Source organism: Saccoglossus kowalevskii, chromosome 14, assembly GCF_978046115.1.
Source record: "Saccoglossus kowalevskii chromosome 14, keSacKowa6.1, whole genome shotgun sequence".
In the NCBI taxonomy this organism is placed as follows: Eukaryota; Metazoa; Hemichordata; class Enteropneusta; family Harrimaniidae; genus Saccoglossus; species Saccoglossus kowalevskii.
The window spans coordinates 11,919,557-12,063,735 of NC_140654.1; the positions used below are offsets into that span (position 1 = coordinate 11,919,557).

Consider the following 144,179-nt stretch of genomic DNA (forward strand, 5'->3'; position numbering starts at 1 on the left):
ATGTGTAGTTTTGTTATTGTGTTTTTCATTATACGTACAACTTTATTGACCACAACCACAGTCCCTCTATCACTCTAATCCCGTAAGTGATAGAGGGATTGTGCCACAACCTTCCATTTCTGGAGGTATGGGAAAAAAAAAAAACATACAGAAAAAATCACACAGCAACAAAGTATTCTCTAAGATTGTACATTTGATAAAGGTGTGATCCAACCGAGTGAGCAATATCAGATGGAGGATCCATGATAAAGTAGGATTTATGGGTGTTGTTGAATATACTAAATGTGGGATAAAAGGAGACAATTGTGATGAAGAATTTATCCCTTGTCGGGTTGAGTCTGGTACACTCAGTGACGAAATGGTATTCTGATTCCACCCTATGGTTTGTACAAATTTGACATGTACGAAAACATACGGGGGGGGGGGGGGGTTAGACGGATTTGCAGTATACCCTTTTTTAGCCCAGTCTATGCAGCCCACCATTTGCTGTACACCACTTCGCTAATGCCCAGCTGTGACACTTAGTAGCTACCGGGTAAGTGTTGTCATGGCAAAAACAATAATAGGTTAGAAGGCGCTATATATAGCAGTTGTTGAATCGGGTAGAATGGCAACCTTTATCACTCAACAGTTATACTCAAAAAAATAAAATATAAATAACCACTTAAAAAATTGTACATTTATTCCCAATATGCAAAGCAAAAATACAGCCATTACCATATCACCAAACAACTTATAATGGAAGAACATGATTTTTTTTTGTTAAACCTCAAAATATTCTAATATTGTACATGGTAGAGTTGTATTTTCATATAATTTCTTTGTTGATTAAATATACCGTAGGTTTGATCATGGTGCAAGGAAAGGACACAATCCACAGAATGTGCATTTGTTTGATGCAAAAATGTCAATAAGTACATTACAGGAAGTGTGGTATCTAAAACACTTGTGCAAAAAATACGCAATGATGCAGAATTAAGCACTTGCAATAGCTTTGAGCTAAAAACTATTTTCACAATTATCCAACTATGAAAATTTATAAATTTATATCTATTTTTTTAGAAGTCACTCAAAAATTCAACAACAGGTCAAAATTTGAAACAAAAATACAGAAATTGGCAAAATTGGCAGACTAATCAGCATAAATGATAATAATTTTTCACACTTGTGACATTCTCACACTTTTCGACCAAAATTCTAAAAATTCTAAACAACAAAGAAATTAAATTCCACATATTACAGAGTATAATATTGTTTATACAATTTTTACTTCCACTGAAGTTTTGAAAACTACTGTAAAATACTTTATTTTCGCTTAAAATTAATTTCCGCTAATGGGTTGATTCAGTGAAACTAAAATCCATACGAAACACCCAAAAAGTCTTTTCAGCGAAAATTAATTCCAGCGAAAATAAAGTGTTTTACAGTAACATGTAAACTTTGTAAATAAACTATGTACTATCAGCCTCTATACAAAACATGAAAGTTGTTCGTGAGCATTCAATCTATCACAGTCCCTCTATATAGACTGTGAATCTATTAGATTATCAAAATTATCACCCTCTTTTGTTTCAAAAGTGTTACGTGATTAAATATTTCCTGTTCACTGTGAGATCCCACATTATGCATGAAATTATACATACGAACATGGCAAAACAATGGTCATAGCATCCTTGCAGCTCAAAACATGTGATATGAGACACATAAACATATTTTCAACAAACTGGGATATACACACAAATAAATGTGCTACAAACATTTGATTATGTCATCAACGCCTTCTGAAAAAAATGCATTTCAACATACAGCTCCAAAAAACAAGCAGCCTCTCGGCTGAGATAGCTCCGCTGTTAGCGATGCACATTTCAATTAAAGAACAGAAGATATCATTAGAAAATGAACAATATGCATAGTATCAATGCAATGGGACTGTTTTCAACAAGAATTCAAATATATCATTTTTCACCATAAATGATTGTGGTTTTTAACAAGAAGTCGAAAATATCACTTTTTACCAAAAATGACAAAAATATTCACCAAAATTAGAGAATTAAAGGTATCATTACAGAATGAACAAATCTGAGAGAGGTCCACAAGTAGTACCTATATATGTAATATCAAAGCAATTGGACTTGCGGTTTTTAACAAGAAGTCGAAAATATCACTTTTTACAAAAAATGACAAAAATATTCACCAAAATTAGAGAATTGAAGATATTATCATGAAATGAACAAACCTAAGAGAGGTCTACCCAAGGTACATATACACCAAGTATCAAAGCAATCAGGCTTGTAGTTTTCAAGAAGAAGTCGGAAAAGTAAAACATTGACACGGATGACGACGAACAATCACTCATATGATAAGCTCCGCTCGACAAAGTCGACAGCGGAGCTAAAAAAAGAAAACCGAAATTCAAGTTCAGAATCGTTTGATTTTTGCAGCAATGACTTCCCATCTTCAACGCAATACGCAAGATTTCGCATAATGAACGCGCAATGACCTACTATTGACTCAGATACGAGTCATCAAGCAGTTTTCTCACCATATGTACTCAACTGAAATTTTGCAATCTGAGAAATCTCTTCTGCCGTAAGAATAATAAAAAAAGTAGTTCGGTGTCAATATTATTTTCATCAGGGTTCTGTTTAGCAAAAGAGAATAAAATAGAGACATATGGCAAAAGTCATCAAAATCAAGTAATAAGTTTAAATGGTAGCAAACAAAAAGTATGTAGCTAGAATTTCAAATTACCAGTATATTGCAATTGCCCAGAAAATAGCAGCCCCTTTTGGCAAACTAGACCGTACACATTCTTGTCTAACTGGTGTCTCAAGTCGCATCACTATAAGTTTAACTCATTAAATTAAATTCCAATAAATCAAAAGCAGTTATATTTCCTTCTTTCTTTCATAGGTAAGGTTAGGTCATAGTTTTGCAAACAAAATCATGAGAAATTTTCATGTCACCTGACATGTCATGTGACAAGCTCAAGTCACCTGACATTAAAATCACATGACATGCTCAAGTCACCTGATAAATCCAAGGGGTAAAGCAAACACGAAAATAACCTTAACACTCCAACTCTCAATGTTATTGTATATGCCCCTCTAGATAACTATACGTGTCCAGAAGAGGGTACATACAATTAAATGGGGGGGGGGGGGCACAAGTTTAGAATTACCAGTAGAAATTCTTACTGGTAAAATGATTTCAATAGAGACTGTTAAACTACCTCAGGAAGGAAATATATCATACATTTTGTATTGGTAAGGGACGACGTCAAAAGATCGATGTCGGATAAAAAACTTATTTCCTTTAGTTTGGGAATGGGGCGTTTTGATCTCAAAAAGTTTCCATCCTACAAAAACGATTTTATTTTTTAATGAAGTCAAAAAAATCTTGGAGTATTTGTAGTTCGTTTTTTTTTTAACCAATCATGGACAGAAATAACCGAAAAAGAAAAAAAAAACAGAACAAGCAGCCTCTTGGCTGAGGTAGCTCCGCTGTTAGCAATGCACATTTCAATTAAGAACTGAAGATATCAATAGAAAATGAACAATATGTATAGTATCAATGCAATGGGACTTGCTGTTTTCAACAAGGATTAAAAAATATCATTTTTCACCATAAATGATTGTGGTTTTTAACAAGAAGAAAATATCACATTTTTACCAAAAATTACAAAAATATTCATCAAAATTAGAGAATTAAAGATATCATTACAAAATAAACAAATCTGAGAGAGGTCCACATGTAGTACCTATATATATAATATCAAAGCAATTGGACTTGCGTTTTTTAACAAGAAGTCGAAAATATCACTTTTTACCAAAAATGACAAAAATATTCACCAAAATTAGAGAATTAAAGATATCATCATGAAATGAATAAATCTGAGAGAGGTCTACCCAAGGTACATATACACCAAGTATCAAAGCATTCAGGCTTGTAGTTTTCAAGAAGAAGTCGAAAAAGTAAAACATTGACACGGACGACGGAGGACAATCACTCATATGATAAGCTCCGCTCGAAAAAGTCGACAGCGGAGCTAAAAATGGTTTGGTTCGAGTGTAAATCTGTGCGTCAAATGTAAAGTCTTTTTACACCCACCCGACAACCAACTGCTATGCAATACTACTGTCCGATTATCAATTTGTATTTAATGTGAATGTAGTCTGACGCCATGACCAATATTTATCAATTAAGTTTCAGTGGGGGTAGGGGGGTTTGGACAAAAAATAAAGGAATTAAGTTTTTTATCCGACATCGATCTTTTGACATCGTCCCTAATTGAGCATGTACGTTGATAGAATTGCTACCAGTACATCTATGTGATTGAAATTTTTTATGTTTACCCATACTGCATTACTCAATTCAATTCATGTCCCATATTTAATACATTTCAAGATCACTAAAACCTGTGCAGTAAAAAACAAACAAACCATTACATGCGCAGATCAAAGCAAATAAGATATATCTGCGAAAAATACACAAAATACGCCCCAGAGTAACTAATAGTACGTGGTACAACATATGATGAAACTGAAACTTATCCCACAACCACATATCATTTAATCCATAGACTTTAAAATACACACTGTAAAAGTGTTAATTATTCACTGGGTTTTAATTTTGCTCATTTTGATGACTGGAAAATGTGCTAAATTAAAACCCAGTGAATATGTACAATTTAGCATAGAACACATTATCTAAATGATAAAACCATGAATTTAAAACCCACTGAATATGCCTGAAATGCTAAATGAGTGAAATTTAAACCCAGTGAAAAATATTCATTTTACAGTATTCTAAGGTCTATGGTTAATCTCGTCTTAAAGTTATGGTCATACCAATCTTTACATAGCAGAGGTCGATGTGAACGTGGAATCATCTGAGTCGTATCAATCTTTGAGCAGCTGAGATTGATGTGAATGTGGAACCAGCTGAGTCGTATCAATCTTTGATGTAAACCCGAGTACATACCTTAATTTTATTATTATGCATTAATTACTATTACTGTGTATATATTTCAGATATGATGCATTTCTTCCTATAAATACGTTGTCTGTAACGCATCCTCTAATAGTCACACTGACTACTGTAGCAGCAAATGTATCATTATAGTACTGTAAAATCTGTATTAGAAGCTGCGGCTTCTATTGAAATGGTGCAATGCAACAGAAGGGATGCAGCTTCTATTTGAGCATCTGCACATATGAGAAATGGTGAATTTTTCGTTTTCAATTGTTGAAAAAAAATGGGTGCGACTTCTAATACAGATTTTACGGTATATTATATAATAAGGGGATCTGGACTGATCAAATTTCTTTTTTTAACAAATAAGAGAGAATTAAGCACTGTTGTTGTCATGGTGAAGTCCTCTTTGGTCACAGCAGACATCATTAATTTACCGGTAAAGCTGTCCTGAAATAAGGCAAATATTGCAACATAAGAGGCAAGAAGCAGAATAAAATTAAAAAAAATACAAATACAATAGCCCAATACAGTTAATTGTTGATAAAATGGACCCTGTCATGGAGTATAAACATGTTATCATACATACAGTGTTTGCCCTTAATTAGCCACCTTATGTTAATTTGCATAAATTACCCGGTACACTTGCTACCTGCATGCAATGAAACTGTACACGTCTATAAATCTATAAAATACAGTCACTGCACAAACACCACCAATGGCATAGAACTATTAAAAGTATGTTTATGTGAAGATAATTTTATGAATCAGTGCAGTAGAGTTGGTTATAAACAATAAGGTGAATACTGAGTGCATGAGATTTTATGTGAATAAGTTTGTCATTTTTTTTTGCAGAGCATTCGTATGGCAGAGCTGATTTGCTTGGAGTCTGGACATGATGGAAACCCCATCACAGTCAGGCTCCCAGCAACTTACTGCAAGGGTGTGTGTGTGTGTGTGTGTGTGTGTGTTGGTGTAGACGTAGAAGTAGAGACAGTAGTCCAGACATACAGAAACAAAGTGGAGCCCTTTGTACAAGTGGAGCCCCAAACATGGGGCTTCACAATGTTTCATAATTTATATTAATATTTAATCAAATTTAAGTCAGGTTTGCAAAGCTTAGGTTTAGTATCGGGGAAGGTATGATTCAGTTTATATTAATATTAATATAATTATACCATACCTTACCCCGATACTAAACCTAAGCTTCGCAAACATTTTTATGTTCAGTCACGGGATATTCAACTCTAGTTTAATTAAACTTAATTAAAGTGCAATTCTCCATTGTATTGTATTGCATTGTAAGTGAGTTTAATTAAACTCCAATTAAAACGCAACCCTATATAGGAACGCGTTTTAATCGAGTTCATATCGCAACTATATTAAAAATTAATTCAACTATATTACAAGTTAATTCAATGGTGGCTCCACAATTCATGGGACACCTGTATGTGTGTGTGTGTGGTTGTGTTATGTAGAATGTATATTGGTGCTGAGAACAAAATTGAATACAGAATTATAATACTATGATTTCTGATGAGAACTGCATGACCATTTAATGGTGAATTTGGAGAGGGGGGGCGGGGTAGGTGATAACAATTATAATGTACAGTAGCAGCATGGTATAGTATACATATCCTTGATACTTAAAATAGAGTAAAAGAGTAAACAAACAACTCATTTTGTGAAAATGTTTTTTTTTTTTTTCATTTCCTCTCTATAAAAATAAACTATCACAAATTGAATTCAATATATGTTGATATACTAGTACATCAGGCTTCATTCTTCACAGGTTTCGCTTTCCAAAGTTTCAATGCGACTAGTGGTTTAAGAAACTTGCGTACTATTAAATATGAAATCCAGATCTAATCCACACTATACTTACACCTATAAGCACTATTCCTTGCCCGTTTCCTCATCTTCTACATCACTGTCCTGCAATGGATGTCTCTCTGACACAATTGACTTGACAACTAGATAGGGACACAAAAGTCTGTCAGAATGGGTACCTAATCATTAAAATTCTGCCCAAAACACCGAAAATATACTCCAAATCGATCTAGAGGGCAGCCTAACTGTGAAAAGGATAATCATAAAAATGAAATAAATTTGGCATATTCATATGGTTTTAATTCAGTAGATGAGTTCAAAACATAAATTAATTCTATGATTTCATAACAAATAAATTATTGGAATCTAAAAATATTGAGTTATTGGATGAATATTCATATTTGAAAAAAAAAATAAGAGCATGCTGACTTTCAATACTTTCTAAAACAACAAAGATGTGTAAAATCCCAAACCACTGAAAATATTAAACTTATGCATGGTGAATGGTTTCAATTAGGAGTGGTTAAGGGGTGATATGGGACTCGTACACAATGCATGTGAAATATAGTGTTTGTTTACATGGAATTCAAAAATATGCTCAGCAACACCCTCCATCCTTTAATAATTATTGCCAGAACTAGAAAATACATGAGTGTGCAACTTATGTCAGGATGATTATTCCTTGGTCCCATTGATGGTCGAAAGTTATAAAAGAAACCACTTTGTAACAATTATAAGTATGAAATCATGAAGTTAGAAAGTCATTCCGCCATTTGTTCAGTATCAGCACGGCATACCAAAAATATGAAAGTCAACACTCCAGGCCAATTATTTTTTTAAAAACATCAGTCCAAGTTAAAACTATCAAATCTATAATCTCCGACACCCCAAAAAAAGTTTTTGAATCAAGACCAAAATGATCAGGACTGTTGAAGAATGCAGTAGAGGTCAAAGTGTGTAAAGTTCATGATTCTCAGAGAGGTCACTGGTTATTATTTATGCAGTGATTGCATAATAATTGTAAATAAGTTCAATATCGTTCTGGAGGTTAAAGCTAGAGTAAAATGTACTAAAGGTCAATGTTACAAGTGACATGTTTAATGGTTGAAGATCGCATTAGATTCAAAGACGCAGACAATTAAGATCAAGTTAAGTTAATAGAGGTGAAGTTAATATGTGATGGGGAAAAAGAAAGGTCAAATTTTTTGTTAAAATATAGTATAGGTTAAGGTTGAAGGTGAAGATGATCAAAGGTCATTGGTTTTTATTAGTTGTGCAGTAAGTTACATAAAGCAGCAGAGGTCAAAGTTAGAAGGTCAAGGGTGATCACACTAGGTCATTAGTTAATATTTGTGCAGTGACTTAATGCATCAAAATATTACGATACAAAATACCCGGTAGGCAGTGTCAAAGATGTTCAAGGGTCAAGGGTCAAGGGTCAATAATGGGAAGTCATCATTGTTGTAGCACAGTTGATGTAGATCAATAATTGCGGCCTGCAAATTGCAAATACAATTGAAGGAACATGACAGGAAGATGTATGTATAGGCTTCAATTTTATTTAATTTTTTTTTTTTTAAATTCCCATTTTTTTTAAATTTATTTTTAATACATATACAGTATTTTGGTTTGTTTACGAATATTATTTTTTTCACTTGTCGTTATTAATTTATACAATACATTCAAAAGTAAGCCTATACATACCTACATTGAATTTTAATTAGATTTTATATCAAGATGTATCCCTATTTTAATATATGAAGCCATATGAATGTTGGAATACTCCCATGATGCATCTCACTAATGTATATAACACAAGAGGGAGCTCAAGCTCAAATTAAAACTTACAGCATTTACAAAAATGACTTCCCCTTTTATTGATGTGTCAAAGGTTACAGAAGGTCAAAGTTAATAGTTAGACAGTGATTCTGTGTGACATGTTAAAACTACACTCTGAGAGTATTCATAGAGCTTTATTCGGATCTTAGAACTAAATGACTTGATGGTCTGATGTTCTGCACTGTTGAGAAGAGAACTACGTTTCACTCGGATTCAGATGAGTTTTAAATAAGTGTATCTGCAGTAATTCAGAACAGAAGTGAATCTTAGTGTATCCAAGTGTGTGTGTATTCAAAAACTTCAGCAAAAAAAATTCAAACACAACATCAAATAGAATTGTTTAAGCTGAAATGATCGTCATTATTTGCAGTGCTAAAAATCGGGTTAAATATTTCTCACAAATAGTTCCCAAGACCCTAATATAGCTTATAAATGCTCTCAGAGTGGAACATTAAAGCGGAGGGCGGTCATCACCTGTGCATACGTTGGAATCGAGTCTTCAGCGATTATAGCAATACATTCAAAACGCAAACGCTCATGGGTAGATGCTTGTAAACAACAACATGCAATGAACGTCTGCCAAACGCACAGGTGATGACCCCCTCATGTTAGAAAGAGACCATAGAGAAAATCAGAGTTCAAGGTATACATGGAATAGACACATATACTATTATTATACATCTGTCACCGTAACGCCACAAGTTACAGCGTGCCGTTATTTTGCGGTATTTTACGGGGTATTTTCATTCTACCATGTAAAGAAATGTGAAATGATTACGCACGTAAGCGTCCTCTAATAATAAAAACAAACATGGCTGCCACCAGAGTTTGACCGGACTACACACAAAGAAGTTCGCAGATTCTGTTCTAAACATTTTGAATTTCGGCATTCCCATGATGTATCCTTGGAAGGAAAAGATGTATAATAATAAGGTTATTACGAGTATACCTCAAGTATGCACTCAGACAGTACACCGCGCACCGACCTCCGCTGCGCGTCGGTGGATACTCCAACTGTACTGTCTTCGTGCATACTTTGAGGTATTCTCGTAATAACCTTATATTATTCAAGATCTCCGTAATAATTACCAATTTTAACTGCAAAAAATACCCATTTAATTTTCCCATTAACCCTTCGAAAGGCAAAGTCAATATGTGCCACCTTTAACCAGCATTTAATTTTTCCTCGTATTTTTTCACAATTTTTGATGAAGACTTAAAAGCAATAGAAATTAAGTGTCTATTTGGTCAAAAATTAATGAAGAAATTACAGAAAAAAAAACACAAAAATGTGCAAGATGTGTATTGTATACATTTTAATACAATTTTATACATTTAAGCACTGAAAACAATGAAATTTAGGGTTTCATTGAAAACTTATGCATAGTTTTGTATTTGCTCAATTAGTAGTCAGAGACATGTCAAAATAATAAATACTAATATGGCAGTCACATTTTTTCAGGAAAAATGATGACATCAAAGTGAAGAAAATACTTCTAATTTAATAAGCAATAAAATTACACACACAGGCAAAATAAGTTAGTATAAGAAAATAGACCAGTAAATATTACATCTTTATAAGGTATAAACAGGAAGTATTCATGCAAAGCATTATGGGTAAGTGTGTACATGCCATTTAATATTCTACCGGTAAATATTTTTGAAAATACCGGTATTTCATATATATTTTTTATATTTCCTCTGTAAATGTATGTTTTTCACCTAGGTAACGATGTACCATGTAAATTGTTAACAAAATTCAAGGGGGCATTGTCATCACATCAGAATTAGGCATGTCACAAGTAGCTTTGTCGTCGGAAGTGTGCACGTCGTAAAGTGACACTGACTTCAGAAATGTGCATGTCATAAAGGGTTATTGTCATCATAAAACACCACTTTTTTCAGAAATGTGCAGGTCATGAAACAGCGCAGTCAAAATTATGCATATCATAAGTGGCTTTGTCGTTGGAAGTGTGCCTGTTGTAAAGTGCCACTGACTTCAGAAATGTTCATGTCATAAAAGGTTAATGTCATCAAAAATATGCATGTCGCAATACAACAATGTCTTCAGAAATGTGCATGTTGTAAAGTGACACTGTATTCAGAAATGCACATGTCATTAAGGGGCATGGTCATCAGAAATGCGCATGTCATTGAGGGGCATGGTCATCAGAAATATGCATGTCATTAAAGGGCATGGTCACCAGAAATATGCATGTCATTAAGGGGTATGGTCATCAGAAATGCACATGTCATTAAGGGCCATGGTCATCAGAAATGTGCATGTCATTAAGGGGCATGGTCATCAGAAATGTGCATGTCATTAAGGGGCATGGTCACCAGAAATGTGCATATCATTAAGGGGCATGGTCACCAGAAATGTGCATGTCATTAAGGGCCATGGTCATCAGAAATGCACATGTCATTAAGGGGTATGGTCATCAGAAATGCACATGTCATTAAAGGGTATGGTCATCAGAAATGCACATGTCAATAAGGGGCATGGTCATCAGAAATGCACATGTCATTAAGGGCCATGGTCACCAGAAATACGCATGTCAATAAGGGCCATGGTCACCAGAAATACGCATGTCATTGAGGGGCATGGTCATCAGAAATGCACATGTCATTAAGGGGTATGGTCATCAGAAATGCACATGTCATTAAGGGCCATGGTCATCAGAAATGTGCATGTCATTAAGGGGCATGGTCATCAGAAATGTGCATGTCATTAAGGGGTATGGTCACCAGAAATGTGCATATCATTAAGGGGCATGGTCACCAGAAATGTGCATGTCATTAAGGGCCATGGTCATCAGAAATGCACATGTCATTAAGGGGTATGGTCATCAGAAATGCACATGTAATTAAGGGGCATGGTCATCAGAAATGCGCATGTCAATAAGGGGTATGGTCATCAGAAATGCACATGTCATTAAGGGCCATGGTCACCAGAAATACGCATGTCAATAAGGGCCATGGTCACCAGAAATACGCATGTCATTGAGGGGCATGGTCATCAGAAATGCACATGTCATTAAGGGGTATGGTCATCAGAAATGCACATGTCATTAAGGGCCATGGTCATCAGAAATATGCATGTCAATAAGGGGCATGGTCACCAGAAATGCGCATGTCATTAAGGGGTATGGTCATCAGAAATGCACATGTCATTAAGGGGCATGGTCACCAGAAATGTGCATGTCATTAAGGGGCATGGTCATCAGAAATGCACATGTCATTAAGGGGTATGGTCATCAGAAATGCACATGTCATTAAGGGGTATGGTCATCAGAAATGCACATGTCAATAAGGGGCATGGTCATCAGAAATGCACATGTCATTAAGGGCCATGGTCACAAGAAATACGCATGTCAATAAGGGGCATGGTCATCAGAAATGCAGATGTCATTAAGGGGCATGGTCATCAGAAATGCACATGTCAATAAGGGGCATGGTCATCAGAAATGCGCATGTCATTAAGGGGCATTATCATCAGAAATGTGCATTGTCAATAAGGGGCATGGTCATCAGAAATGCACATGTCAATAAGGGGCATGGTCATCAGAAATGCGCATGTCATTAAGGGGCATTATCATCAGAAATGTGCATTGTCAATAAGGGGCATGGTCATCAGAAATGCACATGTCATTAAGAGGCATTATCATCAGAAATGTGCATTGTCAATAAGGGGCATGGTCATCAGAAATGCGCATGTCGTTAAGGGGCATTATCATCAGAAATGTGCATTGTCAAAAAGGGGCATGGTCATCAGAAATGCACATGTCAATAAGGGGCATGGTCATCAGAAATGCGCATGTCATTAAGGGGCATTATCATCAGAAATGTGCATTGTCAATAAGGGGCATGGTCATCAGAAATGCACATGTCATTAAGAGGCATGGCCATCAGAAATGTGCATGTCATTAAGGGGTATGGTCATCAGAAATGCACATGTCATTAAGGGGTATGGTCATCAGAAATGCACATGTCAATAAGGGGCATGGTCATCAGAAATGCACATGTCATTAAGGGGCATGGTCACCAGAAATGCGCATGTCAATAAGGGGTATGGTCATCAGAAATGCACATGTCATTAAGGGGCATGGTCATCAGAAATGTGCATGTCATTAAGGGGCATGGTCATCAGAAATACGCAGGTCATTAAGGGGCATGGTCATCAGAAATGCACATGTCAATAAGGGGCATGGTCATCAGAAATGCACATGTCAATAAGGGGCATGGTCATCAGAAATGCGCATGTCATTAAGGGGCATTATCATCAGAAATGTGCATTGTCAATAAGGGGCATGGTCATCAGAAATGCACATGTCATTAAGAGGCATGGCCATCAGAAATGTGCATGTCATTAAGGGGTATGGTCATCAGAAATGCACATGTCATTAAGGGGTATGGTCATCAGAAATGCACATGTCAATAAGGGGCATGGTCATCAGAAATGCAAATGTCATTAAGGGCCATGGTCACCAGAAATACGCATGTCAATAAGGGGCATGGTCATCAGAAATGCACATGTCATTAAGGGGCATGGTCATCAGAAATATGTATGTCATTAAGGGGCATGGTCACCAGAAATGCGCATGTCATTAAGGGGTATGGTCATCAGAAATGCACATGTCATTAAGGGGCATGGTCACCAGAAATGTGCATGTCATTAAGGGGCATGGTCACCAGAAATGTGCATGTCATTAAGGGGCATGGTCATCAGAAATGCACATGTCATTAAGGGGTATGGTCATCAGAAATGCACATGTCATTAAGGGGTATGGTCATCAGAAATGCACATGTCATTAAGGGGTATGGTCATCAGAAATGCACATGTCAATAAGGGGCATGGTCATCAGAAATGCACATGTCATTAAGGGCCATGGTCATCAGAAATACGCATGTCATTAAGGGGCATGGTCATCAGAAATGCACATGTCATTAAGGGGCATGGTCATCAGAAATACACATGTCATTAAGGGGCATGGTCATCAGAAATATGCATGTCAATAAGGGGCATAGTCATCAGAAATGCACATGTCATTAAGGGGCATGGTCATCAGAAATGCACATGTCATTAAGGGCCATGGTCACCAGAAATATGCATGTCAATAAGGGGCATGGTCATCAGAAATGCACATGTCATTAAGGGCCATGGTCACCAGAAATATGCATGTCAATAAGGGGCATAGTCATCAGAAATGCACATGTCATTAAGGGGCATGGTCATCAGAAATGCACATGTCATTAAGGGCCATGGTCACCAGAAATATGCATGTCAATAAGGGGCATGGTCATCAGAAATGCACATGTCATTAAGGGCCATGGTCACCAGAAATATGCATGTCAATAAGGGGCATAGTCATCAGAAATGCACATGTCATTAAGGGGCATGGTCATCAGAAATACGCATGTCATTAAGGGGCATGGTCATCAGAAATGCACATGTCATTAAGGGGCATGGTCATCAGAAATACACATGTCATTAAGGGGCATGGTCATCAGAAATGTGCATGTCATTAAGGGGCATGGTCATCAGAAATACGCATGTCATTAAGGGGCATGGTCACCAGAAATGTGCATGTCATTAAGGGGCATGGTCATCAGAAATGCACATGTCATTAAGGGGTATGGTCATCAGAAATGCACATGTCATTAAGGGGCATGGTCATCAGAAATGTGCATGTCATTAAGGGGCATGGTCATCAGAAATGCACATGTCATTAAGGGGCATGGTCATCAGAAATGCACATGTCATTAAGGGGCATGGTCATCAGAAATACGCATATCATTAAGGGGCATGGTCACCAGAAATGTGCATGTCATTAAGGGGCATGGTCATCAGAAATGCACATGTCATTAAGGGGTATGGTCATCAGAAATGCACATGTCATTAAGGGGTATGGTCACCAGAAATGTGCATGTCATTAAAGGGTATGGTCATCAGAAATGCACATGTCAATAAGGGGCATGGTCATCAGAAATGCACATGTCATTAAGGGGCATGGTCATCAGAAATGCGCATGTCAATAAGGGGTATGGTCATCAGAAATGCACATGTCATTAAGGGCCATGGTCACCAGAAATACGCATGTCAATAAGGGGCATGGTCATCAGAAATGCGCATGTCATTGAGGGGCATGGTCATCAGAAATATGCATGTCATTAAAGGGCATGGTCACCAGAAATATGCATGTCATTAAGGGGTATGGTCATCAGAAATGCACATGTCATTAAGGGCCATGGTCATCAGAAATGTGCATGTCATTAAGGGGCATGGTCATCAGAAATGTGCATGTCATTAAGGGGCATGGTCACCAGAAATGTGCATATCATTAAGGGGCATGGTCACCAGAAATGTGCATGTCATTAAGGGCCATGGTCATCAGAAATGCACATGTCATTAAGGGGTATGGTCATCAGAAATGCACATGTCATTAAAGGGTATGGTCATCAGAAATGCACATGTCAATAAGGGGCATGGTCATCAGAAATGCACATGTCATTAAGGGCCATGGTCACCAGAAATACGCATGTCAATAAGGGCCATGGTCACCAGAAATACGCATGTCATTGAGGGGCATGGTCATCAGAAATGCACATGTCATTAAGGGGTATGGTCATCAGAAATGCACATGTCATTAAGGGCCATGGTCATCAGAAATGTGCATGTCATTAAGGGGCATGGTCATCAGAAATGTGCATGTCATTAAGGGGTATGGTCACCAGAAATGTGCATATCATTAAGGGGCATGGTCACCAGAAATGTGCATGTCATAAAGGGCCATGGTCATCAGAAATGCACATGTCATTAAGGGGTATGGTCATCAGAAATGCACATGTAATTAAGGGGCATGGTCATCAGAAATGCGCATGTCAATAAGGGGTATGGTCATCAGAAATGCACATGTCATTAAGGGCCATGGTCACCAGAAATACGCATGTCAATAAGGGCCATGGTCACCAGAAATACGCATGTCATTGAGGGGCATGGTCATCAGAAATGCACATGTCATTAAGGGGTATGGTCATCAGAAATGCACATGTCATTAAGGGCCATGGTCATCAGAAATATGCATGTCAATAAGGGGCATGGTCACCAGAAATGCGCATGTCATTAAGGGGTATGGTCATCAGAAATGCACATGTCATTAAGGGGCATGGTCACCAGAAATGTGCATGTCATTAAGGGGCATGGTCATCAGAAATGCACATGTCATTAAGGGGTATGGTCATCAGAAATGCACATGTCATTAAGGGGTATGGTCATCAGAAAAGCACATGTCAATAAGGGGCATGGTCATCAGAAATGCACATGTCATTAAGGGCCATGGTCACAAGAAATACGCATGTCAATAAGGGGCATGGTCATCAGAAATGCAGATGTCATTAAGGGGCATGGTCATCAGAAATGCACATGTCAATAAGGGGCATGGTCATCAGAAATGCGCATGTCATTAAGGGGCATTATCATCAGAAATGTGCATTGTCAATAAGGGGCATGGTCATCAGAAATGCACATGTCAATAAGGGGCATGGTCATCAGAAATGCGCATGTCATTAAGGGGCATTATCATCAGAAATGTGCATTGTCAATAAGGGGCATGGTCATCAGAAATGCACATGTCATTAAGAGGCATTATCATCAGAAATGTGCATTGTCAATAAGGGGCATGGTCATCAGAAATGCGCATGTCGTTAAGGGGCATTATCATCAGAAATGTGCATTGTCAAAAAGGGGCATGGTCATCAGAAATGCACATGTCAATAAGGGGCATGGTCATCAGAAATGCGCATGTCATTAAGGGGCATTATCATCAGAAATGTGCATTGTCAATAAGGGGCATGGTCATCAGAAATGCACATGTCATTAAGAGGCATGGCCATCAGAAATGTGCATGTCATTAAGGGGTATGGTCATCAGAAATGCACATGTCATTAAGGGGTATGGTCATCAGAAATGCACATGTCAATAAGGGGCATGGTCATCAGAAATGCACATGTCATTAAGGGGCATGGTCACCAGAAATGCGCATGTCAATAAGGGGTATGGTCATCAGAAATGCACATGTCATTAAGGGGCATGGTCATCAGAAATGTGCATGTCATTAAGGGGCATGGTCATCAGAAATACGCAGGTCATTAAGGGGCATGGTCATCAGAAATGCACATGTCAATAAGGGGCATGGTCATCAGAAATGCACATGTCAATAAGGGGCATGGTCATCAGAAATGCGCATGTCATTAAGGGGCATTATCATCAGAAATGTGCATTGTCAATAAGAGGCATGGTCATCAGAAATGCACATGTCATTAAGAGGCATGGCCATCAGAAATGTGCATGTCATTAAGGGGTATGGTCATCAGAAATGCACATGTCATTAAGGGGTATGGTCATCAGAAATGCACATGTCAATAAGGGGCATGGTCATCAGAAATGCAAATGTCATTAAGGGCCATGGTCACCAGAAATACGCATGTCAATAAGGGGCATGGTCATCAGAAATGCACATGTCATTAAGGGGCATGGTCATCAGAAATATGTATGTCATTAAGGGGCATGGTCACCAGAAATGCGCATGTCATTAAGGGGTATGGTCATCAGAAATGCACATGTCATTAAGGGGCATGGTCACCAGAAATGTGCATGTCATTAAGGGGCATGGTCACCAGAAATGTGCATGTCATTAAGGGGCATGGTCATCAGAAATGCACATGTCATTAAGGGGTATGGTCATCAGAAATGCACATGTCATTAAGGGGTATGGTCATCAGAAATGCACATGTCATTAAGGGGTATGGTCATCAGAAATGCACATGTCAATAAGGGGCATGGTCATCAGAAATGCACATGTCATTAAGGGCCATGGTCATCAGAAATACGCATGTCATTAAGGGGCATGGTCATCAGAAATGCACATGTCATTAAGGGGCATGGTCATCAGAAATACACATGTCATTAAGGGGCATGGTCATCAGAAATATGCATGTCAATAAGGGGCATAGTCATCAGAAATGCACATGTCATTAAGGGGCATGGTCATCAGAAATGCACATGTCATTAAGGGCCATGGTCACCAGAAATATGCATGTCAATAAGGGGCATGGTCATCAGAAATGCACATGTCATTAAGGGCCATGGTCACCAGAAATATGCATGTCAATAAGGGGCATAGTCATCAGAAATGCACATGTCATTAAGGGGCATGGTCATCAGAAATGCACATGTCATTAAGGGCCATGGTCACCAGAAATATGCATGTCAATAAGGGGCATGGTCATCAGAAATGCACATGTCATTAAGGGCCATGGTCACCAGAAATATGCATGTCAATAAGGGGCATAGTCATCAGAAATGCACATGTCATTAAGGGGCATGGTCATCAGAAATACGCATGTCATTAAGGGGCATGGTCATCAGAAATGCACATGTCATTAAGGGGCATGGTCATCAGAAATACACATGTCATTAAGGGGCATGGTCATCAGAAATGTGCATGTCATTAAGGGGCATGGTCATCAGAAATACGCATGTCATTAAGGGGCATGGTCACCAGAAATGTGCATGTCATTAAGGGGCATGGTCATCAGAAATGCACATGTCATTAAGGGGTATGGTCATCAGAAATGCACATGTCATTAAGGGGCATGGTCATCAGAAATGTGCATGTCATTAAGGGGCATGGTCATCAGAAATGCACATGTCATTAAGGGGCATGGTCATCAGAAATGCACATGTCATTAAGGGGCATGGTCATCAGAAATACGCATATCATTAAGGGGCATGGTCACCAGAAATGTGCATGTCATTAAGGGGCATGGTCATCAGAAATGCACATGTCATTAAGGGGTATGGTCATCAGAAATGCACATGTCATTAAGGGGTATGGTCACCAGAAATGTGCATGTCATTAAAGGGTATGGTCATCAGAAATGCACATGTCAATAAGGGGCATGGTCATCAGAAATGCACATGTCATTAACGGGCATGGTCATCAGAAATGCGCATGTCAATAAGGGGTATGGTCATCAGAAATGCACATGTCATTAAGGGCCATGGTCACCAGAAATACGCATGTCAATAAGGGGCATGGTCATCAGAAATGCACATGTCATTAAGGGGCATGGTCATCAGAAATACGCATGTCATTAAGGGGCATGGTCATCAGAAATGCACATGTCATTAAGGGGCATGGTCATCAGAAATACACATGTCATTAAGGGGCATGGTCATCAGAAATGTGCATGTCATTAAGGGGCATGGTCATCAGAAATGCACATGTCATTAAGGGGCATGGTCACCAGAAATGTGCATGTCATTAAGGGGCATGGTCATCAGAAATGCACATGTCATTAAGGGGTATGGTCATGAGAAATGCACATGTCATTAAGGGGTATGGTCATCAGAAATGCACATGTCATTAAGGGGCATGGTCATCAGAAATGCGCATGTCAATAAGGGGTATGGTCATCAGAAATGCACATGTCATTAAGGGCCATGGTCACCAGAAATACGCATGTCAATAAGGGGCATGGTCATCAGAAATGCACATGTCATTAAGGGGCATGGTCATCAGAAATACGCATGTCATTAAGGGGCATGGTCATCAGAAATGCACATGTCATTAAGGGGCATGGTCATCAGAAATACACATGTCATTAAGGGGCATGGTCATCAGAAATGTGCATGTCATTAAGGGGCATGGTCATCAGAAATGCACATGTCATTAAGGGGCATGGTCACCAGAAATGTGCATGTCATTAAGGGGCATGGTCATCAGAAATGCACATGTCATTAAGGGGTATGGTCATGAGAAATGCACATGTCATTAAGGGGTATGGTCATCAGAAATGCACATGTCATTAAGGGGCATGGTCATCAGAAATGTGCATGTCATTAAGGGGCATGGTCATCAGAAATGCACATGTCATTAAGGGGCATGGTCATCAGAAATGCACATGTCATTAAGGGGCATGGTCATCAGAAATACGCATATCATTAAGGGGCATGGTCACCAGAAATACGCATGTCATTGAGGGGCATGGTCATCAGAAATGCACATGTCATTAAGGGGTATGGTCATCAGAAATGCACATGTCAATAAGGGGGATGGTCATCAGAAATGCACATGTCATTAAGGGCCATGGTCACCAGAAATACGCATGTCAATAAAGGGCATGGTCATCAGAAATGCACATGTCATTAAGGGGCATGGTCATCAGAAATACGCATGTCATTAAGGGGCATGGTCATCAGAAATGCACATGTCATTAAGGGGTATGGTCATCAGAAATGCACATGTCAATAAGGGGCATGGTCATCAGAAATGCACATGTCATTAAGGGGCATGGTCATCAGAAATGTGCATGTCATTAAGGGGCATGGTCATCAGAAATACGCATGTCATTAAGGGCCATGGTCACCAGAAATACGCATGTCAATAAGGGGCATGGTCATCAAAAATGCACATGTCATTAAGGGGCATGGTCATCAGAAATGTGCATGTCATTAAGGGGCATGGTCACCAGAAATGCACATGTCATTAAGGGGTATGGTCACCAGAAATGTGCATATCATTAAGGGGCATGGTCACCAGAAATGTGCATGTCATTAAGGGCCATGGTCATCAGAAATGCACATGTCATTAAGGGGTATGGTCATCAGAAATGCACATGTCATTAAGGGCCATGGTCACCAGAAATACGCATGTCATTGAGGGGCATGGTCATCAGAAATGCACATGTCATTAAGGGGTATGGTCATCAGAAATGCACATGTCATTAAGGGCCATGGTCATCAGAAATATGCATGTCATTAAGGGGCATGGTCACCAGAAATGCGCATGTCATTAAGGGGTATGGTCATCAGAAATGCACATGTCATTAAGGGGCATGGTCACCAGAAATGTGCATGTCATTAAGGGGCATGGTCATCAGAAATGCACGTCATTAAGGGGTATGGTCATCAGAAATGCACATGTCATTAAGGGGTATGGTCATCAGAAATGCACATGTCAATAAGGGGGATGGTCATCAGAAATGCACGTCATTAAGGGCCATGGTCACCAGAAATACGCATGTCAATAAGGGGCATGGTCATCAGAAATGCACATGTCATTAAGGGGCATGGTCATCAGAAATACGCATGTCATTAAGGGGCATGGTCATCAGAAATGCACATGTCATTAAGGGGTATGGTCATCAGAAATGCACATGTCAATAAGGGGCATGGTCATCAGAAATGCACATGTCATTAAGGGGCATGGTCATCAGAAATGTGCATGTCATTAAGGGGCATGGTCATCAGAAATACGCATGTCATTAAGGGCCATGGTCACCAGAAATACGCATGTCAATAAGGGGCATGGTCATCAAAAATGCACATGTCATTAAGGGGCATGGTCATCAGAAATGTGCATGTCATTAAGGGGCATGGTCACCAGAAATGCGCATGTCATTAAGGGGTATGGTCATCAGAAATGCACATGTCATTAAGGGGCATGGTCACCAGAAATGTGCATGTCATTAAGGGGCATGGCCATCAGAAATGCACATGTCATTAAGGGGTATGGTCATCAGAAATGCACATGTCATTAAGGGGTATGGTCATCAGAAATGCACATGTCAATAAGGGGCATGGTCATCAGAAATGCACATGTCATTAAGGGCCATGGTCACCAGAAACACGCATGTCAATAAGGGGCATGGTCATCAGAAATGCACATGTCATTAAGGGGCATGGTCATCAGAAATACGCATGTCATTAAGGGGCATGGTCATCAGAAATGCACATGTCATTAAGGGGTATGGTCATCAGAAATGCACATGTCAATAAGGGGCATGGTCATCAGAAATGCACATGTCAATAAGGGGCATGGTCATCAGAAATGCACATGTCATTAAGGGGCATGGTCATCAGAAATGTGCATGTCATTAAGGGGCATGGTCATCAGAAATACGCATGTCATTAAGGGCCATGGTCACCAGAAATACGCATGTCAATAAGGGGCATGGTCATCAGAAATGCACATGTCATTAAGGGGCATGGTCATCAGAAATGTGCATGTCATTAAGGGGCATGGTCATCAGAAATGCACATGTCAATAAGGGGCATGGTCATCAGAAATGCACATGTCAATAAGGGGCATGGTCATCAGAAATGCGCATGTCATTAAGGGGCATTATCATCAGAAATGTGCATGTCATTAAGGGGCATGGTCATCAGAAATGCACATGTCAATAAAGGGCATGGTCATCAGAAATGCACATGTCAATAAGGGGCATGGTCATCAGAAATGCACATGTCAATAAGGGGCATGGTCATCAGAAATGCACATGTCAATAAGGGGCATGGTCATCAGAAATGCGCATGTCAATAAGGGGCATGGTCATCAGAAATGCACATGTCATTAAGAGACATGGCCAACAGAAATGTGCATGTCATTAAGGGGTGTGGTCATCAGAAATGCACATGTCATTAAGGGGTATGGTCATCAGAAATGTACATGTCAATAAGGGGCATGGTCATCAGAAATGCACATGTCATTAAGGGGCATGGTCATCAGAAATGCACATGTCATTAAGGGGTATGGTCATCAGAAATATGCATGTCATTAAGGGGCATGGTCATCAGAAATATGCATGTCATTAAGGGGCATGGTCACCAGAAATGCGCATGTCATTAAGGGGTATGGTCATCAGAAATGCACATGTCATTAAGGGGCATGGTCACCAGAAATGCACATGTCATTAAGGGGTATGGTCATCAGAAATGCACATGTCATTAAGGGGTATGGTCATCAGAAATGCACATGTCAATAAGGGGCATGGTCATCAGAAATGCACATGTCATTAAGGGCCATGGTCACCAGAAATACGCATGTCATTAAGGGGCATGGTCATCAGAAATACGCATGTCATTAAGGGGCATGGTCATCAGAAATGCACATGTCATTAAGGGGCATGGTCATCAGAAATACACATGTCATTAAGCGGCATGGTCATCAGAAATGTGCATGTCATTAAGGGGCATGGTCATCCGAAATACGCATGTCATTAAGGGGCATGGTCATCAGAAATGTGCATGTCATTAAGGGGCATGGTCATCAGAAATACGCATGTCATTAAGGGTCATGGTCACCAGAAATACGCATGTCAATAAGGGGCATGGTCATCAGAAATGCACATGTCATTAAGGGGCATGGTCATCAGAAATGTGCATGTCATTAAGGGGCATGGTCATCAGAAATGCACATGTCAATAAGGGGCATGGTAATCAGAAATGCACATGTCAATAAGGGGCATGGTCATCAGAAATGCGCATGTCATTAAGGGGCATTATCATCAGAAATGTGCATTGTCAAGAAGGGGCATGGTCATCAGAAATGCACATGTCATTAAGAGGCATGGCCATCAGAAATGTGCATGTCATTAAGGGGTATGGTCATCAGAAATGCACATGTCATTAAGGGGTATGGTCATCAGAAATGCACATGTCAATAAGGGGCATGGTCATCAGAAATGCACATGTCATTAAGGGGCATGGTCACCAGAAATGCGCATGTCAATAAGGGGTATGGTCATCAGAAATGCACATGTCATTAAGGGGCATGGTCATCAGAAATGTGCATGTCATTAAGGGGCACGGTCATCAGAAATACGCATGTCATTAAGGGGCATGGTCATCAGAAATGCACATGTCAATAAGGGGCATGGTCATCAGAAATGCACATGTCAATAAGGGGCATGGTCATCAGAAATGCGCATGTCATTAAGGGGCATTATCATCAGAAATGTACATTGTCAATAAGGGGCATGGTCATCAGAAATGCACATGTCATTAAGAGGCATGGCCATCAGAAATGTGAATGTCATTAAGGGGTATGGTCATCAGAAATGCACATGTCATTAAGGGGTATGGTCATCAGAAATGCACATGTCAATAAGGGGCATGGTCATCAGAAATGCACATGTCATTAAGGGCCATGGTCACCAGAAATACGCATGTCAATAAGGGGCATGGTCATCAGAAATGCACATGTCATTAAGGGGCATGGTCATCAGAAATGCACATGTCAATAAGGGGCATGGTCACCAGAAATGCGCATGTCATTGAGGGGCATGGTCACCAGAAATGCACATGTCAATAAGGGGCATGGTCACCAGAAATGCGCATGTCAATAAGGGGCATGGTCACCAGAAATGCACATGTCATTAAGGGGCATGGTCATCAGAAATATGCATGTCATTAAGGGGCATGGTCATCAGAAATGCGCATGTCAATAAGGGGTATGGTCATCAGAAATGCACATGTCATTAAGGGTCATGGTCACCAGAAATACGCATGTCAATAAGGGGCATGGTCATCAGAAATGCACATGTCATTAAGGGCCATGGTCACCAGAAATATGCATGTCAATAAGGGGCATGGTCATCAGAAATGCACATGTCATTAAGGGGCATGGTCATCAGAAATGTGCATGTCATTAAGGGGCATGGTCATCAGAAATACACATGTCATTAAGGGGCATGGTCATCAGAAATGTGCATATCATTAAGGGGCATGGTCACCAGTAATGTGCATGTCATTAAGGGGCATGGTCATCACAAATGCGCATGTCAATAAGGGGTATGGTCATCAGAAATGCACATGTCATTAAGGGCCATGGTCACCAGAAATACGAATGTCAATAAGGGGCATGGTCATCAGAAATGCACATGTCATTAAGGGGCATGGTCATCAGAAATGTGCATGTCATTAAGGGGCATGGTCATCAGAAATACACATGTCATTAAGGGGCATGGTCATCAGAAATGTGCATATCATTAAGGGGCATGGTCACCAGAAATGTGCATGTCAATAAGGGGCATGGTCATCAGAAATATGCATGCCATTAAGGGGCATGGTCATCAGAAATGCACATGTCAATAAGGGGCATGGTCATCAGAAATGCGCATGTCATTAAGGGGCATTATCATCAGAAATGTGCATTGTCAATAAGGGGCATGGTCATCAGAAATGCACATGTCATTAAGAGGCATGGCCATCAGAAATGTGCATGTCATTAAGGGGTATGGTCATCAGAAATGCACATGTCATTAAGGGGTATGGTCATCAGAAATGCACATGTCATTAAGGGGCATTATCATCAGAAATGTGCATTGTCAATAAGGGGCATGGTCATCAGAAATGCACATGTCATTAAGAGGCATGGCCATCAGAAATGTGCATGTCATTAAGGGGTATGGTCATCAGAAATGCACATGTCATTAAGGGGCATGGTCATCAGAAATGCACATGTCAATAAGGGGCATGGTCATCAGAAATGCACATGTCAATAAGGGGCATGGTCATCAGAAATGCACATGTCATTAAGGGGCATTATCATCAGAAATGTGCATTGTCATTAAGGGGTATGGTCACCAGAAATGTGCATGTCATTAAGGGGTATGGTCATCAGAAATGCGCATGTCAATAAGGGGCATGGTCATCAGAAATGCACATGTCATTAAGGGGCATGGTCACCAGAAATGCGCATTGTCTGAAGTGACACTGTCAAAATTATGCATGTCATGTGGCTTTGTCATCAGAAGTGTGCATGTTGTAAAGCGACAATGTTGTTAAAATTTTTTGCTGTTTTGTTATTGCAAAATGTTTTTCTCAACTCTGGTTGGTCTTTACCTACACAGTGTACACTACCTGCTGTATGCAGTTTTAAACACCGCTAATAACTATAATATTTTATCGTCACAAAAATCCATTAACTATGACCAAGCATGACATATACCCGGTAATTTTGATAATTGTTTGAATTTCTCGCTTGACTGTAAATGCCATCAAGTTGTGAACATTTCTTGGCGTGTGAGTCTTCCCGAAACACAGGTTCAGTTCTGATGACAGTGATGCTTTAAGAAGACTAATAGTTCAAATTTCTTGTATGTTTCTGATTACGAACTTTGTCCCTAAGTTGAACAAGTCTTCCATGCATCCATGGAAACTAACCAAAACAGCTAAAATATGATTTTGATAGCACATGTTTAACAATGATGATACTATTTTTGATTTCAAAAATGTTTATATTAAAGATGCTCTTCTACTTTGTGGGGCAATATGATCATGACATCCAAAAATATAAATGTGTATATATATATATATATATTGCACATATAGATATATTGCACAGTGATGATACAAGCAAAACTGAATTTTTTTAAAAATCAGTACTTGGACTCCTTGATCCAAAGCGGGCTTCTATTTCTTCCAGTGTGCGGCCTTTGGTTTCAGGTACAAATATTACAACAAACAGTGTTGCTACAAAACACACACCACCAAAGAACCAGAATGTCCCCTGCTCCGTCAAAGAATCCTGAAGACAAAAACAAAATAATTCAGTGATAATTTACAAAATAGTGTTCTAAAGAAGAAATATTGTACTGCATTTAAATTTAGAGCATTTGATGTTGTTGGGATATACACTAAGTTTTTATGCAAGGCCTGCTTATGCCATTTTTTCCTATTCATCTCAATGGGCAATGTGTTAAATTGTTTGTGGAAGAAAACATCCACTCTATTGTTAACTTTGCATATTCATCAGTGAATGCAGCTTTGAGGGTACCTTGGTTAAGGTCTGCAGGTGCTTGTGTTTGTGTTGACCTGACCTGATTGACACCAGAATAGTGCATTAAATTGCCAATTGATAGAGAGATGGCTGCAGTCCTGTCATGAAGTCCTAAACATGAATATAGCTTCTGTGGCAAAAATGAACAAAATGTCAGCTCTCACACTTGCAATTTGCCCATAAAAAAGACAGAAGAAACAACAATGTCCGAGATTGTTGTCTGGCACAAAAAACACTATTTAAAAAAAAAAAAAAAAAACTTTCCATATTCACCAGTGTTTTTATTTACCGCATTTACCATCATCGAAATTAAAACCCAGCATATAGTGGAACTATTCACCTGAAAGCAGGGTCAACTTCATGCTCCATGTTCTTAGTAGGTTTTTTTCACAATGTGCAACTTATCTGATGATTGTCTCTCGCCAATTGTATTTTTAAAATGTTCGCAACATGGTAATGATAAGTTTTAAATCCTCCAGTTTTTAATTTGTGGCAAAAATGCATGGTTCGTGGACGTACATTATTGCGTAATGTTGGGCGATCAAGATCTGACATGCAATTAAAGTTTTACTCTGTGCATGACAAATTGATTGGTTTATGAACAAGACAATCTCATGTCAATCACGGCCAACAGGGTAAATTCAGCTACCAGTAATATGACTGACTCCGGACATTACCAGGTGAGTTGCTGACTGATTTTCTATGTATGTGATGTGATTAGAACTGGTTATATCAAAACATTTTTCATGAGTATGCTGCTCGGCTAAATGTCTGTACTATACAAGTACATGTATTAATAATGTTATGCCACATACTAGACACACACCTGTGGGACCGTGTATATTTAGTATGACATTTGTCAAGCGGCCATTTACATAAATTTATGAAATAAATTGAAAGGGAACCTTTAAACACGCATAGCAAACCAATCAGCAACTTAGCTGACAATGTTGCGGTTTTGTTGATCGAAACAATATCGCGGTGACAGTATATCTACTTTTTATCTGCCGTACACCGAGATAGACAACAGTCTCAATCGGCAGGCGACTGAAGCCAGTGGTGAAGATCTGCAGATGCTTCTATTTAAGAAAGACTCGTTGAAGTCAGGATAGCGCATTAGATTGTCGTAATGACATTATGATAGACAGTAGAATTTAATTTAAATCTGTAAATTGCCAAAAATAATATTTTTCAAAAACATGTATCCATATTTTTGGTTTCATTTAAACTTACCATCATATCTGAAAACGTCAACGTTACAATAAACGCACATGTCCAGTTGACTAACGTTGCGATACCGCTGGCTGCACCACGTGCTCTGGACGGAAATATTTCGGACATGATAAGCCAGGGAATAGCTCCCCAGCCTAGCGAAAATGATATGATGTATACAATCATACTTGAGAGAGATAAACCGCTCAGATCGTTACCGGAAGGTGTTTTTAACTGGTAATACAATCCAAATGTTCCTGCGCTTACTGTCATACCAATACCTAAAAAATGAAAGCAAAATTAATTTCAGTCTACCGAAAACTACTGTTGCCAATCAGAATGATAAGATTTTGTTCTACCAGGAATCTTTGTATCATCGACACGTAATATATTAACACATACACACGTTGTTTTAAAAAGACAACCTGCATGCTGTTACCCCTGTCGCACACCACCCTCTACAACAAAACACGACTGTCGTAATCAGGGCAAAATCATGCGATTGCCACATGTGCAGACTGGTAGTGATTCGCACCACCAGACGAGGCCCATGCTCTGATTGGTTCACTCTAATGATGGAATATGACAAGCATTTTGGCATTCAAATCTGATGCAGGTACCTTTTTATTCCACCGATGTACAACACCTGTAATATAATCTGACCAAATGACTATCCAAATTACATTCAGCCACCTCCTCAACAGGATTCGTCAACCAATTAGAGTGTGCCTTACGAAAAAGTGGCATGTAACGTAAGTTCTGATTCGTCGCTGATGATCAGATTTAGTTTGAAGCGATGTAAATCTACCAGTACTGCAGGAATGGTTTACTGATCTAAATTGAAAACAGTCATATATGTGGAACAACCAGTAGATTGATTAAACATTTGATTTTGATACTAATAGAATGTGATTGACACCGAGCAGCATGAGAGGTCACTGACCATATATGGATATATAACTGTGAATTAACCTGGTTAATTTCTTTGTCTTTTACAATATGGTTATATAATTTACACAATTCTATGCTGTCACCAAACTACTTTCTATACCAAAAAATTAATCAAACACCCATGAAAATGGCAGTTATGTATCATTTTTAAACTCCCCAAAAAACATAAGTTTCAATAAATCAGGATGACAATTTTTTTTGTTTCAAAATTGTTAAATAAATATTGATTTGTACAAAAGTCATCAGGTTTTGATGCCCCCCCCCAAGTACAACATTTCTGAAAAAGAAAAGAAAGAAAAACTGCGTGGACAGCATCTAAAAAATATGATTGTTTGTTATGCAATTAAAAAAGAAACAGCTGTTCCACACATATGAAACATATTTCTATGTTTGTTGTTACACTGTAACCTTCCTATAGTGAACACCTTTACAATGAATTTTTTTATATAATGAACACGTGTCCCAGTGCTTCATTATAGTGAACACTTCACTATAACAAACCCAATGTATTATGTGCTTCATTATAGTGAACACTTCACTATAACAAACCCAATGTATTATGTGCTTCATTATAGTGAACACTTCACTATAACAAACCCAATGTATTATGTGCTTCATTATAGTGAACACTTCACTATAACAAAACCAAAGCATTAAGTGCTTCATTATAGTGAACACTTCACTATAACAAACCCAATGTATTATGTGCTTCATTATAGTGAACACTTCACTATAACAAAACCAAAGTATTATGTGCTTCATTATAAGTGAACACTTCATTATAACAAACCCAATGTATTATGTGCTTCATTATAGTGAACACTTCACTATAACAAAACCAAAGTATTAAGTGCTTCATTATAGTGAACACTTCACTATAACAAACCTAATGTATTATGTGCTTCATTATAAGTGAACACTTCATTATAACAAACCCAATGTATTATGTGCTTCATTATAGTGAACACTTCACTATAACAAAACCAAAGTATTAAGTGCTTCATTATAGTGAACACTTCACTATAACAAACCTAATGTATTATGTGCTTCATTATAGTGAACACTTCACTATAACAAACTAATTGTCTCCCTAAAGCGTTTACCCGGTATATAATGTACATACAGTGTATAATTTTATTCCGATATTTCTAAAAATTACCCCCCCGCCCACCATTCCATACATACATTGCAACACAAGTGCAATGGAATATTCTAAACACATTTAAGTGCAAAGTTTTATCGCCAAGATTGGTGACACCAGGGTTAACACCTCTCAAGAAGACACAGACACTAATTTAACTGTTTTTAACCTGTCTCGGGAGCTTTTATGAAAAAGAGATCATCAGTTATATAATTGTACATTACTGACACACTGGTTTATCATTTTTGTAAACAATATTGTTCGTCTCACAGTACTGAATACTTGTCTAAATACAATGTTGCTACCTGACTAGTAAATTTACACACTATATTGGTGTTCAAATGCAATTTGCAGCGGTGATAAGACTTTGTTGCTATATATAATCCAAGGGTAAATAACTCAAAAATCACCATTTTCATGAAGATTAGACTTGTATCTTGCACGAAAAGTAGTTAGGTGAACATGTATTTTTTTATCTTGGTTTTGTGAAAAACATGATATAAAACCATATTTCGAAGAAAATCTAATCATTTATTTTAATGGCAGCAAACTAACTACTTTAAACACATTTTTATATCAATATTAAAGCGCGGTGGTCGTCGCGCAGCGCGTGTTGGAATTTCATGTAAATAAACAATGTATTTTACACGTGTTGTATACGTCGCTATGAGTCCCATATCGAACAGGACGCGGCGCAACGACTACTGCCCTTTAACTGTAGTGTACACATAGCAATACATAATTGTGATTACCTGCCAGAATGAGCAGCATTTTTCTTCCAGCCTTGTCCATTAATATCGCACAAACACATGTAAAGACAACCTGAACTGCTCCGACAATAACAGCTGCATATGCACCATTTCTGAAACCGGCACCCTCAAAAATACTCTGTGTGTAGAACATTACAGCGTTGATCCCACTGAATTGTTGGAAAACCATCAGCAATAGACTTATGACAAGTGGTCTGTAAATACTAGGCTTCAAAAACTCTGACCATGCCATAGTCTCCTGAAATAGAACAATAAAATATACATCAAAACACATTCCCAATTATCCTACAAGATTTTAAAGTATGTCAAAGCATAATCTATGGGGATTCTATAGTATGCCAACACACATTCCATATTATCCGATGGGGATTCTTAAGTGAGGCAAAGTGTATTCTATGTTATCCTATGGAGATTCTAAAGTAAGTTGAAGCATAATAAATGTTATTCCAAAGAGATTCTAAAGTATGTCAAAACATATTCCATAGTATCCTATGGAGATTCTAAAGTAAGTGAAAGCCTATTCAATTTTATTCTATGGGGATTCTTAAGTATGTCAAAACACATTCCATAGTATCCTATGGAGATTCTAAAGTAAGTGAAAGCCTATTCAATTTTATTCTATGGGGATTCTTAAGTATGTCAAAACACATTCCATAGTATCCTATGGAGATTCTAAAGTAAGTGAAAGCCTATTCAATTTTATTCTATGGGGATTCTTAAGTATGTATGTCAAAACACATTCCATAGTATCCTATGGAGATTCTAAAACAAGTTGAAGCATATTCCATATTAGCCTATGGGGATTCTAAAGTAAGTTGAAGAATATTCCATATTATCCTATTGAGATTCTAAAGTAAGCGAAAGCCTATTTTATTCTATGGAGCTTGTAAAGTGAGGCAAAGCATATTCTATGGTACCCTATGAATTGATTTAGTGAATCTTACTTGTTGATCTAAATTTGATTCAATATTACAACACTCATCATCGGAAAGCCTATTTTATTCTATGGAGCTTGTAAAGTGAGGCAAAGCATATTCTATGGTACCCTATGAATTGATTTAGTGAATCTTACTTGTTGATCTAAATTTGATTCTATATTACAACACTCATCATCAGGATCTATATGCGGTCCTCGTAACCATGCCACCGTTCTTATGGCATCATTTCGTCTATTCACACTCAATAAGTACCGGGGTGTCTCTGGCATCATGACTACCAAGACAATCATCAACGTTGGAAACATAGCACCAATCAAAGCTAACCAAACATAGCTTAAATGGCCTAATCCTGAATAGAGAAGAAAGAGTATTAGAGTTTGACACACTTAAAATCCCAACAAAACAACCAGTTTCTGGCCTATATACTGTACTTCCAACACACAGTACATCTGTCTATTCAAGCAAGATAGACTTCTAATTAATAAATGTACCCTGTTATTTTGCAATGTTCAAAAAAAGATTTAAATTTGCATACTTTAAATCTATTACCCTTTTATGCTAAACATAGTAAGGCCAGACTTTTTTTATTCCTTGTTTCTCAAGTTTTTATAAGAAAATTTTTTTGAGGAGGGCGAAAATAAAATAAAATTAATTCTTTTTTTCCATTAGATTTGTGTGATTCTCAAAGAATTGTAAGTGAGATCATTGATCAAAGAGAAGAAATGAAATAAAATTTTATTCCATGTATAACCTTGTTTCTCATCTGCGCGAGACTTCGGTACTTTGATCATAATACTCCCACGAAAATGCAACTTGGGTTTGTTATGCGGCGGGTGAAAAAAGAAAATGAAGAGAAAAATAAGTTTTTTTTAGCAATTGTTTTTTTTAGCAATTGTTTGCACTTACATGTCGGCAGACGCAAGAAATTACACTGAAATAAAATTTTATTTTTATTTCATTTTCGGCTCTAGTTCATTCGGCGGGTTCGCGAAACAAGGGATAATAAAAGTCTGGCCTAAGGAAACTATTATTATTATTATCAAGCAAATAATAGTTATGCATCGCTTGACATCCTTTGATATACATGTCATGCTGTATCTCCAATGATCTCGACTGGATATCAAAACACATTGTACCATCAACGATTTCAACAAAACAAGAAATTATTTTACTCACTGTAACTACAGTATAACTACGTTCTGTGACAAAAAAGTGCTTTAAAACAATGTAGGTAAATCATAACATTTCCTCATGCACCGGGGGATAGAATATAAAAGCATTGCTTTCAGCATGAATGCTTTTGGTTCCATGTTGTTGGAAATTCATCACTACCATATATTGATAGACGTCATGAGTGACTTAATGCATGAATTCAAATCTTTGATTGGAAATCTACTCTCCAGATCTACGATCCCAAATAAATATTCACATCTTCAAAATGTTGTGATTTCTTGACTCGAAAATATATTTACTGTCAAATTGAAGTGTTTTATACAATATGACTTTTTAAATGGCAACTTTTTACACATTTTTATGTATTTTTTCCATCCTTTTTTTTTATTAGTTTTAAACCAAATAAATACCAGTACATATAGTGATCAAAATTGTTGAAAGTATATGGGAAAAAAAGTTTGGCAAATTTACTTTATGAAATGTGATGAAAGTCAGTGTTTTAAATGTTTCATACAATGACATTACTGCAGATCTTATCTTACCCATGACATATGCAAAGAGAATTCCAACCGTGACAGCTACTTGAAAACCAGCTCCCAAAAAACCTCGTAATGATGCAGTTGATACCTCAGCAATGTAAACCTAAAAAATATAGTGTATCGATACATTTTTACTTCTCACATTTGCATGAGATGTGGTCCCCCATTTGGTGTATAATTCCAGTTTAAAATGTGATTACATCATTAAACTGGTTTTTAACTTTGGTATCCATGTATGCCAATGGTGATATGCGCATTTCTAACCAATAGCGTTGCAGAACACCGTGGATACTTGGGCAGGTATGATGTTGTGAACAGAAATGAACGTTTCTAACCAATAGCGTGGCAGAACACCGTGGATACTTGGGCAGGTATGATGTTGTGAACAGAAATGAACGTTTCTAACCAATAGCGTGGCAGAACACCGTAGATGCTTGGGCAGGTATGATGTTGCAAACAGAAATGAACGTTTCAAACCAATAGCGTTGCAGAACACTGTGGATACTTGGACAGGTATGATGTTGTGAACAGAAATGAACGTTTCAAACCAATAGCGTTGCAGAACACCATGGATACTTGGGCAGGTATGATGTTGTGAACAGAAATGAACGTTTCAAACCAATAGCGTTGCAGAACACCGTGGATACTTGGACAGGTATGATGTTGTAAACAGAAATGAACGTTTCAAACCAATAGCGTTGCAGAACACCGTGGATACTTGGACAGGTATGATGTTGTGAACAGAAATGAACGTTTCAAACCAATAGCGTTGCAGAACACCGTGGATGCTTGGGCAGGTATGATGTTGCAAACAGAAATGAACGTTTCTAACCAATAGCGTTGCAGAACACCGTGGATACTTGGACAGGTATGATGTTGTGAACAGAAATGAACGTTTCTAACCAATAGCGTTGCAGAACACCGTGGATACTTGGGCAGGTATGATGTTGCAAACAGAAATGAACGTTTCTAACCAATAGCGTTGCAGAACACCGTGGATGCTTGGGCAGGTATGATGTTGCAAACAGAAATGAACGTTTCTAACCAATAGCGTTGCAGAACACCGTGGATACTTGGGCAGGTATGATGTTGTAAATAGAAATGAACGTTTCTAACCAATAGCGTTGCAGAACACCGTAGATGCTTGGGCAGGTATGATGTTGCAAACAGAAATGAACGTTTCTAACCAATAGCGTTGCAGAACACCGTGGATACTTGGGCAGGTATGATGTTGTGAACAGAAATGAACGTTTCAAACCAATAGCGTTGCAGAACACCGTAGATGCTTGGGCAGGTATGATGTTGTGAACAGAAATGAACGTTTCTAACCAATAGCGTTGCAGAACACCGTAGATGCTTGGGCAGGTATGATGTTGCAAACAGAAATGAACCTTTCTAACCAATAGCGTTGCAGAACACCGTGGATACTTGGGCAGGTATGATGTTGTGAACAGAAATGAACATTTCTAACCAATAGCGTTGCAGAACACCGTGGATACTTGGGCAGGTATGATGTTGCAAACAGAAATGAACGTTTCTAACCAATAGCGTTGCAGAACACCGTGGATACTTGGGCAGGTATGATGTTGCAAACAGAAATGAACCTTTCTAACCAATAGCGTTGCAGAACACCGTAGATGCTTGGGCAGGTATGATGTTGTGAACAGAAATGAACGTTTCTAACCAATAGCGTTGCAGAACACCGTGGATACTTGGGCAGGTATGATGTTGCAAACAGAAATGAACGTTTCTAACCAATAGCGTTGCAGAACACCGTGGATACTTGGGCAGGTATGATGTTGCAAACAGAAATGAACGTTTCTAACCAATAGCGTTGCAGAACACCGTGGATACTTGGGCAGGTATGATGTTGCAAACAGAAATGAACGTTTCTAACCAATAGCGTTGCAGAACACCGTGGATACTTGGGCAGGTATGATGTTGTGAACAGAAATGAACGTTTCTAACCAATAGCGTGGCAGAACACCGTGGATACTTGGGCAGGTATGATGTTGTGAACAGAAATGAACGTTTCTAACCAATAGCGTTGCAGAACACCGTAGATGCTTGGGCACGTATGATGTTGCAAACAGAAATGAACGTTTCAAACCAATAGCGTTGCAGAACACCATGAATACTTGGGCAGGTATGATGTTGTGAACAGAAATGAACCTTTCTAACCAATAGCATGGCAGAACACCGTGGATACTTGGGCAGGTATGATGTTGCAAACAGAAATGAACGTTTCAAACCAATAGCGTTGCAGAACACCATTGATGCTTGGGCAGGTATGATGTTGTAAACAGAAATGAACCTTTCTAACCAATAGCGTTGCATAACACCATTGATGCTTGGGCAGGTATGATGTTGTAAACAGAAATGAACGTTTCAAACCAATAGCGTTGCAGAACACCATTGATGCTTGGGCAGGTATGATGTTGTAAACAGAAATGAACGTTTCTAACCAATAGCGTTGCAGAACACCATTGATGCTTGGGCAGGTATGATGTTGTAAACAGAAATGAACGTTTCTAACCAATAGCGTTGCAGAACACCATTGATGCTTGGGCAGGTATGATGTTGTAAACAGAAATGAACCTTTCTAACCAATAGCGTTGCAGAACACTGTGGATACTTGGACAGGTATGATGTTGTGAACAGAAATGAACGTTTCAAACCAATAGCGTTGCAGAACACCATTGATGCTTGGGCACGTATGATGTTGTAAACAGAAATGAACCTTTCTAACCAATAGCGTTGCAGAACACTGTGGATACTTGGACAGGTATGATGTTGTGAACAGAAATGAACGTTTCAAACCAATAGCGTTGCAGAACACCATGGATACTTGGGCAGGTATGATGTTGTGAACAGAAATGAACGTTTCAAACCAATAGCATGGCAGAACACCGTGGATACTTGGGCAGGTATGATGTTGTAAACAGAAATGAGCGTTTCAAACCAATAGCGTTGCATAACACTGTGGATACTTGGACAGGTATGATGTTGTAAACAGAAATGAACGTTTCAAACCAATAGCGTTGCAGAACACTGTGGATACTTGGACAGGTATGATGTTGTGAACAGAAATGAACGTTTCAAACCAATAGCATGGCAGAACACCGTGGATACTTGGACAGGTATGATGTTGTAAACAGAAATGAGCGTTTCAAACCAATAGCGTTGCATAACACTGTGGATACTTGGACAGGTATGATGTTGTAAACAGAAATGAACGTTTCAAACCAATAGCGTTGCAGAACACTGTGGATACTTGGGCAGGTATGATGTTGTGAACAGAAATGAACGTTTCAAACCAATAGCATGGCAGAACACCGTGGATACTTGGACAGGTATGATGTTGTGAACAGAAATGAACGTTTCTAACCAATAGCGTGGCAGAACACCGTAGATGCTTGGGCAGGTATGATGTTGCAAACAGAAATGAACGTTTCTAACCAATAGCGTTGCAGAACACCGTGGATACTTGGGCAGGTATGATGTTGCAAACAGAAATGAACGTTTCTAACCAATAGCGTTGCAGAACACCGTGGATACTTGGGCAGGTATGATGTTGCAAACAGAAATGAACGTTTCAAACCAATAGCGTTGCAGAACACCGTGGATGCTTGGGCAGGTATGATGTTGCAAACAGAAATGAACGTTTCTAACCAATAGCGTTGCAGAACACTGTGGATACTTGGGCAGGTATGATGTTGCAAACAGAAATGAACGTTTCTAACCAATAGCGTTGCAGAACACCGTGGATACTTGGGCAGGTATGATGTTGCAAACAGAAATGAACGTTTCTAACCAATAGCGTTGCAGAACACCGTGGATACTTGGGCAGGTATGATGTTGCAAACAGAAATGAACGTTTCTAACCAATAGCGTTGCAGAACACCGTGGATACTTGGGCAGGTATGATGTTGTGAACAGAAATGAACGTTTCAAACCAATAGCGTTGCAGAACACCGTGGATGCTTGGGCAGGTATGATGTTGTGAACAGAAATGAACGTTTCTAACCAATAGCGTGGCAGAACACCGTGGATACTTGGGCAGGTATGATGTTGTGAACAGAAATGAACGTTTCAAACCAATAGCGTTGCAGAACACCATGGATACTTGGGCAGGTATGATGTTGTGAACAGAAATGAACGTTTCAAACCAATAGCGTTGCAGAACACCATGGATACTTGGGCAGGTATGATGTTGTGAACAGAAATGAACGTTTCAAACCAATAGCGTTGCAGAACACCATGGATACTTGGGCAGGTATGATGTTGTGAACAGAAATGAACGTTTCTAACCAATAGCGTTGCAGAACACCGTGGATACTTGGACAGGTATGATGTTGTGAACAGAAATGAACGTTTCAAACCAATAGCGTTGCAGAACACCATGGATACTTGGGCAGGTATGATGTTGTGAACAGAAATGAACGTTTCAAACCAATAGCGTTGCAGAACACCGTGGATGCTTGGGCAGGTATGATGTTGTGAACAGAAATGAACGTTTCTAACCAATAGCGTGGCAGAACACCGTGGATACTTGGGCAGGTATGATGTTGTGAACAGAAATGAACGTTTCTAACCAATAGCGTTGCAGAACACCGTAGATGCTTGGGCACGTATGATGTTGCAAACAGAAATGAACGTTTCAAACCAATAGCGTTGCAGAACACCATGAATACTTGGGCAGGTATGATGTTGTGAACAGAAATGAACCTTTCTAACCAATAGCATGGCAGAACACCGTGGATACTTGGGCAGGTATGATGTTGCAAACAGAAATGAACGTTTCAAACCAATAGCGTTGCAGAACACCATTGATGCTTGGGCAGGTATGATGTTGTAAACAGAAATGAACCTTTCTAACCAATAGCGTTGCAGAACACTGTGGATACTTGGACAGGTATGATGTTGTGAACAGAAATGAACGTTTCAAACCAATAGCGTTGCAGAACACCATTGATGCTTGGGCACGTATGATGTTGTAAACAGAAATGAACCTTTCTAACCAATAGCGTTGCAGAACACTGTGGATACTTGGACAGGTATGATGTTGTGAACAGAAATGAACGTTTCAAACCAATAGCGTTGCAGAACACCATGGATACTTGGGCAGGTATGATGTTGTGAACAGAAATGAACGTTTCAAACCAATAGCATGGCAGAACACCGTGGATACTTGGGCAGGTATGATGTTGTAAACAGAAATGAGCGTTTCAAACCAATAGCGTTGCATAACACTGTGGATACTTGGACAGGTATGATGTTGTAAACAGAAATGAACGTTTCAAACCAATAGCGTTGCAGAACACTGTGGATACTTGGACAGGTATGATGTTGTGAACAGAAATGAACGTTTCAAACCAATAGCATGGCAGAACACCGTGGATACTTGGACAGGTATGATGTTGTAAACAGAAATGAGCGTTTCAAACCAATAGCGTTGCATAACACTGTGGATACTTGGACAGGTATGATGTTGTAAACAGAAATGAACGTTTCAAACCAATAGCGTTGCAGAACACTGTGGATACTTGGGCAGGTATGATGTTGTGAACAGAAATGAACGTTTCAAACCAATAGCATGGCAGAACACCGTGGATACTTGGACAGGTATGATGTTGTAAACAGAAATGAGCGTTTCAAACCAATAGCGTTGCAGAACACTGTGGATACTTGGACAGGTATGATGTTGTAAACAGAAATGAACGTTTCAAACCAATAGCGTTGCAGAACACTGTGGATACTTGGACAGGTATGATGTTGTAAACAGAAATGAACGTTTCAAACCAATAGCGTTGCAGAACACTGTGGATACTTGGACAGATATGATGTTGTAAACAGAAATGAGCGAGATAATCGTTGTATTCAAAAATGCAAAAAAGCAAGGACAATAATAAAACTGCCTTAAGCTTTTTATATCACAAATACACAAAACAGTCCAGATTATTTTTTGAGTTAAAACAGAAAATTTACCAAATTTGTCTGCACCTTTTATTTATCATCAATATTTCTGGAAATGAAACCTAATTTTGGAGCCAAGAAGCAAAATTTTAGTCAATTTTTAGTTTAGTCCCAATTTTCTGAAGGAAAGAGCAGACTATTAACAGGACTACTTTGTGACGAAAAGAGGAGACTGGTGGTGGAAAGGTTGGAATTCTACATGGCCTCATTCTAAAAGTGACAATTTAGTAATTAAAAAAAAAATATTTGAGTCATTACATAGCCTCACTTGCAATGTTTGTATTACAACTTGTGAAAATTTTGTAATTCACACAACTTTAAATACAAGATTAATAAATCTTGTATTATTTAAACTGTTATTAATTAATCTTTGATATACCGTACTTCTCAGATCATAAGCCCAGGGGCCTGAACATGTAAAATCGGGAAAAATTAGGAGGTGGGCTTATACTCGAGGACCACCGTTTCGGGGTTTAAAATTGTAAACATCTTCCCACCCATGAAAAATTATCCAAATTACATCTTTCATTCACAGCACCGGTCTCAGAAAACTATTAAGTCTTTACAGAATAGAAATGGTGCGAACCATGTTCCGCCTGCCTGCCATGCACTCTGAAATTAATGAGAGTTTTCTTATAGAAGTACCAATCACAATTTGTATGCATTGAAATACACTTTTTACATGCATATTTTAATAAATGTCGTCTATGCCCCGTAAAAACACTCTGGGCCTACACTTGGGGATGTCCTCAACTTGTTAAATTTCTAAAAACAGAGGGGTGGGCCTATACTCTGAGAGGGGCTTATGATCAGACAAGTATGGTAACATAATCGGGTCAATATACTTACGGGAACAACAAGTGATGTCATGCCACACGCAATGCCTGTCAAAACTCGACCAACCAGTAACCACTGAAATATGCCATGTGACAGCGAGATACACAAGTAACCCAGCACAAATGGAAGAGAGCATGTCATAATGGTCAGTTTTCTACCACCTCTGTCGATAAGCCATCCAGCTATCGGACCACCTATCATGGCTCCCAGGGCTATAACTGACTATTCAAATGAATAAGAAAACAATGACAATTGTAAGAATACTCCACAACGTATATTGCTCTATCCAATGACATATCTGCATCCTATCATAATTATAATGTGTCATATATTGCTCTATCCAATGACATATCTGTATCCTATCATAATTATAAAGTATCATATATTGCTCTATCCAATGACATATCTGCATCCGATCATAATTATAATGTGTCATATATTGCTCTATCCAATGACATATCTGCATCCGATCATAATTATGTGTCATATATTGCTCTATCCAATGACATATCTGCATCCTATCATAATTATATTGTGTCATATATTGTTCTATCCAATGACATATCTGCATCCTATCATAATTATAATGTATCACATATTGCTCTACCCAATGACATATCTGCATCCTATCATAATTATATTGTGTCGCATATTGCTGTATCCAATGACATATCTGCATCCTATCATAATTATATAGTGTCGCATATTGCTGTATCCAATGACATATCTGCATCCTATCATAATTATATTGTGTCGCATATTGCTGTATCCAATGACATATCTGCATCCAACCATAATTATATTGTGTCATATATTGCTCTATCCAATGACATATCTGCATCCTATCATAATTATATTGTCATATATTACTCTATCCAATGACATATCTGCATCCTATCATAATTACAATGTATCACATATTGCTCTATCCAATGACATATCTGCATCCTATCATAATTATATTGTCATATATTACTCTATCCAATGACATATCTGCATCCTATCATAATTATAATGTGTCATATATTACTCTATCCAATGACATATCTGCATCCTATCATAATTATGTGTCGCATATTACTCTACCCAATGACATATCTGCATCCTATCATAATTATATTGTGTCGCATATTACTCTACCCAATGACATATCTGCATCCTATCATAATTATAATGTGTCGCATATTACTCTACCCAATGACATATCTGCATCCTACCATAATTATATTGTGTCATATATTGCTCTACCCAATGACATATCTGCATCCTATCATAATTACAATGTGTCACATATTGCTCTACCCAATGACATATCTGCATCCTATCATAATTATATTGTGTCGCATATTGCTGTATCCAATGACATATCTGCATCCTATCATAATTATAATGTGTCATATATTGCTCTATCCAATGACATATCTGCATCCGATCATAATTATGTGTCATATATTGCTCTACCCAATGACATATCTGCATCCTATCATAATTATATTGTGTCATATATTGCTCTATCCAATGACATATCTGCATCCTATCATAATTATAATGTATCACATATTGCTCTATCCAATGACATATCTGCATCCTATCATAATTATATTGTCATATATTACTCTATCCAATGACATATCTGCATCCTATCATAATTACAATGTGTCACATATTGCTCTACCCAATGACATATCTGCATCCTATCATAATTATATTGTGTCGCATATTGCTGTATCCAATGACATATCTGCATCCTATCATAATTATATTGTGTCGCATATTGCTCTATCCAATGACATATCTGCATCCTATCATAATTATAATGTGTCATATATTGCTCTACCCAATGACATATCTGCATCCTATCATAATTATATTGTGTCATATATTGCTCTATCCAATGACATATCTGCATCCTATCATAATTATAATGCATCACATATTGCTCTATCCAATGACATATCTGCATCCTATCATAATTATATTGTGTCATATATTACTCTATCCAATGACATATCTGCATCCTATCATAATTACAATGTGTCACATATTGCTCTACCCAATGACATATCTGCATCCTATCATAATTATATTGTGTCGCATATTGCTGTATCCAATGACATATCTGCATCCTATCATAATTATAATGTGTCATATATTGCTCTATCCAATGACATATCTGCATCCGATCATAATTATGTGTCATATATTGCTCTATCCAATGACATATCTGCATCCTATCATAATTATATTGTGTCATATATTGTTCTATCCAATGACATATCTGCATCCTATCATAATTATAATGTATCACATATTGCTCTACCCAATGACATATCTGCATCCTATCATAATTATATTGTGTCGCATATTGCTGTATCCAATGACATATCTGCATCCTATCATAATTATATTGTGTCGCATATTGCTGTATCCAATGACATATCTGCATCCTATCATAATTATATTGTGTCGCATATTGCTGTATCCAATGACATATCTGCATCCTACCATAATTATATTGTGTCATATATTGCTCTATCCAATGACATATCTGCATCCTATCATAATTATATTGTCATATATTACTCTATCCAATGACATATCTGCATCCTATCATAATTACAATGTATCACATATTGCTCTATCCAATGACATATCTGCATCCTATCATAATTATATTGTCATATATTACTCTATCCAATGACATATCTGCATCCTATCATAATTATAATGTGTCATATATTACTCTATCCAATGACATATCTGCATCCTATCATAATTATAATGTGTCGCATATTACTCTACCCAATGACATATCTGCATCCTATCATAATTATATTGTGTCGCATATTGCTGTATCCAATGACATATCTGCATCCTATCATAATTATATTGTGTCGCATATTGCTCTATCCAATGACATATCTGCATCCTATCATAATTATAATGTGTCATATATTGCTCTACCCAATGACATATCTGCATCCTATCATAATTATATTGTGTCATATATTACTCTATCCAATGACATATCTGCATCCTATCATAATTATAATGTGTCGCATATTACTCTACCCAATGACATATCTGCATCCTATCATAATTATATTGTGTCGCATATTACTCTACCCAATGACATATCTGCATCCTATCATAATTATAATGTGTCGCATATTACTCTACCCAATGACATATCTGCATCCTACCATAATTATATTGTGTCATATATTGCTCTACCCAATGACATATCTGCATCCTATCATAATTACAATGTGTCACATATTACTCTACCCAATGACATATCTGCATCCTATCATAATTATAATGTGTCGCATATTGCTCTACCCAATGACATATCTGCATCCTATCATAATTACAATGTGTCACATATTGCTCTACCCAATGACATATCTGCATCCTATCATAATTATATTGTGTCATATATTGCTCTATCCAATGACATATCTGCATCCTATCATAATTATAATGTGTCATATATTACTCTATCCAATGACATATCTGCATCCTATCATAATTATGTGTCATTTATTGCTCTACCCAATGACATATCTGCATCCTATCATAATTATATTGTGTCATATATTGTTCTATCCAATGACATATCTGCATCCTATCATAATTATAATGTATCACATATTGCTCTACCCAATGACATATCTGCATCCTATCATAATTATATTGTGTCGCATATTGCTGTATCCAATGACATATCTGCATCCTATCATAATTATATTGTGTCGCATATTGCTGTATCCAATGACATATCTGCATCCTATCATAATTATATTGTGTCGCATATTGCTGTATCCAATGACATATCTGCATCCTATCATAATTATAATGTGTCGCACATTGCTGTATCCAATGACATATCTGCATCCTATCATAATTATAATGTGTCATATATTGCTCTACCCAATGACATATCTGCATCCTATCATAATTACAATGTGTCATTTATTACTCTATCCAATGACATATCTGTATCCTATCATAATTATAATGTGTCGCATATTACTCTATCCAATGACATATCTGCATCCTATCATAATTATAATGTGTCATATATTGCTCTACCCAATGACATATCTGCATCCTATCATAATTACAATGTGTCATTTATTGCTCTACCCAATGACATATCTGCATCCTATCATTATTACAATGTGTCATATACTGCTCTATCAACGACATATCTGCATCCTATCATAATTATGTGTCATTTATTGCTCTATCCAATGACATATCTGCATCCTATCATAATTATATTGTGTCATATATTACTCTATCCAATGACATATCTGCATCCTATCATAATTATAATGTGTCACATATTACTCTACCCAATGACATATCTGCATCCTATCATTATAATGTGTCGCATATTGCTCTACCCAATGACATATCTGCATCCTATCATAATTACAATGTGTCACATATTGCTCTACCCAATGACATATATGCATCCTATCATAATTATATTGTGTCATATATTGCTCTATCCAATGACATATCTGCATCCTATCATAATTATAATGCATCACATATTGCTCTATCCAATGACATATCTGCATCCTATCATAATTATATTGTGTCATATATTACTCTATCCAATGACATATCTGCATCCTATCATAATTACAACGTGTCACATATTGCTCTACCCAATGACATATCTGCATCCTATCATAATTATATTGTGTCGCATATTGCTGTATCCAATGACATATCTGCATCCTATCATAATTATAAATAAATAAACGCTGCTCGGACTGATAAGTATGATATATTGAAGATAATATTAGGTAATCGTAGTCCTAAATAACTATTAAAAATAGCTAGACGTTTCGAGCAATGGCTCTTTATCGATAGCATAGAAGCAAGTGTGATAACGTACAGGTAGAACATAGGAACGTAAGAACGCGCATGAACTATAAGTTAGAATCACAAAAAATTCCACAATAGAACAAATAACGCGCCTTAGGTAGTGAGCTCAACAAATGAGTTGAACTGTTTGTTAATACCATGGGGTTCTTTAGTTCCAAGGCGGAATATAGTTTCCTCCTCGACACGCCTGAGCTGATTTTCGTCGCCATTGACAACACATACACCAGAAATAGACATATCTGTAATATTATGTCCACTAGAATTAAAATTAAAATGAAGTGAAACCGGATAATAACGATTTTTCTGTCTAGTTTGCCGTAGATGCTCAGCAAACCGATCACCCAGTCGACGAACTGTAGAACCAATATAAAGTTTCCCGCATCTAATACATGAAATGCAATATACAACATTCATAGTGATACAACTGAACGGATATTTGACCTCAACATCTCCCTTGGGACCAAATATACGATTAGTGTCTGTAATAAAAGGACAAGTATTACACCTAGGACGATTACACGGGACAGAACCATATTTCTCAGGGTCTCCCCTTTCACCCGTATGCACCAATAACCTCCTTAAATTAGTGTCACGGCGCCAGGCAGTAGTAGGCATTAGTGGAAACGTAGAACTTGTCTCCTCACTGGTCTGTAAAATGTGAAAATGTTTGTACATAATGTTTTTAATCCTGACATTTAAAGGATAGTACGTAAGTGCCAAAATTACACGATCCTGATTGTCACGGGAAACCGTAGAACCAATACAATCAGTTCTTGACATTGACACAACCTTGGCCAATGCTTTCCCAGTGACATTACGAGGATAACCCCGTTTTCTGAAATAATCACATAAAATCCTCGCCTGGTTACGGAAATCAGTATCATCGCTGCAAATACGACGTACCCGGAGTAACTGCGAGTAAGGTATGGAGTCCTTCATTCTAGTAGGATGTGATGATTCATACTGTAAATAACAATGTGAATCAGTAGGTTTTGTGTAGATAGATGTAGAAATGCGATCACCATCTACCTTAGTAGAAATATCGAGAAATGGTAGTGTTATTTCTGATATCTCATGTGTGTATTGTATGGCGGGATTAAAGTTCTTCACAAAGTCAATGAACTGTAATAACTCATCCCGACTGCCAGACATGGCACCAAATCCATCATCAATGTACCTGACATAAAATTCAGGTTTAGTGCCTTGAAAGGACGAAAAAATTAACTCCTCTTGATATGACATGAATAAACATGCATAGCTCGGACCAAAACAACTGCCCATAGCCACACCTCGTTTCTGTATATAATGTTTACCATTAAAAGAAAAGCAATTCCCGTTCAAAACTAATTCCGCTAAGCGCACCAACACAAACGTAGGAGGATCCTTAACTGTCCTTTTATTCAGAAAATGCTGTAAAGCCAACAGTCCATCAGTGTGCGGGATAGATGTATAAAGGGATTTTACATCCATAGAAAACAAAAATCTGGGTATATCCGGTGTGAAACGAAATAACTCTAGTTTCCTAAGTGCATCATTTGTATCCTGAACATACGTAGGCTGTGACGCAACAATAGGTCTCAACATTGAATCCAAGTATCGAGCTATGTGCTCAGTCGGACAATTACATGCTGAGACAATGGGTCTACCAGGGTTGTTTACCTTGTGAATCTTAGGTAATAGATAAAAGACTGATGTCCGTGGTCTGCGCACTATAAGATTTTTGGCCTCTATCGGCAAATCACCTTTAGCAATATAGCCATTAACCACATCACCTATTTCCCGTTGTATTTCATTCGTAAGATCCACATCAAGTGCCCGGTAGGAGTCTGTATCCGATAACTGCCTCTCTGCCTCAACCAGATACAAATCTCTACGCCAAACCACCACTGCTCCACCCTTGTCAGCTGGCTTAATAACAATCTCATCACGTCGTGACTTAAGAGAATTAAGAGCGTCACGTTCCTGACGAGTTATATTGCTATTTTGCCATTTCTGATTATTAAACTTAATAGTATGTATTTCTCGTCTACACACACTTATATAATGATCCAGAGTATCATTACGACCAGGTGGTGGTGTCCAATAGGACACAGATGGTGGTGCTCCAAATAAACGAGCGTTGTGAATAGTATCCATGTCCTGGCTAGCTTCATCGCGATCGCGATCAGCGTCCTGCGCATGGTACTCCTTCAGTCTAAGTCGGCGATCGCGATGAAGCTAGCCAGGACATGGATACTATTCACAACGCTCGTTTATTTGGAGCACCACCATCTGTGTCCTATTGGACACCACCACCTGGTCGTAATGATACTCTGGATCATTATATAAGTGTGTGTAGACGAGAAATACATACTATTAAGTTTAATAATCAGAAATGGCAAAATAGCAATATAACTCGTCAGGAACGTGACGCTCTTAATTCTCTTAAGTCACGACGTGATGAGATTGTTATTAAGCCAGCTGACAAGGGTGGAGCAGTGGTGGTTTGGCGTAGAGATTTGTATCTGGTTGAGGCAGAGAGGCAGTTATCGGATACAGACTCCTACCGGGCACTTGATGTGGATCTTACGAATGAAATACAACGGGAAATAGGTGATGTGGTTAATGGCTATATTGCTAAAGGTGATTTGCCGATAGAGGCCAAAAATCTTATAGTGCGCAGACCACGGACATCAGTCTTTTATCTATTACCTAAGATTCACAAGGTAAACAACCCTGGTAGACCCATTGTCTCAGCATGTAATTGTCCGACTGAGCACATAGCTCGATACTTGGATTCAATGTTGAGACCTATTGTTGCGTCACAGCCTACGTATGTTCAGGATACAAATGATGCACTTAGGAAACTAGAGTTATTTCGTTTCACACCGGATATACCCAGATTTTTGTTTTCTATGGATGTAAAATCCCTTTATACATCTATCCCGCACACTGATGGACTGTTGGCTTTACAGCATTTTCTGAATAAAAGGACAGTTAAGGATCCTCCTACGTTTGTGTTGGTGCGCTTAGCGGAATTAGTTTTGAACGGGAATTGCTTTTCTTTTAATGGTAAACATTATATACAGAAACGAGGTGTGGCTATGGGCAGTTGTTTTGGTCCGAGCTATGCATGTTTATTCATGTCATATCAAGAGGAGTTAATTTTTTCGTCCTTTCAAGGCACTAAACCTGAATTTTATGTCAGGTACATTGATGATGGATTTGGTGCCATGTCTGGCAGTCGGGATGAGTTATTACAGTTCATTGACTTTGTGAAGAACTTTAATCCCGCCATACAATACACACATGAGATATCAGAAATAACACTACCATTTCTCGATATTTCTACTAAGGTAGATGGTGATCGCATTTCTACATCTATCTACACAAAACCTACTGATTCACATTGTTATTTACAGTATGAATCATCACATCCTACTAGAATGAAGGACTCCATACCTTACTCGCAGTTACTCCGGGTACGTCGTATTTGCAGCGATGATACTGATTTCCGTAACCAGGCGAGGATTTTATGTGATTATTTCAGAAAACGGGGTTATCCTCGTAATGTCACTGGGAAAGCATTGGCCAAGGTTGTGTCAATGTCAAGAACTGATTGTATTGGTTCTACGGTTTCCCGTGACAATCAGGATCGTGTAATTTTGGCACTTACGTACCATCCTTTAAATGTCAGGATTAAAAACATTATGTACAAACATTTTCACATTTTACAGACCAGTGAGGAGACAAGTTCTACGTTTCCACTAATGCCTACTACTGCCTGGCGCCGTGACACTAATTTAAGGAGGTTATTGGTGCATACGGGTGAAAGGGGAGACCCTGAGAAATATGGTTCTGTCCCGTGTAATCGTCCTAGGTGTAATACTTGTCCTTTTATTACAGACACTAATCGTATATTTGGTCCCAAGGGAGATGTTGAGGTCAAATATCCGTTCAGTTGTATCACTATGAATGTTGTATATTGCATTTCATGTATTAGATGCGGGAAACTTTATATTGGTTCTACAGTTCGTCGACTGGGTGATCGGTTTGCTGAGCATCTACGGCAAACTAGACAGAAAAATCGTTATTATCCGGTTTCACTTCATTTTAATTCTAGTGGACATAATATTACAGATATGTCTATTTCTGGTGTATGTGTTGTCAATGGCGACGAAAATCAGCTCAGGCGTGTCGAGGAGGAAACTATATTCCGCCTTGGAACTAAAGAACCCCATGGTATTAACAAACAGTTCAACTCATTTGTTGAGCTCACTACCTAAGGCGCGTTATTTGTTCTATTGTGGAATTTTTTGTGATTCTAACTTATAGTTCATGCGCGTTCTTACGTTCCTATGTTCTACCTGTACGTTATCACACTTGCTTCTATGCTATCGATAAAGAGCCATTGCTCGAAACGTCTAGCTATTTTTAATAGTTATTTAGGACTACGATTACCTAATATTATCTATCATAATTATAATGTGTCGCATATTACTCTACCCAATGACATATCTGCATCCTATCATAATTATATTGTATCATATATTGCTCTACCCAATGACATATCTGCATCCTACCATAATTATATTGTGTCATATATTGCTCTACCCAATGACATATCTGCATCCTATCATAATTATAATGTGTCATATATTGCTCTATCCAATGACATATCTGCATCCTATCATAATTATAATGTGTCATATATTGCTCTATCCCATGACATATCTGCATCCTATCATAATTATAGTGTGTCGCATATTGCTGTATCCAATGACATATCTGCATCCTATCATAATTATAATGTATCACATATTACTCTACCCAATGACATATCTGCATCCTATCATAATTATATTGTGTCATATATTACTCTATCCAATGACATATCTGCATCCTATCATAATGATAATGTGTCGCATATTACTCTACCCAATGACATATCTGCATCCTATCATAATTATAATGTGTCGCATATTGCTCTACCCAATGACATATCTGCATCCTATCATAATTACAATGTGTCACATATTGCTCTACCCAATGACATATCTGCATCCTATCATAATTATATTGTGTCATATATTGCTCTATCCAATGACATATCTGCATCCTATCATAATTATAATGTGTCATATATTACTCTATCCAATGACATATCTGCATCCTATCATAATTATGTGTCATTTATTGCTCTACCCAATGACATATCTGCATCCTATCATAATTATATTGTGTCATATATTGTTCTATCCAATGACATATCTGCATCCTATCATAATTATAATGTATCACATATTGCTCTACCCAATGACATATCTGCATCCTATCATAATTATATTGTGTCGCATATTGCTGTATCCAATGACATATCTGCATCCTATCATAATTATATTGTGTCGCATATTGCTGTATCCAATGACATATCTGCATCCTATCATAATTATATTGTGTCGCATATTGCTGTATCCAATGACATATCTGCATCCTATCATAATTATAATGTGTCGCACATTGCTGTATCCAATGACATATCTGCATCCTATCATAATTATAATGTGTCATATATTGCTCTACCCAATGACATATCTGCATCCTATCATAATTACAATGTGTCATTTATTACTCTATCCAATGACATATCTGTATCCTATCATAATTATAATGTGTCGCATATTACTCTATCCAATGACATATCTGCATCCTATCATAATTATAATGTGTCATATATTGCTCTACCCAATGACATATCTGCATCCTATCATAATTACAATGTGTCATTTATTGCTCTACCCAATGACATATCTGCATCCTATCATTATTACAATGTGTCATATACTGCTCTATCAACGACATATCTGCATCCTATCATAATTATGTGTCATTTATTGCTCTATCCAATGACATATCTGCATCCTATCATAATTATATTGTGTCATATATTACTCTATCCAATGACATATCTGCATCCTATCATAATTATAATGTGTCACATATTACTCTACCCAATGACATATCTGCATCCTATCATTATAATGTGTCGCATATTGCTCTACCCAATGACATATCTGCATCCTATCATAATTACAATGTGTCACATATTGCTCTACCCAATGACATATATGCATCCTATCATAATTATATTGTGTCATATATTGCTCTATCCAATGACATATCTGCATCCTATCATAATTATAATGCATCACATATTGCTCTATCCAATGACATATCTGCATCCTATCATAATTATATTGTGTCATATATTACTCTATCCAATGACATATCTGCATCCTATCATAATTACGTGTCACATATTGCTCTACCCAATGACATATCTGCATCCTATCATAATTATATTGTGTCGCATATTGCTGTATCCAATGACATATCTGCATCCTATCATAATTATAATGTGTCGCATATTACTCTACCCAATGACATATCTGCATTATATCATAATTATATTGTATCATATATTGCTCTACCCAATGACATATCTGCATCCTACCATAATTATATTGTGTCATATATTGCTCTACCCAATGACATATCTGCATCCTATCATAATTATAATGTGTCGCATATTACTCTACCCAATGACATATCTGCATCCTACCATAATTATATTGTGTCATATATTGCTCTACCCAATGACATATCTGCATCCTATCATAATTATATTGTGTCATATATTGCTCTATCCAATGACATATCTGCATCCTATCATAATTATAATGTGTCATATATTACTCTATCCAATGACATATCTGCATCCTATCATAATTATGTGTCATTTATTGCTCTACCCAATGACATATCTGCATCCTATCATAATTATAATGTGTCATATATTGCTCTATCCAATGACATATCTGCATCCTATCATAATTATAATGTGTCATATATTGCTCTATCCCATGACATATCTGCATCCTATCATAATTATAGTGTGTCGCATATTGCTGTATCCAATGACATATCTGCATCCTATCATAATTATAATGTATCACATATTACTCTACCCAATGACATATCTGCATCCTATCATAATTATATTGTGTCATATATTACTCTATCCAATGACATATCTGCATCCTATCATAATGATAATGTGTCGCATATTACTCTACCCAATGACATATCTGCATCCTATCATAATTATAATGTGTCGCATATTGCTCTACCCAATGACATATCTGCATCCTATCATAATTACAATGTGTCACATATTGCTCTACCCAATGACATATCTGCATCCTATCATAATTATATTGTGTCATATATTGCTCTATCCAATGACATATCTGCATCCTATCATAATTATAATGTGTCATATATTACTCTATCCAATGACATATCTGCATCCTATCATAATTATGTGTCATTTATTGCTCTACCCAATGACATATCTGCATCCTATCATAATTATATTGTGTCATATATTGTTCTATCCAATGACATATCTGCATCCTATCATAATTATAATGTATCACATATTGCTCTACCCAATGACATATCTGCATCCTATCATAATTATATTGTGTCGCATATTGCTGTATCCAATGACATATCTGCATTCTATCATAATTATATTGTGTCGCATATTGCTGTATCCAATGACATATCTGCATCCTATCATAATTATATTGTTGCATATTGCTGTATCCAATGACATATCTGCATCCTATCATAATTATAATGTGTCGCACATTGCTGTATCCAATGACATATCTGCATCCTATCATAATTATAATGTGTCATATATTGCTCTACCCAATGACATATCTGCATCCTATCATAATTACAATGTGTCATTTATTACTCTATCCAATGACATATCTGTATCCTATCATAATTATAATGTGTCGCATATTACTCTATCCAATGACATATCTGCATCCTATCATAATTATAATGTGTCATATATTGCTCTACCCAATGACATATCTGCATCCTATCATAATTACAATGTGTCATTTATTGCTCTACCCAATGACATATCTGCATCCTATCATAATTACAATGTGTCATATACTGCTCTATCAATGACATATCTGCATCCTATCATAATTTTGTGTCATTTATTGCTCTATCCAATGACATATCTGCATCCTATCATAATTATATTGTGTCGCATATTGCTGTATCCAATGACATATCTGCATCCTATCATAATTACAATGTGTCATATATTGCTCTACCCAATGACATATCTGCATCCTATCATAATTATATTGTGTCATATATTACTCTATCCAATGACATATCTGCATCCTATCATAATTGTGTCATTTATTGCTCTATCGAATGACATATCTGCATCCTATCATAATTACAATGTGTCGCATATTACTCTATCCAATGACATATCTGCATCCTATCATATTATAATGTGTCCTATAATGCTCTACCCAATGACATATCTGCATCCTATCATATTATAATGTGTCCTATAATGCTCTATCCAATGACATATCTGCATCCTATCATAATTACAATGTGTCATATATTGCTCTATCCAATGACAGATCTGCATCCTATCATAATAATGTGTCATATCTTGCTCTATCCAATGACATATCTGCATCCTATCATAATTATGTGTCATTTATTGCTTTATCCAATGACATATCTGCATCCTATCATAATTATGTGTCATTTATTGCTCTAACTTCAATCATTCCCAAATTGTTACAATTCAGAATCAAAATTAAGGAAGTTTATTTTCTAAAAGATGAAAAAAAAAGTTATCTTTGGTATTGAAAGCACCAATATTCTTTTACTGATCTATTTTTTCAAGCGTGGTGTGACTAAGGGTATTTGATTTATATAAATTTGTAAAGATACTGGAAATGCTATTGTGTTGGAAACAAATCTATTGTACATACCCCAAACCAAGATGCTTGGCTTTTATCTAATATATTACGAGATGTCATATCAGGAATCGCTGGTGATGAATAACCCAATGTATAACCCAAACTTAATGGCCCCAGCATAGACACACCAGTGGCTATAAAAAGGTTACGATTCACAACTCTCTGCCTGTAATACGACAACAAATATTCCAATCATGATTAACATAAGGTATGAATATTTAGATTTAGAAAATCAATTCTTAACAAGGTGGTGCTAAGCTTTAAGTAAAACTACAGTATTAAGTTCTATTTCTAGCCACAATCTGAGAAATGACTCAAAGCTGTAGGTACAAGTATGGTTTATTTGTTTGGTATTTAACCCTTTGGACAACATATTTATACAGCTCAAAAATGGTGGTTTAACATATATCACATTTTTATGTACTGTAGAATACTTTATTTTCGCTTGGAATTTATTTTCGCTGAAAGGATGATTCCGTGAAAATAAAAACCAGCGAATATACTTTTTTTCCTATATTTCACATTAAACTCATCAAAAATCAGTGAAAATAAATTACATATAAAACGCCCAAAAAGCCTTTTCAGCGAAAATTAATTCCAGCGAAAATAAAATATTCCACAGTACTTTTTTTTATAATTTCTACATTAATTTTGAATGCAATGAATATGTTTCAGGAACTACTTGTTTTTACAAAAAAATTAAAAAGAATATAAATATATTTATGCAGATTTATTTATATGAAAAAGGGTGACTTTGGCGGGTAAAGAGTTAAAGCGCGGTGGTCGTCGTGCAGCGCATGTTCGAATTTCATGTTAATAAACAATGTATTTTACACGCCTTGTATACGTCGCTATGAGTCCCATATCGAACAGGACGCGACACGACGACTGCCGCCCTTTAACAGTCTCTTGCTGTGTATTTATGCCATTTTTTAATTTTCTCAAATTTAAGACTAAAACAGTAAGTAAGATTTGGAATGGTTGAAATATAAATGTTAAACCCAAAACTCATTATGTGGCATTGCATTCCATTGTGTTGCAAATGTGCAGTGAATCGTGATGTGACTTATGTGTCTGAGTGGACTTAATACATACAAGGGGAACAAAATAAATCCTGAAAATAAACAAAACATGAATGTCCCAGTCCCCGTATTTAAAAAAAAAAATATTCAAAAAATGAAGTACTGTACTTTAAGTATTTACCAGTACCTACATTTATAAGTATCTAGGGATGGACCATTAACATTACAGGGGGGTGATGGCAGAAACACTGTGCTAAATAAATATTTTGTTCCTTCACTTAGTTTTGCGTTATATTTTTCATGATGAATTTGCTGTATATTTTTTTCCTGTGTGCGAAATAATTTTTCTCCAAGACTTAGGCAAGCAGAATTTTTTTTTTCTGTTATTGATTCTTGCAAAAGTTATTTTGAAAATTTATTTAAATTTTGTCAGCTTTAATGTTTTACATTTCTGAGAAATCAGATGTTCAATATGTTGTTAACATGCACAAACTTTGCTTTATTGTAGGCCTACCATTTTATGGGCAAATACATCCACTGGTAAAATGGTAACTTTATTTTAAAACCAATTTTTACCAGACTGATGTTGGGAAATATTCTTTTGCAAATAATCAAACCCCATCCAGGTGACAATATGGAGTAGTTGTATTTGTAGTATTATACTTAGTATCCCCTCATTTTGACTGCCAGGTCTTATCATTTGATGTATGAGTGGCAGCTTTATTTGAGACTTTTGCACACTGCTGTACTATGAGAAATGTAACTCCTCGCTTACAGCTAACAGTTGAATTATGGTGAAGAAACAATTTAGATTTCATAAAGTACTTTCAGAAAAGCAATTTACAAAATTTATATGAATGCTGAGAAGTTGTGCTGAGAGTTAGTGTTTTAAAATAATAACTTTATTACTCTGAAACAAAGTACCATCTGAGGGAACTGTATGGTAAAGACAACATATAAAATACATTGCACCGAAAGAAATAAACAATACATAATGAGAAACCATTAAAAAATATTCAATACAAAAATAAAACCCCCTTGTTTTTATTTAATTTGGAGTATTGTCTTTTTTAAATATTTATAAATATTTTATTTCATTGTCCCCAAACAAATTAATACTTCCCTGAAACGCACTGTACAACAAACATATATATTAATATTGTATATGCATAAGTTGTTTTTTTTTGTATGTTTTTTAACTCGATATACCCGGAAATAAATTTAATGACACGATACATGTACATAACATATCACATGATTCATAACTATGTGTCACATGATCGCAGAAATTCAACTACTAGTAATTGAATATTTGAAATACTTGTGGTGCCTTGAACAACGCACTTACAGTGGAGACCAATGTTGATATATGAGGGGGCGTATCTTAATCTACAGGGCAATTACACTTACCTTCCCAGTAGGGCAGATCGCTGGCCGTCGTCTTGTATCGACGCCATCTTTACAGCTGTGCAATAAATGGGCACCCTAAGTTATCAATGAAATAACCTCCCGATTCGTACTTGTTGTTACAAATTTTGCGCAATCGTTCAAACACAACAATTGGAATAACATAAGTGTTAATTTAGTTTGATTCAAAAATTAGCAAAACCCATCACATTGGTAATTCTACGCTGAAAATAGATAAGAATCGTATTATTTGTGTCAAACCTAAGTGGTCCTGAAGTCAATATGATGCTCATAACGAATCCCGCGCAGGCGCCTGACAACAGAGGTCGGGTATTTATTCCAATAACAGAGTTCTTTCCCAGGTACGTTAGATTTCTTGCACTGATCTTTCGATATAGTTCAGTTTTTTTCACACGGTGTTTAGTCTTACTTGAAAATATGATCCTGTTCCTTCATTTTTGTTCAATGATTGTTTATTCCAAAGTTACGTTATTGTTATTTTTAGGTCATTATGCGTTTGTAGCGAGGTCTTTATCATTCGATCGTTATTGTTTTCACGTAAGTATGGCGGCTAGGGAGAGAATGGATTCGGATCACAGCTCGGAAGGTGAAGATATGCTGAGAGACGACTTTGTTGGTGTTAAAACTGAGGACCTGGAAGCTATGACAGACTATGTTTTCAGCGAATCAAATGCAAGTGCCTGTACTGTAAAGGCCACACATGTGGCAGTTAAGATGTTAAGGGAATATTGCCAAAAGAAAAAAGGAAGGCCTGATTTTGAAAACTTTCCAATTAAAGAACTGAATCAAATACTTGTTGACTTTTTGACAACTACCCGACGGAAAGATGGTACTTACTACAGTAGATCAACTGTTCAATGTTTCCGGGCAAGTGTTGGACGATATCTTTTAAAGGCCTTTGGAATTAATATGGCTGGCCCTGAGTTTGATCATGTGAATACCAAATTTAAGGAACATTGTCGCTACCTGAAACATATTGGTTTGGACAAAATTAAAAATGTTCCAACAATGAAGTTAGAAGATCTGCGGAAACTGTATAACAGCTCCGCTTTGGCTGAAAGCACACCGTGGGGACTGCAAAATAAAGTTTTTGTAGACATTATGCTTTTTTCGCATGTTAATACTGGAAGAGAAAGTCTACGTGCTATGACAACGAAGACGTTAGATTTTGGTGTTGACACCAATGGGCGGGAATATGTCACAATTCCAAGTCGATTAAATAAGAAAGACGAATACAATGATAAAGTTGTTTTATATGCTGCCCCTGGTAAGTCATTTTAAATCAACCCACATGTGGTTGAAGCAAAGTCAGCTGGCGTGTGTGATCTTGGGTGTAGAAAGAAAACTGTGAACCATGCTTTTCAATCTTTTTGTTTATAAAAATTCTAAGCCAGTTTTTAAAGGTGATGTAATAAAAAGGTATTCTTTCAATCATAATGAATGACAAACTTCTCATCACCAATAAAGAAGTTTTTTGCATAGATTTTCCTTTTCTACACCCTAGGTCACACAGACCAGCTGACTGTATGTTAGAGTGACATACTGTGGAATACTTTATTTTCGCTGGAATTAATTATCGCTGAAAAGGCTTTTTGGGCATTTTGTATGGAATTTATTTTCACTGATTTTTGATGAGTTTAATGTGAAATATAGGAAAAGAAGTATATTCGCTGGATTTTATTTTCACGGAATCATTCCTTCAGCGAAAATAAATTCCAAGCGAAAATAACGGATTCTACAGTAGTCACCAAAACTGCATATGTGGTTAAAGCGAGGGAGTCGTCACCTACGCATGCGTCAGATGGGCATAGCGTGTCATTGTTTACAAACAAGCGGCTACACATGAGCCTTTGTGTTTTTAGCGTGTGTTATTATTGTCGCTTGGAACTCAATTCCCGCGCGTGCGCAGGTGACATCACACAGCGTGATTGGTTAAAAACAAAATATTTCACAAAAAATTGAATCATTCGTTGCTACTTATTTTGCGTTAATATTCAAGTATTTTTTCATTCAAGCAGTAACTGCACTTTCTGTTAGATTATCAACATGACTGGGTGACATGTTGGACAAATCCAAGATGGTGGATATGAATTCAAAAGTACAATTTAGTCTAGAATGACATTGATTTAGTTAATCTCAATAAAATTCCACAGGAAAACCTTTATTGGGATCTGTAATAAATAAATAAAATATTAATGGCATGATTGAATATGCATGAATCACATGATATATTAGAGTAATCAAATCCTGAAAGTTTTGAAAAGTGTCAATTCAATACATGTTTCTTGCAATTTGCACAAATTCAGACAAATATTTCACAAAATAGTCCAAATACTTCAAAAAAGCTTTAGTAATGAGTGCAATGACAAGAAATAAATATATTGGCATTATGATATGGTATATCCTAATCATGTTACCGGTAATGCCAAGAAATGGATTTCTAATACTGCATTTGATAAACATGTGGCTTAGTCTTTTCCACGAAACGAAACAAAAGCCTAAGCCTAACTCGCATTTTTTTTCATTGGCCTAATAATATCTGAGAAAATTTCACACTGTGAAACACAAAATGAATAGCGCCATCAGTGTTCAACAATTCCAAAATGGTTGTCACTTCATGTCAGCACAAATGAATCGAGCTGCAAAGTAGGCGGGAAAGAGGTGAAAACTAAATATTCTCAACAAATTTATTTCTGTGACGTGGTGATGTTTGAAGTCGTTCAAAATTTTGGTTTAATTTCATTTCGTTTTCTTTTCACGTTTCGTTTTGTTTCATGGAAAAGACTAAGCCTAAACATGTAATGTTGTTTATTAATGAATAAATGTTGTGTTAGATAGGACATCAATTTTAAAAACAAAATATAATTTTTTGTAAATTTCAAGTAGTACAGTTGGACTACTAATTTCGAAGGATGGTAGTCTGTGTAATTGTTAAATTTTGTTTTATTGAATTGAATTTCAATTAATTTAATTTAATTAAATTTTATTAAACTCAATTGATGTCTTCAATATGATGGTCAATCAAACATGTAGTGTGTCTTTGTTTCACCAGCTTCTTGAAGTTTTCTGTATTATTTATTTGTAGGATTTGTAAAGTGTCCAATCAGATCATTTAAGAAGTACATGGCTAAACTCAATCCTGATAGTGAATTATTTTGGCAAAGACCTAAACGAGTGACATTCGAAATAACAGAGGAATGTCCGGTCTGGTATCAGGATGCGCCAGTCGGGCATAACTCGTTAAGGACGTACATTGCAACGCTCTCCTCCGAAGCTGACCTATCACAGGGATATACTAATCAAAGTGTACGCCTTGCCGCTGCTTCGTTGAAGGAAGGCAAAGTAACAGATTCACTGGCATCAGAAGTTCTCAGTATAATTGCTCCGAAACAAGTCCAATCAGTTGCTACACAGAATAACAATGGCATGGTCACTTTAGTACTCTGCAATCCAGGAAACCAGCCTGGTCAGGTATTCACCTCAAACAATGCAGTAAGGCAATCAAGCAGTACTCAGCCATCTTTTATGATTCAACGTCCACCTCAGACAACCTATCATCAGGCGGGTAATACTCGACAACTAACTGCTTTACCAAACGCACCTCAGTTTTCGACACAAAGTATCTCTCATTCCTTGCAGCAATCTGAAAAATATATGCCCCAGCAACATGTGATGAGCTCCTCGCTGCAACAGAACACAGCATCAAACCAGGCTTCTATGTCATCAAATGGTCAACAGATGATCCCAACGTCTATTCACCCTATGGTGCCTCAAGTGAAAAACACATCACGGCCGACTCATGGCGCAATTCCGTCATTCTCTGCAAGCTTTTTGCCTCAAGCTACCAGTATCCCACCTCCATCAGTATCACAACAACTGAATGCATCTAACGCCTCGCAATCTGATAATGCTTCGGTGTCTACGACCACCAGGGCCTCTCAGCAGAAATCAAACACTGTGTGTACGTGGGTTGTAAATCCACACAGCAATGCGGTATTACCGATGAATTCCAAGGATAAACAACCAGGAACACAACCTGTGCTATTGAATCACCAAACACAAACTGAAAAAGTCATTATGACTAACAAAGGCATCCAAGCAGATCTCGCAGCTGAGAATCACACGGCACGGGGAAATGCGCATGTGTCAGATACAAATCTATATAAATGTGATGCATGTGGTATAAGCTTCAATAACGCCATGGTACATGCCATGCATCAAAGCCTGCATGCTAAGGAGGAACCGTTTCAATGTAGCATGTGTCGGAAAAGTTTTAGTAACACTGTAGAGTTCAATGGACATATATTTAGTTCACACCAGTAGGTGGCTATTGTGCCCTCTAGATATCCTCCCCACATCACTAGGTGGCTATTGTGCCCACTAGATATCCTCCCCACATCACTAGGTGGCTATTGTGCCCACTAGATAACCCCCACCCATATCAGTAGGTGGCTTTTGTGTTCACTGGGTAACTCCCACAGTTGACAGTTCCAGCAATGTAGTGTTGTTTTTCAAGTACAAAGAAAAAATGGTAATGCAGGTGGACCGAAGAAGACAGGGAAGCTGCACATATATGTACATATATTTTTTGTTCAATTTTTATCATTAAAAGCAACAACTAGACTGTATTTTATTCAAAATAGGTGGTTGTTTTCTACATCACAACAGTTTATGAAAATCACTTAAAGGGCGGTAGTCGTCGCGCCACGCATGCACGAGATATATGGGTCTCGTATAAACAAATATGGCTACTTTGACTGTTGCGCAGATCAAGGAGTACAAACCAAGACGTTACCAAGCTTTAATTAGGTTTTTTTAGTTGATTGGAAGACATTAAAGTAGTTGCGGGTGGTAATTAGTGCATGTCGCACCAAGGTCAAACCTCATACTTGTGATTCCCATTAGAAGAGTGCATTGGATTATGGGAAAACCAATGTTTATCAACACAAATGTCACACATACGCAGCGCGGCGACTACCGCCCTTTAAGCTTGTTACCTGTTGAATTGTAACTACTCTTCATTACATTAATTATTCTTCTATTGATGGAGTTTTACGCACTTTATTCACTACTTTATTGTATGAGGTATTCTCATTTCATGCTGTATTTGGTTTTATAAAAATTGTGAAAAATCTTCATCTCAGCATAATGTCATGCGTTATTTTCCAAATTTTTAAAATACTTTTTAAAATACATTAAATAATGAGCAAAAATGAAAGCACATGGGTTGAAATGTTAATGTTTGCAGGAATATTATAAATATAATTTGTACTAAAGCCGCATACACAACATCAGAGAGGGATTTGCATGATTGGCTGCTGCCCAATCTGTATGTATTTTAAGTCGTCATCAAAGAAACAATGCCTCTTTTTAGAGATAGATGAAATCATTTCAGCCATTTCTTTCAAAATAATAAAGCTAAATACTAAGAAACATAACAGAAATATACAGGCCCTAAATTGTGTCCATTGCAAAACAATGCAAATGACAATCGGTTTGGCACTACTAGTCTTATGCATAGTTTTATTGCATTCAAAATTGTTCCATTTTAAACAAAGTTGTTTCTCAAAATACATAGTAATTAGGTAACTTTTTGAGCAATAGTTCTATTGTGAAATATCAACGTGCCTTCCCCTTAAATTGTGTAACTTGCTAGGATCACGTTCAAGATAGTTTGCTGGACTATGATTGAAAACGTATCTTAAAAAATATAATTACAGCAATTCTTTCATTATCTTTTCTGCTGGTGATGATTATTTCATTTCTCATGAATTATAATTTATGCAAATTTTGTCAGCCAATTGTGCCACACAGCTCTCCCCCTGTATCGCATCTGTTATTTGGGATTAACATAGCAATCTGTGTAATGAAATCGTCTCGTGTCTAAACCGGCTAATTACAAGTTACATATATGTATGTCACGTAAAATATAACGACTTAATGTTTGAGATTCTGTGTTTGCATCTGTCTATCTGATGTCATTTCTCGGGCATTCCTGGAAGGATTATGTTCAAAGTTGGTTCAAACACAACAAATACTTTATTTTCGCTTGGAATTTATTTTTGCTGAATGAATGATTCAGTGAAATTGAATTCTAGCGAATATACCTTTTTTCCTATATTTTACATTCAACTTGTCAAAAATCAATGAAAATAAATTCCATACAAGACACCAATAAGTCTTTTCAGTGAAAATTAATTCCAGCTAAAATAAAGTATTTTACAGCAGATTGCACTGAGTGGTCAGTGTAATTGATATATTCCTAAGAATTCAGCGCTTGACAACAACAAATTATACTTAAAAATGGGACTCCACTTTTTCATGGTGGATCTCGTTTTATTTAAAGGGTCCCAACATTTTGAAACGCAGTGCCAACACTGTATATTTATGCACATTGATTTGTTTTGGGGATTTGATCACTTTTAATTACAAATGAAACAAACGTGTCCTACAATCGTTACTCTAACATGCCTTGTGTAGATTTCACGCAAACTTGGTATTGGCATTCACTTCTGATAGCAGCCAGACCACACATCGGCAAGGCATCTGTGGGTTTGTCTGTAACCCAATAAGTGCTAAGTCATATTTTGGATTAATTTAAACCGTATTTGCCCAATTAAAGATAAACTATCAAAATTTTCTAAAAGGGTAATATATTTTCTCCACGCTTAATATCTTATTGTCTTATCTTATCTTATTTTTGAAGGTTTATTTCCAGGGCTGAGGGTGTCTTGAAGTTGTTCAAACCTGTCTATCATTGCATCCCTTGCCTCATCTTTCTGTCACATGGATGCCAGTTGACATATCATATGACATGACATATCACCATGTGTTTACTCATTTGGTACCATAGAAGTAATATACACCATACGACATGACATATCACTATGTGTTTACTCATTTGGAACCATAGAGATAATATACACCATATGACATGACATATCACCATGTGTTTACTCATTTGGTACCATAGAGATAATATATGCCATATGACATGACATATCACTATGTGTTTACTCATTTGATACCATAGAGGTAATATACACCATGTGACATGACATATCACTATGTGTTTACTCATTTGGTACCATAGAGGTAATATACGCCATGTGACATGACATATCACTATGTGTTTACTCATTTGATACCATAGAGATAATATACGCCATAAGACATGACATATCACTATGTGTTTACTCATTTGGTACCATAGAGGTAATATACGCCATGTGACATGACATATCACTATGTGTTTACTCATTTGATACCATAGAGGTAATATACACCATATGACATGACATATCACCATGTGTTTACTCATTTGGTACCATAGAGGTAATATACGCCATGTGACATGACATATCACCATGTGTTTACTCATTTGGTACCATTGAGGTAATATACACCATATGACATGACATATCACTATGTGTTTACTCATTTGGTACCATAGAGGTAATATACGCCATGTGACATGACATATCACTATGTGTTTACTCATTTGATACCATAGAGGTAATATACACCATATGACATGACATATCACTATGTGTTTACTCATTTGGTACCATAGAGGTAATATACGCCATGTGACATGACATATCACCATGTGTTTACTCATTTGGTACCATTGAGGTAATATACACCATATGACATGACATATCACCATGTGTTTACTCATTTGATACCATAGAGGTAATATACACCATATGACATGACATATCACCATGTGTTTACTCATTTGGTACCATAGAAGTAATATACGCCATGTGACATGACATATCACTATGTGTTTACTCATTTGGTACCATAGAAGTAAAATACGCCATACGACATGACATATCACTATGTGTTTACTCATTTGGTACCATAGAGGTAATATACACCATGTGACATGACATATCACTATGTGTTTACTCATTTGGTACCATAGAGGTAATATGCACCATGTGACATGACATATCACTATGTGTTTACTCATTTGGTACCATAGAGGTAATATACACCATATGACATGACATATCACTATGTGTTTACTCATTTGGTACCATAGAAGTAAAATACGCCATACGACATGACATATCACTATGTGTTTACTCATTTGGTACCATAGAGGTAATATACACCATGTGACATGACATATCACTATGTGTTTACTCATTTGGTACCATAGAGGTAATATACACCATGTGACATGACATATCACTATGTGTTTACTCATTTGGTACCATAGAGGTAATATACACCATATGACATGACATATCACTATGTGTTTACTCATTTGGTACCATAGAGGTAATATACACCATATGACATGACATATCACTATGTGTTTACTCATTTGGTACCATAGAGAATAATATACGCCGTGTGACATGACATATTACCATGTGCTTACTCATTTGATACCATAGAGGTAATATACGCCATATGACATGACATATCACTATGTGTTTACTCATTTGGTACCATAGAGGTAATATACGCCATGTGACATGACATATTACCATGTGTTTACTCATTTGGTACCATAGAGGTAATATACGCCATATGACATGACATATTACCATGTGTTTACTCATTTGATACCATAAAGGTAAGACTGTGGAAATTCATTTCGTCAGCACTACATCACACTATGCTCTGTTGTAGAAAAGCAAATCAATTACAAGTTAATTAAACTTCATGAAGTTAATAACTTAAATTCAATTGAATCCACTTAAGGTAGAGATGCAGATTCGTGGGCACTTTGGAGTGAAATTTTTTTTTTTGCTTTTTGTTATCCAAAAAGTCTTGGTTATAGACTGTTGAAATTGTGTAGAATTGTGAATACTGGAACATACACAAAAAAACTATTTTAAAATATAGATAACAGGTGCAAAATTATCTCTTTTGAATGCTTAGCAAGATTTAGCAAGGCTGTACATAAATAATATAAAAAAAAAACATGGTGAAAAAAAGAAATGACGGGATCTCCATATTATGCACTGTATTTAACTTTTTACAAAACGATAATACATTTAAATTTGACACTGTAACAGCCATTTTAATTACTAGTATGAGCATCAGCAAACTTCTTACTGAGTGAATTGTTATGCAAATTAGCAATTATCTCAGCTTCTGTTTAGTGCACATTCCAGAACTTTAAAAAAAATAGCTTCTAGACGCTTTGACCTTTTGTTTTGAAATTTTCACAAATGATTGACAATGTGTTTATCTTCAAAACGCCGTCGGGGCATTGTTTTTAGTTGAATAGTTTTACAGCAATCTACAGACAACTAGCCTGGGTGTTAATTTATGCATAAACTTGAAGTAGTGAAATTTGAGCTGATGCCCTACTAAATTGACAACTGGTAGACAGTTTTCAAGACGACGCTTTCTTCATAGTAAACAAATTTACCCATAAACCAATTTTGACAGGAAACAGAAGCATGGTTTAGCAGCTATTTTTTTTAAATCACTTTTGTCCCAAAAAGCACATTTTTGTGCATATTTCAAACTACAGTGTCCATAAAAATAAAATACTAACAAAACTTTAAAATTCATACAATAAGCTTTCCGAAAATATATAGTTTTGTGGACAAGGGAGGTCATTTTGGTTTCCTAATTAACTAATTAAAATACCTGTCAGGTAAACTGCATCTCTACCTTAAACTCAAATTTAACGTCTTGGCATTATGTTCAGAGTAAAGAGACGGTTGGTTTACAGTGTATCAACCAGCACCTTGAATCGAATGTCACAACGTATTCTTCAAATTATCTGGTTATGCAATTCCAGGACTCACCCCACTATTTTATGTTCAAGTGAATATATAATGTTAATATAGCTACATCATAATACTACAAATATGAAGTCATGGTCACGTGATTGTTTTGGCATACATGTTTGAACCACGAGCGTGAAGCGCATGGCCCCTGTTTTTTGAGATTCAATCAACAATACATTCCAAAACAACAAACATGTTTTAAAATCAAGTTTATCATCCATACATAATGTTTTGCCCTGTTGATGTCGCTTACCTTTTGGACAAAGGTATGAAAATGCTGTGGTTACTATGGAAACCACACATTTTACACAAACATCTAAAAATATAATTGCCAGTCTGTTAAGTACAGTATCAAAATATGGACTAGTTCAAATGCGTGAAGAAAAGAGGCAACACCCATGTTCCAAAGTTCAACAGACAGATAACTCGAAGAAGACTATCTAATTGAAGTTGAAGGTTTACGTAATATGGATCATGATTGGCTTTACATGTCAGGAAACAAAATAGTGCTAGTGCAGTGATAGAACAGGGAAGAGACAATTATCTACTATAGCTTGGAGAAAGTTTGATGATGACGTAAACAAAGTAAGGCACACAAGATGAAGACTTACTGCAAACATTTAAAACACTATAATTGCCAGAAGATGTTGATATCCACTTATACACGACACAATAGATGCAGCACCACCTGGTCTCTCATTATGGTGAAAATATTGTTGTTTATACACAGAGAGGTCACTGATATAGATATGAAGTCGTCAGAAAAGTTTGTTCCTCCAATACTGGATTTTTTTTTTCGTGTGGCTGTAAATGTACAGCGTAGAACATTGTATTTGGCATAGTGTATAATTTACTGTAGTGAAATCAGGTTACTAGTATATCTTTTCTACATCCTGGCATCCTAACTGTATTATGACTATGGCAAATAGGAGATCATAGATGCTCTTCATTCTCTTGGCTTCAGCATCAGCTATGATTGGTTCCCTTTAACACTGCAGCCATTGGCGTTTATGAACTTGAACAGGCTCATTGCAATAAGTAGGAAGGTGATCCAGGAAGATGATTTTGGGAAGGGATGGATCACCAGCTTCATCAGAAGAATTGCAGAATTGTGTGGCTCGCATAGTGCATGCTGTTTCTTATCACCTACATGGAAACTATAGGGAAGTGGAAGCACCGGAAACCTGTTGAAATTGGGTGTAAATGCACTGAATACAGTTGACCAGATCTTAGTGGGAATTAGTTTCACGACTCTGTGTGATAGTGTGGTATGAAGTGTTATCCCGTAGGATTTGTGTGGTAAAATTTATTTTGGGGTAAATTATTCGAAAATAATGGGGTTCAATTTTTTGACCCATTCTATTGCGGAAGTTTTAATTGTGACTTAACCCACGCCTATTTTCATTAACGGTAAACCTATTTTTATGTACTTAGAGTCAATTTAGGGGTTTTGGATGATGCTGATTCTATTTATCACACTGCCAACATGGTTAAACACATCTGTCATGGCATTTCAGTTATGTGATCAACTTTTCTTTGGTTTTCAGGCACAAAAACACAACTGGTCCAATCTTCTTTCAAATATCCTGCTACAGATATTGAAAGAGACTCAAAAGAGTATTGGGAAAATATTTATCTGTTTATGCCAGCTCAACCAAGAAACTGGTAAATGATTGATGAACTGTGTTGTATCGAGAGACTGTCTTCGGGACAAATTGATATCAAAAAACTTACTGATCACTTAAATTCACTCAGTGAATCTGAACACAAATCTGCATGTTACCATAGCGAGTGTCGAAAATCCTATTGTGAACAAGACCATGATAGAAAGGTTGAGGGGCAAGCGAACCTTGTCTGATTTGTCTGTGTATTCTGTATGAGGATCTGGACGCCCATCTAGTGTATCTGATTCTGCCAGGCCTAAGAGGAAGGCAACTACACCAAAAGCAGAAGTTTGTATATTCTCGTCCTGCAGCTTTTGCCCTAAAGATACTTCTGAACCACTCCACCAAGTTTTGTCAGACAAGATTGGTGAAAACTTACTAGAGATAAAGCACAAAACTAAGAACGACTCTGTCAGAATTTGTGTGTCAGAATTAGAAGATGTTGGAGATGTTAGTGCACTTGAAAAGTACTATCATAGAAAACAGATTGAAGTAATGACCAGCTCATTCATTGTCTTTGTGACGAACAGTTACTCCTCTGTGTTCAAAATACTCTAACTAATGACAACATTACTCTGAATATGGCTGAGGTGAATGCTGCATGCATGTTAATTTTGAAAAGGTATCAGGTAGAAATTTCTGAGACAGCAAACTACCGAAAAACATTTAAAAAATCTCATAATTGAACGCCTTCCAAATGTTCAATTTGTCAACAGCATTGTTCTCCCAAATACAGTTAGCAAAGCAATGGAAATTCGATCTGTTCTGCTAGAGAATGATGAAACAATGGGCCTCTTGAAGAACATGGTCAACATTCTATGAGAGGAGATAATGCAACATCGGAACTGGTCATTCAATGGCAGCTTTGAAGATTTTAAAAATCCCCCACTACTCCAGTTTTTCCTCACCCATCTACTCTTTGGCAACCATGGAATGCGCAATGAAGAAGTTGACAAAACAGTTGATGTTGCTCGCCAGTTTTTTAACCAGAATACTCGAAGTGATCGTCAAGTAAAACATCAGTCCCAGATGAACCATGGTTTTCAGCAGACTCCACTCTCAATTGGTCTGCCCCTTGCTATCCATTCCAGAGTATGTGACAAGAATCTTGTTATTAATCTTTCAGAAGTCTACATTGGCAGTGACTATCACAAAATCCTTGACCTTGAGAAGTGCATGGAGCAAGGTGTTCTTCAAAGAATGGAGGAGACTGGGGGGTTTTGCCTGATTCCGTCAAGAAAAGTGTAAACATCTGGTTTGCTGTTGATAACATTGATCTCTTAGAAGACACGCCAACAGGACAGAACACATTCCATTGTACAGTAGTTGTGATTACCCAGCGAGCAGAAGATGGGGAACATGTCAACCCACCACTTGTCATCCCAGAGAAACTCTCATTTACACCACTTAAGTTTGAAGTAAAGTACTTGCAAGAGCAAATCATTCAAACATAGCCAATACGATTTGAGGAATATGAGCTGGGAAAGTGTCTTATCTCAGATGATTACACTCACATTTGGACACTTGCTAACCACCTCACTGCTGATGACAAAGACAGTGGGAACACAAATGAATGTTTAGGAGAACACCAAGAGTCTGCCACATTACAAAACACCAATGATTGTGATGATTATATTCTTTCAGTGAAAGAACGAAGCCACAAGGTTGTAAAACTAGCAAAGGAAGAAATTATAACATGGGCTAGTACCAAATCTCTGCTGTTATTCCATTCCTTTCAGAGTCAAGACCGCACAAACTCAGAGGTGCTTGCTCCACTGTTTAAGACATCACCTACAGATTATGCAACTCTGTACACTGCTCTGATGCTGACTCAGAGCATCTCTGCTTTTGTTGTTGGTCCAGAAAGAACAACCCTCATAACACTAGACTTGGATCTTTACCAACGTGCACTCAAAATCCAGCAGTCAGTGGGTAACACCAACTGGATCCTCTGAGCAGGTGTTCTTCATATTGTCTTTGCTGCCTTTCATGCTCTTGGTAAAACAATTGATGGAAGTGGCATTGACACATGTACTATAGACAGCGGAACATACACTGCAGCTCTTCATGGGATCTGTGGTGGCAAGGCCTACAAGCGAGGTGTGGAATACCATATTACAACCTATCTGGCAATCATGATGATGAAGTTTGATGCTATTTCCTCTGTAATTCCACTTAAACCTCTCCATATGCCATGTGCTGATTTTAAGAATGCACTCCATCAATGTATACGTAGACCTGACATGGTTTATATTTACCATGACATCCTGTCCTGGTATTCAGACAATATCAAACAGCAAGAAATAGATATAGATTGTAGACAACTATTCAATTTCTCACACAGTACCTGGAAAGCCTTCCCCTTCTTATCAGCACCGGTCGCTCAAGTGACTGGGAGGGTTACTTGGCTGCATTAGAGAATCGCTTAAAGTATTTTTTCGCACATGATCTCCTGAATTATGCTCGCCTAATGCCAATCCATCTTGCTCAAATGAATGCTCTGGAACAGGAAGATCCTGCAACATGGGAAGCACTGAAATCTATAGATTTTGTTGTGGGAAAATCAGAGGTCGCCTTTACTAAACTGTTCACTGTTCGAACAAGAGATAAAGGTGTTGAAGCGCCATGGGGGGATAGTTGGCTTGAGTCAACATGAAGCTGTTCTAGATAGACTTATCACCATCACACCCCATCTAGCACATGTAGTGAAGAAGTACCTCAACAGCTTTCCTCAAACCTCTAAGTCTACAGAGCGAAGTGAACACTACCAACTTTCTGGGGGTGTTTCTGTAAGGTGCAGAGACAATGCTCTGAAGATCAGACACTCAATTGAGAAGTACTGTACAGGCAATCCATTCACAGTTAAGACTCCTTTGAAGAATCTGACTTCATCAGCTCTTGTACCAGAAAGTACAAAGATCGACCTTTGCAGAGTAAGGCCAGAAGCATTTTAAAGAGTTTATTCATGACAGATTGCTGCCATCATCATCATCAACGACCTCAATGTGGAATCCAATGAAGAAGCTCAAGCTGAAAACTTTCTCAAACTTGATGAAGAAAACTAAAGTTCATGTAGGTGACAAGGTTATCAAGCTGCGCGAGGAACGTCAACTACTTGGTAGATTTTTAATCATCCAAAGAAGCAGACCTGAACTGCAGCCTAAATTAGAGGAAACAATTGGCGAGTATGAGATGTCAGTCATTCCATGCTCCCTTTGTGCTGTGGATGGTTCTCTCTATGTCCCTACGGATAAGGCGAGTCTGATGCATGCCATTGAAGAGACTAAAATTCAACATGTTCAATCTGACCCTTTCGTTGATATGGTGCCAAAAGATCACCTACGTAGAGTACTTATTGTTGATGCTATGGCTGTATTACAGAGCATGAAGAAAACACCAGTCATGAAGAACCTTTCTGATCTCGAAGAGGTTTTTATAAAACTTATTGAGTGGATGATGGTTAGCTACAATGAGAGTCGAGTGGTATTTGACCACTATCTAGACCAATCTTTAAAGAATATGACACGGCAGAAGAGATCAACAACATCCACAGAATTTGAGATCCATTCAGAAATGAAGCTCACCATGTTTCTCAAAGAGCTTCTGTCTGCTTCAAGGAGCAAGAGTAGAATAACGTCCATATTTGTTCAGGATTTGCTAGGACACTTCTCCAGCAACAATACATTCAAGCTAGTTGTTGTGTATGAAAAAAAGATAAAAGGTAAGGACTTTGAAGAGGACTATTCACATGAAGAGGCTGATACCCTGATTCCCAATCAAGTTCTGGTTTCAATAAGTGAGAGAGTGTTCACCGAAAAGTGTGTGTTTGGTCACCTGACACAGATGTCTTCATACTTTTGCTGATTTGGTCTCTCGTGGTTACCTAGGAGCTCAAACTCGTTTGAAATTTTTAACTGGTAAGTGTAGTATTCTACTTCTGTATTATTGTGACCTTTGACCTAGTCTTGTCTTGTAATTAATTATGCGGGCATGCTCAGTAGCACCTAGCAACGAGGGTTCAGTCATCAGTTGGTTAAATAAACAAACCAGTCCTTTCCCTCAGATAAACTGTCTCATAATTATTCTTTAAGAACATTACATTTTGGCGACGAGTGATAAATTAGTTTAATGGTACACCCAGGATCATCCAGATGCAAATTTCCAGAATTTTTGAAGTAATCTGAAGAAGAAATTTGACCTTGAAGACAGAAAGTTGCAGAAATCTGAGCAGCAATACTTTAGTGCACAGCACCAAGGAGGTACAGTACATAATATAAATCAATTCTGGAGTGGAAAGTGACACATTGTGGACATGGCTACTGCATTACCAGTATTCCCAGCTTTTTCTGTGTATGGGGACTCTACTTCTATTGGTCCTCGATGGGAGAAATGGTTGAAGAAATTTGAGACATTTCTAGTTGCATACGATATAAAAAACAATGCAAGAAAACGAGCACTGCTGTTGTTTTCTGCGGGAGATGAGGTCGCTGATGTTTTTGAAACACTACCTGACGTTGAGGGCAGTGACAATGTATACAAAGCGGCTGTAGATGCCCTGAATAAATATTTCCTGCCAAAGGTGAATAAAACCTATGAGGTCAATGTTTTTAGGCATGCTACTCAGAAAACTGATGAATCTTTGGATCAGTATTTTACCCGTTTGAAACAACTAGCAAGAAATTGTGGTTTTCATGATGTTAATGAAGAAATAAAATCCCAGATAGTATTATCATGTGTGTCAACTAGGTTACGTCGTAAAGCTCTGAGAGATGATTTAACATTAGAGGCACTGTTAGATTCTGGTCGTTCTTTTGAAGTTTCTGAACGTCAAGCCAGAGGTATTGAAAATCAGTTTGAGACAGAAACAGAAGTAAATACAGTCCAGCCTGTAAAAAAGAGCCAGTGGAAAAGAAATAAATATAAGAAATCCCAGCAGTATACTGGTAAACCAAAACGAGTGGAGCCTGACAGAAAACACAAGTCGTGTTTCAGGTGTGGAGGAAAATATCCACATTCAGGTGAATGTCCAGCAAGAAATCAAAAATGCAGAAAATGTGATAAAACAGGACATTTCGCTAAAGTATGTCGGAGTAAAATATTGCAACATGTCAATTCTGCTACAACTAAAGATTTTTCTTCCTCAGATGATGATTATGCATATCACATCACAGTGTCCTCCATATCAACCAATCAACAGCCTGATACTAAAATTGACATAGATGGTCAGTTAAATGTATCATTGATTCTGGTGCAGGGACAAATGTGTTAGACGAGAAAACATGCAAGCTGTTGAATAATGCAGAAATTACACAATGTTCAAAGAATGTGTATGCATATGGATCTAAGAAACCACTTCCAATACTTGGTGAAGTTAAGGTGAATGTAAAGTCTCCTATAACCCAACAGTCTACTGTCACTAAGTTCCATGTTGCAAAAGGATCAGCAGGAAATTTACTGGGTTATTATACAGCAACACAGCTTGGTTTACTACACATAGTAAATTCACTTTCTACATGTACCAGTGATAGTTTGATTGAGGAGTATGCAGACAGATTTGAAGGTATTGGCAAGATGCGAGATACAAAAGCAATTTTGCATATTAACACATCAGTCAAACCAGTTGCACAGCAGCATCGGCGAGTGCCATTCCATGTACGTGAGCAAGTTGAAGCAGAGATAAATAAGCTAGAGCAGTTAGACATAATAGAGAAGGCAGATGGAGCCACTCCGTGGGTATCTCCCATAGTAATAGTACCTAAAAAGACAGGAATCAGAGTATGTGTTGACATGAGAGCTGCCAATCAAGCTATAGAAAGGGAGAGACATCCCATGCCAACAATAGAAGACCTGATTGTGGATCTAAATGGTGCAACGGTGTTCAGCAAGACTGATCTAAACCAAGGTTACCATCAGCTTGAGCTGGACACAAAATCAAGGCATATAACTACGTTTGCTACTCATATGGGTTTATACAGATACAAGAGACTGAGTTTCGGAATAAACTCTGCTGCTGAAATATTTCAGAAAGCAGTATCAGACATGATACAAGGTATACGTGGTGCTAGAAATCTTTCAGATGACATTATCATATATGGTAAGACACAACAGGAACATGATGAAATGCTAAGAGCAGTGTTCCAAAGGCTGCGGAAGTATAACATCACAGCTAATCAACAGAAATGTGAGTTCAGCAAGTTTTTGATTCAGTTCTATGGTCATACATTTTCCAGTGCCGGTATAATGGCGGATGATAAGAAAGTGACAGCAATAATCAATGTCAGAGCACCAGAAGATGCAACAGCTGTACGTAGTTTCCTAGGCATGGCTCAATACATTGCTCGATTTGTGCCTGATTTTGCAACTATTGCAACACCATTACGTATTCTAACTCACAAAGATACAAAGTGGGAATGGGGACCTGAGCAACAAGGATCATTTGAGAAGTTAAAAAGCCTGATGGCAAGTCACAGGGTGATGAAATACTTTGATCCAAGGCTGAAAACAGAGCTGTTAGTAGATGCAAGCCCAACAGGCCTTGGTGCAGTTTTAACACAAGTAAATGAGACCAGAGATACTTGTAATATCATTGCATATGCAAGTCGTGCACTGACAGATACAGAGTCACGGTACAGCCAGACAGAGCGAGAAGCCCTTGCAGTTATATGGGCTTGTGAACATTTTCACATTTATGTATTTGGTTCAGAATTCAAGGTGATAACCGACCATAAGCCATTAGAAGGCATGTTCAATAAGTCTAATTCTAAATTAACAGCCAGACTTGAAAGACTAAGTTTGCGTCTTCAACCATATCAAGTAGTTCTTGAGTATCAACCAGGTGAATCCAACCCTGCTGATTACATGAGTCGACATCCTGACCAGGTAAACCACTGTAAAGACCATGTTTCACGTATTGATACATACATAAATTTTATAATTGAGAATGCGATACCCCCTGCTATGACAATGGCTGAAATTAAGCAAGCAACATCGGAAGATGAAATCTTACAGAAAATAATGGAAGTTATTAACACACAAAAGTGGTATGATTTGCATCATGATGTTGTACAATACAAAGCAGTCAAAGACGAACTGTCAACAGCCAATGGAGTTGTGTTACGTGGAAACAGAATTGTGGTTCCAAAGAAATTGCAACAGAAAGCCATATGTTTAGCTCATGTCGGTCATCAAGGTGTTGTAAAAACGAAAAAGTTGCTGAGAGAAACTCTTTGGTTTCCAGGTATTGACAGAATGGTGGAAGAAACAGTAACCAGGTGCATACCATGTCAAGCATCAACACATGGACCAAAACCTACTATCGAGCCATTAAAAATGTCTACACTGCCAAATGGTCCTTGGCAAGAGGTCTCAGCAGATTTCTGTGGTCCATTCCCAAATGGTAAATATTTGTTGGTAGTCATCGATGACTACAGTAGATACCCAGAGGTAGAAATTTGTAATTCTACATCTGCAGAAGCAGCTATCCCGCACTTCGATGCAATCTTTGCCAGACAAGGTATACCGGACATTGTTAAAACTGATAATGGCCCGCCATATAATGGAGATGAGTTTAAACGCTTTTCTAAATATGTTGGATTTAGACATAGAAAAATAACACCATTGTGGCCAAAAGCTAATGGAGAAGCCGAGAGGATGATGTGAACGCTGGAAAAAGCAGTCCGTGCAGCCAAGCTAGAAGGCAAAAGCTGGTGCCAAGGACTTTTTCAATTTCTGCGTCAGTATAGAGCTACACCACATTCAACTACAGGCATTTCTCCATTCAAAGCTTTGAATAGTAGAAAAATGAAAACAACCCTACCTCAGATATATAATAATAAACCTGATTCAAGCAAGTGATGCAAAGAGAAAATTATGCATGAAGAAGTATGCAGACACACGCAACCATGCTAAAGCATCAGATTTAGGCATCGGAGACCGAGTCCTTGTAAAACAACAAAAGAGAAATAAAATGTCAACTCCATTCAATCCTGAGCCATATGAAGTTGTGAGTAAGAAAGGCAGTATGACCACCGTCCAGAGAGGAAATCATGAGATCACCAGAAATGCTTCATTCTTTAAGAGAATTCCTCATGAAAATAATGTAGAAACTAATCAAACAATATCGGACAATCTTCAAATATTAGACAATCCTCAAACATCAACAAATCCACCAGAATCGATACGTAGATCCAAGAGAGAAAGACAAAAACCAAGTTATCTTCAAGACTACATAACTTAGTTTCTAAAACATGTCATACTTTCGTGATTTGGGCAAAATAATCCGAAAATAATGGCATTTGAATAGAAGGACGTCGATCCCTTCACTCACAATTGAAACGATTTTGAAGTTAGTGTTATGTAATTTCTTTTGTTTTATTGAGTGAACATATGCCTATGTTTTAAAAAAATTGTAAGTTCAAGTTCATACTTTCATAAATATTGTTCGTTCTTTGACTTTGATATTCACAATATCAACAATTACAATTTGAAGACTTTTAAATATTGATAAGTTATATTTGTTATACATGCTTTCGTGAGTTTCCTTGTTTATCTAAAAGAGAGGAGAGATGTAGTATTCTACTTCTGTATTATTGTGACCTTTGACCTAGTCTTGTCTTGTAATTAATTATGCGGGCATGCTCAGTAGCACCTAGCAACGAGGGTTCAGTCATCAGTTGGTTAAATAAACAAACCAGTCCTTTCCCTCAGATAAACTGTCTCATAATTATTCTTTAAGAACATTACAGTAAGGGCAAAAAGTACAGAGAAATTGATGTGGTGGAACGGGTGCGAGTAATTGGACTTCATAAATGTCAAGGGCTCATTGGACTTCATAATTTCTCTGGAGCTGACTGGGGTGGAACATTTGTAGGGATCTCCAAGAAGACTTGGGTTGGTGCCTGCTTAAAGCTCGATGAAGATGACCTTACCATCAATTGTTTCAGGGAGCTTGGTAAAGTTCTTATTCAAACTGAACTAGTTAATGGTGAACTGCCACCACAGATCAATAGCTTGGAACAGTTTGTTTGTAGAGTGTACAACAGGTCCCAAAACCTTATCAGCATTGAACTTGGAGGGAGACATGTTACATCCTACACGAGCTGCTTTCTTATCCCATATCACACGTGCAAATTACATTGCCATGCGGGATAAATCATACACTAAAAACTGTCCAGTTCTCCCTCCTATTGAACAAAATGGTTGGAGTTTGGAAGATGGCAGTTATGTTCCTGTGAGATGTCTCAGCCTACCTGCCCCTCGAGCTGTTATTGAGCTGGCCAAATGTGGGTGTAAAACTGGGTGCAAAAGAACAAATTATAGTTGCCATAAGAATGGTCTTCCTTGTACTCCACTCTGCAAATGCTATGTCAGGGACAGTGCAAATGTGATCAGGAATGAAGTGCGAGAGGGTGATCAGTAGTTGATCATGATATATATTCTGCTTTAACACAATGTCGAAAACGAAAGTCTTTATGACAGTGTTTGTTCTTGGATGCTATACAAATCTTATTGTGTAATAGTCGTGCAGAGGAAGTGGACTGGTCTCAAATTCACCTTTCTTTTCATCTGGCCATGATGACTTTTTCCTCCAAACAAAATACTGCAAATATTTGAAATGGATCCCTTATTATTACTTTGGCGTAGCTCCCATACGATGTTGTCTAGTCGTTTCAGCATAGTCAGTTTGCAGTTAAATGAACAACATGTGCATTCAACGGGATATAAAATGAAGTGGTCACTGAAACAACAGTGATATGAAGTGTGACGGTTGTGTAATAGACCATTTTACGTTCACTGCGAGAATCACGCGTTATGCGTGAAATCGAACGTAAAAACAGGACAAACAAAGGTCATAGCGTCGTAGTCGCGCCAAACATCAAGTGGGATTCGACAAACGCGAAAGTATTTCGGGGACATTTCCATGCTTAATAATGTGCTGTCCACATTTGATGATAGGCAATTTCGATTAAGTAAGGGTATTCGGAAGCAATATTCCTCTGTCGAAGATCGGCCGGTCAATGTAAGCTGCGAAATAAAGAAATTCTAGTTCAAAATCAAATCGTTCGATTTTTGCGGCAGACGTTCGACGCGCGTCTTTCATGCATCTCGCGAGATCTCGCAATTGTTCGGAAAATCACCTATTGGATTCACAAAATGTCGATAAACGATGTATATATACACTCAATGATAATATCATTTACTATACAGATATTCATATTCCATTATTTACACAATGTACTGAATCGCATATTTCTAAGTGCTTAATTCAAGGTTTTGTCAAATTACATGCGTGTTTATTACATATTGAAAATGTTCCACCCCTGTATCTGGCGCCGATAGTGCCAGGATTACGTTCTGTTCCCATGTGGTATTCAGCCAAATATTTAGTAAATCTGATCTTCCTTTTTTTTTTGCTGTTTGTATCTTAACATTCGTTGAGTCTCAAGGTCGTTGAACAAATTAATCTATCATGTGTGCAGCCATAATAAGTGAGTGTATAATATATCTCGTCACAGCGTAAGGCCTGCTTAATAGTTTGAAATCTCTTTCTATAACCTACTTCATTCATATCATGACGCTTCAACAAAGCTGACTTTACAACATCAACATTATCATCCTGACTGGAATCAATTGAGAGTACGCAACCACTCCCACTAACTGGAGGCTCTCTATTTATGAGGGCAGAGCGTGAAAATAAAGAGAGAGAGAAAGAGACACAGTATACAGAAGCAATACAATTATGACTGGCAACCTTGTTTATAAAAAAAAACTTAAAGGGGGGTTTTGATACTAAAGTTTTGCATCTTGTTAAAAAATTATATTTGTGTCGTGGAAAAATAAAGTCGTTTTTTTTTTAAAAGTTTTCAAAAAAAGTTATATTGTGAAAATTTTTTTTTTGCGTTTGGTAATAAAAGTGGTATTTTGAGAATTCCACTTTTGTTTGTGAGATATTTTTTGTGGAAGTATTCAATATTGTGTGAATTTAAGTTATTTTGCAATACAGTTATCGTATGTCAATAAAGGTTATGCTGTGTGATGTTAAATTTGTGTTGTGGAAAAAATAAGTTTTTGTTGCCAGAATCCAAATTATTGTTTCGTAAATTAAGTTTTGTTCCGTGAAATAAGGTTGCGTTGCGAGAAATTAAAGTATTGTTTTGTAAAATAAAATTTGTGTTTCGAGAAATCAAGTCTGTGTTGCGGGAAATAAAACATAATGTGTCCACCGTAAGTTTAACCCAATATAGAGTGGCTTCATTTCAACTGCGTTCGAATATTCGAACATTTCAATAATTGTTTTTTTTTTCGTCTTACAGACTTCCGAAATACATTCACAGTCACGAACGGAGAATTTATTTTCGGCTGTGATGTCTTACACAGATTTATATGAGTTTGAAATGTTGTAGTTTGTATATTGAAATACAAAATAACAGTGCTAGTTTTTGAAACATTCTCCCTGTCCAATCATGCATGTATCGCATGAATCAATTTATCCGCGTGTTAATTAACTATAATTGTATAACTACCGATACAAATATATTAGTTCCTGTGATGAAGATGTACGGATCACTTCCCTAACTTTTCCTCCCTTTCAGAAAAGTAGTTAAAGCAGGAGAGTCGTCACCTGCGCATGCGTCAGATGGCCATAGCGTGTCATTTTTTTTTTTTTTTTTTTTTTTTTTTACAAACAAGCGTCTAACCATGAGCCTTTGCGTTTTTAGCGTGTGTTGTTATCATCGCCTGGGACTCAATTCTTGCGCGTGCGCGGCTAAAGCCCCTCTCGCTTTAATAACATCGTAACGACAAGCTCTGAAAATATGTAAGTTCACGTAGTCCTTGCACAAGTTGTTGGATGTTGCTTTATCAGTCGGTGTGATATGTATCTCTTTAAACACCACTAAGTCCAACTTTATTGTTGAATTTATTTATTGGTGACTCATTTGTGATTATCATATAAATTAGAGAAGTAAAATGTAAGGACGCAATGACAAGAAGGCTGTCAATAGAAAATAAAGTTTTTGAGAGATTTACTATATTGTAGATTAACGCCTACGGAAACACATTACACGTGTTAATTGTACTATTTCTAATGTGTGGAACTCGATTTCATTTGTAAATTACTTGAATTGGGACTGTCGTCTACGTGCGTTATCCCTTATATTGTCAGTTCCATTTACTTTTGACATTTCCATTAATAAAAGTATCTTACAACATCATAGTGAATTGATTTTATAAGTTCGAAGTATTCGTGATTATATCGAAACTAGATATTTAGTTGTCCCGAAGACAGTACAGCTGGAGTATCGACCGACGCGCAGCGGAGGTCGATGCGCGGCGTACTGTCTGATTTTTCCCAAATCTTCAGTGGAACAAAAGGCAGAGAAAATGTATTCTGTTTTTTTTTTTTTTTTTTTTGACTAACACTTCAAGTATTGCTGTGTAGTTACTTAGTATATACATTAATTTCGAAAATAGGCAATGGTAAAAAATCTAAAAAAAGATTTCCTGGGTCCAGAGACGGTGTTCCAAATCACTGTCAACATTTAATGAGTTCTTTTTTTGGCGAAGACAAACCTCTGGTAAAAATGTTAGTGCATATTGTGTGACAGAATGTAGCAGAAAAAAAAAACAGACCTAACCTACCAAAAACATTGGCGAACTCGGACGTACGATTCATACTCCCATTGAAATACGTATAATTCACTCAAATAATGATATAGCAATTTTACCACACATTTTTATTTCATTTTTAATCTTGCGTACATGAAATGTCACATATGTAAAAATAAAGGAAATTACATTACCCAGTATTTTGAATGTTCAGTAGCGTTCTATCTTAATTAAAGTTGGTCCCTATTTTTCCACGCAGAAATATTGTCTCCTAGAGAAATGAACTGTTTTTCTCTTGAGGGACACTAGCCAGGGATACAATGATGAACTTTGTAGAACAATAGATAGTATTTTTAATTTATCATTGATACAGTTGAACTAAGAAAATATTATGTGTATTTTGAACCATTTTTGTTGTTGTAATTATTTCCAAACATGTGTTTTGCTATTCCTAATTGATTTATTCCCGGCCTGTATGCGTTAAGTTCTCTCGGTAAGCCCTTGATTTAAAAGGATTGCAACAAATAAATTGACTCTAATGTTATTATATATCAACAATTGAGTTAACTGTAGGTATGTCAATAGGAGTATTGGACATGCTCTTCTAATAGAGCAAATACGGTATTTTTTTACTTGGAATAAACAGTGATGACAGAAATGGTACTTTGGTATAAATATGGGTATAGATTTTGCCACTATCCAGGTATAAAAATGGTCACGCTTTTGAGCACTCATGGGCACCTCCCTACCCAGCTATGTATCAACTGCCCCCGGACACTGTCTTAACAGGGTACTCATGGCTTCATGGCGTTTGGTTACACCATGGAAGTAAAAGACCGTATTTTACCTCCATGGTGTAATCAAAAACACCAGTAAATAGTGTATTTGATGTAAGCCATGTACTAATAATAATAATTATCGTTATAGTGAAACCGTATCCCGGTTGATATTTTGGTTTAGATCGAGAACAATAAAGTAACAACAATAGAGAGAGAGAAAAAAAAACACAGCGCTGATAGGGAGAAAACAAAATAAACAAAAATGAAAAATGTGTGTTCATTACTTGTTGACGGTGTCACTTAGGAAGTGACTGTTGATGTGCGCATGTGCAACGGTGGCATATGTTTACCAGTGACTTGCGGGTTGTGTTCTTGGTTGAGCAAGTTCAGTCATCTCAGTGGGACGTCGAAACATGTCATCCACACAAGGTCAGTAAGAAGCTGGTATTTTGTCGCATTTCATGTTCACTGGTGGCCGATATGTCAATGTGTCACTGTTAAACTTTTGTTTTGTCGGTTTTTTTCTCAGCGAAGACACGATCAAGGCTCGGGCACCCTTCGCGAGAAGGGGATGGGTTATAAAACTTGCGGTGGGATACCCTTCACGGGTAAGGGTTGGTAATTAAACTGAGTTGCGTATTTTTACATGGTGTTCTCTGTGAACAGTACATGTCCCATTGTCAGTAGAATACAGCTGGGCTTATATTGCGCGAGTGACGTTTTGCCGAGTCATGCACGCTGGCAATTGCGCGAGTGACATTGACCAATATATAAACACGCACTAAAGCAATACATTTGTCTTATACAGTCGACCCTGGTACAGTGCTTTTAACTATTGTATTGCTATTTATATATGTAAAATGTGTACAATACAATCACATTCTGGGTTTTAAAAAAAATACGTACAACTGTGCCTGATGCATCAATGTATACAATTTTTTTTTTTATCATACTTGAAATGTATTTACGCTACAGTAATTTCGCATCAAAACACAATATTTGAAACCAGTGTTGTTGTGTCAATATATACCACACTGTATCCATACCCGTACCCGTATTTAATTTACACAGATTAAATAAACTGAAATAAAAATATTGTGTCGCATGCATGCTGTTCTATGTGCATCTCGTCTTTTTTTCACAAAAAAACACTTGCTTGATATATAGGCACATTATCTTTATTTTATATTATCTTTTCCTGTAGACCACAATAATAATGTTATGATGGACACCTGTTCGTGTTTGACACTCACTCACTATGGGTGTATCTGTACCACAGTTCTCAGAATAACATTGGTTGAAAAATTACCATGATATATTAGTCATACAATTACAATTTAGAAGGACTGATTTTTGAACCAGAAAGATGCCTGGGTAAACTCCTACCCAACCAAACACAAAGTCTAGTATAGTGATGCATTTCTATGGGAAACCAAACACAAAGTCTAGTGTTGTGATGCATTTCTATGGGAAACCAAACACAATGTCTAGTGTAGTGATGCATTTCTATGGGAAACCAAACACAAAGTCTAGTATAGTGATGCATTTCTATGGGAAACCAGACCCAAATTCTAGTGTTGTGATGCATTTCTATGGGAAACCAAACACAAAGTCTAGTGTTGTGATGCGTTTCTATCGGAAACCAAACACAAAGTCTAGTGTTGTGATGCATTTCTATGGGAAACCAAACACAAAGTCTAGTGTTGTGATGCGTTTCTATCGGAAACCAAACACAAAGTCTAGTGTTGTGATGCATTTCTATTGTAAACCAAACACAAAGTCTAATGTAGTGATGCATTTCTATGGGAAACCAAACATAAAGTCTAGTGTAGTGATGCGTTTCTATGGGAAACCAAACACAAAGTCTAGTGTAGTGATGCGTTTCTATGGGAAACCAAACACAAAGTCTAGTGTAGTGATGCATTTCTATGGGAAACCAAACACAAAGTCTAGTGTAGTGATGCGTTTCTATGGGAAACCAAACACAAAGTCCAGTGTTGTGATGCATTTCTATGGGTAACCAAACATAAAGTCTAGTGTTGTGATGCGTTTCTATGGGAAACCAAACACAAAGTCTAGTGTAGTGATGCATTTCTATGGGAAACCAAACACAGTCTAGTGTTGTGATGCATTTATATTGTAAACCAAACACAAAGTCTAGTGTAGTGATGCGTTTCTATGGGAAACCAAACACAAAGTCTAGTGTTGTGATGCGTTTCTATGGGTAACCAAACACAAAGTCCAGTGTTGTGATGCGTTTCTATGGGAAACCAAACACAAAGTCTAGTGTAGTGATGCATTTCTATGGGAAACCAAACACAAAGTCTAGTGTTGTGATGCATTTATATTGTAAACCAAACACAAAGTCTAGTGTTGTGATGCGTTTCTATGGGAAACCAAACACAAAGTCTAGTGTTGTGATGCATTTATATTGTAAACCAAACACAAAGTCTAGTGTTGTGATGCGTTTCTATGGGAAACCAAACACAAAGTCTAGTGTTGTGATGCGTTTCTATGGGAAACCAAACACAAAGTCTAGTGTTGTGATGCATTTATATTGTAAACCAAACACAAAGTCTAGTGTTGTGATGCGTTTCTATGGGAAACCAAACACAAAGTCAGTGTTGTGATGCATTTTTATGGGAAGCCAAACACAAAGTCTAGTGTTAAGATACGTTTCTATGGGCAACCAAACACAAAGTCTAGTGTTGTGATGCATTTCTATGGGAAATCAAACACAAAGTCTAGTCTTGTGATGCGTTGAGAAACAGTTAAGCTAATATGACATGTTATAAGACGACACAATCTATTAGTTAAATTAATCTATCTATTAGCTGATCCAGCGTCTTGGCAAACCCACTTAAATCATTCAAGTTAACTGTCGTCAATTACCGGTACAACTTTTTCTAATGATAATGGATGGTCGTGGCTTCAAGCGAAACTACGCGAATTGAGTGGTACTATCATCACTACTAACTTTGAACACGATAGTTTCAAATGTTTGTATGCAACGCTCAAAGACTCGTAATAAATTTCTAAAATTATTTATGATGCATTAGTAACGGTTAATTTTCAAAAATCATATCTGGGCTAATTATACTCATTAACACACTATTAGCTTTGACCTTTGATCAAATATTTCAGGTGGCTACAATTAGGGATAAAATATAGCTTCCATTTTCAAGTTTTTGCAAATTCAAAACTTATCTGTCATTAATATATTTTGTCTTATTTTATCCTAGCTTCCAATGTTAGTGTCCAAGAAGACCAGACAGACAAAGATGCTCGTCGAGCCAGAGGTGAATATGTTCGGGGCGTTGGCGCTGCTCGTAATTGGATCACAACAGATGGTTCCACAGGTTTTAAAGCTGAAGCAAATCGTTATCATCTGTACATCGCTAACAACTGTCCCTGGTGTCACCGCTGTGTTCTTACTAGATCGGTTAAAGGTTTACAGGACGTCATCTCAATGGATGTATGTTGGTACCGTCGAGATGAGGACAAAGGGTGGCAATTCAACCCCGATATACCAGGGTGTACACCGGATACGGTGAATGGAAAGAAATATATTATTGATATTTATAAAATGTCTGGTCTTAAACAGAGGTGGGTGTTACACATTGACAGCCATTGTCAAAATTCAATACATATATATCAGTGATATACATATATATATATATATATATATCAAACATTGTTTTTGGTTTTTGTTAAATGATTATATCTATGCAAAGATTCCTTAGTACCTATAGTAAAATGCAGTATGTGTTATTTTGTTTGCAGCTCCGTACCGATATTGTGGGACAAACAGACAAAACAGGTGGTAAATAACGAGAGTGCTGAAATTATCCGTATGCTCAACAGTGAATTTAACCAGTGGGCTAAGGAGTCAATCAATTTATATCCCCCTAGTCTACGAGGTGAAATTGATGACTTTAATTCCTGGATTTATCCTGAAATTAATAACGGTGTCTACAAAGCTGGGTTCGCCAAATCACAGGAAGCCTACGATGTCGCTGTTAAGGTGGTATTCCAGGCTTTGGATCGCTTAGACAAGATCTTATCAAACCGGCGTTTCCTTTGTGGGGATCAGCTGACAGAAGCTGATATTCGTCTATTTCCTACACTCTTTCGCTTTGACCATGTATATGTAGTAAGATTTAAATGTAATAAAAAAATGTTACAAGATTATGACAATTTAGGCGAGTATATTAAAGATATCTATCAATACAGTGGTGTTGCCATGGCATCCAATTTGGATCACTGTGTGAAAGGCTATTTTGGGCGAAGTGGTAATGGTATCGTCCCGATTGGACCAGGAATTGATTTCAGTCTACCCACCAAACGTTCACAGATGATATAAAAAATCTACAAGTGACATCTTTGATAAAACTCTTATTTCAAAACAAAGATAATTTCACAAATCAATTATAATATAGAATATATAGCAGAAGAATGAATAATTTCAAATTAATAAATTTGATGTAGAAATAAAAGCAAATTAAAGGAAATTTCATAGTAAATAAGAAGTGCAAGTCTTTTCTTGAGAAATAACCAATGTCATATTTATGTATAATTTTCAAAATTAATAACTACTAGTTAGTGCTAGTCTTTTAGCAAAAGCATTGTTTATGTATCTAGCAACATGTCTAAGCAGAGATGACTGTCGTGTTTGAAATCATTTTGAATTTGTCTATGTAATTCTGTATTAAGAAGTTATTGTACATTCTGTTAAATTGTTCATACAGTTCCTGTCAATCATTTGTATACATTTGACAGTGTATTATGAAATGTACTTCGTCTTCTGTTGTTTTACATATTTTATGAATTCTTCCATCAGCTGGTATTTTTGGATACGTACGTCTCCAAATTTCAATTTCTAGTTTTGCTAATGTTTTAATAGCTTGATATTTTTTCAGAATGTTTAAATAAGGTGCACATTTAATTGTATTATTTAAAAGTCTGTATGTTGAGCATTTTCTCTATTGTTTGTGTAAAATTGAGTAATGTTAAACCAATGTAGCCTTTGGACTATTATGTCCTCTGTTTAAAACGTGTCAGTTATGAAATAGAACACGCTACGATGTGTCTGTATTTCAACACCTTTCATAATAAACTTGCTTAATTTTTCCAATATTTTTTTCAAAACATTTGATTCAGAGTTATTGGAACCATAACTAGAAATTTGTGAAGGTCTCTGAAGTAAACACAGATTATTTTAATACATGTTGATTGTTTTAAAGGAAAGGAAAGTTTGTGCCTCGGTGTTAAGGAGACAATGTAAATATGAAGGGAGTTATGAAAAACTGGGTGGTAATGCCAGACTTTGAAGGTGAGTGGATCCATTAAACATTAAAGGGCGGCAGTCGTCGCGCCGTGTCCTGTTCAATATGGGACGCGATGTATACAACTCGTGTAAAATACATTATTTATTTACATGAAATTCGAACACGCACTGTGCGACGACCACCACGCTTTAAGTTCAAAGATTCCTCTCACCAAGTGGAAGAGATGTAGATGTAGATATATCCATATACAAATTTGTGATGAGTAAGAAACACATGTCCATTCCCCTTTCGAAATTTCTGAAAAATGCATTTGAAATGAGACAACAATGCCTCCTCAGTGAATAATTAAATATTCATTCTTTTTTCTTATCGACAACTGTACAATGTATTAGTACTCATTTCTATGTACAATGCACTTATTTGAGATTTTATTATTACCATTAGTTTTTTTTTACACCTATACTTTTGTGTACTTGCCTTTAATATTTATAGTTTTTTTTTTTTTATCAGTAATTTTAATAAGTGAACATGTATTATATTTTTTTTTCTTTAGTTTTGTAATTTTGTAAGTTTCGTTTTATCATTGTAGTTTTTTAGTGACCTTACTGCTGTACTTTCTGAAGTTAGTGTTGTGTCAATAAACGTATACTACTTAGGCAAGATTTGTCAATGTCAACAGCACTGGGGGAAAGTGGCTCATAGTTTACAGTGGCTTTACCCTCCCCAGATCCAGAAACACGCCATACCAACTATACCGCACATGCATTGTGGAATACATAAGAACAACCTGAAGCATACACACTGTGTACACAATAAAATTAATTAGGTTATGATGTAGACATATCTCATGAATATTATTTTAAAGTGTAGTTATTAATAGAAAGCATTTATTATTAAATGCCGCAATTACATTTTTGGCCTTGACCTTTACTCTTTTTATTGTGGTTATTTGAAGACTGTACGAGATTGCTACCATACTAGACTTGTCACCAAATTCAACACGTCCTGTTCCTTATACTGTAAAATACTTTATTTTAGCTGGAATTAATCTTCACTGAAAATACATTTTTGGTACTTTGTATAGAATTTATTTTCACTTATTTTTGACAAGTTGAATGTAAAATATAGGAAAAAAGATATATTCGCTGGATTTTATTTTCACTGAATCATTCTTCAGTGAAAATAGCGAAAATTAATTCCAAGCGAAAATAAAGTATTCTACAGTACTATAAGTTACCATTGCGAGTCACTAAAAATTTGTTAAATGTACAGTGCCCTCTGTGGCTGTTTCCGGCTTCATGCGTCAATACAGCATACATGTATCAAATGAGGAAAATTGTTCATTTTGTCAAAAAGTCAAACGAATTATAGAAAATTACATAAAACTATGCTCAAAGCATTAATGTTGCTAGATTTCCTGTGAGCATAGCTTCTAAATTAGTGAATAATTATGTTAGTTTACTGTGTACATTTTGTTTTTGTCCACATTCTCAGTCTTCAAAATCGCCGTTGTTGAACTGAACACAATTAAAGTTTGTGCAAATTTTATTTCATTTTTTTTTCTTGGTATACAAATGTATACTGATGGAAAATAAAGTTATTATCAGTCAATGTTTGAGAATAATTAACGAGTCAGAATAAGCAGCTCATTGGTTTTATTAAATTGTAGTAAAATCACGATAACTAGAGAGTAACAAATATGCATATAAACTGTTCATAAAAGTCCCCTATAGAAACAAATTGATCAACCAATGAAATTCAATCCCATACTGAACAGAGGCATATTGAACTCATTCAAATCTTAGAAATTTTATCTGGCATATTTTACCTCGTTGTCTTTCATTTTGTTCTGTGATCATGCCCCCACCCATTCTCCTTCCCAGAGTTCCTTGCGGTTAGATCACCGAAAGTATCTCTGCCACCACACACCGCCATTTTGTGGTGAAACACCACAAGACTTTTACTACGCGTATTATTTGCGTAGTTTTGTTATTGGATGGCTTTCGTATTGATTTATTCCTACTGGAAAACAAGTTTTAAAATATTTCGTCGATAGCTGATAATGATTTTTTCATAAACACACTGAAAACGGTGAAATAGTTATAATTTACAAAAGAAAATAATTTCATCGCGGAATAACGGTAACTAAGGTGTTACTCGGTTCATCAAGCTGACGGCCCTGTCTATCGCTAGGCGAAGACATAGGAAGAAAGGAAAGCACTTCGTGGTATTGACAGCGAACACGTTCTATTGCCACTCTGTTTGTGCCAAGGAAAGTAAAATTATGAGCTTCTCACTATGAAAACAGTCAGAATCTACAAACAACGCGCACACTTTCGTTAGGTTCGAAAATCGAACACCTGCATTGCAATGTTTTGGTGCGCGTCTTTGAAAGTAGTACCGCTGTGACGCATCGACCAATCAACGACAAGCATAAGATCACGTGGTGGCAGAGATATATTCGTGATAGAACTCTGCCTGGGGAGATTGGCCCCCACCCTCTGTACATCGGAAGATATTTACAGGTTAATCGATGAGCCCCTTTATAATAAATTTGTATTCTTGTTTTGTGTATGACTGTTCACAACACTTTCTATAATAATCAAGTACAGTTCAGGGGGTCAGGGGGTCAGGGGGTCAGGAGTCAGGAACTAGATTACTTCCGCTTGAACTACCTTTCTGGTTCTAACCAATAAAACATGTATTTATTTTTTCCTTTAAATGCCTTGATTCTCTTGTACATTTCTTTTTGGTGAAATAAAATTCATTCATTGAAAGATATCAATACTACGCCTTTTTATACATCAAAAGATTTCAGGTTAATCTGGAAAGTATTTTAAGTCAAACATGGGAATTCAGTCCCAAGCAACAATAACAAAACATGCTAAAACGCAAAGACTCATGGGTAGATGCTTGTGTGTAAACATCGACACGCTATGCCCATCTGACGCATGCGCAGGTGACGACTCCCTTGATTTAACATTTTCACCAGCAGTTGCCTCTTTTCATCATAAATTCACAATTATAGTCTGCACTTTCCCTTTCAAAAGATTGAGACAAAAATAACCGAATTTTTTTTGGTAAAAACCGACAATTGACTCAAATTTAGTCTGTTGGCTCCAAAATTCGGGTTCATTTCCAGAAATATTGATGAATATAAGAAAAAGTGCAAACAAATTTGGGCGAGAATGTCTGGTGATGAAGACATTAGAGACAACTTTGTTGATGAATCATTAAGATTCATTTTGTAACAGTTTTACCCCTGCTGGTTTTATAGCAATGGGTAGCGCATCTTTCTTTCAATCATGTAGAAGTTTATCACTTTTAGACTTGTGTGAAATAATGGCGCTCTATAGTAAATAAATCACTTGACACAATAACAAATTGTTTGTCTTTTTATTTAATGACACAGTTAAAGTCAAGACAGTTGAGAGTCAAGACACACAATAGTCATCCCTAATAGACAATTTTCCGTTCACTGCGAGATCCTACCTTGTGCGTGAAATTGAATGTAAAAACATGACATACAAAGGTTCTAGTGTTGTGGTGATGTCAAAACATCATGTCGATTCAACAAATTCAAAAGTATTTTAGGAGTATTTCCATGCCTAATAATGTGCTATACACATTATTAAAAAAAGAAATTCATAATCAAATCGTTGAATTTTTGCAGCAGAAGTTTGATCCATGCTTTTCACACAACACGCAAGATTTCTATGTTTGTTTCTTTCTTCCAACAAATTCATCCATGGAGCTGAAAGTACCCATGAAATTGGCTAGAGCAACACCAGATTCCAGTGACATCCACCTGTAATAATATAGTTTAATGTAGTCACTTGACATTATTATTATCTTGTCTCTAGTTTGGCTTTTGCATAATATTGAGCAAGGGTCTTGCAAGGGAAAGTATACACTAATTAATGCTAAGAAATGACGAATGACACAGGATTTCCGTTTGAAGTGGGGGAAGTGAATGTCACACTAGGCATTGTCACGTGTCACCTCATAGTGACCCTCAAAACCACTGAGTGTCATTATGAGGTGGCGACGCATGCTACCCGAGTAACATCTGCCGAAACAGTGGCTCTGCATCAGGCATCTTAGCCGACCCCATGACAGGAGACCAAGATATATTTGACTTGTGTCATGGTAAGGGCAACGTCGTACCTGACCAGAACCAGCATGCTCTGTGCGGCATTTCCCCAAACTGTGTTTATTGAAAAAATTAGCAAAAGATCAAAGTTACATATTGATATAAAGATGCAGGGTGGGTGGTTGTTTTGCGAATTGCAGAAGACTAAGTTGCATACAGCGAGGCAGCGAGATAGTGTGCTTCGGCAATGAAAGCATGGGCTAGTTATGCACTAAGGTGTGAATGGTTGAGCGAATGACACAAGCCCAGGTTACATGCCAAGGGTTAGGCCAGTGTACGTTCCATAAACGTGTCTCGAAAGTGGTGTAGAGTGACCCAAGTTGACATGTGATAATAGATGGGCGAAGAGTGACATGATATAGTGGCATAGAGGTGATGTGTCATGATACGGTGACATTGAGTGACAATTTAGTAATGACATATGGACACAGTAGTATAGGGTGATAATAGTTAAATCTAGTTTGACAGGATAGTCAAAGTATACTTGTATACAAATATGTTGCTTTTGTTGCAGTTGCTGTTGTTAATTGTCAATGCACTACTTACGATTTTAAGAAAGGAACAAGGTAGCCATCTTTGGGGAGCATGAGAACAGGTTGGTTGATTCGTACAGCGTTCAAAATTTTGTCTGCGACATACTGCGTTGTCAAACCTTGTGGCGCAACCCCTTCCCTGAGAGAACAATGATAACAAAATTAAGGTTTTCAAAAGTTCAAAATGCTTATCAAACATGTTTGCAGGTTTAAAAATATTCTAATCGATTCACATCAATGTGCCAACTTTGATTACTTCAATAAATATAAAATAAGTACTGTTTTTGTTTCACTTTGCCGGTTTTAATTAAAATATAGATAAATGTTTCATTCACATTTTGTAGAACTTGCCTATCGACACCCTTGTGATAACTAACTGCTTAGTACTCTGAATAATGGTAACTACTTTTTTAGAACTATCAATACGGTATTATAGCATCCATGGCTGCACCCAGTGATAATCACCTGTTTAAAACTACCAATATGGTATTATAGTATCCATGGCTGCACCCAGTGATAATCACCTGTTTAAAACAACCAATATGGTATTATAGCATCCATGGCTGCACCCAGTGATAATCACCTGTTTAGAACTACCAATATGGTATTATAGCATCCATGGCTACACCCAGTGATAATCACCTGTTTAAAACTACCAATATGGTATTATAGTATCCATGGCTGCACCCAGTGATAATCACCTGTTTAAAACTACCAATATGGTAGTATAGCATCCATGGCTACACCCAGTGATAATCACCTGTTAAAAACTACCAATATGGTATTATAGCATCCATGGCTGCACCCAGTGATAATCACCTGTTTAAAACTACCAATATGGTATTATAGCATCCATGGCTGCACCCAGTGATAATCACCTGTTTAAAACTACCAATATGGTATTATAGCATCCATGGCTGCACCCAGTGATAATCACCTGTTTAAAACTACCAATATGGTATTATAGCATCCATGGCTGCACCCAGTGATAATCACCTGTTTAAAACTACCAATATGGTATTATAGCATCCATGGCTGCACCCAGTGATAATCACCTGTTTAGTACTACCAATATGGTATTATAGCATCCATGGCTGCACCCAGTGATAATCACCTGTTTAAAACTACCAATATGGTATTATAGCATCCATGGCTGCACCCAGTGATAATCACCTGTTTAAAACTACCAATATGGTATTATAGCATCCATGGCTACACCCGGTGATAATCACCTGTTTAAAACTACCAATATGGTATTATAGCATCCATGGCTGCACCCAGTGATAATCACCTGTTTAAAACTACCAATATGGTATTATAGCATCCATGGCTACACCCAGTGATAATCACCTGTTTAAAACTACCAATATGGTATTATAGTATTGATGGCCGCACCCAGTGATAATCACCTGTTTAAAACAACCAATATGGTATTATAGCATCCATGGCTACACCCAGTGATAATCAGCTGTTTAAAACTACCAATGTGGTATTATATCATCCATGGCTGCACCCAGTGATAATCACCTGTTTAAAACTACCAATATGGTATTATAGCATCCATGGCTACACCCAGTGATAATCACCTGTTTAGTACTACCAATATGGTATTATAGCATCCATGGCTGCACCCAGTGATAATCACCTGTTTAAAACTACCAATATGGTATTATAGCATCCATGGCTGCACCCAGTGATAATCACCTGTTTAAAACAACCAATATGGTATTATAGCATCTATGGCTACACCCAGTGATAATCACCTGTTTAAAACTACCAATATGGTATTATAGCATCCATGGCTACACCCAGTGATAATCAGCTGTTTAAAACTACCAATATGGTATTATAGCATCCATGGCTGCACCCAGTGATAATCACCTGTTTAGTACTACCAATATGGTATTATAGCACCCATGGCTGCACCCAGTGATAATCACCTATTTAGTACTACCAATATGGTATTATAGTATCCATGGCTCCACCCAGTGATAATCACCTGTTTAAAACCACCAATATGGTATTATAGCATCCATGGCTCCACCCAGTGATAATCACCTGTTTAGTACTACCAATATGGTATTATAGCATCCATGGCTCCACCCAGTGATAATCACCTGTTTAGTACTACCAATATGGTATTATAGCATCCATGGCTGCACCCAGTGATAATCACCTGTTTAGAACTACCAATATGGTATTATAGTATCCATGGCCGCACCCAGTGATAATCACCTGTTTAAAACTACCAATATGGTATTATAGCATCCATGGCTGCACCCAGTGATAATCACCTGTTTAAAACTACCAATATGGTATTATAGCAACTATGGCCACACCCAGTGATAATCACCTGTTTAAAACTACCAATATGGTATTATAGCAACTATGGCCACACCCAGTGATAATCACCTGTTTAAAACTACCAATATGGTATTATAGCATCCATGGCTGCACCCAGTGATAATCACCTGTTTAAAACTACCAATATGGTATTATAGCAACTATGGCCACACCCAGTGATAATCACCTGTTTAAAACTACCAATATGGTATTATAGCATCCATGGCTGCACCCAGTGATAATCACCTGTTTAAGACTACCAATATGGTATTATAGCATCCATGGCTGCACCCAGTGATAATCACCTGTTTAGAACTACCAATATGGTATTATAGTATCCATGGCTGCACCCAGTGATAATCATCTGTTTAGAACTACCAATATGGTATTATAGTATCCATGGCAGCGCCCAGTGATAATCACCTGTTTAGAACTACCAATATGGTATTATAGCATCCATTGCTACACCCAGTGATAATCACCTGTTTAAAACTACCAATATGGTATTATAGCATCCATGGCTGCACCCAGTGATAATCACCTGTTTAAAACTACCAATATGGTAGTATAGCATCCATTGCTACACCCAGTGATAATCACCTGTTTAAAACTACCAATATGGTATTATAGCATCCATGGCCGCACCCAGTGATAATCACCTGTTTAGAACTACCAATATGGTATTATATCATCCATGGCTGCACCCAGTGATAATCACCTGTTTATAACTACCAATATGGTATTATAGCATCCATGGCTGCACCCAGTGATAATCACCTGTTTAAAACTACCAATATGGTATTATAGTATCCATGGCCGCACCCAGAGATAATCACTTCTTTAAAACTACCAATATGGTATTATAGCATCCATGGCTACACCCAGTGATAATCACCTGTTTAAAACTACCAATATGGTATTATAGCATCCATGGCTGCACCCAGTGATAATCACCTGTTTAAAACTACCAATGTGGTATTATAGCATCCATGGCTGCACCCAGTGATAATCACCTGTTTAAAACTACCAATATGGTATTATAGCATCCATGGCTGCACCCAGTGATAATCACCTGTTTAAAACTACCAATATGGTATTATAGCATCCATGGCTGCACCCAGTGATAATCACCTGTTTAAAACTACCAATATGGTATTATAGCATCCATGGCTGCACCCAGTGATAATCACCTGTTTAGAACTACCAATATGGTATTATAGCATCCATGGCTACACCCAGTGATAATCACCTGTTTAAAACTACCAATATGGTATTATAGCATCCATGGCTGCACCCAGTGATAATCACCTGTTTAAAACTACCAATGTGGTATTATAGCATCCATGGCTGCACCCAGTGATAATCACCTGTTTAAAACTACCAATATGGTATTATAGCATCCATGGCTGCACCCAGTGATAATCACCTGTTTAAAACTACCAATGTGGTATTATAGCATCCATGGCTGCACCCAGTGATAATCACCTGTTTAAAACTACCAATATGGTATTATAGCATCCATGGCCGCACCCAGTGATAATCACCTGTTTAAAACTACCAATACGGTATTATAGCATCCATGGCTGCACCCAGTGATAATCACCTGTTTAAAACTACCAATATGGTATTATAGCATCCATGGCTGCACCCAGTGATAATCACCTGTTTAAAACTACCAATATGGTATTATAGCATCCATGGCTGCACCCAGTGATAATCACCTGTTTAAAACTACCAATGTGGTATTATAGCATCCATGGCTGCACCCAGTGATAATCACCTGTTTAGAACTACCAATATGGTAGTATAGCATCCATGGCTGCACCCAGTGATAATCACCTGTTTAGAACTACCAATATGGTATTATAGCATCCATGGCTGCACCCAGTGATAATCACCTGTTTAGAACTACCAATATGGTATTATAGTATCCATGGCCGCACCCAGAGATAATCACTTCTTTAAAACTACCAATATTGTAGTATAGCATCCATGGCTGCACCCAGTGATAATCACCTGTTTAGAACTACCAATATGGTAGTATAGCATCCATGGCTGCACCCAGTGATAATCACCTGTTTAGAACTACCAATATGGTATTATAGCATCCATGGCTGCACCCAGTGATAATCACCTGTTTAGAACTACCAATATGGTATTATAGCATCCATGGCTGCACCCAGTGATAATCACCTGTTTAGAACTACCAATATGGTATTATAGCATCCATGGCCGCACCCAGTGATAATCACCTGTTTAAGACTAGTAATTACACATAGTTGTCCACCATTGTTCGAATATAAGGGGAGAAGATGAAAAGAAACTACAAACCTAACTTTGAAGCCTTCGAACAGTCCAGTGTTGATCAGATAAGGTTGTACAAGTGTCATTTTAATTCCGTCATATCCTTCTTTAATGAACTCATACTGCAGTGCTTCATGCAGGCCAACGGCAGCAAATTTACTAGCACAGTATTCAACCATTTTGGGTGTTCCACACGAACCAGCCAGGCTTGCAATCGTAACAATATGCCCATGGTTTTTGGCCACCATAGAGGGCGCAAATGCTTTTATCGTCTAGAAAATTAAATTACATAATATATTTTTAAATTAGTATTTTGGGGCATTTTAGAATAATTTTGTTTGATAATATATGCAATAGCGTATGGTTTATTGCAAAATATATTTTTATAATTTAGGTAGAGCACTATTATAGCTCTGTATGTGTACATGAATAAGTCAACATATAACAACTGTATACCTTAGCCAAACTTCGTACAATTATATATTTTTATTTTTCCTCATGTTTACTGAATATACTCAGTGAAGTTTATTATAAATATTTCAAGTGCCGAATTAGTTTTGTTAAAAACGTTTTCTGACAGATACATTATGTTCTGTACTATTGCTAAACCTTTGTTTAAACTAATTCATGTAATAAAGCATATTAGAAATGCTTTGGGGTAAAGACACCCAAGTTGCAGTATTTCCAAAGTGATAGTATTCAGACTGGAAAAATACCTGGTAAATATTGAGTGCATCAAACTGAGAGAAAGTTGAGTAAATTCAGACACTACAATCACTGTCTCAAAATTGAAATATGTTGCTAGTGTGGTGGTCGTTGCACAGTACGTGTTCGAATTTCATGTAAATAAACAATGTATTTTATACGCGTTGCATACGTCGCTATGAGTCCCAAATCAAACAGGACATGGCACGACAACTGCAGGACTTTAAATACCGGTTCTGTTATGGAAACTAAGACATGCTTCATAATGTCATGCAAAAAATATGAAAAACAGAAATTTACTTTTAGACAACACAGCATGTATGTAATTCAAAATTTCACAGTGTTAACAAAAAACAAAACATTCTACATAATCAGATACTAGTATAACATTTCTTAATATCATGTTGGCAAAGTACATAGAAAAATGTTTATGTACTAGAGAACAGCTTCCCGACTGAACACAATGAGCTCAATCTTTATAAAAATAAAAATATATAAGATTAATTTAAACAAGTCATTGAAAATGACACAGTCCCGTTAAATTTTTGAATGTTCTCTTTGTGCTCGTCATATTAAAGCGGAGGGGTTGTCCTGTGCGTGTCCTTGAAATACAACAGATTGTTTATTTACATTAAAACATGTGTTCCATGTAGTAGTAATATGGCCAAAAATAAAAATAGCCGTTATTTGGCCATCTTTGATCTGATTATGAAACACACTGATATGTATGATGTATGTGCCAAATACGAATGAAAATGGTACATAAATTGTGGAAATATAGTAGAAGGCCAAAAAATCAGACGGCTGTCAATCGGCTATCCTTGACCAGATTTTGAAACAAATTGTCATGGACATGCATCCTAACATGTATAAAGTACATGTATGTGCCAAATTTGAATGAAAACTGACAGAGCACGTCCAAGATACCGCATAAAAAAACAAAAAAACAAGATGCCTGCCAGTTGACCATCTTTGATCCAATTGAGAAATAAATCGTCATGGACATGTATCCTAACATGTATAATCTATGTACCAAGTTTGAATGACAACTGACAAAGCACGTCCAAAATACAACATTTTCAAAAACCAAGATGGCTGCCAGTCGGCCATTTTGAATCAAATTGCTAAACCACTGCGTGTGCATATGTCCCACATAAGGTACTAGGCACATGCAAAGAATGAACGGAATCGTTCCCAGGATTCTGTAATACAACTCTGGACAGACTGACGCACGGACGGAAGGAGGGACGGACAGACGGACAGACAGACTCAAGAACTCACGAACGGTCAGGGACATGTATCCTAACATGTATGCTCTATGTACTAAATTTGAATGAAAACTGACAAATCATGTCCAAAATACGACATTTTCAAAAACAAGATGGCTGCCAGTCGGCCATCTTTTATCCAATTGTAAAATAAATCGTCATGGACATGTATCCTAACATGTATAATCTATGTACCAAGTTTGAATGAAAACTGACAAAGCATGTCCAAAATACATTTTCTAAAAACAAGATGGCTGCCAGTCGGCCATTTTGAATCGAATCGCTAAACCACTGCATGTGCATATGTCCCACATAAAGTACTAGGTACATGCAAAGAATGAACAGAATCGGTCCAAGGGATTCTGAGATATGACTCCGGACAGACGCACGGATGCACGAACAGACAAACACCGAATTATAAGTCCCCGTTTTCGGACTTCGGACTAATAATTATGTTGTGTTAAAATTTCTGTTATGATATTTACGCCGCATATCATTCCTATTCGTGTTGTATTTTGCATGTCAAAGTTTTCAAGATCTTTCAATAACTTAGGGTTTAAAGATGCAAGATGGATACATATATGAATAAATTCAATGGCTTTTATAATTTATTTGTTGCAGTGTTACTTCTGATCGTCAAGTTGAATGCCTCGGTCAACACAATCGCCGGGGTGCTACTAACTGTTAGCAAGGTATAGGTTACTGTGTCTGAAGTGATAGTGGTCTAACAATCTTTTTTGGGGGTTGGAGTACTGTGCTGATGTCAAAGGAAACATAGTTGATTCATATTCATGTGGTTAGTTATCAAGTGGTGGACTTTGTAACACTTTTCTCATTATTTTATCTGATGAGTTGGTTTTGTTGACCTTCGTATCATTGGACTATTCACCGTGGTCGATTGCTTTATCATGTAAATTGGTCAGAATGATAAATGTATTGGGTTTAATGGACTGAATGAACTCTGTGTGGCCCGGCGCAAGTGGTGTACTCCCATAATTGAAGTATAAGGGTATGCTGTTTTGACACACAGTGTCAGTTTAGGGTTATTGTTATGAATATGATTGATGATTATTACATTTAGGGTATGATGCAGCTCAGTCCGGAAGCAAATATATAAAACAGCCTCATAAATGTAGCATACAGATTGGCAATCAATATGGACAGCCAAAATTGGGTCAATTGTATTAAAATAATTCTCAAAGCCCTTATTATGGAACATGAGTTGGAAAATGGAAAGATTAATGAGAACAAATACCTAATAAATAATATTACTACAGCACTTGAAACCAACTTAAAAATAAACAGTAGGGATTCTCTAAACAATGACAATAAAGGTATTAACCACAGAAATAAACTACATACCGGTACTTATAGAAAATTAAAAACTGAATTTGGACTTGAAAATTATCTGCTGACAGTAAATAACCCACTACATAGATCATCAATGACCAAACTAAGATTAAGCGCACATGTTTTACAAATTGAAATGGGTAGATACCATAAAATTAACATTACCGAAAGAAGCTGTCCTGTATGCAATACAAATGATATTGAAGATGAAGAGCACTTTCTGTTAAAATGTCAGTTATACAAACGTGAAAGACAGATTCTTCTCAACACAATTAGACAGTGTTCTGAGGGCAACACTGATACAAGCTTTATCAACATAGTAGGCACAAAGAATACTGTCATGCAAAAATGTCCAGCAAAATATATATACGAATGTTTCAACATAAGAGAAAGCAGATTTAAAAAAAAACAGCTGCCTCACAGATATCTAAATAAGTAATCCTAACACTTACTTTATTAATTTGCATTTCTAACCCACTTTCGGGCAAGTTTGTTGTTTTAGTTTTGTTTAGTTTTTTTTATACTAGTGTATCTTCTTTTTTTTTATTCTGAATGTTTCTGACATGGAATGACAACCATGCTTTATTGTACTTAGATCTATGTCCATTTTTAGGATACGACTTAAATAAAGACTATTATTATTATTACTATCATTTCACGACTGTGTACAAGTTAGCAAATTTTATGTTATGAAGGTGCACGGTAAATCAGTTTTCTTAACTTACCCAAAAGTGGGAAATCGCATTAACATTCATCGACCTTAGAATTAGTTCATCGGGACAATCCAACAGATTCTTGCCTGCCACGACCCCAGCATTATTGACAAGTATGGTTACGCTACCAACATCTTTTTTGACTTGTTCAGCAAGGCGGTAAACTTCGTCTTTATTTGTCACATCGCACCGGTAACTGTGTGCCGTAGCCCCCAGATTAGTAATCTGTTCCGCTGTTTCGTCGCCACCGTGCTTGTTCATATCCCATATCACCAACCTACAGCCCTGTTTGGCGAAATTAATGGCCATCTGACGACCAATACCACTGCCGGCACCGGTTACCAGCACTATCTCACCCTCCAACGATTTTTCGGCAGGCGGTACGAAAAATCGAAATATTCCTACTAAGTTGAACCATGTCACTTTCAGTAACACAAATAAAGCTTCAAGAATGATGAACATGCCTGTATTTTTTTTGAGACCAATTTGCCTCGCCTGTTCTCAAGTCCAAAAGTTTATCGAACTATTAATAAGTTGATTTGCGCATGCGTTGCCATCAGGGAAGGGTCCAGCAAAATGTATTGGGGGGGGGGGACCAGGCCTATAGGTCGAAGACACAGGACCGTGTGATTCGGACGATGCTATGCGTAATCCAGACGCATTTTCCTGCCCCCCCCCCCCATCTGGATCCGCCACTGGTCGTCACAGGATGCGCTGTCTCAGCCCTGGCTTCATTCTCTACCATCAGTCCCAGGGTAAAATGACTAAATTTGAACGTTAAAGGGCGGTTGTCGTCGCGTTCTGTTCGACATGGGTCTCGTAGCGACGAGTGTAAAATACATTTGTTTGTTTACATGAAATTCTAACACGTGCTGCGCGCCGACGACCGCCCGGTTAAACAAAACAAAAATTCTGTGTTGCACAAAATTAAGCGTATATTTTGTGATTCAGAGGGAGAAATACATTTATTTATGCAGTGTCCTGTTGTTGAAATGTTCTGACGAAATTCTTCTATGCCAACTATTTTTTTTTCAATTTGTTGGTTTGAGTAGCGCCCTCGCCGACCGAAATACGTCAGCCTTCAGTTTGGGGTTTGGAACACCGCGGAGGGCGCAACTTGCGCGACCTTGTCAGACTATTGGCTTGAATTAAACTAAAAATTTGGTAAAATAAGGTCCTATTTCGGGATTTTTTTCTCATTTTTTGAAAACATTACCATAAATCACTTTCTTTTACTTTATTTTATTTAATTTATTATTTATCTGCTGATAGTTTTTAAAACAGTTTTGGTAATCGCGAAGGCCATGTGCCGATAGTTATACAAAATAATAAAAATATAAAGTAAAAATACAATAAATTATATAAAATTAAATTAAATTCATTCAGTAAAATACAATACATTTTAATCAGATTGGTTAACAACTAGTACAGCTATCGTTGTTTTAATGGCTCTATGTAAATTGAATATAATAATCTTTAATAATGACCATTTTAGATAATTTCAATAATAAATTGTTCTGGTCTTATTCAGTTGCCATGATGACCAGCTGGTTAATTATCGGGTTTCAGTAGACATAGATAAGGTAAGAATGGTTACTCGGCTGTATTTACATTGACGGCGCGGTGTGCCGATACGTCCCACTGAAAGACCTCCACATTAACAGACCTGGCACACTGAGTTAAATTATCCGTAGAAGGGGATTGTTTCAATAAGTTGAAATAAGGGGGTTTCAATGAAAATCCGAATTGTTATTATCCATTAGGAGACCTATTCTATTTTCCTAGATTCGAGCATATATTTTGCTATCATTATTTTTATTTTCTGTCCCAAAGAGAAGCCCATAAAACAACATGTGACCAACTTTAGTACTAGTTTCAACTATGACCTCAGTCAGGTGACAATTTTAGGATTACTGTGTTTTATCAGTTTTATAGCATTTTATTCTACTTAGGTATTTTTATTTTTATTTTTGATTTTGTCCTGTTAGCTTATATAGTTATGTAACACGGTATTAAAGGCGTAACCGGCGATCGCCAATCCGACCTCGTAGAACGAGGTTGCACGTTGCCCAAGGTTCCCGGATGTTCGTTCTTTTGGGCCAACAACAAAATGGCGGACGGGTATGTGTGTTGCGATAGATAAATAAAATCCACTGCCATCTGATGTTAATACTTCTTTTCTATCTTTATTGCTCTCGAATTAGTTACCGTATATGTTCCTCTATTTATGTGTGGTGATATAAGGCTTTACAAATAAAACGCGTTTCGAGAAATTCATTCTCGATATGGATGAGTGCATGTAAATATACACGATTTCCGAAACATGGGCATGTTTTCTTCACAGAGCAAAAATTGTCTTCAATATTTTTGCCTGGTTTGTTTATTTCGTCGCCCTGAATTCTGTTAAACTCGTCATTTGTTGTAGATTTCTATACTTTATCGTAGAATTTAAATGTTGTTTTTATGTTCTTCATAAACAGTGAAGCGAAAAAGCTTCCTGAAGTTCCAGAAACCATTCTAAAGAAGAGAAAACAGTATGCAGAATTGAAAGCCAAGAAGGCCAGGGCACGCTTGCTGCAAAAGAAGGTGGGTACAGGCAGTGATATTAGAGTTAGATGTAGATTTTTAGTGAGATAGAGAAATCTGCTTTAGTTGACATTATTAGACTTTGGCGACTGCTGCTCGTTTCTATTATCACAGAATGGAACGTTCGACATTATTTGGGTTTGCATTTGCAGTCTCAGAAAGTCATCTTGTGAATTCGGTGATTCATATCATAGTCTATGTTTATACATTGTATTTATTAATTACGTCTCGTTTCATTTGATCAGCAATGTTAATTATCACTCAACTTAGGTATCTGTAGTTCTGACTACTGATGAAGATAAATTGTGATGCCTGTTAGACGTATAAATAGAAAGTCGGTTGTAGTAGTCGCGCCATAGAAAGTGCAGGGGTTTGGCCAGATTTAGAAAGTAGGAGTCAGAAATGTGATACTTTTCTATAGGATGCAAGTATTAAAAATACAAAGCAGCCGACTGAACATACCAGGCGATCTGCCCGCTGAGAGATGTTATGCAATATTCAGAACTAATATCATTTTAACCATTTTTCAGCTTGTGTATCAAGTCCTGTAAAAATAAGTACAGTTTTCACATATGTTATGTATGTTCTTTTGTCTATGAATACAATTTTACAGGATGCAACGCTCATTTATTTGAAATCATTGACAATCCTCATCTCACAATTCTTTACAAAAGTCATGGTTACATTGCCAAAATAAAAAAAAATAACATTTCTGTTATAAGGTCTGTTATAATTCCGAATATTCTTGACAAAAAAAACCTGGTTCTAAACAATTAGCCTTGTATGGCTGTATTTCCCAATCGTTGCCATCAGCAACCATCATTGGCAGCAATAAATCCATACAAATGTGCACATTTGCACAATTATCCCTGTCATCTTTACCAGCCAGCAATGTGTTCAGTAGAACAGTAGCAAATGAATTATCTAATTTACCTATCACATTTTCAACAGCCCACAGCAGGTTTGCCTCACCTGTATTGAATATATAAAAAAAGTTGGCTTGAAGCATACATGAAACGTTTTAAATCTCTAGTTGTAGCATGCACTGTTGCCTTCTTTACATATAAGCTCAACTAGGCTGAAAAAGTAACATTCAATAACTTCTGTACTGTTCTTGAAAAACAAATTTGTGGGTTCTTGCTCGCAAATGCTTTCTAGTTCAAAAATTAGTTTGCCTAATGTATTACATTTTTAGCTCTGCTGTCTACAAAGTCGACACAGCGGAGCTGTTCATATTACTGATTGTCCGTCGTCAACTTCACAATTTCAACTTCTTCTTTGAAACCACAAGTCAGAATGTTTTCAAATTTGATATACAAGTACCTTGGATGGTTCTTTCTCAGATTTGTTTATTTCATGTCAAAATCTCAAATTCTCTATTTTTGGTGAATATTTTTGTCATTTTTGGTAAAAAATGATATTTTCGACTTCTTGTAAAAAACCGCAAGTTCGATTGCTTTGATATTGCATATATAGGTACTAAATGTGGACTTCTCTCATATGTTCATTTCGTGATATCTGCAATTCTCCAATTTTGATGAATATTTTTGTCTTTTTTGGTAAAAAGTGATACTTTTGAATTCTTGTTGAAAATAAGCAAGTCCGATTGCTTTGATACTATACATACTGTACATTTTCCAATGATATCTTCAGTTTTTAATTGAAATGCGCATCGCTAACAGCGGAGCTATCTCGGTCGACAGGCTGCTTGTTTCATTATTGTTGGTTGCTGAATAAAATTGCAAAACTCCAGAAAATTCTGTTGTCAAAAATTTATTTTAGCTGCATCCTTATTTACCAGGAGTATTTGTTTCATTTATTGCAGTCGAGTAAAAGTAAGAAGGCAAAGATTTACAAGCGAGCTGAGCAGTATGTGAAAGAATATAGAAAACAAGAAAGAGATGTAATTCGTCTAAAGCGTATTGCCAGGAAACATAACAATTTCTATGTGCCTGACGAGCCTAAACTAGCTTTTGTCATCAGAATTCGTGGGTAGGTATTCAACTTGTGTGTGTATGTATATATATATATATATGTATGTGCATATATATATATATAATGAATAAATGAATTTACTACTGTTATGTCAAATAAATTACAGGTATTGCACACCATTTTGCAATTGGTACAGTGTTTATACGACTTGCTCTTTGCATCTCCATTTTTCCAACTGCAGTTTCCTGAACTCTATGTACGCATACTTCATGAACATGAGCGTGATTCTGCAGACGTTTTGTATTTGACTTTCGACAAATAGATAAATCTGTTCCGGATGCACATGAAAACAATGTGCTCAATTAGTGTAATTTTTCTGTGAAATGTATATCAGATGGTATAATATCCAAAGTCATGTACTCAGTCAGGGTTATAGCCAGAAAGTTCCCAGCTAAAAACATACAAGATAGCAGTTCCAAGTCTGTAACCAGACTTGTGATCGATTTTTGTTGTGGATTTTCTCATTTTGTAATTTACAATCAAAATTGGACAGGTTTGTGGTAAATTTGTACCTGTCTACAGTGAAGGGACGACGGTGGCTGGCTTAAAAAAAATAGCAGATGTATCACGTCAACCTTAGTGATACATCCATTAAATCATAATCATACTTGTCTTTTCAGTATCAATGGTGTAAGTCCTCGTGTCCGTAAGATTTTACAGTTACTGAGACTGAGACAGATCTTTAATGGTGTGTTCATCCGACTCAACAAAGCTACCCTCAATATGTTGAGACTTGTAGAACCATACATTGCGTGGGGGTAAGTGTATACAAAATGGTACATTGTTACGTATGTGTAGTGACTATAATGAAAATTTACCTCAATTTCGCCAAAAAAATACTTTAAATTGATCTGTTTATTACCATCGTACCGCGTTTTATTTTCAGCTCTGTCGATTTCGTTGAGCAGAGCTAATCATATTACTGATTGTTCTTCATTGTCTGCATCAAATTTTTTATTATTTGACTTCTTGAAAACCGCAAGTCTAGTTACTTTGATATTGTGCATTTTGTGATATCTTCAATTCTGTAATTGAAGTGTGCATTGCTAACAGCAGAGCTATCACAGCAGATGCTGCTTGTTCAATTACTTGATTGGTTATGAATCGGTGTAATAGTATAATCATAATTTGATTTTTGCTCAACTATAGTTATCCCAACTTGAAGACCGTGAGAGAACTTATCTACAAGCGTGGTTTTGGTAAGATTAATAGCAGCCGGATTCCCTTAACAGATAATTATCTCATTGAGAAGGTTTTAGGTAAGTTTTTATTACTATAGATTATTTCATTGCCTTACCAAATATATTTTGCACTCATTGCAAAATTTCTCGCTTAGCAACGTTGAACGAATTTCATAATGAACATCTTTGTTTACGCTGAACCAGCATGTAATGAACAGTGCCAATGTTCTTGTGACTTCTTTGAAAAGGCCCCGTTATACAGTGATTGTTACTGATACATGTTTGAATCTTGTTGTAACTAGATGTTGAGCAATATGTACAGTGATTCCTTTGATACCTTCCAATCACATGAAAATTACCCTAATTAAAGCTTGGTAATGCCTCAGTTCGTACTCGTTGATCTGTGCAACAGTCAAAGTAGCCATCTTTGTTTATACGAGACCCATATATCTCGCGCATGCGTGGCGCGACGACTACAGTAACGCCCTTTAAATTATTTTTCTCTACCTTGAGTAATTATTGAAAATAAATTTGATTATGTGCAACTTATAAAGTTTTTAATTTTTTTTATCAATCATTAGGAAGATCAGACATCATCTGTATCGAAGATTTGATCCACGAGATTTTCACTGTTGGACCACATTTCAAACAAGCGAGTAACTTTCTCTGGCCATTCAAGCTGAGCTCGCCGCGTGGTGGACTTCGTAAGAAGGGCAACCACTTTGTTGAAGGGGGAGACTATGGTAACAGGGAAAACTTCATCAACAGACTTGTCCGCCGTATGAATTAAAAAAAGTAAATGTAACTTTCAACTGCAAACACTGTCAAAACCATTAAATAACACCTGTTGCAGAATATAACGTTATATTGTCCTGTTTTTGTGAGATTTTGGAAAGATACTGTGGGGCTCATTATGCAGTGTAATGTCATTCTGATATCTCAAACACTTGTATAGCTGCATCTCAAAAAAATATTCCCATTGACTTTCAAGCATGCATTTGCATTGGTTCATCAAAATATCAACATTGCACTATTTCGTATCTATCCTGTGCATTGCTAAAAAATGCTAGTTGTTGAACTGCAGTAAAGGTGCTAACTCTGGCAGGTGGTGGCTTGCTGTATTTCATGCCATGGCACAAACTGATCCCAATTACCTGAGCCCTTGTGCACTGAATTCTAGTTTTTCAATTGAAATCTTAATTCTCAACATATCCCAGACTTAAAATTGTATTATTGTGCAAAAACCAAGTTTATTTCTGTAAAACGCACATTTTCGAGTGTTTTGGACTTGTGCCATGAAAAAAAAAAAACAATTCAGCAATTGGTTCCAGTGTGCTGGTCCAAACTTGTGTTAATTAACATAAACACCAGGAACAAAATTATTATACTGTCATTAGCTCATGGATTATTCAATGCTTACCTCTTGACATTGAAATGAACCTTCTGATACCCTCCCCCTTGCTAACCTACATCTGTAATTGCAATAGCTGTTGGCTTTACATGCTGTGGTTTTGAATCCTAGCTTTCTCAGTAAATTACCAAAAGTCCAGAAGTTGCACATTGAAGGTACAAGGTCTGGTTTACAAATTGTGCTAAATATCTGTAGGAATTACACTTAGAATATGAATACAACTGAAGAAAATACATTCGGGGTGAGGGGGTGGATATGAATACAACTGTAGAAAATACATTCTGGGTGAGGGGGTGGATATGAATACAACTGTAGAAAATACATTCGGGGTGAGGGGGTGGATATGAATACAACTGTAGAAAATACATTCGAGGTGAGTGGGTGGATATGAATACAACTGTAGAAAATACATTCGGGGTGAGGGGGTGGATATGAATACAACTGTAGAAAATACATTCGGGGTGAGGGGGTGGATATGAATACAACTGTAGAAAATACATTCGGGGTGAGGGGGTGGATATGAATACAACTGTAGAAAATACATTCGGGGTGAGGGGGTGGATATGAATACAACTGTAGAAAATACATTCGGGGTGAGGGGGTGGATATGAATACAACTGTAGAAAATACATTCGGGGTGGGGGGTGGATATGAATACAACTGTAGAAAATACATTCGGGGTGAGGGGGTGGATATGAATACAACTGTAGAAAATACATTCTGGGTGAGGGGGTGGATATGAATACAACTGTAGAAAATACATTCGGGGTGAGGGGGTGGATATGAATACAACTGTAGAAAATACATTCGGGGTGAGGGGGTGGATATGAATACAACTGTAGAAAATACATTCGGGGTGGGTGGTGGTGATATGATTGAAAATGGTTTACAATTACCATAAAGACGAAGGATGTGTGAATGTACATGAATGAATAAATGAATGAATATACAAGTATACTGTAGTTGAGATGAGACTAATGAGTTGTAAGTGTAAAGCATGTGCAAATACTGGTATATTTTATGAGCTACTTTCAAAGAGCTAATCATCCAAATCACTTTGAGTAGGGATTATAGGTAATTACTCCCAATACTGGAGCTGTGGTTCGAACCCATTTCTGACAACAGTTTTAATAATTGAGAACTCCATTCACATTTAAAATCTTGACACTTAACAAAGTTCAAAGTGAATACCGGTAGTACTTAACACACTGGTTTGTCGCATATGGCGCACTTTACAGGTATGAAAATTTTGGGGGAAAAATAGCGAGTTGCTGGTTACAAATAGTTCCCCTTGGTTGACAGTCATAATGGTCATGTAATGTTATTGATTGCTTGGGCTTATACATGTACCCTGGGCAAGATCAGTCGTGCATCCATCATGTGCTGATTTAAAATGGGGGTGTCCTTTATAAGTGTTAATTATTTCAAGGTGCTATCACTTTTATATCTTGTTGCTCGCTAAGCCATTAAGATTTTGATAAAACGATCAGACTGAGGTAGTACTAATGTGTCCTGGTGTTGCACAACAACCCCATCAACGTTTGTAAAGAGCCTCCTTCCCGTATCTGTTTTGAAAAGAATTTAGTACGGCCTGACGACTAATAGTGTCACTCTCATGACAGATATTTTAATTCCGTAAATAGACAATGTAATCAATTATAAATAATGCAATCCATAGTCATCAGGAAACAACAGAAACTATATACTTCGAGCAGCGACAAGTTAGGCATTCAATGTCGCTTCAAACTGCCAGATATACTTTATTTTCACTTTGAATCTATTTTCGTTGGAAGGGATCATTCAGTGAACATAAAATCCGCCAAATATACTTTATTTTTTACATTGACATCAAAAATCAGTGAAATAAAATTCCATACAAAAGACCGAAACATTCTTCCCAGTGAAAAGTGCAGAAAGTGGTATATCATAATTGTAATCGTTTAGTTGTGTTGTTCGAATCATGGATTTATTACCAAGACAAAGACGTATATATAGATGAAAGAGGGCTTTGTAGTAATGGAGGAGAGGGATTAATGTAAATGTATTATTTACGATATATTTAAAGTAGATGACCTATGAATTATGCATGCAAAGGGTTAATGATAAAAGAGATAGCCATATAAGTGATATTTATTGACAAGGGAATCATGATATTTGAGATTGCAACGATGTGCGATCCCTAATATAATTACTTATAAACTTATTTCAAAAATCATTTTGTAATTTAAAAAAAATCCAAGTTGTGTATTGACTCTTTTGATTACACTAGTGTTTGTAAAACATGAAAATATACGCATGGAGGATGTTCTTCGTCCAAAAAAACGCGTCCACCCGTTTGGCAGATGACGTCCACGTCTGTGATGTCCGTTTTTGATACGAGTGAAATAAGTAAACGATTGACAGAAACATGGAAGTTACTACTCGTGAAACTGAACATACACATGGGAAAAAAAATGATGATTGAGAAGCAAAGATATAGTGCTGGTAAGGACCATATTGTTGAATTCCTTTTAAACACAATGTCAGCCGCGATAGAAAACGTCTTCATTAGGCAAAAAAAAAAACTTGTGTTGCCCTCAAGTCGGAAAATTGAAAAATTGGGTCGGCCGGTAAACTTGTGAAAACTAATGGTATCGTAAATAGCCGAGGTATATGGACTTTATAGTATTCGGAACATGTTAGAGAAATACAGATGGTTCAAAGTCGCCACTTACCCCCCGGGGGACCCTGGGGATCAAACAACGGTCAGGGATCGTTAATTTTTAGAGGAAACACCTTTTTACTGCTTAAAATGGTGAGTTTTTAATATTTGGCCTGATGGCAACAAAACATTTTTTTGGCCTTACTGCAGTGCACCTTGTGATATATGTATATGTATTGATGAGTAACGATGGATTTAGAGGTTGCGCGCCCTCTTGTGTCCTAAATCTGACACTCGTTTGTTCATGTAATAAATATCGATTAGAACGAGAATAGGTTATGTACGCGTAAGTATAATAGTCATGTAAGCTGTGAAACGGCTGTAGTAGAAATACAGTCATGCCAATTAAATTTTTGTCGTGTTTCGACGATTCATGTTTGAAAAGTAGTTTTGAAAGCTACATACCATTTTAGCGAGTTTGACTCCATGCATGAATTAACTGAATCTTAATTTAGCTAAAGTATCAACAATCTTACTGTGAGAATACACTAATCAGCGACATCATAATTTGGCGAAATTGTCGGTTTGGTAAAATTAGCTAAAATAACATGCTAGCTAAAAAGACATGTTTTACAGTAATTTAACCATATTTATTCAGAAGCAGGCTCAACATTCAGTAGAATAGAAGATTCGTCATTTACTCTATATCCAAACCACTTCAACAAATAATTTACTTGCCAAGAGGAAATATGGGGTTACAATTCTGTCGGGAGCTCGGTTCAGGAGAAAAACTGTAAATTCTGTAAAATATTAATTTGTCCCCCCTACAGGATTACGTCTCTTGTTTCTGCATGACTGTATTTCCTAAGGCAGTTCGCTTGGCAACGCGCATCGCTATAATTTGATACTGAAGAAACAAATACCAGAAACACGATAGTTTCAAAAGCAAATGATGTAAAAGGAAAAACCGTCTGAAATTACTTGATCGCATCTCAAATAGAACAACGGACGGACGGTGTTGCGTGGTACAAATACGTCGGAGGGACTTCGTATTTCCTTATTAGATTTATTTTCTATTTTTGAAAGATAGAAATGAAGATTATCGTTGACATCACTTTTCAAACACCGCTGAATCACATTATTTTTGAAACAAATTACTCTACAAAAAGGCACAAAGATGTGGCTTTGCTCATAAGTATATTTATAAAAAAATGTAAATGCCGTCATTGAAATTCAAATATTTAATAGTGGCTCAAGAGCTAAATGTTGTCTACGCTCACAATGCGCGTGCGTGGTTTCAAAAAGAGGCGCTCGCTAATTGTATGATGTTGAACCATATCATTAAAGGGCGGTGGTCGTCACGCCGCGTCCTGTTCGATATGGGACTCATAGCGACGTATACAACGCGTGTAAAATACATTGTTTATTTACATGAAATCCGAACACGCACTGCGCGACAACCACCGCCCCTTGATATTAATTAGAACTAACAATGATGTCACAATTTCTGAAATGGTCAATTTGAGTTCTAACATCCACTTTTGATTTTATAAAACATTTATACCGTCCACAGCTTTATGCTATTAACTGTGGTTTTAAAAGATGGAAAACAAAGTTTGTTAATTTTCAAATATTTGTTGATGTTGTTGTGAATTATGTTGACAAATTGGTGGTGCAATTTGGGTCCGTTACTGTGATAGTCCACGATTGCTTTAATTCGGGAAAGCCCGAGACGATTTTGATAAATATGTGGATATACATGAGGTAACCCTCATTATTTCGATCATGAAACTAAAACATTATTCAAAAGTGGTAGGAATTTTAGTGTTTTTTAATTCCATGTTTTGATGTTTGCAGAAATGTCAAAGCACATACCTATTGTTCGTTCATGTTGCAATGACAGTGTCTACGAAAATAAACAATTAAATGAAATAAATCATATCTAATCAAAGCGATATTTTTTGAACATATTACAGTGAATAAACAAATATGATGACCCATGTACTATAAAACCAGTGATTGTCTGTTCTCCGGGGAGCTGAGATGGTTTACGTTTCATTCATTGTATAGACCATTATAGAGTTATAAACTTGGGTTTGTTCAAGTTTAAAACAAATTCCCGCGCCTTCATATAATCCGGTGAACAACGTAACTATGGTAATAAATAAATAAATAAATAAATAAATAAATAAATAAATAAATAGATAAATAAATAAATAAAGAAAATAAATAAATAAATAAATAAATAAATAAATAAATAAATAGGTAATTAGGTGAAATCTTTCATTGAGAAATCGGCGTGGCCAAAATAAAGTATTCTATGACGAGGGCCATCAGAATAAGGTTCGTTATTTAAAATATGAAAATATGAAAGAGGGATTTAAGAAATATTACATTATGTTCATCTCTTCTGAAAATTGATCTTGATCTGGTTGGCTGCAATGCCAGACACCGTAATACATATTTATATTTAAAGTATTGATGATTAAAAAGGCTATGTCCCCATACGACATACATGTGTTTATGACGTATAATTCATTAAAATTGTTCATTAAAAAAATATTTTATAATTTAATGTGACATGAATATTTCTATCTCCCTTATCTCTCTATATTTGGTGAATAGTAATAAAACTGTATAATTTACTAAGAAGACTCATACAAATAAAAATGAGCAATACAGTACTGTGAACACTGAAAGGCAAAAAAATGAAAATTCCTTTTCACTATACTGTCAGGGTTAAATTCGCATATCAAAGAGTTTAGCATTACATGTTTGAATTAGAAATGAAACGACTACCATCAGTTGCTATCAGCCGAATGTGTTAAAAGCGTTAAGACAATAATTTGAAAATTAATACTGGGCGTCAGTTGGCCGTCGTCGGTTTCCCACGATCCAACAAATAGATAAATTAATGATACAATCTAGAAAAGGTTTTAGCACCCTCATGACGTAACAAGTCATTGCGAATTCATCTCCGGGTGTACTGGAAACAGACAATGCGTCTTCCAAAAAACAAAAGAAAAAGAAATTGACACGCCAAGCTAAATTAACGTAGCAATTCCTTTAAAAAGAGACACTTGGTCACATCAACTCCACGTCAATACTCAATAGCAGCAACAACAACAACACCAGCTATAGGCGTGTCAACTGAACCTCGTGTGCTTCCCCAACTCAGTGTTTTATTCCAATAGACGAGTGTGAAACCAACGACCACCGTGTCTACCTTTACAGGCCAGTAGTTTGGGGGGGGGGGGTCGGGGGGGTCGGTCGAACCCCCTAAATTTTGGTAGTGAATAGATTTATGATCGTAGATTAGAACATAATAAAACAAACAGTATTAATTAAAATAATTATCGTTGTTTAAATCACTTGACTCCGTGATGTAACTATCAGAGTAATGTAATGAGTAATGCATAGTAATGAGCATTTAGGTGGCAACGAGCTTTAAATGTCAATTTTGAAGTTATGCTGTCTCAGCTCAACAGCAGCCAACCAAAACAGGTTGTTATAAATAGGCATCTTTTATTCGGTTTTTCCGCGATGGTGTAATGAAGATTGCGTACAAGCACCTGATGTTAAATATTAAAACAACATTGAAACAATAATGTAATGGTAGTCACTATCTGAATGATGTGGTGGTCCTGAATAGGGCAGTTTGTCTTGTGCTAATGTTCGCTCAGTTAGTAAAGTGTGGGGATCGAACGGGATTGACAGGACAACACGACACTATACTTTCCTAGTTTGGTTCATTAGTTTTGTATTCTTCAAGTTAATGATGGCATATATACTGTTTTGTTCCAAGTGTATCAGCCAAATGTAGTCAACTTATTGTATTAGTATGTGTAGCCTATGTTATTGGACAATAGTGTACAGCTACGGGTTGGACATATCATTAAAAAATGCCGAAGATTTATCATCACGAGTTGTATAGGTCGAAGAGCTTCTTGTAGCCAACAATTTACCCTACAGTTTTGCTTCAGCACAGAAACTATGCGATGAATCATAAATTGCAAACATATTTTTTTTTACACCTTTTTTTTTTTTTTTTTTTTTTTTTTGATGTCTTAGAAAATTTACTATATTTTTAATGGGTTCATAAAAGGAGTTGTAGTCATTGAAGTCTATTGACACCGCTGCTAAACTGCCACTGTATGCATATTATATTACCGCCCTCTAAAAACAGATTTACAGTGAACCAAATATATTTACATACTGTGAGAAACTTGGTAGTATGCTATTGGTTAGTGCATTTAATTTGTTTGATGCAAGTATTGTGCCAACTATTTCTTATGGTAGCGATATGGGGGTACGTAAATTCGGAAATCGAGATGGTACAGATAACATTTTGCAGATATCTACCCGGTACTTAGCATTAATAGTTGTACAAACAATGTAGCGATATTAGACGAATGTGGAAGGCTGCCATTGTGCTGTGGTTATTTCAAGCGTTGTATCTCATATTGGTTAAAATTACTGAAACCCCAAAACATGTTATATCATGCTTAAATGATTAGACAAGACCGGCAGACTTGCTTGGGAAACCCACATAGAAATCTCCTGTTCAAATATGGTTTCGGCATTGTCTGGTTTGAAAAACAAGTTGGAGATACTGCAAATTTCTTAAGTATATTTACTCAAAGAATAAAAAAATAGTGGCATGCCTCAATTTCTCAATCATCCAAGCTGTGTACTTTTGGAAACATCAAAGTATTATTATAACCTGGGAGATTTATTGGCAAGCAATTATAGACTAAAATATATACTGACGAGTTTACGCTGTTTTGGCCATAAACATAATGTAGAATTAGGCAGACACAAATAGATACAGCTAGATCAATAATTGTTTAGTTTTTGCAGTGATACGTTCGAATTTAGCATGGTAGAAAATGAAATTCACTTTGTTTTTATATGTCCATTTTATAATGATCTAAGGGCTGATCTGTTGTCAATAACCCTATGCAATTATGCAAATACTGACAGTCTGGGCTTACTTCGTCGCAACACAAACTGCCACACCATATATCAAATAGCTCTATATTTTTAAAAAGTTTTCAAGCGACGAGATGAATATGAATTCAGCTTAACTTAGTACCATATGTTTACATGGATGTTGTATTGTGTTTAAAACGTGATATGCACTTTTCTACCCATTACATTTTGTACAATAGGCTGAGGCCCAGTACAGAAATAAAATTACATAATACAAAATTGACTAATACTAAAATGAATAATTGTAGACAGATTTCGACATGAAATCGTGTCACTTTTATGTGCGCTATAACATCTGCGAAGAGCGAAAAAACTCGTAAGTAGCCTTCTACCTTAAAATACTTAGACAATAATACTAAGATAAGTACAGTCTTGTCTTTTTTGTGTACAACATTTTGCCGTAGTGGATCAATGGTGTGAATATTTTTGTCTGTAGGTGGGGAATGGCTCAGAACCCCTTCTCTAAAATGGTAAAATAGTCCAAAGATGTTATGTGAAGTACCTTACCAATGTAACGCAAAGTAAACCAATTGAATTTAGAATCGATAATATAAAAATGTCTGTAACAGAGCTCAAACACACTTTTTGAATATTATAAAATTCACACATTTCACATCAAATATATAATTGTTGTTTTCGAACCCCCTATTCAAAAGAGCTGGCTACGGGCCTGCTCCACATTAAATGGGTAAGGGGAGCCCACTTCTCGTAAACCATACTCACTTCTAAACCTTTTTTTCTATTTATATACCCACTTCTAAACACAAGTGTTTTCAGTGAAAAAAAAACACCCAGCTCACAACTTTCGCAACCAGTGAGCGATGCATTTTACTCTGCCTCTTCCGGTATTTGGCATTTGAATATAAGGATTTGTAAAATAGTAAATAAATGCTACACATTTCTAAACCAAACCATTGATAAATGACCACTCACTTCTAAACAAAATAACGTGAAATGACACCCCAGTCGGGCGGCACATACCTGTATTGCACTTCTATGGAAGTAGCCCCCCCCCCCCCGTGTATGACTGTAGATTTCGTGACACATGCGCCGTGATCCCGAAACTGAAGCAGCCAAGTCGAGAGAGCGATTCCCCTCCATCTTCAAACCCGGTGACTTCTGATTCCCTGGCCACCAACTGGACCAAGAAAATATCCACCCCTTCCCGAAAGAACTCCACACATTTTTATTACAATATTTTACTCGTGTAGACAATACACCCGCTTTTTTAATTTCAATAAAAATATATTCCCTTACAATAAAGTGATTCCCTTCATCACATCGCAATGCAGTGAGTTCATCACTCTGAAACCAATCCAAAATATTTAGTGTAAACATTTGTTGTTATTATTTTTATTATCAATACAGTTGTCTGAAATACATGTAAAATATGGTCAGGAAACAATTTCGCCAGGATATACCATCTTAAAACCCAAAACGATAGATTTCACAATAGCCACAACCCCAAATATGTGCTAAATATGATAGAAAACGTTACTGCCACACGGTTACAAGAAGCAAATTTCGGAGCAGACACAATCTGATTAAAATAAGATCCTAATTTTGACTTTTTGTTGTTTGTTGTTATTTTTTGAAGTTTTGGTAATAGCGAAAGCCAAGTATGTAGGGGGAATTTTAAAAAATCACAAAATGAAAATCAAAGTAAAATGATGAAAAAAGAAGGCATTAATAACAAAAGTAATAAAAATAAAATTAAAATAAGTTTATAGCCAAAATAATTAAAGCCCGTACACTACATGGAGCAGACAGTGCACAGAATAAATAAGCCATCGTTTTGGATGTCTTCTGAGCATGGAATAATATTTTAAGATAGAGATGCAGGTTGGGAGACATTATTTTTAATTGGATCTAATTACTGTAATTACACGAGTAAAATATAAGTTTTACCCATCAAGTTATATATCATTCGAAAGAGTTTCCAGTTCTATGGTTTACAATATGATACCATATTATTAAGTGACGTGGGTTTTGGGTTAAAATCATGCATGTCTATCCCCATTAAATTCAAACCAGCAATCTAAATGTTAAATTGACAAACTGGATGATAATGTGTTCAGTATTTACTTCATTCGGATTTTATTTTGTGTCTCATGGGAATTATTGCCAGGTCACGTGGTCGCTCTCAAAGATTACAGTCTAACCATTTATTCCCTTTGTGTATACATAATATTAGAATCGCAATAAACAAACTGAATTCGTCATAATGTCGTCACATTTCTAACACGTGCACGGTGGTTATACTGCCCCCATTCAATGACAGACAATCAAGCCATTTGGTAATCGGTATGGCTTACCTCCAAGGTAAGAAAATTAAACTAGTATACATTTCCTTTTATAAAAAAAATGCTATTCAAAAACTCGCGTCTAAGTATGAAATTTGCTTCATGCTGGGTTATTAGGATCTGAATCCCTCTGAGTGCCACCTTTATACTTCAGATAAAAGCAGAATGACAAAGTAAAATTGTCAAAACTAGATATTAGATTCGCAGCAAGGCGCATATATACATATTGAGAGGGACGTCGTTTGTTATTTCCTCTGCTTTTGATGGAAGAGCGTCAAAATCTTAAGTCAAATGAGGGGGTGTAGCTCGGAAAGTATACATTAGATAAATCCCACCAGGGTTTCCTCTTGCTGGAAGGCAGAAAACGAACCAAATTCTTTTATGTTGCAGGTATTTATTGAAGATTTTGTTTTACTGTGTAATAATGCGAAACAGTCATTTTGTTGTCAAAATACATTTTTTTATTTACATGTAATTAAAGCGCGGTGGCCGTCGCAAAGCGCGTGTTCGAATTTCATGTAAATAAACCATGTATTTTACACGCGTTGTATACGTCGCTATGAGTCCCATATCGAACAGGACGCGCAATATATTGTTCTGTTTCCCACAGCCTTCCTGGCTTTCTATGTGGTGTACGTACCTTATTACGTAAATTTCAAATTTGGCCAGAAATAGTAGGTGCTTCATATCTAGCTTGTTATCCCCATTGAAGATGAGGTTTGCTAATAACAATAATTTCCTGAATTGTTGCAGAATTGTTGCGTCTCTCTGTACTCTTTTTGATTACAACACTTACCATAGTCAACGATCTTGTTACGTTTAAAAAAATATTTGTGCCAAGCAAAGACGCCATGCAAGCTTTTATATTGAAATTTTCTCCGTGATTGTAATTTTTTTATCAATCCGCAACCATATTTACATTGTCATGGAATATTTCAAGATGGATATGGGTTAAAATTCCTGTCTCTGAGTTCTTAGTAATATTTATTGCTTGTATATGTTTCGTACTTGTTAAAAACGTGAACTGTTCTGTATGACTCAAGGACGAATGATTTATCGATCCATGGAAGATACTAATAGTTAGTACCTTCCATGATATATCCAAGACAGTTTCAGTGATGTGTTTATTAGTTCTAATCCTACCTTAGAATAGTTACCAAGTACAGTATTGTTTTAATATGGTGTTTGGTTACCTCTCCGCAAAAAGTAAAATAGTGTTGTTCTTGCTTTCTTGACCACCATTGTTGGTATCGGGAGTATACGATAGGATAGGATAGGATATTTTATTTGGAACATAGGCCACACTCGTTTAATTTCATGGATGACATCCTCTGAAGACCCCAAAACTAATGCGCGCGCGGATGTCATCCATAAAATTAAGTCGGTGTGGCCATACATAAAACAAAGCTTATGAGGAGTCCAAAGACATACATAACACAGCTAAAATAATTTGAAGACAAAAAAATCGCTAAAATGCTGGAAATATAACTCTCGTTACTAGAAAGCACAAAAGTAAATAACTTCTCATCGAAAAGTTTGTCCATCTCTGGCACATACTAAGCTGCAGGCAATTTCAACCTATTTGTTTTTATATTGTGATGCTCACATATTGTAAATTAATGTTATTTTTACCTCATTTCCCACTGAATTGAAATTACAAAAATGACAATTTCTGTCACCTCTATTTTCATTCCTCGTGTGTCTTCCTAATTCTGCAGGTGGGCAATGGAAATTCTAAATTTGGTCTGTGCCACTGTGTCAGCAATTTGAAGAGATGTACTGTCTCTGAGAGAAAGGGTCGTGTCGTTCGTAAAAGCCGAAAACCTTTGCCTCTTATTTGTTCATTACGCCTAATGTGAAGAGCAAGAAGTTCAGTCGAAATAATAAAGAAAGCGGTAGATAACGGTCAAACTTGCCTAACACCCCTCTGCAAAATAAACCAACCAGTATTGTTACTTCTATTTAGCACGCAATTTTGTATGTCTGTGCTCAGACTAGTAATACTAGTCTGAGGTCTGTGTAACAGGTTGATCAGTTCCAAAGCCCTTGCACATAAACGACCATTGCAAGGAATCAAATGCATTTTAACCCCAAAACAGAAGTCCTTCTCCAGTTAATGAGAAAGGTTCAGTGCCGGATCCAGCAAAATGTATTGGGGGGGGGGGGGCAAGCTTCGCTTAAGATATACGAAGCGAAAATCGCAGAGAAGCTATGCGTAATCCAGATGATATGAATCGTCATGCGTTTGGGGGAGGGGGGGCATGCCCCCCCCCTCTGGATCCACCACTGTTAAGGTTTCATCTTCATAGATTATATAGTCTGTATTCAAGAGCGAAATCTGCTTTAAGGATTAGCCTGACGTTGCTTAACCGAGAGAGATTTAACGACTCTAGTATAGTTTTGGGAGGATGATATCGTAATCTGGAGTTCTATTTTTGGTGTAATTTTTTGTGATTTCTTCTTCACACTAAGACGATTAATCTAATGTGGGAATGATAGAGATTCGAAATGGCTGGGATTTTCTAGGTGAACATACGTGTACAGCACTACGCGCTGTTCGAGAGCATACCTTCTGAATAAACTATTGTCACGCTGAGCACCGAGATTGTGTTTAGTCACTCCATATAGGGACTGTGTTTTGATATGCTAGTAAAAACGGTAATTGTTGGTCGTTGCAATCCGATAACCTTCGCTTGTGTGCAAAAGAAGCGATTGCAATTAACAGCGCTCGCATGCGAGTAAATTTCACGCAATTATGACGCCAGTTGTCTGAGATGCACGTTGAAGCATACCCCTTGAGTATCAGTCTAAAGGTTGCTACCAATTTTTGTGTGTTTATATTTCCATGCAGACACACAGTGAGTGGGAATGTTATGGGAACTAACAAATATCGTGCCTGACTCCGTATAAAATAAACCTATTTCATCGAAGGGCAGTAGAGATAATAAGATAATGTTGTTTGAATTATTTTAAAACATTGGCGATAAAAACTGAACTTAACTTCGAACAGACTTTGAAATTACCATACTGAACCAGAATTTGTGTGAAGCATCTCTCAATCAGTCAAATCTGTACTGGTTGTCTTGGTGTTGCCATAGCCACAGTCCCCATAGCTTTGCATCGATTGACGCACTTTATTCTGCTGTCAAATTGTATGTATTTTCAGTTTTGAATACGTGTAAAATTGTAACAGAATGGTGTCGGTCATGCAGTTCAGTGTTGAAAATGTATGTTTTCTCGTAGACTCAACAAAAGTTTATACTTATTAGGATGTTTATTTCCGCAGCGTGCCGTTAATTAAATACTTTTTTAATTATTATTACTACCTTATACTATAATATGTTTGGATATTTAGAGTAGTAACAAATTCCCACTTCCGGTCCGGTTAGACTTAAAATACACACCTAATATTTACTTTTTGGTATGTGTTGGTTCCTGGATATTTAAACTTTGTCGTCCTGTACTTTGTTTAGTAATTCGAACTTCCCAGATTGCGTAAAAACGCTTAGGTATGTATTCAAAAGTCAACAATGGTATATTCCCCTTGTCACTGTCGTATTCTGTGTCTTGTCGATGACATTTTGGTTAAAATCATGATTCACGTAGCTATCGAGGAGAAAATTAGAAAAATCGTTCAACTAAACCGGAAATCAAATTAGCATAACCAACGCTTTTGGCCTTCGTCGCCATATTGACAACTACAACATTTAAACCTTAGTTGGGGAAATTCACCGGCATTAAATTGCGTTCACCATGCTAGACAATCAAAAAATGTATTTGCACTAAAGTATGTTCAAGAAAATAAAAAAAAAAAAAAAAAAAAAAAGTATGTTCAAGATCTGTACTTTCTCATAACATAAACACGGGTTTTACCCTGCTTACTCGCCGCGGTAAGTAGTCTCTCGTCCAAATAATTCACTTCCCAAATATTGGTTCCCTGGCGCCTCTAAAATAAATAAGTTATATTACCGCTGGGCTGAATCAATGATATATCACCCAAACAATGGTGATTGAGCGATACCCCCCCCCCCCGGTAATCGTTTTCGGTACCTTCCATGTTTGGATGAACGATTACTTTTGTTTCAAGTTCGTTGTATGCCTAGAAATATGGATATTTTGGTGAATATATAGAACATGTTCTATTCAAATAAAGGATTTTGATATGCCAATCGAACAACTCCGTACTGGAACGTCTCCAGTATAAAAAGTGCTTTACTCTCCGAAATTTGGCAATGGCACTGGCCCAAAATGGATTTTCTTTTTCAACGCGTAATCAGTGTTGAGGGACTGTGATGTAATCGATAATGTTGATGTCGCCGTGCGTAAAAACACACTCTCGAACTTGACAACATTCAGTCTCAGGCAACTAAATAAATTGATGAAAATATGAGTTCAATCATGAAGACTGATGATTCGATTGATAGCCTAATGGCCGGAATAGCTGTATTGTTCATTTCTATGCAATTGTGATTCTCAATTTCTAAGTGTAAATAAAATATCGCTGGTATTGACAGCGACGGCTGAGAGACTATTTTGATTCTGTAAGCTTTCTTGACGCGGGCAACTGACTTTTATCTTTTTTTTTTTTTTTTTTTTTTTACTATTCTGACTTTTTCCCGGTCGAATTTTACACTGATAAGTAAGTATTAAGTAAGTAAACGATCCGGCGCATAGTCAACATGAGACTTTGAATAACAGGTAGGACCTGAAGGTAGCTTCAACATACAACATTAATGGGCAAGTGTCATTGAGTGACAATCCCTTTTTTAAATCTCATTTATTAGGATTTCCACATAAAGTAACACGTTATCATATCATAGGTTTTATAATGGATTCTGTAATTAAAATATCATGGGTATTTTTGTAAAGTGTACCTTTATGTATTACCGGTAAAATATGCACACTATTAAAATGATAAAAACCTCAAATTCAACCGTAGTACACATACAGAGTAAACACAATTATTACCAACATGATATGACATTATATATAATTGGTGGTGGGAATTACCAAGCCATTTTATAAAATAGTGAACAAATATTTTCGTAATCAACACTAATCATTGTCGCTGATGGAATATTTCATATTGCAATTTCTTAATTTTATTTTGTTGTATTGCGACACATTAGCGATCAAAAGTGTTAGGTTGTCTCCTCCAGCAATTTTACCGTAACGGCAAATTAAATACAATATGCAACGAAACCTTAGTTCTTTTGCTTAGTTGGATATAGCTTTTACTTACTTCTGTTATATCCCAGTTAACGTACACCAATTTTATAACTTACAAAATATTTGTAGCCTATTGCCAAATAATATGAGAGGGTGCACTAGAAACTAGCTAGGATATATTACATGATCACAGTTAACGTATATGCATTTTTACTACCTTATACTAAAATATGAAGTTACACAGATAGGGGAAATGTCTCATGGCATGGAAAAATAATGCTTTCTTTTGTCCAGGTTATATGATAAATATTTTGAGTGTGTATGTATTAAAATATGTAATCATAGTACACATGCAAAGTAAACAAAATGATGTGAATTTGCATTGGTGGTGGGGATTTCCATGCAAGTTTATAAAATTGTGAACAAATATTTTCGTAAATAACACTAATTCTCATTAGTGTGTATCATTTATGCATATAATTACATATCTCATATACTTTGTGTATCATTTTAATTATACATGGTATTCGCAGATTAACACCGGTTGTTAATAGCACATACAACATTAGATCTCAACTCCGATGAAAAAACAAGTTTCTGCCACTCACCGCGAAAGCCAATCATCGCGAAAGCCAATCATTGCGAAGTTACTAGTAATTATACAAAAAGAAATCGAACACACCTATAATTACCAAGGACAATAACACATTATTTGTAGGGAAAGTACCTGCGGAAAAGAATCTGCTTAATTGCAATTTTTTTTTGAGTAGGAAAAAACATTTTTATTACGTAACCTTGACAACTGTTTAGGACTTTTGCTTCAGATTTTCTAAAATCAGCGAGGTCTGGAAAGCTGTGTTTACATTATTGCCAGCTGAAGTTGTTCAACAAAATAATTTGTTTGTATGGCCGAACGCAACCTTTGTCCCGGAAGTTGTATATAAGAAGCAGTCGTCAAGCTTGGTGGGAAAACCTAAATCTTACTGATCAGCGACGTCTTACAGTCAATCCAAGTTGTGCCGTCTTCGTTACGATAGCAACAACATGTGTAACCAGCGAGTGTCGACTGATCAGAACATTGTCAGCGCACTCAACATAGTACAGACTTCTATGATGTCGTTCCTGCACGATGGGTTTCAGCTTTTTCTGGAGTTATTGACTGTTTTATGGAGAGTGTTCCTATCATGTACACTAGTGTTTTACCGATGGGTCATGCCGTTGGACCCGAAAATAATTCGCGGAGAAATCGTTTTGGTGACGGGCGCCGCTGGGCATTTAGGCAGAGCAATTGCCCTCGAGTTTGCTAAAAAAGGATGTGTTCTGGTGCTTTGGGACATCGACGAAGCTGGTAACGAAGCAACGGCCACCGACATCAGAGAATACGGAGGAGTTGTCTTCACGTATTTATGTGACTGCAGAAAACGGATCGAAATCTACAGAGTCGCTACGCAGGTAAAAAAGGAAGTCGGCGATGTGAGTATAATTGTAAACAATGCTGGGACTGTGGTAGGAAAGAGCTTTTTGGACACGGAGGACTGTTTAGTAGAAGACACTGTTAATGTCAATATGATGGCGCATTTTTGGGTAAGTAATAATGCTTTACTAGTATTTGTAGAAACTACAGCAGTATAAGGCCACACAATCTAATAAATCCATTACTATCAAAAAAAAAAAAGACAGGTGAGGTCCTGAGAAGCCGGGAAAAGAATGTGGAAATATAGTTCACTCAGGCCCCTATCTCTAACCTAAACCCTACTCTAAACCCTACTCCTAGCACTCCAGTCCCAAATGTAATTGTACATGCCCCTACAGACAATTATACATGTCCCGAAGAAGGGCATATACAATTAAAATGAGGGGGGGCACTCAAGGGGCAGGGTTAGAATGAGAGTTATGAGTGACGGGACCCGAGGGAACTATTGCTAAAAAGGTGTGGTGAGGCACTATTTTTTTTAAATTTAAATTTGCTCCAAATACAGCAGCCTGCGTGGTGTGTTTGCATCGTTCGTCCGACGTGGAATGTTTTTTTGCATAAACTGAGGCTCCAATCAGCTTGTTGAAGTAGAATATAAGAGATGAAAATACGCGCAACTGCAGTGGTGTTATTTTATATTTTCGGCCGCAGAAGTTTCAGCAACAATTTGCCACCCGGAAAGTTTCGGCCATGAAAATAAAGACTTTAACAATCAAATTTCGGATGAGCAAGAACCTAAACAGAAAATTGACAAATTCTTGCTAGAATCCAGCAAGAAAAAATTGTATGGGTAAAAATACATTCACAGAAATATTAACACAAAATTATTCAAATATACACATAAATACTTGATTGCAACGTATAAATTTGAAATGCTATTTAATTTCTAGACATGTTTACAATGCCATGTCTAAAGTACGATATATATATATATATTTAATTCTTGATTCGCAACTTTCAGTCTTCTGAATTCAAGCCTTATTTTAGTTTAATGTGGTCCATTTCATGTATGATAAAAAGGTTATTCGCCGCCAGCAAGAAAATAACACCTTTTATCACAGGTTTTTATTTGCGACCTGTAAGAATATCAAACATAAAAACATGTAGTATAACGTAGTATTTTTATTGTTAGCGGCGACCTCACAAGAATTGGCAATGATATTTGCTGTATTAGTAGTGCATATATTTGACAGTGCCGCGTCTATGGTCAAAATAGATCACATTTTAATGATCTGATGGATACGAATGCAATTTTGTGCTCACAGTAGAGAAAATTTTTTACACTTGAAATTTTGATCAGACAAAAGCTTTTCAGGTCTTGCTTAATGGTTGTTTATCGGTAATTGGAATGGACGAGTTGTTTGGACATTACATAACGCACCATAGTTACATACCATTGTTTATTATCTAACTTGGTTTTTTAGTAATTATTTCTTTAATTATTCTTGAATTTTCATTTAGGGCTTATATTTAATCACATTTAATTTTGAAACAAATCAAGAATCTTTGTCGATAAAATTAAAATTATTTTATTGTCACTTCTACTTTACACTAGTTTGATCTGCATATTACTGTAAATCTTTTAATTTTTAGTACGAGTAATTTTTTTGCGATTTAAAGATTTTAATGGCATTTGTGCAGACTAAATTATTCAAAACTCAGTAACTCTGAGAGCCCAGAAAATTTCGCTACAAAATTATGCAATTTTTCACTAAATTTGTGAAATTTTGTCTCTTGCGAGATTATAGCTGTTTACAGTAACCAAATCATTTATAATAATTGTATTGGTGTTGTTTTCCTGCACCTACTGTAAAATACTTTTCACTGTTTTCGCTGAAGAGATGATTTAGTAAAAAAAAAATCCAGTGAATACACCTTTTACATTCAACTTGTCAAAAATTAGTAAAAATAAATTTCATACAAAACACCCAAAAAGTCTTTTCAGCGAAAATTATTTCCAGTTAAAATAAAGTATTTTACAGTATTCTGTACATATAAATTTTCTGTATAATATTAATATAATTATAACGTATGCTTTTATTGTCCAATCAGTAACTATCTTCCATACTTTACAATCAGTGCAATTAAATACCTTCTCAAACGAGTATAGTGCTAAGCACAGTTAATCTCTTATTGTCATGGTGATTCTTTTACTCTATTGGCTGTACAAATAATGGGATGAATATCACTTTCTTTAATACATGTAATTAAATTTGGCTTTTCTATATTATATAAATGACTAGTAGCTTCACTATGAGTGGTGTATGTGTTGAGGGGCTTTTGCAGTGAATAAGGCTTTGTTGTAGTAATTGGTCCTTTCAGAGTTGAGAATTAATGTTTATTGTGTCATTAACAACTGGTATTAATCTGCAAATACCATATATATATATATATATATATATATATATATATATATATATATATATATATATATATATATATATATAGTTGGGTGGCTCCCAAAAATTCTGTTGTGTTTTGCCAGTAGTTTTGAGGTAAAAGAACTAATGTTCTGTTGCATCTTGTATTTAATTGGTCGTTAAAGGGCTGGAGGAGACAACTTAACACTTACTGTCCGTCATGGTGTTGACGGGTGTCTTTACGACTCTACGTACTTTTTGGCTGGTTCGTTTTTGATATAGCTCTATAAAAGTCACTACAATGAGTTGAATCCATGCGGACATGAAAGTTGTGATGTTTTTCAATAAAGGAAACTTACTACAAATCCATGTATATGTGCTTTTTATCCATTTTCAATGCATGAACCCCCCCTCCCCCCTTCACGAGGCCCCATTGCAAGTCACCAACCCCAATAAGTCATGGTTTTGTTTGGATCCTGACACCCGCGATTTAGCGAGGGGTCACTGTATCACTAATGTCTTGCAATACAACAAAATAAAATAGAAAATGCAATATAAAATATTCCATCTGCGACAATGGTGGGTGTATTTCATGGTTAGTGTTAGTTACGAAAATATTTGTTCACAATTTTATAAACTGGCTTGGCAGTTCCCCACCACCAATTATATATAATGTCACAGCATGTTGGCAAAATTTTAACTAATCCAAAATCACTCTTGATAATTTTGTTTGCTTTGTATGTGTACTACGATTGCATTTGAGGTTTTCATCATTTTTATGGTGTTCCTATGTTACCGGTAATACATAATGGTATACTTTACAAAAATACTCATGATATGTCAATTATAGAATCCGTTATACAACCTGGACAAAATGAATTATCATTTTTCCTCGCTATATGTGTAACTTCATGCAGAAATCCTAAAATGAGATTTAAAAAAGTATTTTCACTTGTCCGTGGGGCTGCACAGTATCTTTTGCTTACTGACTTGACTACACTTTGTTCCAGCATATATATCAGATTATTTGGAAACATAATATTGTAATGTAAATTTCGTTCATTAATGCTGTATGTTGACGTCACCTTTAGGTCCTACCTGTTACCCAGAGTCCCATGTTGACTATGCGCTGAATCGTTTACTTACTTAATACTTACTTATCAGAGAAAACGTCAGAATAGTAAAAAAAGATAAGTCAGTTGACTGTGTCACGAAAGTTGCAAAATCAAAACAGTCTGTCAGCCGTCGCTGTCCATACCAGAGATACGATTTTACACATAGAAATTGAGAATCACAATTGCATAGAAATGAACAATAAATACCGCTATTCTGGCCATCAATCGAATCATCAGTCTGCATGAGTGATTTAACTGATATTTCCATCCATTTGCTTAATTGTCTGAGAATGAATGTTGTCAAGTTTGAGAGTGTGTTTTTACGTACGGTGACGTCAACATTATCGATTACATCACAGTCCCGATTCAGGAACTGTGATTACCGTACATTAAAGAGGAAGTCCATTTTGGGCAATTTATGGCACATGACTTTTAAACACAAATAAAGATTTAAATTTTCCAGTTGTCTGTGGTGTGGAAAAATAAAGATGGCGACAAAGGTCAAACTAAGTGTTATGCTAATCTTTGAATTTTCTCGGCGATAGCTACATGAATTGGAACCAAAACGTTATCGGCAAGATTCCAGAGACGACAGTGACAACCGCCAAAATGTAATTGAAGGCAAATAAACATGTGAAGCATAAAAGACTGTTTCGAGTCTTAGCGTAAAATAGGGGACTAAACCATTGTTGAATTTGGGGAGGAATGGAATTGACTTGTGGGTGTCACAATGAGCGAGGAAGAAAAACAATTTTATGCAATGAAAGTGAAGACTTTAAAGGTACTTCATGTTAGTGTACAACATCATTTTATGTTTTATTGCCTACTGTAAAATCTGTATTAGAAGCCGCGGCTTCTATTAAAATGGTACAATGCAACAGAGGGGATGCGGCTTCTATTAGAGCATGTACACATATGAGAAATGATGAATTTTTTATTCTAAATTATTCAAAAAGAATGGGTGCGACTTCTATTAGGGATGCGGCTTCTAATACAGATTTTACGGTAACACTTTTAGGTTCATGTGCTGCAAGTTAGAATGCATATACCTAAGTAGCCGTTCCTCAGCAAATAATTTAGCCTAGGCATTTTCCGTGTCAAAATTGCAAAACTATCCATTTTTACGCAATCTGGGAACTCTGAACTACTGTTCGAAGTACAGGACTACGAAGCTGAAATATCTAAGAACAAACACATACCAAAATTTATTTCTCAAACATGAATATTCGTGTTGTATTTTAAGTCTAACCGGACCGAAAGTGGGGATTTGTTACTACTCTAAATATGCAAACATATTTTAGTATAATGTAGTAATAATAATTGCGGCTCAAAAGTACGCGGCTACGACTGAATAAATATAAAGTGCACATGGTCGAGGTTATGAGAAATAAGAAATGCGTAATACACTCTAAACAATTGGTAAAATATTAAATATTAACGCTTTTTCAGAGTTTAGTGCTGGCAAATTATGACAAGGTATAAAAAACGGTACACGGACAGGTAAAACTTCTTAGCTCATAAAATTAAAATTCAGCTGGGTAGGAATCTGAAGTGTAATACTTGAAAAATGATTTCCTACTAAAAGACCAAAATGTTTTAGCATCTTTATTAGTAGTAGCCTCAGACAATTTCAGCATCATCAAAGTGTTTTGTTTTTGTTTTTTTTAATCTTAGATTTAAATAGTCTGATTTTGACTGTTTGTACTTGATACGAAGAATTGGTAATTTGTTATTTCTGAATAAATTTAGCGCACAAAAAATGCAGGATTTTGTTTTCAACATTCGTTGTCATACCAGCCATTTTGCTTGTGATTATCATTATCTTTGGATATAGTGTGTGTTATGTTCTGAGCTGCAGAAAACAAAATTGGCATTACATTCATATCTACAAGCCTTATTAACATCATTATTGCTGAGATTTGACTTTTAAAAAAATCTAACAAAGCTTTCATGTTGTCGATCATGCTACGTTACATGTTTTGATCAGTGTACCAGTATTGTAAGATAGCACATGGGTGGTCAGCATTGTTACTATATTGTTAATAGAAATATAAAGTACATGCTCAAATTAAATAGAAGGACATGGATTCTTGGTTTCCTGTGGCTGTTTTTGTCTGAGAGATAATGTTTCATGAAAGTTTTTTTTTTTTTTTTCCTGTAATGAATTTAAAATGAAGGTAAAGAGGTTAGCTTGCATGTCTGGCGGCGGCGGCGGCGGCGTCGTTGTCATCGTCGTTGTCGCCAAAATTTTATGTGTCAAGGGTAACTCAAGTAATTTTTCTATAACCTTTCCCCAAATTTGTGTATATTTCAGTCATTGTCTAATCTTGGTGATGTTTCTTGATAGATTGGTGAAAAATCTAAATTGGCTTAATTAACGTTGGTTGTACTTAGTATATCGAGGATGTTTCTCACCTTCAGAACAAATTTCGCTTTTGTATATTATTGTTGTACACAGTTCAAGTTACATTCAATGAGGGATGTTGAGACTAACACAGTCTTTGTAATATTCTATGAGGGACTTTGAAATTAACACAGTCTATGTAATATTCTATGAGGGATGTTAAGATTAACATAGTCTATGTAATATTCTATGAGGGAATTTGAGATTAACACAGTCTATGTAATATTATATGAGGGAATTTGAGATTAACACAGTCTATGTAATATTCTATGAGGGATGTTAAGATTAACATAGTCTATGTAATATTCTATGAGGGAATTTGAGATTAACACAGTCTATGTAATATTATATGAGGGAATTTGAGATTAACACAGTCTATGTAATATTCTATGAGGGATGTTAAGATTAACATAGTCTATGTAATATTCTATGAGGGAATTTGAGATTAACACAGTCTATGTAATATTATATGAGGGAATTTGAGATTAACACAGTCTATGTAATATTCTATGAGGGATGTTAAGATTAACATAGTCTATGTAATATTCTATGAGGGAATTTGAGATTAACACAGTCTATGTAATATTATATGAGGGAATTTGAGATTAACACAGTCTATGTAATATTCTATGAGGTATGTTGAGATTAACACAGTCTATATAATATTAGAAGACAAGTAACAAACAAACAAAGACAAAGATCTGTGACCTGCACATACAGGCAAAGAACTCATTATTGTTGTGGAATATGCAAATATTCGATGTGGGGATCACCGTGAATCATCATATGATTTGCTTTGCTCTGATCATTGACTCAAAATTTCAAAAACTATAAAGTGTTAGATACATTTTCTAACTTCTTGCAATGTACTGAGTAAATTTGAATCTGTAATCTGATGTGCACATAAAGTGTGGAGAATTTGAGAATTTTGGGTTGGTTCTTTGATGAAAATATCATACTGTAGAATACTTTATTTTCGCTTGGAATTTATTTTCGCTATTGTCGCTGAAGGGATGTTTCCGTGAAAATAAAATCCAGCGAATATTTTTTTTCCTATATTTTACCTTAAACTCATCAAAAATCAGTGAAAATAAATTCCACACAAAACACCCAAAAAGCCTTTTCAGCGAAAATTAATTCCAGCGAAAATAAAGTATTTCACAGTAAACCAGAATATATCCATAACAAATATTCTTAATAATTATGCAAGTTCATCCTATGAAGTGACAAACACTGGAAAGCTCAATAGATAAATAAGGAGGTTATCTCTTATAAATTCTGAATATAACTCATTGAAGCAAATATAACATTAGCACAATTGATAAATGTTTCAGATCCTAGTTGCCATAGTAACCAGTACATCTCTTCACTGCGTGATTAATAGCAATATTAGATGGTAAAGTAACCCTATATTGATGTCCTTCTAAATTGTCAGTTTCAGACAAGAAGTCTCCATTTAAGATTAGAACACTTTTCAATAATCCCTTGTCATCAAAATATAGTGGACTTAAACCCGAATTCTTGGAATTAACACTGTGCTCTTGTAAAGTAATAGAATTTGTGTGTGTGCATGACATTTTCTTGATAAAATTTCTAATTGTGGATGGTTCTTTTTTTTATAGCTTCTTTATTCAGCAATCAATTTTTTGCAATCGTTTGCATAATACTGTAAAATTAGTTTTTAGCTCTCCTGTCAGAGTGGAGCTGCTCATATTACTGATTGTCCGCCATTGTCAACTTTATATTTTCCACTTCTTGAAACAAGAAAGCCTGCTTGCTTGATATTTATATATATGTATCTTCGGTGGACCTTTCTCGTTTTTGTAAAGATATTTTCAAATTTATAATTTAAGTGAATATTTTTGTCACATTTGGTAAAAAATGCCATTTTTGACTTCTTCTTGAAAACGACTAGCCCAATTATATAATTCAGATTTGTTCATTTTGAGTTGATATCATTACTTCTATATGTTTATTTTTAGTAAAAACGATATTTTCAACATCTTCTTGAAAACTGCAAGTCTGATTGGTTTGATATGTTTTATGTTCATTTTTTTTGAGGGTATCGTTAAATTTTTCAATTTTCACAAATATTTTTGTCATATTTGGTGAAAATTATTATTTTCAACTTATTCTTGAAAACTACCAGCTGTAATATTGAAGTGTACATCATTTTTGTGAACAATTAGTTCATAGATTAATTTAGATTGACATCTTCTTAACAGACAGACAGAACCAACCTTTTTTTTTGTGGGTTACCTGCTTTTTGTCTTATGGGTGTGCATTACCGTATTTGTCTTGGCTGCCACCAAAAGGTCACTTACTGTGGATTGTACGTGACAGTACACACTAGACTGGCAAAGTCAGGACTTCTTTTTTGTTTTACATAAAAAAAAATAATTGTTTTAGTCCTTTTAGCATGAGCGCGAAAACTAAGCTGACCGCTAAAGAAATCCCAACTGGACACATCTGCGGACATTTAACTGATATTAATTATTCATGATGTCATTGTTTATTTATGAGTGGGTGTGTGAAAGTAAACATGACGTTTTAAAGATTGATTCAATTCGATCGCAGAGATGGATACTTTAATTTTTTTAAGCGCAACGATGAAACTTTCATCCATGTTTACTGAAAACAAGTCGATTTAAATGTCAATTATGTATATATATAGTCTTTCAAAATCGCCGGGATATCAGAAGTGAAAGGTCACGTACATTAAACATAGATAAGAGATGACGTATAAAGCTGCACTTTGGATTTTAACATGTGCTCCATGATTTTAATTAGTATAATCACCGGAGTGATTTTGCTCCAGTTTTCACTCCAACGCAAGGGGTCGCCTGCAGATGCGTCCAATCGGGATTTCTTTTGCAGTCACGCTAGTTTTTGCGATCACATTAAAAAGGCTAAATTGACAATTAATTATAATTTTTTGTAAAGCTAAAAAAAAGTCCCGACTTTGCCAGTCTAAGTACACACTTACCTAGGTAACTTGCTCCAAGTAAAAAGTCAATTTATCTCTGCTGATTAACCTTGAATATTGTGTATATCATACGTCATGAAAGACGGGAATCGTTCAGTTAGCGAAGCATTCATGAGTTCAGTTTTTAAATGTCAATTGCTAAGAAATGATTACCGGTAGCAAGTAGCAAGGTCATAACATAGTCATTGTAAACCACATGAGGTGGAGAAACTGTTAGATCAGTACAGCCACGGATAAAGAATGATAGCGCTTCTCTTTAACAATAGTATACGCGTTTGTTCTCTGCTATAAAGGAGAATATTCTGCTAAAGCACTATGAAATAGACAGAACTGATTAACAGCAAGAAAAAACAAAAAATTGACATATTCAAACTAAAATACAAATAAATATATGAAATGTCATAAAAAAAAAAAAAAAATTTGAGCCTCATATCTACATTGGATTTTAATCAGATTGATATCAAACACTAAATGACAAAATCTTTATTGTAAATTGATATGTAATTTTTATTTGCCAGTTTTATTAAATCTTTATGAATATAGATTGAAACAAACAAACAAGTGTTTACATAATGGCATTGGTGGTACAAAAATTTTTCAAAATAAATTAGCTTTTGAGTTAGCTGAGATTGTTGTGCATCACTGATATATGATATATATTGTTTTCATTGCCAGTAATATTATTGCACTGTCTGCGAACTAATTTTAAATACTGTAAAACATGTTGAAAAAGCGGCATGCAATTTTAGCGAATTGTGGTAAAAGGATGTAATAGCGAAATGTTGATTTAGCGAATTTCTCTTGTCATTGTTGATTTCTTTGTTTGGCGGCCATTTTGAATTTATAATAAAGTCATTAGCGACATCTTGAATTAGCGAATCAATTCTCACACTAAATTTGCGAAAAAGACATGCTCGCGAAAAAGACATGTTAACGAACGACACCTACGCATCTATATAGAGTTGCACTATACAAAGTGATCGCACAGCAGCGATTAATAAAGTTTCCGGATTTCACAGCAAGCATATGGTATCGCGACCAGATGAGTGAATCCTGTTTTTTGAACATTTTAGCATGATGTTAGTTTGTTTTTAAAAAGGGCATGCATACAATTTGATGCAAAGAAGATTACTGGTCACATGTTCTATATGGCAGACACCCATTGGTCAGCTGAAGATATGTTACAGCATTCTATAAATTGTAAATAGGCATCTCCCATTGAAAAGTTTTAAAAAGCGCACGGTCCTGTCTTTCACAGGCTATACATTTATTTTTCTAAAACATGCAGCAGTATGTCTGCTACTGCTTTTTTTATTTTTGATACATAATTTATTTATTTTTCATCTCTGGTATTGTACTGACCCAAGCACTTTTGCATTCAGTTCTTGATTAAACAGTGCATGACAGTCCGACAACAACGTCTAATTACGTCTCTTCTATCTAGAAAAATTTTGAAAATTCACTCGCATTGCACTGAATATTTTAAATAGATTAAAATTTGTAAATACAGACCATCATCTCTCATTTATGCGCGTATGCCTTCACACGTAACATAGCAACTACAACCGCCTACTCATTCAAAATGAGGCACTTGCTTATTTTAACCATTTTACAGCAATTTAGAAAAGTGGAGAAAGCCAATAAGTTTACCACGACAATAAGAGATTAACTGTTTTGAATACATGTTTGTAATAAAAGATGTTCTACAAGTGACCGAGAAATAATTTCAATTTTATCAGTGAGATGACTTTTTGATTTGTAAACTTTCACTGCAGGAATAAAATCGGATTCCTAAATTAAAAGTGATTAGATGTGAAGTAGCATTAAATGAAAAATTGATAAATTTTTACTAATAAGTTAGAAAATGATATATTTCTTGCAACCTAAATTAGATAATAGATATGATGTGTAACTAACAGCTTAAACAAGATGTCCACAAAATTCATTTATTTAATAATTTCTTTGAGTGCCAAAGTCAACTTTTGGCACTATTCACAAAATTGAACCATAATTTTTTTCTAGATTTATTTCAAAATTTTTATCAAGGCCTATAGGCAATGGAGAAAATGTTATCCACTTGTTTCAAAGTTATCCAACATATTTTTGAAAAATTCATAAAAATCAAAATGATGCATCAACATTTTGGCGGGAAATTTTTTACCTTTTTTTACACCAAACTTTATCGCCCACATTTTTCTGCATTTTTTTTCTGATATTCTTCAATATTTCTAGAAATGAACCCCAATTTTGGAAACAGCAAACAAAATTTGTGTAATTTTTCAGTTTTTATTCAAACAATTTGGCTATTTTTGTCCCAATCTTTTGAAGTAAAACGCAGACTATAAACTAGACTTTTTTGTGAAATTTTGCCGAAAAGAAGAAACTGGTGGTGAAAAGGTTAAACAAGATGTGAAAAGTCACAAGGTATGCATATGCTACAACAAATTGATTTTGTTTATTTCTGACAGAATCACATAGAAGAATAAGTACGCTGAATCATTAAAATATGATATGTCGCGTATGTATAGTTTTACAACGCTGACAAATGAGTAATTAGTAGACGAAAAAAAATATACGATGCTCAACTTACAAACGAATTAGTGGATGAAAAAAGATACGCTATACTAATATATACTGTTATACAAAGTTATTACCGGTAGTTGATAAAAATAAATATGCTTTGCTCAGCCTTTTGAAATGACTTAAAAATAAATATGCCGTTCATGTAATGCACAAGTTATTAGTGAGTTAATATTTTTAGTCCCCGTTCTGATGCAGTCCAAAAAACGAGGACCCATGGGTTGATGTTTGTACATCCATATGTGTGTGGGTCCCCGCCTCTATCTCAGACATGTCTAGACCAGTCACATTCAAACTTACATCATTTTTATTAGAAGACATATACACATATACTTGTTTCTCGATCAGATTCAGAATAAGGCCAAAAAAAAATTTTTTTGTTGCCCTCAGCAACTGACCGAAAAATATGAAATATCGGGTCGCGTTTTTTTTTTTTAATAGGCCCAAATATTAAAAACTCACCATTTTAAGCAGTAAAAAAGTGTTTCGTCTAAAAATTAACGATTCTAGACCGTTGTTTGATCCCCAGGGTCCCCGGGGGATAAGCGGCGACTTTGAAACTTGGGTTGATCTGTATCTCTCTGACATGTTTCGAATACTATGAAGTCTGAAGAGCAAACACTTCTTTTGCATTTCAGGCAATTTTGACATTTGCGATTCGACGGATAATTGGTGCACAATATTAAAAATATCACCACACCAAAAATTTTCTTAATTGAATAAAAACATTATTTTGAATCAAAAACAATACGTTTGTTGTAGTAAATATAATTTTGAATACACAAAATTTTATTGAATTTCCAAAACATGACATTTTATATTAAAACTCTCATCCGCTTACATCACAAACAAAACAACGGCTTTTGTACGTTGTTTTAGCGCTGTCAGTATTCTCACTTGAGAACACGTTTGCTGTGTGCATGACAGCAAAAGCTGGATCAACTATTAAATTTTAAATTAAGTTTAAAAAAAAAAAAAAAAAATCTGACCGATTGATCCAATTTTCCGACTTGAGGGCTTCATAAGTTTTTGTTGTTGTTGGCCTAACTGAAAGACAATTTAAAATCAAGCATTTCTTTAATTTCAGAACAAGATGGTAGTCATCTTATGGACAGTATTTTAGACTATGTTGGTTGGGGTATAATAATTCAAGCTATATCTTAACCGGGTTGGATAATTATGGGACAATGGGTCCAAATAGTTGTAAACATCATGTACAAAATAGTTATTACTGAGATCAAAGACTAATAAACAGGTTTGTAATTTGCAAAGTGAAAAAAATGTCTAGTATTCATAGTTTATAGAACAAATGAGAAGCATGGAAATAGAAGTCACTGAAAGTGATGAGGCGTACTATTTTTTTCTGTAAGAGATAAATTGGTTGAAGTAGAGTAGCATATGTATTACCTCAGATTTCCAGGCACTATGTAATGTGTAGAAGAATTAGGGAGTTGTATAAGAAAATAAGAACATGTTTATAAGTACAAAATGATGTAGTTGTGAAATTAATCTAATTTTTGATGCAATAACTTTGCAAATTTTATCGACGCATGCTTTTGCATGTTATATCATTATTTGTTGTGGCATTATAATACTAAACATACCATTAAAGTCCTATTATAAACCGCGATTTATATTACAATGTATCAATTTAAAAATTGGGATCAAAAGCTCAAGTTCAGGGTGCGGTTTCTATTACGTACATACTGCAATCACTAAATGGGCGTGGTCATTTTTTGTCCACAACACATGCACAAAACAAACAATACACCGTACAATCCCTTGAATAGGCGTCAGGGAAGTGGTAACTCTTTAAATAAGGTTTTTTCTGGAATTAGCTACAAGCTTTTTGCCACCGTTCCCACTTTTCATCACAAAAATAGTCTGCACTTTTCTCTAGAAGTTAGGACAAAAATAATAAAATTATTTGAGTAAAAACTGAAAATTGACTTAAATTTTAGGGTTCATTTCCAGAAATTAGTGTTCATTTCCAGAAATATTGAAGAATATAAGAAAAAAGTACAGAATAATTTGAGCGAGAAAGTCTAGTGGTGAAATAGTTAAAGCGTGAGGGTCGTCACCTGCGCACGCGCGAGAATTGAGTCCCAAGCGACGATAACAACACACACTAAAAACGCAAAGGCTTATGGGTAGACACTTGTTTGTAAACAATGACACGCTAAGGCCATCTGACGCATGCGCAGGTGATCACTCTCCTGCTTTAATATATATTTGTTTGTATGTATTGTTATTTAGTTATAAATTTGATTACGGTATATTCTATTCAAAATGACTAATGTCAATAAAATTGAAAAATGTTTATATTGGTTTGGTCATTGCTGTATGCACTCAGACACTTTTATTAACAATTTCTAAAAAAATGTCTTTGAATTATTTTTATTTTCCAGACTACAAAAGCCTTCATAACTTCAATGCTGGACAAGAACCATGGTCACATTGTGAACATAACCAGTTCAGCAGGTTACATTGCTGTGAACGGTCTCACTGACTATTGCGCTAGCAAGTTTGGTGCTGCAGGGCTGTGCGAGTGTCTGATGTATGAAATGAGCGCTCTCAAGAAAGATGGCGTACATATGACTAACGTGGTACCCTATTATTTTGAGTTTGGTATGTTCGAAGGTTGTAGAACAAGGTGAGTATTATGGGATATGGGTGATCTATTTATCTTGCATAACATTTCACAATGTAGAAACATTCTTTATGCAAATCAGTGTATAGATGGATTCAAAGATATTATTATAATAATATTATCATTATTTAACACGGAAATCTACTACAGAGAATAATTTTATGGTTGAAATAAAAAACAAAAAACAGAAATAATACTTCACACAACTAATATCACAAATAGCACATTAAACACAAGCAATTATATAACGAGAAAAAACATGATAAGCTAATGTTATGACAAACTATAAAAAATTCATACAAATAATGAGTAATAAGAACACTTCACTAATCAAAGAAACCATAAAAGTACATCGAACAGTGTTACATCATAATGAATACATTATAAACAACATATGCCATATTCTAACTTACTGTAAATTGTCTTACCTTTACTATTCACGGATAGGTTCATGATCGCTCTTCATGTTAACTTGATTAACTTGTTAACCCAAAAAAAAAAATGTCACATTTACATTATTAATAAAGAATTCTATTTTATAAACCTACATATAAATTTCCATATATATTTCAGATTTAGTATGTTTGCACTCTGCTATTTATTTTTTTGCTTTCTAGATTTACCAAACTCTTTCCTCCACTATCAAAACAAACCGTTGTCATGGCAATTATGGACGGTGTATTGAGAAATGAGTGTATGGTATTTATACCGTGGTATATCAAACCAATGACGGCCATCAAAATGTGAGTAAACTAGATGTTATCACAAGCTGTTGTCATGGCAATTATGAGAGATGTGTGTATCATTTGAACATATGTCATCAACAGTTTTTCAGGCATGCCTTGACTGATTTCATTCAAACTTGGAATGAACATCACTCATGGTGGGTTTTTGCCCATTTCCCATAGACATTTTTTTCAAGGATTGGCTTTAATTTGGTACAAAAGCATAATTGATTGAATCTTGGATTGCGATGAAATTTAGCCAAATGGTGGCCAGTTTTGTTTAAAAAAAACAAAAATCACAAAATTTGACTGTCATCAACAGTTTTTCAGACATGGTCGACTGATTTCAATCAAACTTGGCATTGACATCACTAACGGTATGTTACTGATGTACTGATCAGTCTATTTTGTGATTTAAATCAAAATTGGCGACTGGTTGCCATGTAGGTGTTATTTTCTTGCATTCTTAACCATTTAACAGACATACTTTGACCAATTTTGTTGAGAGTAAGATGATATACTATGACACATGGCTATTTTTGTCCTTCAAAACACCACAAAAAATGTCATAAACCATTTCTCAGGCATTTTCACACATCCTTAACCATTTTTCATATGATGTTTTATTTTATTATTTCGTTCAAAAATTCCGAGATGAGAATGATCCTATTCTTAGAAGGGATAACTTTGACTGAACAAACCTCGGCCAAGATGCCATTTGAAGTAGCACTATATGTTTAGCTTGCTGAATAACCCCCCTCCCAAAATTTAATTAGAATCTATCTGCATCAACAGTCACTTGTTCATTGTAGTTTTCGAGTGTGTCTCTGAGTCTCAGTCTGAGCACCAAAAAGCTTGGTGAAAGTATTAGTGAAAGTATTCGTGATACCATTCTCATGGATTTCTATATCACTGACTTGTTATTGCTGACTTTCAGGTTGTTACCAGTGGATGCATTTATCACATTAATGGATTTCCTGGGAACCACAAGCTTCATGGAAAACTTTCACAGAAACAAGAAATTTTAGTCTGCCATTGTTTCCTTCAGCAGTTCCTCAAAACAATTTCAGGCTCTAATTTTTTTCTTTTTCAAAATAATTGTAGAGAATGGCAGACTTTTAGTTATTTAAAATACAGTAAAATAATTTATTTTCGCTTGTAATTCTTTTTTGGCTAGTGAAAATAAAATCCAGCAAATATACCCTTTTTTCCTATATTTTACATTCAACTCATCAAAAATCAGTGAAAATAAACTCAATACAAAACAACCAAATGTCTTTTCAGCAAAAATTAATTAAGTATTTAAGTTTTTCTCAGTAAGGGACGACGTCAAAAGATCGATGTCGGATAAAAAACTTAATTCCTTTAGTTTTTTTTCAAAAACCCCCCTACCCCCCCCCCCCCCACTGAAACTTAATTGATAAATATTGGTCATGGCGTCAGACTACATTCACCATTAAATACAAATTGATAATCGGACAGTAGTATTGCATAGCAGTTGATTGTCGGGTGGGTGTAAAAAGATTTTACAAATGCACCTCATTTGACGTACAGATTTACATTCGAACCAAACCATTTTTCTGTTTTTTTCCCTTTTCGGTTATTTCTGTCCATGATTGGATAGAAAAAAAAAACGAACTACAAATACTCCCAAGATTTTTTTGACTTCATTAAAAAATAGAATCGTTTTTGTAGGATGGAAACTTTTTGAGGTCGAAATCCCCCCACCCCCAAACTAAAGGAAATAAGTTTTTTATCCGACATCGATCTTTTGAGGTCGTCCCTAAATGGTTGAATTGTGAAAGAATACATGAAATATTTGTATTTCTAACACTTTCTCAAAAATCACCTTTATTTTTTTTACTTTTCACAAATTTCATGATTTTCTCTATATTTAACAAATTGGAAATCATGTAAATTTTGATCCAAAACATGGAAAATGATTCCACCAACATTTTGGTGAAAAATATGATAACATCACCAATATGAATCGCCTTGCCTATAATAAATTGAAATTCAACGAATAAAAGTTAATTCATCCGTCTAGCATTCTCATAATTGTCGAGGACATATAATTTTGGCTTAATTCAATATTGGTGAGTTTAGCCACATATATTTGTAGAGATATGTGAAAATGTGTCTTCAAAATCGACATTGACTTAAATTTTGGTGAACTTGGTATGTCAAGTATGCTAATTTATATGCTGCACTTGAATATATCCTTGAAGTCTATCCACGACTTCAAAAGATCGATGTCTGATGAAAAACTTATTTGCTTTAGTTTGGAGCGGAGTGGGGTGGGGGTGGGGGTTTGAACTCATAAAGTTTCCATCCTACAAAAACATTTTTATTTTTTAATGAAGTCAACAAAATCTTGGAGTATTTGTAGTTTTTTTTTTTTCTATCCAGTCATGGAAAAAAATAACAGAAAATGAAAAAACACACATCCAAGACGAGAGCATGGTTTGGTCCGAGTGTAAATATGTGCGTCAAATGAGGTCGATTTCAGGGCATGGACTTAGAGCATGTCAGAACCCAGAAAAGTAGTTTGTGTATGCGTATATTGCCCTTTTTTACACCCACCTGACGACCAACTGCTATGCCATACTAATGTCTGATTATCAATTTGTATTTAAATGTAGTCTGACGCCATGATCAATATTTATCAATTAAGTTTCAGTGAGGGGTTGGGAGGGGGTTGGGAAAAACTAAAGGAATTAAGTTTTTTATACTACATTGAACTTTTGATGTTATCCTTATACTGTAGAATACTAAATTTTTGCTATTTTCGCTGAAGGGATGATTCCATGAAAATAAAATCCAGCAAATATACTTTTTTTCCTATATTTTACATTAATCTCATCAAAAATCAGTGAAAATAAATTCCAAGCAAAACGCCCAAAAAGCCTTTTCAGCGAAAATAAATTCCAGTGAAAATAAAGTATTCCACAGTAATACATAATCATTATTCATATTGAAACGTGATATCATACTGTAACTGATCACAATTTACAGTGAATCGGTTGTATATAAATTAGTCTACGCCATATTTTCGTAAGTATTAAATGTTAATTGCTCTCTTCTCTCAAAATTTACACTTACCAGTATTATTGTTCGGGAATTTGTGTACAGTTAATGTTATGTTCGGAAACTATGTATTCAGTTACGGTAAAGTGTACTGCTTAAAGGCATTCACAGTGCTCAGAAATTCATTTGTTGTTTGTTTACTTATGAAGTATACAGGAATGTCTTTTAATAAATGTTTATCCCAGATTAATTTGTCGTGTATTTTACTTGTGATGATTCAGAAAGTGCATGGAGATTGTAAGAAATTGGCAGTTGTCAGTAGTAGATAAATTTGTCGCAAATGCCCAATTTATAACGGCCTATTTTTGGCATATCTATACAATGTGAATCCTTGCCTAAAGAACCCCATGCAGTGACATTTTCAATGTGATTCACTGCCCAAAGCACCCCATGCAGTGACATTTTTAATGTGACTTCTTGCCTAAAGAACCCCATGCAGTGACATTTTTAATGTGACTCCCTTCCTAAAAAACCCAATGCAGTGACATTTTCAATGTGACTCCTTACCTAAAGAACCCAATGCAGTGACATTTTCAATGTGATTCACTGCCCAAAGCACCCCATGCAGTGACATTTTCAATGTGACTCCTTGCCTGAAGACCCCAATGCAGTGACATTTTCAATGTGACTCTTTGCCTGAAGACCCCAATGCAGTGACATTTTCAATGTGACTCTTTGCCTAAAGAACCCAATGCAGTGACATTTTCAATGTGATTCACTGCCCAAAGCACCCAATGCAGTGACATTTTCAATGTGATTCACTGCCTAAAGAACCCAATGCAGTGACATTTTCAATGTGAGTCCTTAATTAAAGCACCCCATGCAGTGACATTTTTAATGTGACTTCTTGCCTAAAGAACCCAATGCAGTGACATTTTCAATGGGACTCCTTACCTAAAGAATCCAATGCAGTGACATTTTCAATGTGATTCACTGCCCAAAGCACCCCATGCAGTGACATTTTCAATGTGACTCCTTGCCTGAAGACCCCAATGCAGTGACATTTTCAATGTTACTCCCTTTCTAAAGAACCCAATGCAGTGACATTTTCAATGTGACTCCTTACCTAAAGAACCCAATGCAGTGACATTTTCAATGTGAGTCCTTGCCTAAAGAACCCAATGCAGTGACATTTTCAATGTGAGTCCTTGCCTAAAGAACCAAATGCAGTGACATTTTCAATGTGAGGTCCTTGCCTAAAGAACCCAATGCAGTGACATTTTCAATATGACTCCTTACCTAAAGAACCCAATGCAGTGACATTTTCAATGTGAGTCCTTGCCTAAAGAACCCAATGCAGTGACATTTTCAATGTGAGTCCTTGCCTTAAGAACCCAATGCAGTGACATTTTTAATGTGACTCCCTGCCTAAAGAACCCAATGCAGTGACATTTTCAATGTGAGTCCTTGCCTAAAGAACCCAATGCAGTGACATTTTCAATGTGACTCCTTGCCTAAAGAACCCAGTGCAGTGACATTTTCTATGTGAGTCCTTGCCTAAAGAATCCAATGCAGTGACATTTTTAATGTGACTCCTTGCCTAAAGAACCCCATGCAGTGACATTTTTAATGTGACTCCTTGCCTAAAGAACCCCATGCAGTGACATTTTTAATGTGACTCCTTGCCTAAAGAACCCCATGCAGTGACATTTTTAATGTGACTCCTTGCCTAAAGAACCCAATGCAGTGACATTTTTAATGTGACTCCTTGCCTAAAGAACCCCATGCAGTGACATTTTTAATGTGACTCCTTGCCTAAAGAACCCCATGCAGTGACATTTTTAATGTGACTCCTTGCCTAAAGAACCCAATGCAGTGGCATTTTCAATGTGAGTCCTTGCCTAAAGAACCCAATGCAGTGAAATTTTCAATTTGACTTCTTGCCTGAAGAACCCAATGCAGTGACATTTTCAATGTGAATCTTTGCCTAAAGAACCCCATGCAGTGACATTTTCAATGTGATTCACTGCCCAAAGCACCCAATGCAGTGACATTTTTAATGTGAGTCCTTGCCTAAAGAACCCAATGCAGTGACATTTTCAATGTGACTTCTTGCCTAAAGAACCCAATGCAGTGACATTTTCAATGTGACTCCTTGCCTAAAGAACCCCATGCAGTGACATTTTCAATGTGATTCACTGCCCAAAGCACCCAATGCAGTGACATTTTCAATGTGACTCCCTTCCTAAAAAACCCAATGCAGTGACATTTTCAATGTGACTCCTTGCCTAAAGAACCCAATGCAGTGACATTTTTAATGTGACTCCTTGCCTAAAGAACCCAATGTAGTGACATTTTCAATGTGAGTCCTTGCCTAAAGAATCCAATGCAGTGACATTTTCAATGTGAATCCTTGCCTAAAGAACCCCATGCAGTGACATTTTTAATGTGACTCCTTGTCTAAAGAACCCCATGCAGTGACATTTTTAATGTGACTCCTTGCCTAAAGAACCCAATGCAGTGACATTTTTAATGTGACTCCTTGCCTAAAGAACCCAATGTAGTGACATTTTCAATGTGAGTCCTTGCCTAAAGAATCCAATGCAGTGACATTTTCAATGTGAATCCTTGCCTAAAGAACCCAATGCAGTGACATTTTTAATGTGACTCCTTGCCTAAAGAACCCCATGCAGTGACATTTTCAATGTGACTCCTTGCCTAAAGAACCCAATGCAGTGACATTTTTAATGTGACTCCTTGCCTAAAGAACCCAATGCAGTGACATTTTTAATGTGACTCCTTGCCTAAAGAACCCAATGCAGTGACATTTTTAATGTGACTCCTTGCCTAAAGAACCCAATGCAGTGACATTTTTAATGTGACTCCTTGCCTAAAGAACCCAATGCAGTGACATTTTTAATGTGACTCCTTGCCTAAAGAATCCAATGCAGTGACATTTTTAATGTGACTCCTTGCCTAAAGAACCCAATGCAGTGACATTTTCAATGTGACTCCTTGCCTAAAGAACCCCATGCAGTGACATTTTCAATGTGACTCCTTGCCTAAAGAACCCAATGCAGTGACATT

At 36.4% G+C, this 144,179-nt stretch overlaps 6 protein-coding genes and 1 long non-coding RNA gene across 8 annotated transcripts in view; 4 read left to right on the plus strand and 3 right to left on the minus strand.

The window, feature by feature from the left end:
* Positions 1-657: 657 nt before the first annotated feature.
* LOC100376866 (solute carrier family 2, facilitated glucose transporter member 8-like) lies at positions 658-56,049 on the minus strand. The gene is made up of 10 exons (XM_085507914.1): positions 56,003-56,049; positions 53,583-53,736; positions 39,817-40,026; positions 32,995-33,094; positions 31,414-31,628; positions 30,324-30,579; positions 27,501-27,760; positions 25,874-26,015; positions 6,860-6,947; positions 658-5,424 (listed from the first exon to the last, which is right to left on the minus strand). The coding sequence occupies exons 1-9, from the start codon at positions 56,047-56,049 to the stop codon at positions 6,871-6,873; spliced, it is 1,461 nt and encodes a 486-aa protein (XP_085364040.1). The 3' UTR covers positions 658-5,424; positions 6,860-6,870.
* A 235-nt stretch (positions 56,050-56,284) lies between these two features.
* LOC100367483 (uncharacterized) lies at positions 56,285-61,238 on the plus strand. Its single transcript, XM_006823809.3, has 3 exons — positions 56,285-56,361; positions 56,505-57,287; positions 59,106-61,238. The coding sequence occupies exons 2-3, from the start codon at positions 56,564-56,566 to the stop codon at positions 60,341-60,343; spliced, it is 1,962 nt and encodes a 653-aa protein (XP_006823872.3). The 5' UTR covers positions 56,285-56,361; positions 56,505-56,563; the 3' UTR covers positions 60,344-61,238.
* A 19,933-nt stretch (positions 61,239-81,171) lies between these two features.
* On the plus strand, positions 81,172-86,784 carry LOC100371675 (uncharacterized). Its single transcript, XM_006817232.3, has 3 exons — positions 81,172-81,265; positions 84,079-84,442; positions 84,620-86,784. The coding sequence occupies exons 1-3, from the start codon at positions 81,250-81,252 to the stop codon at positions 85,197-85,199; spliced, it is 960 nt and encodes a 319-aa protein (XP_006817295.1). The 5' UTR covers positions 81,172-81,249; the 3' UTR covers positions 85,200-86,784.
* A 2,722-nt stretch (positions 86,785-89,506) lies between these two features.
* On the minus strand, positions 89,507-100,015 carry LOC100367677 (epidermal retinol dehydrogenase 2-like). Its single transcript, XM_085507649.1, has 4 exons — positions 99,506-100,015; positions 95,485-95,729; positions 90,824-90,949; positions 89,507-89,932 (listed from the first exon to the last, which is right to left on the minus strand). Exons 1-4 carry the CDS (start codon positions 99,953-99,955, stop codon positions 89,839-89,841), a joined length of 915 nt encoding a protein of 304 aa, XP_085363775.1. The 5' UTR covers positions 99,956-100,015; the 3' UTR covers positions 89,507-89,838.
* A 1,502-nt stretch (positions 100,016-101,517) lies between these two features.
* LOC100367525 (large ribosomal subunit protein uL30-like) lies at positions 101,518-106,115 on the plus strand. 2 transcript variants are annotated; one of them, XM_002735914.3, is made up of 6 exons: positions 101,518-101,614; positions 101,974-102,079; positions 103,905-104,071; positions 104,695-104,832; positions 105,224-105,333; positions 105,837-106,115. In XM_002735914.3, exons 1-6 carry the CDS (start codon positions 101,604-101,606, stop codon positions 106,043-106,045), a joined length of 741 nt encoding a protein of 246 aa, XP_002735960.1. In that variant the 5' UTR covers positions 101,518-101,603; the 3' UTR covers positions 106,046-106,115. The 2 variants fall into 2 exon arrangements, with proteins under 2 accessions (XP_002735960.1, XP_085364041.1); XM_085507915.1 differs by lacking the exon at positions 101,518-101,614 and adding an exon at positions 101,726-101,792.
* A 16,588-nt stretch (positions 106,116-122,703) lies between these two features.
* LOC100367370 (epidermal retinol dehydrogenase 2-like) lies at positions 122,704-139,539 on the plus strand. The gene is made up of 4 exons (XM_002735913.4): positions 122,704-123,355; positions 137,099-137,343; positions 137,958-138,083; positions 139,003-139,539. Exons 1-4 carry the CDS (start codon positions 122,816-122,818, stop codon positions 139,091-139,093), a joined length of 1,002 nt encoding a protein of 333 aa, XP_002735959.1. The 5' UTR covers positions 122,704-122,815; the 3' UTR covers positions 139,094-139,539.
* LOC146734455 (uncharacterized) overlaps positions 128,859-144,179 on the minus strand; it is a 396,802-nt gene continuing 381,481 nt past the window's right edge. Inside the window, exon 3 of the long non-coding RNA XR_014931607.1 lies at positions 128,859-128,875. This is a non-coding gene — a long non-coding RNA (uncharacterized LOC146734455). The remainder of the gene's footprint in view (positions 128,876-144,179) is intronic.

Excerpts from the sequence above, each read along its gene's own strand:
- LOC100367483 (XM_006823809.3), top strand. The coding sequence starts at position 56,564 with ATGGCGGCTAGGGAGAGAATGGATTCGGATCACAGCTCGGAAGGTGAA. Across the intron at positions 57,288-59,105 it reads TGTTTTATATGCTGCCCCTG|GATTTGTAAAGTGTCCAATC; the intron begins GTAAGTCATTTT and ends ATTTATTTGTAG.
- LOC100367370 (XM_002735913.4), top strand. The coding sequence starts at position 122,816 with ATGTGTAACCAGCGAGTGTCGACTGATCAGAACATTGTCAGCGCACTC. Across the intron at positions 137,344-137,957 it reads TTCGAAGGTTGTAGAACAAG|ATTTACCAAACTCTTTCCTC; the intron begins GTGAGTATTATG and ends TTTGCTTTCTAG. Across the intron at positions 138,084-139,002 it reads CCAATGACGGCCATCAAAAT|GTTGTTACCAGTGGATGCAT; the intron begins GTGAGTAAACTA and ends GCTGACTTTCAG.
- LOC100367525 (XM_085507915.1), top strand. Across the intron at positions 104,833-105,223 it reads GAACCATACATTGCGTGGGG|TTATCCCAACTTGAAGACCG; the intron begins GTAAGTGTATAC and ends GCTCAACTATAG. Across the intron at positions 105,334-105,836 it reads TCTCATTGAGAAGGTTTTAG|GAAGATCAGACATCATCTGT; the intron begins GTAAGTTTTTAT and ends ATCAATCATTAG.
- LOC100376866 (XM_085507914.1), bottom strand. The coding sequence starts at position 56,049 with ATGGCGTCGATACAAGACGACGGCCAGCGATCTGCCCTACTGGGAAG. Across the intron at positions 53,737-56,002 it reads CGATCTGCCCTACTGGGAAG|GCAGAGAGTTGTGAATCGTA; the intron begins GTAAGTGTAATT and ends GTCGTATTACAG. Across the intron at positions 26,016-27,500 it reads TGACGTTTTCAGATATGATG|GATTCTTTGACGGAGCAGGG; the intron begins GTAAGTTTAAAT and ends TTTTGTCTTCAG.
- LOC100371675 (XM_006817232.3), top strand. Across the intron at positions 84,443-84,619 it reads ATGTCTGGTCTTAAACAGAG|CTCCGTACCGATATTGTGGG; the intron begins GTGGGTGTTACA and ends TTTTGTTTGCAG.
- LOC100367677 (XM_085507649.1), bottom strand. The coding sequence starts at position 99,955 with ATGTTCATCATTCTTGAAGCTTTATTTGTGTTACTGAAAGTGACATGG. Across the intron at positions 95,730-99,505 it reads ATGCGATTTCCCACTTTTGG|ACGATAAAAGCATTTGCGCC; the intron begins GTAAGTTAAGAA and ends TTAATTTTCTAG. Across the intron at positions 90,950-95,484 it reads TTCGAAGGCTTCAAAGTTAG|GGAAGGGGTTGCGCCACAAG; the intron begins GTTTGTAGTTTC and ends TTGTTCTCTCAG.